Source organism: Ascaphus truei, chromosome 7 (genome assembly GCF_040206685.1).
Source record: "Ascaphus truei isolate aAscTru1 chromosome 7, aAscTru1.hap1, whole genome shotgun sequence".
NCBI lineage: Eukaryota > Metazoa > Chordata > Amphibia > Anura > Ascaphidae > Ascaphus > Ascaphus truei.
Window position 1 is genome coordinate 29,020,509 of NC_134489.1, and position 130,717 is coordinate 29,151,225.

The 130,717-nt window shown below is 44.1% G+C and overlaps 4 protein-coding genes across 10 annotated transcripts; 3 read left to right on the forward strand and 1 right to left on the reverse strand.

Moving 5' to 3' along the window:
- Positions 1-1,026: 1,026 nt before the first annotated feature.
- On the forward strand, positions 1,027-22,563 carry LOC142498873 (intelectin-1-like). Its single transcript, XM_075607492.1, has 8 exons — positions 1,027-1,121; positions 3,243-3,315; positions 6,807-6,971; positions 7,627-7,874; positions 15,965-16,123; positions 18,503-18,623; positions 21,095-21,198; positions 22,210-22,563. The coding sequence occupies exons 2-8, from the start codon at positions 3,249-3,251 to the stop codon at positions 22,360-22,362; spliced, it is 1,017 nt and encodes a 338-aa protein (XP_075463607.1). The 5' UTR covers positions 1,027-1,121; positions 3,243-3,248; the 3' UTR covers positions 22,363-22,563.
- Positions 22,564-29,021: 6,458 nt separating this feature from the next.
- LOC142498872 (intelectin-1-like) lies at positions 29,022-72,871 on the forward strand. 2 transcript variants are annotated; one of them, XM_075607490.1, is made up of 9 exons: positions 29,022-29,172; positions 35,781-35,851; positions 37,074-37,143; positions 44,571-44,738; positions 49,499-49,746; positions 56,980-57,138; positions 59,836-59,956; positions 67,346-67,449; positions 72,620-72,871. In XM_075607490.1, exons 2-9 carry the CDS (start codon positions 35,849-35,851, stop codon positions 72,770-72,772), a joined length of 1,026 nt encoding a protein of 341 aa, XP_075463605.1. In that variant the 5' UTR covers positions 29,022-29,172; positions 35,781-35,848; the 3' UTR covers positions 72,773-72,871. The 2 variants fall into 2 exon arrangements, with proteins under 2 accessions (XP_075463605.1, XP_075463606.1); XM_075607491.1 differs by lacking the exon at positions 29,022-29,172 and adding an exon at positions 34,162-34,186.
- Positions 72,872-82,287: 9,416 nt separating this feature from the next.
- LOC142498846 (uncharacterized) lies at positions 82,288-107,994 on the forward strand. Of its 6 annotated transcripts, none has more exons than XM_075607429.1 (6): positions 82,288-82,413; positions 84,301-84,424; positions 87,517-87,636; positions 99,642-99,768; positions 103,269-103,376; positions 105,167-107,994. In XM_075607429.1, the coding sequence occupies exons 3-6, from the start codon at positions 87,532-87,534 to the stop codon at positions 107,257-107,259; spliced, it is 2,433 nt and encodes an 810-aa protein (XP_075463544.1). In that variant the 5' UTR covers positions 82,288-82,413; positions 84,301-84,424; positions 87,517-87,531; the 3' UTR covers positions 107,260-107,994. The 6 variants fall into 6 exon arrangements, with proteins under 6 accessions (XP_075463544.1, XP_075463545.1, XP_075463542.1 ...); XM_075607427.1 differs by having other exon boundaries at positions 82,351-82,413; positions 83,787-84,424; XM_075607430.1 differs by lacking the exon at positions 84,301-84,424 and having other exon boundaries at positions 82,295-82,413.
- Positions 107,995-112,814: 4,820 nt separating this feature from the next.
- Positions 112,815-126,994, reverse strand: LOC142498883 (embryonic protein UVS.2-like). The gene is given in 15 exon segments (XM_075607507.1): positions 112,815-112,953; positions 113,719-113,941; positions 116,269-116,387; positions 117,652-117,877; positions 118,147-118,262; positions 118,442-118,569; positions 118,755-118,777; positions 118,780-118,841; positions 120,599-120,777; positions 121,443-121,560; positions 121,665-121,799; positions 122,898-122,957; positions 126,220-126,279; positions 126,585-126,644; positions 126,895-126,994. Coding segments are annotated over 12 exon segments (1,365 nt in total). The 5' UTR covers positions 122,920-122,957; positions 126,220-126,279; positions 126,585-126,644; positions 126,895-126,994; the 3' UTR covers positions 112,815-112,939.
- Between the last annotated feature and the right edge of the window lie 3,723 nt (positions 126,995-130,717).

Here is a 130,717-nt window from a genome sequence, read left to right on the forward strand (position 1 = left end):
TTCCTTGGGAGGAGCGGATGTTTAGGAGGTGGGTGCCAATAAAGATGTAGGAGATGACGATAAGCAGTAACGTTCTGATAGCCACAAAGCCAGTGACAAAGGACAGTAGGCTTTCATTAAAATGGGTGTCAACACAGGCCAGTTTTAGAAGGGGTTTAATATCACAAAAGAAATGACTGACTTTGTTCAACTTGCAAAAAGGCAGCGTGGATGTTAAAATAGGGTGTGACAATGAATAGACATTTAGAATATAAATAGAATTTAAACAAACTCAGGAGTGGGGAAGGAATCACTAAGATTGGAAATCTAAAGATGCTCAAAAATAATAAGCATAGGGTGCGAGTGTATCAGATGGGTATCCCCCAATACCCATCAAAAGCTGGATACATACATACAATATAATAGAAACACTGCACATCAAAAACCGTTGGATGCTTCAAGGCAACACCTGATGAAGAAGCATGAGCCCTGAGACATCATACTTCTGCCTCGTTCTGTGAGTTATGCTGCCACTTTAGCGGTTATTTTTTTTCGATTGTCTATTTTAGGATTTACATTTTGTGAATGTATATTACTATACAAGATTTCTTTGTAGTTGTTTTTTTTCTTAAAATTATAATATCATGTTTTGATCCAATGATTTTCAGTGCGCAGTGTTTCTGTTTTATTGCAGGTAAGTATCCAATGTTTTTTTTTAGATCAGAATGTTTTGTTTGGAACTTTGCCTTGTGTACACTGTGATATCGCTAGGCTGTAAAAGGGAGAATCAAATCTTGTTCAACGAACTGGTGATAAATTGTTTTCACAGAAACTGAAAGTCAGTTTTGGAGAAACTGAGTGATTAAGAACATTGGAATTGGTTAGATAAGAAGGGGTGGATTGTATATATCTCATGGGAGCCAAATCACACATCGTTTTGCATACAATCTCTATTTGTTTTATTTATTTGATGGAAGGATTTATTGTATTCTGTATTTCTCTTGGATCTCAAGTTGCTTGGATATTGTATACTGTTTGTGGCGTGTAAGCATCAGGAGGTGCAGGACAGGGAGTCCCTTTATAAGGTGGCTTTTGATAAAAGGTTAGATAGAGCTTCCAAGATCAGAAGAACTTCTGAACTGGTAAGAGATAGAGATGAGAAAACGTTTCTTCTAAGTTTGCAAACCTGGTGACATTGACCCCTTTTGTGAAACTTAAAAAATAAAAAAAATCTAACTTTTTGAATAGTTTGCAAGGAGTATGCAGATTACAAATTTCCACAGCTGAGTAAAGTAAGAGTGTGAGAGAGTGAGTTTCAGTCCTATTTTAGCAGAGTATCCATTGAAGAGAGTCATTTACATTCCACATGGAGAGGTACCTATGATCACATCTAAGATACCTGGGAAATATACCAATTTCAGTCATTTGCATATACTCTCTCCCTCTCCTATTTCTGGGAGAGATTCCACTCTATTTATATCCAATTTAAAATGTTGGCTTTCTCTGTGACTTTGTCCTTTTTGACCGCGCTTTTAAGAGTGAAAGACCCAAAACAAACTTTTTTTGTAAACGGTGCGAAACGTAGACACAGTGAATCTCTAATAAGAGGCACGACCTTATTTTACAAACATGTACACATGTATGCCGGGCTGCCTGCTCAAGGAGGTGTTTGCTGCCACAACCTGTTTTTTGCTATTGGACATTTCCTGCATTTACTGGACACAAAGCTCTCCAGTGTGGGGCATTAACCCTATAGCACCCTGCTTTGCCAGCTAACTCCACTGCTACTTACTGTAGATAGCCTTTATAGTGTTGATATATACCTTTTAGGTTCAGACCCTTATCTTCCAGTTTCCCTGTTACTCACTTAGGGTTAGTTGGCCTGAGTCCTGTGCCTCACAGCCTACCTTCATTCTGTTGGGATATTCAGTGATATCTTGTCACTGTGTCTCCCAGGGACATTGTTGCAGGGTTTAGGGAAGTACCAGGTGACTACGGTCTACCTGGGAATGGGCCTGTAGAAGGGGTTCCTATACCCCGAAACGTGATGTTGCCCCCCTTGCCCTGGACTTTTAACTCCCCGTGTTTTACCTTTTTTTCCCTCTCCCCTCTCCCTTTTCCCCTTCCCTGTCCCCTCTCCATTTTCCCCTTTCCTGTCCTTGTCCCTGCCCTAGCACATAGTGCTTTCTTTTTTGGTCTTTGTTTGACCATTTTTTGCATCATTCGTGTACCATTAAATACTTACTTTTGGCTGATCCATTTACTATCTGTTCTTTCCGTTTGAGTGCTGGGAACATTTGTGGTTTATGTACACATGTATATTCTTGTCAACTTTATCACTGAAGTGTAATTGTAGCACCTTTTAATTTTAATATTCCAAGGAGTCCCTTCTACATGCTAATTTGCACTATTACTCCTTATCTATTGTTGAAGGCTTTGCTAACTGCTTCAATTTAAAGGATGCTGTCCCTTCCACTGTAAATTCCTTTACTCCTTCACATTCTTGACTATTTTATTCATAACAAAGCTCTATTATGGTTCTCCTCTTACTGTACCTCCACCCTTGTTTCTTCAGTACTGATGTAGCAGGCTTCATAGGTCCCTTACATAGTTACATAGTTACATAGTAGATGAGGTTGAAAAAAGACTTCCGTCCATCAAGTTCAACCTATGCTAAATTTAGACAACAGATACTTTATCCTATATCTATACTTATTGATCCAGAGGAAGGCAAACAAAAAACCCCATTAAGGGGAAAAATTAATTCCTTCCTGACTCCAAGAATTGGCAATCGGATTAATCCCTGGATCAACATCCTTCCCATGTATACTTATTTGGTATATCCCTGTATAACTTTCCCTTGTTGTAGGATATGTTGTCATATTCTGCACTATCACTGCTGTTGAATCCTATGGAACCTGTGTGGTGTTCTGTGTTATAACGGGATATGTTGATTTTTCTGGGGGAACAATGACGACTGCTACAGCTGTATCTGTCATATTAAATCCTTCTTATGGTCCATTCCACTATCTCTTGGTTAACACCAGGTTTCTAGTATGTGGCCTTTCGTCTTTTCTCACTATACGCTCACAATGGATAATCATCTCATGAATTTGTCTATATACAGTATGAAGCTAACACTCAGATTTACCTGTGAAGTCCTAGACAGCCTCCTGTTATCAACATTACTGTTTCTATGGTACACATTTACTAAAGTTATCCAGGAGCTGCACTTCATTCATTGTTTGTCCTTCATTGCTTAGTGCAAGATGCTGCTACAGACGGTGCTGCTGCTGCTGACACTGTCGGTAATTGGGGGGTACTGTGCCACATGTGGTGAGTGATTACATTACCCCAGCAAAAAACAAACTATAAATAACGTGTTTTTACAGCTATATCAGGCTTCATCGTGTGCTCAGGTGGGATATGTACTGTAGCTATATTGTGCATCAACACCACCACTGAATACTATGGAACACTGATCTTCTGCGTTAGAACAGGATATGTTATCTGGTGGAAAAATGTCACTTGCTACATTTATTTTGTATTTCTAAGGGGCAGATTCACTGTCTGTTGTGAATTAACGCACCAGAGCAGGCAATAATTGGCGTCGTCTGAAATGGGAGTTCACGTCCATTTGGGTGATTAACCCATCACAGACTTAATGAACGACTCCCAAAGGCCCATATCCAGAAAAGAGTTCAAAGTTTTAGTACACCTTAACTCCCATTGAAATGAATGTGACTAAAAGTGTGCTAAAGCGTATCCCCCTTCTGTGGAAAATGCTTGTCTTACTGGCACAGCTTGTGAAACTGTATACAAATAAATACTTTCTGAGGCCAAATTTTAACAATCCTACTGTATGTGTACAACTTGAAATACACTCAATTGTACTCTTGGCTTTGTATGTATATGCATGAATATCATCTTGCATTTTTCTTCTTATGGGCAGTATAGAAACATATCTTTCATGTCATATTTTATGGAAATAAATGTGCGTATATGTAGCCATGCATAATAATGACTGCATACATCTTCCCTGTTGGCCGTAAGTCCTGGTAAATACAGGCCTGCCAACAGTAGTTATGGAGGTTTTCCCTCACACCCTTGTGTGGTGCCCTGTGTAAGGATGGGAGTGGCTGTATGCTCTGAGTCCCTGGATAGTGACCTCAGAGATGCGCCTGCCCCCTGGAGTATAAAGGGCACAACACTGACAGTTAGTGTTGTTGTTGGTTAAGAAATAGTAACCAGAAGGTACAAGGTTGGAGAATCACTTTTGTGACCCTAGTGCAGTAACTAGAGGTAGCAGAGTGATCGTTTAAGTTTGTCTACGCCATACTGTGTCCAGGGACCTGGCACAGCGGTGATCTCCCTAGGAGAAAGAGAATCCCACCTCATTACGGGAGGGCGTACCTGGCAAAGGGACAGCACGGAGATATGTGCTGCTAGAGCCGGCAGCTGCATGGGGCAGTCTGCTACATCTTTGTATTCAATAAAGATGTCCTTGAGAAAAAGAACCCCACTGTGTGAGTGTGAGATTACTCAACAGTGGATGGCACCAAGAAGGAGTTCCTCACCAGGACCATCTCCCTGCGGAAGCACAGATCCTGATGAGGTGGAGGCGCTGCACATGATGTAAGTTGGACTCGTACCCACTACCTCAGCTACCTGTCCTGATGACATCCCCTAATAACACCAAGCGGGAGACTCAAGAGTCCTGTAACTTGCAGGTGCACCACCACACACGCCTTGTAATGGGAGACTGGTTAGCCTACACGGGCCAATATGAGATTGGTTGGGTCAGGCCAGAGGGAACACCCGTTACATATATATACATATATACATACACACCCACACATATACAGTATGTGTGTATGTATACATATACAGTCATGTGAAAAAGAAAGTACACCCTCTTTGAATTCCATGGTTTTACATATCAGGACATAATAACAATCATCTGTTCCTTAGCAGGTCTTAAAATTAGGTAAATACAACCTCAGATGAACAACCACACATGACATGTTACACCGTGTCATGATTTATTTAACAAAAATAAAGCCAAAATGGAGAAGCCATGTATGAAAAACTAAGTACACCCTTACTGCTTCCATAGGAATTAAGATGCTAAGTAGCAGACAGGTGCTGCTAATCAAATGCCCTTCATTAATTGATCATCAGCAAGTGTGACCGCCTCTATAAAAGCCAAAGTTTTAGCAGTTTGCTGGTTTGGAGCATTCAGGTGTGTGTTAACACAATGCCAAGGAGGAAAGACATCAGCAATGATCTTAAATAAGTAATTGTTGCTGCCCATCAATCTGGGAAGGGTTATAAGGCCAGTTCCAAACAATTTAAAGTCCATCATTCTACAGTGAGAAAGATTATTCAAAAGTGGAAAACATTCAAAACAGTTGCCAATCTTCTCAGGAGTGGACGTCCCAGCAAATTCACCCCAAGGTCAGACAGTGCAATGCTCAGAGAAATTGCAAAAAAAACGAGAGTTACATCTCAGACTCTACAGGCCTCAGTTAGCATGTTAAATGTTAACGTTCATGACAGTACAATTAGCAAAAGACTGAACAAGTATGGTTTGTTTGGAAGGGTTGCCAGGAGAAAGCCTCTTCTCTCTAAAAAGAACATGGCAGCACGGCTTAGGTTTGCAAAGTTGCATCTGAACAAACCACAAGACTTCTGGAACAATGTCCTTTGGACAGACGAGACCAAAGTCTAGATGTTTGACCATAATGCACAGCGCCACGTTTGGCGAAAACCAAACACAGCATATCAGCACAAACACCTCATACCAACTGTCAAGCACGGTGGTGGAGAGGTGATGATTTGGGCTTGTTTTGCAGCCACAGGACCTGGGAACCTTGCAGTCACTGAGTTGACAAGGAACTCCTCTGTATACCAAAGTATTCTAGAGTCAAATGTGAGGCCATCTGTCCGACAGCTAAAGCTCGGCCGAAATTGGGTCATGCAACAGGACAATGATTCCAAGCATTTGTTACATATCTTTTTTCCTCTATTTTAAACAAGGGGTCCCCCCGTTTCTGACATATTTAATTTGATATTGTTATTATGATAACTGGATTCAGCCTTATTCTGGTTGTCAAAGAAAGCTGTGACAGCATCACGCGATGACATCTGTATGTATGTATGTATGTTTGTATGTCTTTATTTATAGAGCGCTATTAATGTACATAGCGCTTCACAGCAGTAATACACATGGTAATCATATAAATAACAAATAATATAAATAACACATAAAGGGGAGAAGTGCTTCAGACATAAAAGTATAATTTAGGAAAAGGAGTCCCTGCTCCGAAGAGCTTTCAATCTAATTTGTTGGTAGGTAAAACATACAGAGACAATAGGAGGGTGTTCTGGTAAGTGCGTCTGCAAGGGGCCAAGGTTTATGCTTCCTTGAGCAGGTGTGTTTTGAGGTGGGTCTTAAAGGTGGATAGAGAGCGTGCTAGTCATTGTGGGGAAGGGCATTACACATCTCAGCTCCTAATTGTGTGACTCCACAGCCATCATTGTTTTACTTGCTGCTGAGCTGTTTTGGGGGACCTCCTGGTTCATATAAAAAAGAGACAGATTTTCTTTTTTTGGGGAGGGAGGAGGATTGCTGCGTTATCTATGTGTTATGTTGTGTGTTTTTCTACAACTACATTGTACAGCACTGTAAAATATTGGCTTCTTAGAAGTACATTTTATTTTTAATACAGCAAATCAAACAATTAAAATAAGAGATCATTTTCTAAAGTTACTTTAATTTACGTGTTTTGGTGAAACTCACATATATATGCAAATTATTTGTGTAGATCATGCTTCCATTTCTGAGAAGACACTGAACATTCTAAACTTGTTGGCCTGCTGGGATGATAACGGACAAAGCTACAAGCCGAATTCCTTCTACCCAACTGGTGATTATGTCTATGGATACAGGAACTGCAAGGAAATCAAATGGTTACACGATGCAGCCAAAGGTGGGTGAATCTCCCGCATAGCTGGCCAAAAAACAAACTTGTGTAAATTATTTAACAATTGAATAGTCTTACACTAATCCCTTACACAGTCCTTACACTAATAAAACCCTGCTAAAAGTAAAGATGATTGGATTCTGAAAAAAAAAGTATGAATTGCTTTTCTTAAGGTCTTCTGCATGGAGGAGTGTTTTATTTTAATTTTTCCACATTGTTCTTTTTAGATAGGTAATAAAGATAAGGAGCACAGGGCTGGGGGTTGCCAGTGTAAACTCTTAACGAACAAACAGTGACAATAGACAGGGAGCAGCCGGAGGAAACAACACTTCTCCAAAATCTCAGCTCACCATGTTTACAAACTAACTTTTAAAAATACTTACAGTCTTTGTATTTTGGGAAAACAGACATTAATCACCCAGCCATAACCTCTTCAACATTAGTAACTCTTCTGCTCCTCCTTATACTTCAGCTCTTACCTATTAGCTTGATGGATGGGGGATTAATGATCAATCCTAAGAAGTGTAGTGTCATGAATAATTATGTTTGGTAGATAGCACTGGCTTCAAAATCTCATCGCGGCAGTTTTTCTACATAAAGCATTATTACTATTGGATATAGTTTCAGTGGAGGGGAATTAAATCTATATCTTATTCTATAGATGGAATTTACACTCTGACCACTGAAAATGGAATGACCTACCAGACCTTCTGTGACATGACCACCAATGGAGGAGGTTGGACCTTGGTGTCAAGTGTTCATGAGAATAACATGAATGGCAAGTGTACATTTGGCGATCGCTGGTCCAGTCAGCAGGGGAACCGTGCAAATAACCCTGAAGGAGAAGGCAACTGGGCCAACTATGCCACATTTGGGTTGCCTGAGGGAGCCACCAGTGATGACTACAAAGTATGAAGTCTTCATTTGGGGAATTATAATCCGTTGCATTGTATTTTGGGCAGGTTGTGCTATGTTACATTTACCTTATCACTAGAAGGAGGGCAAGCAATATACTGCTAAGCAACAAAGAACCAACATGACCCTTCTTCAAAGGGGATGCTAAACTTTTTGGCAATCATGTTCAACATAATTAATTGTATATAAAATGTATATTCTAAAGTTAACATAATTACTGTAAATAACCATTTATTTGCTGTTACCTTGAAAGTTCATTGTATTTTTGTAAGTAATAATCAGATCACCTCTAAGATGCCTCTTTTCCAATGTAACCAAGCCATAGCAATTTCTCAAAAGACAGACCATCCGCACCCTTAATTTGGTGGCTCTTCTCTGCACTTTCTCCAGTTTCAACTTGTGTTTTCATTGGCAAACCATTTAACAATCAGTATTGCATCATTATAGTTACCTGCTGTTTATTTATTTATTTATAAAATATTTTACCAGGAAGTAATACATTGAGAGTTACCTCTCGTTTTCAAGTATGTCCTGGGGTGCTGTGCACTCTGTTCTTCTAGAACCCTGGCTACTACGATTTAAATGTATAGTTATATTCAGTGGTTGACAAATCACCAAAAAATCTACTCGCCACACAAAAAAATCTACTCGCCACCTAGTACCAAACGTATGCTGCTTGGGTCAATAAGAGCTCACCATGATGTTAAATCCACTCGCCCGGGGCGAGCAAATGTATAGGTTTGTCGAACACTGGTTATATTCATCCAGAGGATGAAAAACCCATTGAAGCATTTGGCAACTATGTTTCTAGGGAAAAGCATATCCTTCTTCTTTTTTTTTCAACTTAAATTTTATTTAGAACTTACATGGTTTACAAACATGGCATTCAGTTGTAACATGGGAACAAACTCCCATTGGTAAGCAACCACCACATATATGTACTTACAAATACAGACAAACGGGGCTGACGAACAGACAAAGCTACAACACAGCCCCCAAGGGGGAAAAGAGGGGGGGAAGGGAAGGGGGGTAGGTATCATCCTGCCGTGGGACCGCTTATGACTTTACGCCTGCTGGCTCTCTGCGTCTGGGGAGACTGAGTGCCCTCCATAAATCGCTCTTACCCTTCTGTACCGGCTGGTTCCATTTTCGCTGAGGGGTCTCTAGTCGGTCAGAATCATCTGTTTCGTCCCTGTGTAGTGTCGTCAAGGGAGTACGCACCTTCCACTATTAATGCCATATCGTGGCCCTGTCCACCCCCGGTATGTCTGTCTGGGCCAACCATGGCAGCCAGACTTTTAGAAAATTTGTACCAGTGTCATTGACCAGGCTTGTCAATTTCTACATCTGGCAAACCGACCAAATCCTATTTTGAATCTTAGCAATTAGTGGGATTTCATTTTGTTTCCACTTTGCTGCGATCTCCCCTCGTACCGCCATCGCAAAATGCGCCATCAATTTATTTTCACCTTTGGAGAGACCTTGTTGTGTTCTGTTGAGGAGGAAAAGCCAGGGGTCTAGCGGGATGTCTGTGCCTAGGATCTTATTCAGCCAATCTTTAATAGAGTCCCAGACCAGGGCGATCTTGGGGCAAGACCACAGCATGTGCAACAGGTCTGCTTGCTGTCCGCATTGTCTTGGACACAATGGGGAGTAACTGGGCAGAAATGTAGATAATTTTGTGGGGGTGTGGTACCATCTCATCATAACCTTATATGCGTTCTCCCTTAAGGTCGTGCACATGGAGCTTTCAGCAGTTGCCGTCACGATCTTTGTCCAGTCCTCTAGTTCTAGTACCTCCCCTAGGTCAGACTCCCACTTAGTCATATATCCAGTTTTGTCCGTCACCATTGCGCAAGAACTGGTCACTTCTTTGTACATCTGCGATGTGAGTCCCTTAGTGGATGTCCCTGATTGACAGAGCTTTTCGAAATTCGTTAATTGGATGTGGGGCTGACTTGTCTGATAGAATGCTCTGATCTGGAGGTATCTAAAAAACTCGGCATTGGGGATGTTTTTGCTAGATTTAAGTAGATCAAATGTTTGTATGCCTCGCCTACCCTCCAGATCCACTAGTCTGGTGATATTTTTTGTGTTTCCAGATAGTGAAATCCGCGTTGTTCCGGCCCGGAGCAAACATTGGATTCCCCCACAGGGGGGTCATACCAGAGGATCTGTGGGTCAATTTGCATTTGAGTCTGGTGGCCTCCCATACTGAGAGCGAGTTGGTCATTAAGGATAGCGGCATTTTGGTGCATAACCGCACCTTTTTGGGAAGCCAAATTAGATGTTCCAGCTCTAGAGGGGAGCATAGTTCTTTTTCTAAAGCCACCCATCTTTTTGAGTCCGGGTTAGTGTGCCATTGCACAATTTGGCATAATTGAGCCACCTTGTAATATGACAACAAGCAAGGTACCGCCAACCCCCCTGTTTACCCATTATCTGCCTGCCTACCATCGCTCTCTTTCCTCCCCAGATAAATTTATTTATTTCAGATTGAAGTGAAATGGATTCCTTCACCCTTAACGGCACTGGTAGGGTCTGGTAGAGGTACAAGAGGCGTGGCAGCAGATTCATCTTAATACAGTGGATCTTCCCTATCCACGAAATTTTATAAGTGGCCCATCTCCTAATGTCCCCTCTCAGGGTATGCATCAATTTGGGGTAATTTGCCTGATATAACATATTGGTTGTCTTAGTGACATTAATACCCAGATATCTAATTTGCTTCGATTGCCAGTTGAAGTTGAAGTTTAAAGCAATCAGCTTCTCTACATGTTTGGGTAGGTTGATACTCAAGGCTTCCGATTTCGGATGGTTAATTTTGAAACCAGAAACCCGATTGAATCTTCCCAACAAATCGAATAGATTTAGCAGAGAGGTAAGGGGTCTTGATATTGTCAGGAATACATCATCCACATATAGTGCCACCTTATGCGACTCTTTTCCAATGTCAATACCTGTGATGTCTTTGCTATCCCGTATCTGGGCAGCCAATGGCTCCATACAATGTGCAAAGAGGAGGGGGGAGAGCGGGCATCCCTGCCTCGTTCCGCTCCTAATTTGGAAGGGATCTGAAGAAAATCCCTGGTGGGTAATCCTGGCCGACGGGGCCGAATAGAGAGCAAATATAGCTTTTATCACCCGTTCCCCCATCCCAAATGCTCCAAGCGTGGCCTCCAAATAAGGCCAGTCTATCCTATCGAATGCCTTTTCTGCATCCAGACTGAGCGCCATAACTGGTATTGATCGTGAATTGGCTATTTCTAATAGATCAATGATTCGTCGGGTATTATCAGATGACTGCCGACCTGGGATAAACCCGACTTGATCTGGGTGCACCAGTCTGGGTAGGATGAGACCCAATCGATTGGCCAGTAGTTTAACGTTAATTTTTATATCCGAATTAATCAGGGATATTGGCCTGTAGCTTCTACAGTCCTGTGGGTCCTTCCCCTCTGGGTCCTTCCCCTGCTTATGTACTGTATTACGGAGATGGACGCCTGGAGCATGTGCTGAGGGAAGGGGGTAACTTCCAGTACTTGATTGAACATGCGGAGGAGATATGGGGACAGCTGTTTCCTGTATTTTTTGTAATAGAGATTCGAGAATCCATCAGGACCTGGGGCTTTAGAGGGTTTCAGCGTTTTGATAACCTCCGTTAATTCCTCCATTGTAAAGTCACTACCCATTACCTCTCTGACAATCTCACTCAGATTCGGCAGATTCAAACCCTTTAAGAAATCCTTCAGGGCCTTTGTCGTCCCGGAGGATCTGGTTACCTTTCCCTCATCATATAATTTTTCATAGAAGTTCTTAATATATTATTATACATATATAATACAATATTTTTAGGGTTGGTCGTGATTGCTCCTGATTCCAGGCGTAGGGCCTGAATGTTATAATTTTTTGTTTTGGGACTGAGCAAGGTGTCTGGCTTGTTTGCTTTCTCAAAGAATCTTCTCTTAGACCAACTTAACGATTTCTCAGCATGGGAAGTAAGGAGTAGGTTTAACTTAGTTTGGGCATCTCTAATTTGTTGGAGGGTGGTCGAATTCGGGGACTTCTTTTGATGGTCCCATAAGCTCTTTAGGTCCCTCTGTCCCTGTATGATTTTGGCGCTGCTCTCTCTCTTTATTTTGGCCGCTAGACTAATCAATACCCCTCTTAATGTTGCTTTGTGTGCCTCCCAGAGGGTTGAATGTGAGCGAACGCTACTTTCATTTTCGTTAAAAAATTGTTTAATTTCCTTTTTAATCTGCTCCATTAGTTCAGGGATTTTTAATAGGGATTCATTCAATTTCCAGTTTGCTCCCGGTCTGTCCAACCCTATCTGTGTGCACCATAGCTCTATGGATGCGTGATTCGACCACGAAATATCGTGTATCCCCGAGTGGGCGATCTTTGGGACCAGTCTACTAGAGACAAAGAAGTAATCGATTCTGCTGAATGAGTCATGGGGATGCGAATAGAAAGTGTCGTTTCTATCTACTGGGTGTAGTTCCCTCCAGACATCAACCAACTGTAAGTCCTTAAGCCCTTGTTCTAGGGCCGTGGGTCTAGACATTGTCCTAGGTCTGGGGGGTCCTGATCTGTCTAGGGCTGTGTTCAGCACTGTGTTAAAGTCACCTCCTACTCTCAGGGCCCCTTTACTGTGTTTTTGAATTGTTGTGAATATTGTTGTGAAAAAGACCGGGTCGTGTCCATTCGGCGCATATATTGTCACAATCGTTATTGTTTGCTGATTTATGGACCCCGTAAGCATAAGAAACCTGCCCTCTTTGTCTTTTTTCACAGCGTCCACCACCAGCCCCACCCTGTTGTGTATCAAGATAGCAACCCCTCGTTTCTTTTCTGCTGCAGTGGACAGAAATACTTGTTTAAATTGTTTATCAAAGAATTTTGGGAAGCTGGTGTTACTAAAATGTGTTTCCTGAATTAACACAATATCGGCCCTTTTTCTATTGTAGTCAGTAAGTGTTACCTTCCTCTTGCAGGAACAGTTCAGCCCTTTGGCATTGTGTGAGATAAAGGTTAGAGACATGTTGTACGTGTGTTCCTATCTCTCTTCAGTCGCGGCGCTACCTTGGGTATCAGCTCTTCATCGGGGAACTCCCTCTCCCCTGCAGTGCTCAGCAGTTCGCTCAGCGTCGGCGTTGCTCCACCTGGGTAGGACGATGGGTGGGGTGGGGACAATACAAAAGGAACATGGGACACAAAGGGAAAACAGAACAAAGTGGGAGAGGTGCCTATGGTCCGAGACCACTGCCCCTCCCTTGCCTTTGGGTTATGGGAATTGAGCGGGGCCCCCTCCCTCCAGCTGGGGCGCTCCCCTCCTCCCGCTCCCAAGGTCTTTCTCGAGATTCTGGGCATCTGCCCCGATCCGAGTCCAAAGACACATGACAACGACCGGACCTCCGTCCTGACTGGCCTCTGTTTGCCAATATCGTAATACTTAAAGCATCAACTCTAGCTTAACTCTAAAACTCAAAAACACAAGAAGAAAAAAAAAACCCTCTTGATGACTGGAACGTAAGGAACAACTGTGGGGAGTCTCTCTGTTGTCACATATTTATCCCCAATCTTTCTCCCTCCCGCCCTCCGAAACCCCAGTAATCCACATCCCCCAAAACCGCACCCTCTGTCACTAATTTGTTGATTTTTGAACCCCTTTATAAAGCTCTTTGCCCTCCTCTGGTTCTCATGGCCTACACCCCTCAACTCCATCTGCAATCCCCCACCTCCTATCCAGATCTTATATACCGATCTACATGCTTCTGACCTCCCTATCTGTGTCTCTCCTCTCTATCTCCCGTTGGCCTTCCAGCTATCTGTGTATCCTTATCACCTCCTTCCCCCGTCTTACATAATCTCCTCCCCGATCCCTGTGATGTGACCTTTCCCTCTCCCCCTCATCCCTTCTCCACCTCCTCTTATCCCTTCCCCTCATCCCCATGCTTTGTCTTTAAATTTTCTGTTTGTTGATTTGTCTTTATTGATTATTACTCGCTTCTTCCCCGTATATTTTACCCCCGTAACCAGCCCTTTGCAGGCAGTCTTCCCCCCCTTGACATTGCCTATCCGATTCCTTGCATCTCTTCCTGTGGGCGTCCAAGGCTCGTCTCCTCTCCGGTCGCATCCCGCCGCCATCTTGGAGGTGGCTGGTCCTCTCTCTCCTTTAGTTCTCGCGGGATCTGACGTCACATCATCCCCCTCTGCGTCACTCGGTCCCTCCTCCAGCTTATTGAGCAGCCAGAGCCGATCCAAGATGGCCGCCAGTCCCGGAGGAGCGCTGTTAGGGTCCAGAGGTAGCGTGGGGCGGCATCTCAAGAGGGTGCAACAGGTCCCAACCCAGGCTCAAAACCGTAGAGCTCCGAAGATGTGGACAGGAACAGGTAAGATAACGTTTCTTCTGTAGATCGCGGGCCCATTTCACTTCGGGCTCCATGGCTGTTTATTTTTGTCATTTTTTTCTAGCCTCCTTCCAGGCTGGATCAGGGGCCGGTCGCCCTCCCCTTGCTTCCTCGGGTATCTTTTCTTGGAGCCCCAATTTGGATAGGAAGCTCTCACCATCCTCCAGTCTCCTTAGGGTGTTAGAGGCACCATTTCGCGTTACCAGCAGCCCAAAAGGATATAGCCACCTATATCTGATACCCTCATCTCGGAGCACCTTGGTGATGGGGGTAAGCTGTCTCTGCTTGAGCAGGGTGGTGGGCGAGATATCTTGGAACACTTGTAGTTTGTGACCCTCAAATTCAACATCGTTTTGGGTCATTTGGCACAAGGATTCCTTCACTTTAAAGAAGTGGAATCGCACTTTGATGTCTCGGGGGGGGGGGGGGGGCGGGTTCCCTTGTTGCGGCCGCGACCTCAGGGCCCTATGACACTGGTCTAGGTGTATGTCCTGCTCTCCCTGTCAGGCATTAGCTGAGTCAGCCATCTGCCCATGAAATCTTCCGGATCAGTCTCGTCCTCAGGCACCCACCTGATCCTCACATTATTCCTACGATCACGGTTATCAGAGTCCTCCTGTCTGTCCATAAGGTCCCTCACAGTATCCTTCACCTGGGCCAGTTGTTTGTCCGTTCTGTGCTGGGCCTTAATGGTGGCGTCAAGCTTTTTTTCCAGGGAGTCTGTTCTCACCCCAATGCCACTTATATCAGCCCTTAGCGCCGCCAATTCAGACTGGAAGCATCTTTTGATATTCAGGCAGAACTCTCTCATGTCTCTCCGTCACATCACATCATGTCTTCTCCCTGCCACTGTCTTCCCTGTCCTCCTCCTCCTCCTCCGACTCGGTGCTGCTTCTCGTGGGCCCCTCATGGCTTTTGGTGCGCGCCGAGTCTCCCTTTGCGAAATAATCTGTGAGAACCGCGGAGGTTCTCTTTGATCTCGTCGCCCTCGACATCATTACACTTTAAGGTTTGTTTGGGTCTAGGTTTGGTGTGCGTCGCTGAGTTTTTAATGCTTTATTTATTTATATAAACACCGCCTGTGGACGGAGCTAACTGTTCACCAGACCATTCAGTCAGCCGTCGCGCATGCGCCTCAAGCATATCCTTCTTAACTCCAGTAAATAAGATTGCCCAAACTACAGTATGTTTTACCTTGTTTGGCATACTCCTGTACACCATTCCCTTCTAAAAAGATGACCAATCTTTTCTTAAATGTATCTAATGTATCCGCCATCACAGACTCTATGGGTAATACATTCCACATTTTAATTGCACTTACTGTAAAGAAACGTTTACTTTGCTGCTGGTGAAATCTCCTTTCTACTCATTTCAATGGGTGACCCTGTGTCATCTTTACTGTCCTTGAGAGGAAAAGTTCAGTTGAAAGTTCCTTCTGTTGACCTTGAGAATGTTTGTAAATAGTAATTATATTCCCTCCTGGATGCTTCTTTTCAAATTTAAACGATCTATAGTTATTCCCCAGGTGTCAAACCTTTCCCCCCCTTTAATAAGGTGATGGTTCTTCTCTGCACTTTCTCCCGTTACTACAACTTGTGTATTCATTTGGCAGCTATTTAACAAAAAATATTATAGCATGACGGTTGCCTGGTGTGTTCCTTTTTCTTCCAGAACCCTGGCTACTACGATATAACTTCCAAAGACTTGTCTGTGTGGCATGTGCCCAACAACACTCCATTGGCATTGTGGAGAAACTCATCTCTTCTGAGATACCGAACAGAAACTGGATTCCTACAGCATGAGGGGGGGAACCTCTTTGGATTGTATCAGGTGAGAAGAGAACCTTAAGGCTATGCTTAGAGTGCCGGTGACGGCGACGCAACGGCGACAATCAGGCTATGGTCGCTGGAAAAATCGAATTGAGATGACTTCCAGCGATCGCGACCAAGCCGTTGTGCCATTGCGTCACACTTACTATAAGCTCACACGATGCATCAATGCATTTGTTTTGACGCGACGTCGCTGTCGCCGACACTATAAGCGCAGCCTAACAGCAGATCACAAGAACACGACCACATTCTGTCTTCAGTCTATCAGTTTACATTTAGATAGGGCTTTGAGCAGGACAAGGAATTCGTCTCATGTATCCCCCTGCTGTCAATTCCATATCTCTTAGGCTGCAAAGAGTAATAACTTGCAGGGCTGGCTGCCTTGGGGCCCACACCTTCTGGAGCCCCATGGTCCCTCTTCCTGTCGGCGCTGGATCCAACTTCCACCCGACCAGAGGAGGAAGATCGAGGAGCGCGGAGCTCCCCCATCTGGTCGGAGGTGGGGGGGGGGGGGGGGTGTAGTTGATTCTTGGCGCCGACAGGAGGAGGAAATGCGGGCTCCACAGACCAGCAGAGAGAGGTGTGTAGGTGTGTGTCATATCCATTGAAACTCATATCCTTTACTGATGAAGAAAACTGATATGTCTCTAATAAATAAAAGCTTCACTCATTTTATATGGATGGCAAAAGAACATTGTATTTATCCTATAATATAATAGATCTCAATTCTTCAATGATGTGGGAGGAATGTATTTCACAGATGTTAAAAATGTTAATTTGTCATGTTTGGTTCAATACACAAAATATTGGATTTTGACCTCCAGATCTTCACGAACACTGCTTTAGAGAACGACCTGGTCCCTGTGCTACCTTAATTTGCCTTTACATAGCTTTTCTTCATGTGTACCAATGGATTTAAAAGGCAATGTACTGATATATGATATTATTTGAGCTTGGCAATTGATTCACAGAAGATACAAACTCTTCCCCACGGTGTCTATTTATTTGCCAATTCAAGGTAAATTTGATTTGCCTGCGGATAATTCTGGAGCTCCTTTTTGTGGAAGGGAGTGCAGGGACTTAAATGGCTGAGGGCTCTCTGGCTTGTAGTTTTTTCCTGGTGCAGAGTTTTGGAGAGAGAGCTGGCTGGAAGTCCCTTCCTACAGTATGTGATCAAGGTGATCAATCAAAATAATAAGCACCTGTAAGCAATTATTGAGTTATACAAAGCTACAGTTGCATGGTACAATATGTGGTGTTTTCTGGGGGCACAATGTCATGCAATTTAGGGCAGGGACTTGTGCTTTTAAAATTGTATGTACATAGCTGAGTACATGGTCATTGCTAAATGAAAAAAAGTATTCATTTATATGTTACTGCTAGAAGGTTAACACTGACTCCTCCTTATGTACTTGAGTTCAGAACAGCAACATTTTTTGAGTGAAGAGGCAGGTTTAATAAAGTTAATATTTATTATATATATATGTGTATGTTAGAAGCTCAGAGACCATTTCTCCTGCTCGTTCTTTTTCCCAGAGCCTCAGAGTACCATTGCACTCCAAAAATTTGAAGAACGCACTATAGATTTATCTTGTTGATCCAAGTTCCCCTTCTCGTGTGGACAAAAACGTTTGTAAAGCTTTATTTCATCAGATCATACCAAAATAACTAGATCCCTGTGCGGCATCTTAGTCGGTGATAGTAAGATAATAATAATAATAATAATAATAATTCCTAAATCAATACTGTCAGAAATCCACATCAGCTGAAGTTGTATGAATACAAATGAAGTAAAAGTGGAGATGCTTTTGTCACTCTAACAATTATTAGGTACCATTGAGTCTGGTCAGGTGGGTTATAGGAAGGAAGGACTCTATAAACCCATGGTGTGTAGTTTGTACCTCTGTCTTCATACTGATGAGAAAGGTTTGAGGGTGGCAACGTTGGCCTTTGACAAAGATGACTAAATTATCATCTTGCAATAAATGTATAATTCAGCGAAAGGAAGGATGCCCAAGGCTTATGTTTATCCTATGGGAGATACAGGACTCTCAGCATTTGTAGCACCTCCATTTAAGGGTCCTGATATTTCACTGTGCTTGATATTATAAATGTGCCACCAGATCTTTAAAAAAAAATATATATATATAGAAATACACTATACAGTATCAGTGGTTCTTAAATCTCCCCTCAGGGCCCTGAACCAGACCAGGTTTCTGAGGCAACCACACTCCTTTTAAAATTAGGTGCATTCACCTGTGTGTACAGTAAGTGAACTAGTTATTCTTAACAACGACTGACCCCCCTGAGGAAAGGTTAGAGAATCGCTGCACTATATAATATAACACTCACCAACTCAGTGTTCTTCTTTCCCTCTCAGAAATACCCAGTGAGGTTCAATGCTGGTAATTGTTTGGCACACAATGGACCGGCCATTCCTGTTGTGTATGATCTCGGAAACCCAGAGAAGACAGCCAACTACTACTCACCAAATGGGAGACGTATGTGTCACAGTCTCATGAACATATCACATGCGACAGATGATGTTTGATATTTATTTACAGATGTAGCCCTCTTTATTGTCCCTTCTTGTATGAGATATATTGGGATATACTGCTCTATCACTGCCACTGGTTCATATGGAAACTCTGATATTGTGTGTTATAGTGTACCTGGTGGAACAATGTTGTGTGTTATATCTGTAGGTCCCGTTATTCCCAGAAGATTATGGCTTTTCTTATGCAGCGCCTAATATTATACACATCAAAACAGATGTACAATGTACAGGTATAGCATTTGCCCTTATTTCCCCAGATAGCACAACATATCTCATTATAATGCAGAACATCACAACGTTTCCGTAGGATTCAAAGGCAGTGTTGGTGTACAATATCACACTATAATCCCACCATGGCAGAGGGCTACAGATATATTGAAAGGACATAGAGTTATCATTGGAGAATGGAATCACTGCCCCAAGAAGCTTACAATGACAGTGAATTTACTAATACCAATAACTGCAGATCGGGTGCACAATGTCTATTTGCAAATAATTTTCTAAAGTTAGTCTGATGTTCTGAATAGTCTGGTTTCCTGATAGGAATAATGTCTTCTTTGTAAAGTTGCTGGAGCAGTTATTTTATCTAGTATATTGAGTTAATATTTTAGCAGTAATATCGGTCATGGGTAGTAATAACATTTAACTAACCAGAAGGTTCTTCACAGATTTAGAAGTACTGTATGTACAATGCTTTGCAGTCTCCGGTGTCTTCTTCATTTGTACAAATGTTTCCATGAGAACGCAAGAGAAGTAGTGAGACTTTGTGAACACTGTTACCAGCTATAAAGAACTCTCACTGGTCAATGTAATGGTATCACAACCTGTGATGAATAAACACTTCACGATTAATAAGGCTACCAAACCTTTGCACTTATTGGGTCTGTTTACTCCCCTGAGAAATGAACTCAAACACACATTGATACTTTCACATACTGTATAGTATAAATAAATTTGTGGTGGATTGTGGGGCAACCAATTAACAAATTATATAGACAAATAGTCACCCTTATTGTATGCCAAGGGCATCCCTAACACAGGTACATCTTTGCCAGGAATATCCAGCCAATAAAATTTTCCATGAATGTTACACAATGCACATAACTTTTTATGTTAAATCCACTCAGTAATAGATACTCCATATGTACTTTGCACAGCTGCAATGCTATACCAACTATGGGCCATATTTACTAAGCAGTCTTCCACTGTTGGGCACCTTGTAGAGCTGAAGGACATCTTACAGTCCATTCAAGTTAATGTTCTGCAAAGTGTCTTCCAGCGACAGGAGCTTTGTTATGGCAGAAGATTTTGTAATTCTGATTTGAGGCTCCGTACACCATCACAAGTCACAACGACACAAATGATGTGCCGGGTTTCTATTTCCAATGGGAACTTCCGCAAAAAGTTATGTCATTTGGGTGTGGGAGTTGTAGTGCAATGTGCAAAACAACTGCACAATAATTTGCCCCACCAAGTACATTCGTTTTTAGCGAACTTGAACATTTAGAGGGGGTGTGAAGGTATCGGGGCAATTTGAGAAAAACTGGGATAGAGAGAGACATTTCCATCTTGCACCTCTTTGTAACTAATTTTGCATTGTGTGCGTCAGTTTGTGATTTGGGGAGTATTAATAGAAAGAGTTACGTGGCACAGTAATAAAGGGATATGTTATATCTTGTGCTCATTTAGCTAATTTTTCTCCTCCAATAAACTTACCTGCACCATATTTCGGAAAGTTGACAAACAATCTTCTTACATATGACACGACTAAGAGGGAAAACAAGGAACATTGCACTGAAACATTTCTTTGCATTCATACATACAGGTGTGCCTACGAGTATTCTAAAACTTACCTTAAACTTGCCTTGGAAATTCTGGGGCTATCACCAACAAGATCTGGGTACATGCTGCAAGAAAAAGGGGGGTGGACTGGGCGCTTCTAAAGCAACATTTCAGTGACATTTCTGCAGAGACTAATGGCCCATCTTATTAACACAGCAGGGGTCCCTGGAAGTCCCGTTCAGTTTAAATGGGACTGCCAGGGACCCCCGCTGTTAATCCGATGGGCCGTCTGTCTGCAGAAATGTCGCTGAAATGTTGCAGCATGTACAGTACCAGCATGTACCCAGCATGTACCCAGCATGTACCCAGCATGTACCCAGCATGTACCCAGCATGTACCCAGCATGTACCCAGCATGTACCCAGCATGTACCCAGCATGTACCTGGGTCTTGTTGGTGATTGCCCCAGATTTGTTTTAGAATACTCGTCAGCACTACAGTAAGCTTGCAAACTGTAAAGCGTATTGATTAAGGACCATGGTGCATTACCCATCCATCGGTGCATGTCCATCTATTTATTCCATATTGGGTTTGTATTTTCCCGCGTGTTCACCTGTCTCTCCCTATTACGCAGAGGAGTTTGTCGCTGGCTACGTTCAGTTTCGAGTGATCAACGGTGAGAAAGCTGCCCTGGCTATCTGTGCTGGAGTGAAAGTGACTGGCTGCAATCCAGATGCTGTGAGTACTGGCCTGGGTATGGGTACCAATACTCACTCTGCTACTGAAGTATAGCAGAGGAGTTAAAGGGGGAAAAAGGTTAACAAAGGGCAGTGACATTTGTCGGAGATGAATTCTTTACTATTAGCAATAAACCTACAAGGTTAATCTGAATCCCGACACACCCAGGTCTCTAGGCGTCGTCCCCGGCGGCGGCGGCGGCGGCGCGTGCAGCTCTATTCCCCGGTCTCTGTAGAGCTGCATGGGGAAAGACGGGGGGTGGGTAGGGGGGTGCGGCCATGACGTCACCCGTCAGGTTCGTCCTCATTGGCTGAACCGCCGGGGGCGTGGCCAGCGCTCCGTCGCCAGATCTTAAGACAGTTTTTCTGTCTTCCGAAAAATCTGGTAGCGCAACGCGACGGCCAGCCCTGTTAGTGGGCCGGTCCCATTGAGGGATGGCTCTTGTCCCTGCAGCGCACACCATAACGAACACTGCAGCAGGCAGCGGGGACCTAGCCTAAGGGTTTAGTAGAAGAAATTCAACGCAGTGCCACTGAAGGGGGTGTGACTTTGTAAATGATTGCTATAGAAACCAAAAAAATGCTTGTTACATTATAATACATTAACAATGTCATTCAGAATAGTTTTTAAAAAAACAAGAAAAATGCTACAAGTATTTCTCATAGTACAGAACTGATTTATTGGGGGGAAAACACACATGATATTGTTTGGTCTGCAGCTTTAATCAAAGTCACAAGAAAAGCTGATACTAGGATTCAAATTGGCAGTGACATTACTCCTAAGCTAGACCTTCACCAAGCTAGTTCTTTAGTAGTAGTTGTAGTAGTAACACCCTGTGTATTGCTCCGCTCTTTATTGGTAAAGCATTTTTGTAGGTTGCCTAGGACTAGAAATCTCCCTACACCGGAGAACCATGGAGATTAAGGATAATGCATAGTTGCTTTGGGGTGGCGATTGCTTGAGCTCTTCAGCTATTTTCAATGACCCAGTGATTCCCATTCCCTTTTGCAGACCTGCATTGGTGTAGGTGGATACATCCCAGAAGGAGATCCCAGGCAGTGCGGAGACTTTGCTGCCCGTGACTGGGACGGATATGGGACACATAGGGGCTGGAGCTCCAGCAAGGACATCACAGAGGCGGCTGTGCTGATCTTTTACCGCTAACCATTTAGTGAGATACCAATGACATTGTTCCTCCCAGATAACACAATATATCCTGTTATAACGCAGAATATCACCGCGATTCCATGGCAGTGTTGGTGCAGAAAATCGTACGTCCCCCCCTTAACTTACCAGAAGGGAAAATGAAGTCAGCTACGTCTGTACTCAGAGTGTTGTCTTAATAAAACATATCCCTGCCTAAAACTTTGGGTGTGCTGGTCTATGTTTTTACCTGTAAGGTAAATAATGACGGTGACGAAAGCGGTCAGGCGGCCATATAATAAAAATAATGTCTTCGTTTATTAGCCCTTGTGTCCTACCAGTGGTGTACCTAGGATCCCTGAGAGTGTGGCACTTTCACACGGTCTGTGACAATGACCCATCTTTAAAGTGAACTCAATGTGATGCCCTGCCCTCCCCTTCCAGGTTTCCACTGTGACATAGGTCTCCCCTACTTGCTGCCCCTCTATATAAGTGTGTGGGTGGCAACCAGAGTATGAAGAAAAAATATGGCCGTGCTGTACATGCGACTGGCATCCACAGCAGATTGTCCAAATACATCAATAACAGCCCTGATATACACTTCCATGCCTTGGATTCTGGACATGTAGTACCTCACCCCATGTTTCATGGTGGGCTGCGCCTCAGTCCCAGCAGTGACAGTGCTGGAACTGGAAACCACCACCAGTGCCCATGATGTAGAGGGGACCACAGGGATGGAACTGCGAGCAGCTGCCACTGAGGGAGTGGCAGTTTCAGACAAACACAGTCTCTCTTCTTACCCACAATCCTCTTAGGGTAAACTCCAGGGGTCTCAGGTCCAACCGTGATGATGTGAGAGACTGATTTAGATTTGCAACGTGCTGGTGGCGCTGGTGATGGTTGTGCTGTATTTACAGTTAATTGTTTATATTGTTAATATGTCATAACATCTATTGGTTGTTTTAGTTAATAGCTTACAATCTACTATTATACCTGTTCCTAGCACAAATCTATGGTTCAGTATTCTGCTGTTTAGGCCTGTAGCTAGCTGTCTCCTGATTTAAAGGTGAAGGGGCACGTGTATATCCTCCATTACTGGAGTTGGTGCAGCCTGGTTATTGGTGAGTTCCCTGTATCAGATCCTGACTATACACAATACAGCGTAGGAAAGCATTGTCTTTTCACCCTGCTTCACCTAGTGCGTCTCATGGACCCTTGTATTGATCCTAATAAATGTTTTGGAAAGCAGAAGATCACATTGTCTTGTACATGAAGTTAGAGAGGAGTTTAACTAATGGAATAGTCGCACAGTGCTACGTGTCATGAGTGGTGGTGGTGATGGAGGGTGTTGGTGATGGAGGTTGATGGTGATGGACGGTGGTGATGGGTGGTGGTGAGTGGTGGTGATGGAGGGTGGTGGTGATGGAGGTTGATGGTGATGGAGTATAAAGTAGCAGTAGCATGCCTACTACATACTCAATATTTAAACAACACCCTGTACATTGAGATCCTCCTCATCACCCTTTGTTATTCAATCTATGGCAGGTCTACAGCATATGTTATCATCATGATTGACCAGCGGTGCATTTGACCCGCCACCACAATAACAATGACAGGACCACCAATTAGGTTTCCCCTGTATTTCAAATACTGTACAAGTGCTATTGTGTGGCATTTTGGTTGGAATTTTTAATGATGAGAGAGCAGCTACATGGGGCTTAAGTCGAACAGTTGTGAGAAGGGCTAAAGCAGGTATCCGTGCTTGGCACCTTCGCATTAAGAGAGCACATGATCCACCGTCACAGTGGCAAAGAGCCTTACATACTCAGGGTCAAACTTAAGGGGGCCTAAGTAACCATCATGCATAACAGTGTAGTGAACGTGGAGGTGGAACAGAGAATGGCTCTCACTCACAGACACAGCTATAATTGACTTATAGTGATTTGGATGATCTTGTTGTAATAGGGATAATGAAAACAGGTAGCAGACGTGATGATGATGTTGATGATGATGATGATTGAGGTATGTACTGAAAGTGTTAGCTGCAGGGTGCAAATAGTAGTATGTACAAGCAAAATATCAAAATAGATCATCTTTCAACAAAAAGTAGAGCTCTACGTACAATACAGTTTATCAGATGCCGTTTTATTGTAGGAACTTTGCAGAGCACAACATTTCATGAGGTGAGGTAACAAGCAGCCAGATACTCAGCCCAATACAACAACAGCCTACAGTTCAGGAAGCATTTGAAAAAGCGAACAAATATTACCGGGCCAATTATATAGTTCTGCTGCTGAATGGCATGTTAGCAAAACTTCTTGCTATAGAATTGTTTCCTTGAACATTTGTTGAAAGTATGGGTTTAGAGCAGCAGTAAAGTGAAGAATACATAAGTCAATGCACCCCAAAGAAAATTCACTTAAATGCACACCTCTAATTTAAAATATAACTTTTAATGTCATTACTTAAAACATATATTACCGTGTGTTGGTGTAACAGTGTTTAAAACTAAATTAAACAAGGTATCTAAATCCCCATGGGATTTTAAACACTGTTACACCAACACTTGGTAATATATGTTTTAAGTAATAACATTAAAAGTTATATTTTAAATTAGAGGTGTGCATTTAAGTGAATTTTCCTTGGGGTACATTGACTTATGTATTCTTCACTTTACTGATTCACTTTCAGTTCACAGGTTGCACCCACTTTACAATTATCAAATGGATTATTTTGTTAATTAGTATGGTTTAAGTTGATCACTCCCTATCCCTATCCTCTTTTTTTCGTTTAGAGCAGCAGTAGCCAATTTCAGTCATCAAGTGCTACGAACAGGTCAGGTTTTCATGATATCCCTGCTTCAGCACACGTGGCTCACTCAGTGGCTCAGTCTGAGCCACTGATTGAGCCACCTGTGCTGAAGCAGGGATATCCTGAAAACCTGACCTGTTGGGATGGTAGCTCTTGAGGTCTGAAGTTGGCTACCCCTGGTTTCGAGAGATGATGCAATGTGCAGAAGCATGTTGGGAGATCTCCAGCAGATCATATTTCTTTAACAGGGCGCTTCCCGAACTGTACAGCAAGGTTGAGGCATCAGTGGTTGAGGAACTTGCACAGTCAAAAAGCAGTAGGGTACACCTCATTACTGACATGTGGAGTAAGGATTATGGAGGGGGTGACTACATGTCTGTTACTGCCCATTGGGTGTCTTTTCCTCTATCTAATAATAATTCTGTTGAATAGCAAGAGGGGGATACGTCAGTCAGTGGAAACAGTAGCAGCAACATGTTCCTTTTATTGATCATTCTGTTGCCATTGACTTCATAGCTTCATTATTCATATATATATACATTAACCTTTACCTGTAGAAATATACATAAAGAGTTAATGTTTATTGAAGTACATTAAAAAAAATTAAGAAAAAAAATCAGTTGCATCCTGAGCTGTAGGGAAATACAGGGCAATAATATAATAAACAGTATGTTGTCCCATGTAAAGTCCTGAGGCATTCTCCCTACAGTATGTCATATAAAAAATATAATGATGTACGGTGTACGTCAAGAAAGTGCCATCTCAGGGGCCCTGATGACGTACACCACCGCCCTATACTCTTTTTTTTATTTTTTAGTGGCTTTACGTGATTGTTTATTTATTTATAAATGTTTTATCAGGAAGTAATGCCGTGCCAGTCACTTGATAAAGGGCTTTGTACAGGTCGAAACGTCGTGCTACGACAGAATAACTTCTTCTTGTGCAAATCCACAGTGCCCTGGATCACCTTCTTGTTTCAGTATACAGGATCTCTCCAGATAGGTTTTTCCCTTAACCAGCTGCACCGGTGCCAAACGCAGTTATTATACTGCTGTTTATTTGTATTTCATTGGTGTGCAGCACTACACTCTCTTTTTGTTTGCCAGGAAGTAATACATTGAGAGTTACCGCTTGTTTTCAAGTATGTCCTGGGCATAGAGACGTACGTGATTGGCGCCCCAGATCTGATCATGTGATCGCCTCGGATCACACAGAGGTGGCACGACCCTCTGACACTGAAGGGGCTCATGTATAAAGCTGTATTATTGAAGAAGTACACAATTAAATTCTAAAGCGTTCAATAATTTGAACTATTTAATATACACAAATCCACCAAAAGTTATGTCATGCCACATTATATGCTTACATCACCGTAACTTAAAATATGGCAACATACAATGATAGAGACGCAGGATGAGAGATCATGATAAAGAACTTATCACCTGAGATCTGACTCCCAACGATTGTTCGTATTCCCAAGGTTCAGCAAAGTATCCGACCGCTGCTCCTTCTCTTACTGAGCACATCAGACCTGGAACAATCTACTTGAGACTCTCAAAGCCGCAACCAGTCTAAGCTCTTTCAAAACTAAAGCTGTCTCACATTTAAATCTGGTCTGTAACTGTGTCATACACCTAAAAGATAAAATATGTTAAACTGTTCATGCAATGTCTTTATACATGTAGCGGGGTACCCCCTGGCTACTATTCTACCCTATGGGCTGGCAGTAAACCCTGGTATTTACAGGTTTGCCAGTAGTTATCATGGGGTTTTCTCCTTCACCCTTGATACTGCACTTGAGTGATGGCAGGGAGTGGTACATCCTGTTGTAGCTGGGACAACGGGGTGCCTGCCTTCTGGCTGTACTTAAGGGCAGGACTGCCCTAAAGTTAGGAGGTTGTTCCTTCCCTCTGAGGAAGGCAGGTCACATGACTGGGAGCCTGAGATTGGGGCCTTCCCATGTGCTCTTCCCTCCGGGGATGAGTGAGTGTAGACTATACCTCTACCTCCGCTAGGGAGGTGGGGAAGAGCTAGGATGTCTGCGGGTGCCCTTCGCCAGTAGTGGCGGTCCAGGGACCATCTTCAGTGATAGCTGATCTGAGAGACTGTATCTGGCAGAAGACTGCTGAGTACCTGTTGTGTTACTGCAAAGTGTGTAGTAATAAACCATTCCTGTTTTGCAATATACCTCCGGCCTGGTGTGTGATCTAACTGCGGTGATAGGTAATCAGTTCTACCGTGGGAGATCATCTCCAGTTCCCTGGAGCCTACGGCAGATGGAGGCGCTGCACTGCTAAGGAGACATGTGCAGTATGTTCCTGTGTCCCCACTACCATCCGTGGATGACTCAGCCCTCCTGTTGCCAGCAGGTATATGCACCATACACCCTGTAATGGCCCCTATTTGCGATTGGGTGGGGGAACCACCATTACATATGTAGCGGGGTACCCCCTGGATACTAAATCTACCCAATGGTCTGCCAGTAGTTATCATGGGGTTTCCCCCCTTCTTCCTTTGGTACTGCACTTGAATGATGACAGGGGATGGCAGATCCTGTTGTGGTTGGGCCAACGGGATGCCCACCCTCTGGCTGTACTTAAGGGCAGGACCGTCCTAAAGTTAGGAGTTCAGTCCTTCCCGATGAGGAAGGAAGGTCACAACTGGGAGCCTGAAATTGGGACTCTTCCGTCCAGGAGGAGTAGTGTGACTATTCCTCTGCCTCCGCCAGGGAGGTGGGGAAGAGCTAGGACAGCTGCGGGTGCCCTGGGGCCGTTGTGACTGTCCAGGGACTATCTCCGGTGATACCTGAGAGCTGATATAAAAGACTGTGATCCGGCAGGTGACTGCTGAGTACCTGTACTTTACTGCACTAAGAGTAGTAATAAACCCGTTCCTGTTTTGCAATATACCTCCTGTCTAGTGTGTGATCTAACTGGGGGAGAGTTACAATTCTATCGTGGGAGATCGCCACCATATCCCTGGTGCCTACAGCAGATGGAGGTGCTGCACTGCTAAGATTTAACTTGGGGTATGGACCCCAGAAGCCTGTTCTAGAGTCCCAAAGTTACCGCGGACGGCTCGGCCCTCCTGTTGCCAGCAGGTATGCACCACCTACACCCAGTAATGGCCCTGATCTGCGATTGGGGGGCGAAACACTGTTACACATACATAGTGTATAACCCTGTTCACTTAAAGCTGCAGTTCAGGCAATATCCTGCATGTGTGTTTTTTTTAACAAATCAGTTCTGTAGTAAGAAAAAATACTTTTAGCATTTTCTGTTTTAAAAAAACAACTTTGAAAGACCAATTTTCTTGTATTCTATTTTAACAAACATGCTTGTTCCTATAGCAACGATTTACATTCCCCATATTTAAAGATGTCGCCAAACTTTGCTAATCAATAGACGGAGAACGAATTAACCGGCAGCTATGCAGTTTTTTTTTAGGTAAGTAGAGATTGCCCAGATAAAACTATTGAAGTTAAAAAAAAACTAAAAAAAAACAAAAAACGGGAGCCTGAACTGCAGCTTTAATGTAACCGTGTAGTTGTAACCTTGTATTTGTAACCATGTATTTGTCATCATAACTCTGTGCCCAGGACATATTTGAAAACGAGAGGTAACTCTCATTGTATTACTTCCTGGTAAAACATTTTTATAAATAAAGAAAGAAGGACAGGGACGGTGGTAACAGCAGCCCAGGACGCACGTAGCTGAGGGCAGGGTCTTCACTGGGGGCCCTCAAATGCTAACCGCACCAGCAACCTGTTCTCTCTCTCTCTCTCCCTGTGCAGAGGGAGCAGAGATGATGAAACCTTAGATTGTACTTTTCCCCCAAACCCTCAGCTGTTTAATGATTAACAGTGCACTAATATTGGGCACTCGATAAGGGTCATCACTGCTCTCAGTTTAGGTAGAGGAGCTGATGCACACAGGAACCCGCTGACTGGAGGACTCGGGGAGAAGTTATCCACGAATGCAACATCACTTTTGCCTGTGCACCAGGTAGATAAAGTCAAAGGTAAGTGAACACCCCCACCTCCGTCTCTCTAATTCAGGGCAACCAGTTGCCTGCGAGAAAAATGCGGCCAGTGAAGGGCTGGGAAGTGGCCATTAGGCTGTGATTATAGTTGCGGTGTGCGCGCATGATGTCACACGCGTGAAACATGCAATAGGCTGGAGGCGATCGTGAGGTCATTGGGAGGCGTGGCGGACGCATCACCAGGCTGGCCCTCTTTGGCTGAACCGCTCACGTGACGCAGCCGTCGCGTGAAAAAAACCCAAACTCAATTGTATTTTTGAAAATCGCCCGCTATGCCGCGCTCGCACCACGCACAGTAAGTGAGCCTTCATTGGTCTACACCACACGCACGCCCCCATATAATCGCGGCCTGCTAATTTCATACTAGTTGCTTAGGCAGCTAAGTGCAGCTTTTCACACTAGAAAAATCCCTTGTAAATTAGTGTAATGTTAATATGCAGTATATAGTGCAGATGTAATCAATGCTTCCAAAATGTTACATTTAAAGTCTTGAAATTACTTTATTGTATCTCAAATTGCATTGCATTAAACTCATGGCTTTCTACTCCTAAATGTTTTCTGATCTAGCCCATTTAGAGAACTATGTGAATAGAACATATCTAGTCTCTCTCTCTCTATGGTTAATGAGTGGCTCCTTTGAGGGCTCAGTGGCTACACATATGTACCTTGAAGTATATCAAGTTGGTCACCACTGCTTAGGGCTGGCTGGGAGTATGGCGGTTTCAGTACACTGTGTGTATACGTGGGGCCTCTGACCACCTCTGGAGCTGGCATCTCCTCCTGCTACCACGCAATGACGGGCCTTGATGATGCATCATCACATGATGCCACCTGATGCACGGGGCCTCTTGGCCACCCTTGTATCATGTCGCCAAGAAGATGCATTGTCACGTAGTAGCAGGAGGAGATGCTGGAACTTAGAGGCCCTGCCCCAGCCCAACTCCATTTAAATGTTTTGGTGGTTAAGAACCACAACATTTAACCTGTGATTATGGAAGCTGGGCCAGGGGAGATTGCAGGGCCTCTACAAGCGCGAGGACAGGTATCCGGCCGCTCCTCCTTCTCTTACCGTGCACCCCAAAACTGGAACAACCTACCAGAGACTCTTACATCCACCACCAGTCTAAGTTCTTTCAAATCTAAGGCTGTCACACATTTTAATCTGGTCTGTAACTGTTTCATTCGCCTATAATATAAATTATCTTTAACTGTGCATGCAATGTCTTGTATATAATGTATACCCTGCTCATTATGTAACTGTATTTGTAACCATGTATTATTTGTCTTAACTCTGTGCCCAGGACATACTGAGAGGTAACTCTCAAGGTATTACTTCCTGGTAAAATATTTTATAAATAAATAAATATTTGCATCGCCGGCACCGTCATCAAGCCGGCCCTGCCACTGCTATAGAGCATGGATGGCAAACTCCAGTCCTGAAGGGCCACAAATGGCCTGGTATTAGAGATATCCCTGCTTCAGCACAGGTGGCTCAGTCAGTACTGTGCTGAAGCAGGGATAGCCTTATAACCCGACCTGTTGGTGGCCATTGAAGACTGGAGTTGGCCACACCTGTTGTAGAAGATAACAAAGTTCATTACAAAGTTTATTAACAAAAATGTTGTATAGCAGATATAGCCAGGTCCCCTCTGGGAGTCCCCCTTGTTTCCCTTCACCTCTGCTGAGTGTGGGAGGGCGGTTGCGGTGGCGATCGGATCGCCAGAAGCTCCGGCAGCTCCCTCTGCAGAGTGTCGCCATTTTGTGTATCTCATCGCGCATGCGCAAAGTTGGCGCAGAGCAGCCCCTTAGGCTGGTGGCCATGTCAGGGGAGCGCACGCATGCACAGAAGATAGAGCAAGCGGCAGTCAGTACAGGGAAGATGCTCCATGGGGACTACAGCCCCCAGCATGCAGAGGGGCATGCCCGGGTACCTATACACCAGTGCACCAACCATTTAGACCTGGACTAGTGGGTAGCACTCTCTCACACATTGGGGTTGGGTGTGGGACTCTTTGGGACACGGTGGTGGGTTACGGCCCTGTGAGGCTTGATGGGTAGCTGTAACTAGTAGCATTATTATTATTACCATTATGATATGGTCATCAGTTAAGGTTATTGTTATTTTATACAGTGTGTGTGTGTATTAGTAAATTTGGTTCCTGAGAGGGGCTCCTCCTACTACGTTGGGATCCCTCTCAGGTGGAGGCACTGCACCGAGATTATTGTTGCTATATCACCCCGGGCTCCCCGTGGCGGAGGCTTGAGATCTCCGTGAGCCAACAGGTAATGCCAGCACCAGTAGCCTCTCTACACTAGGGGGAAAGAGAGCTACACATACAGTATGTGATAATATATCATCATTTCACAATTAACTATAAAATCATACCCCAAAAGTTTGGATAGTAGATAATTTCATAGCTCACATTTCATCGTAGTCTAATAAATGCTAATGAAGGCAAAATATGTACAGTAGATGTAGTTTCAATTAGATTACAAATATGTAAAGCATAATAATATAGGTATATAAGATCAAACCCAGTTTAACTCTACGTGTAAATTATGAGCTACATTCGAATACAACATTTCATGAAAAACATTGTGCAGGTTATCTTTCTCTTTGTGTTAATTAAATCTGCCAGCCTTGAGAGGTCTTTAACCTCTGCACCTAACAGTCAGCAAGCAAAGGAAGTTATACAGTTAGCACTGGCACAAGATGTTACAAGAGAGAAATGTTACATCAAATAAGATTGTGAAGTATCATCATAAAAGTCCCCTATAATGTAACAGCAGGTTTTAATATATGTTGTTTTACACACATTGCAGTGCACTGTGCAATATATTAGCATGTTACAAAAATAAAAAAAAGATAATTTCTAAGGAGAAATAAAACTAAATAAAATTAAAGCAGAGTGCTGAGTATTTTAAAGCATTCTTTGATTTGCTGTGATAAATTAGTGGGGGCAAAGAAATGTGTTTAATAGGGTATCCTTATACCATTCCCCTTATGCCATGAGGGATCGTACTTCAGAGTCTCTTATTATGACGTTCTGGGAACGTCATGCAATTAATGCTCATTTTCTAGGGAGAGATTGTGTTAACTATTCGTATCACTGGGGGCTGGTCACAGCGGTGTGTTTGCAACCCCAGCGATCTCGTGGTCCCGATCCTGGATTACCGCTGCCCTTCTGGTACATGAAGAGTTAATTTAAATTCTTATATTTAATATCTAAATTCTCCTAACATTTGTGGGAGCCTGTACACTTTACCTGCGCTCCTCCCTTTATGAAGTATACTGCTGGTAAAAGGACTGGCCTTACATATATGGAAAACAAAAGAACAGAGCCTGCGCTCCTACCAATTTGGGCTCAAATATACTAGTGACGTGTTTACATTTAGAACCTACGTCTGTGTGACACGGGAGTCATTTGGAGTTGCGTATTTGAACAAAACATGGTTCAAGCCGCCAACCTCGTCAAGGTGAACTCCGTTTAACAGGTACTTACACTGAATATATGCAATTTTGTATTGTCTTGTGCACTAAACTAAGCACATGATTATAGTCTTTGTGCACTACAGAGAATATATTGTCAGTAGCTGACGACTATCGGTACCACACAATATCCCTACCCATTAGGGTCAAACTGGACCGAAATAGCCCTTTAAGTGGTTGTGTGTGGTATGTGTCCGTTATTAGCTTTCCTTTATTTTAATTGATTTTATATTTTTGTGTGTGTGTGTTCATTTGTTGTTGCATATACTTAATAAAAGATTTTAATATATGGATTTGGAGTGGCTATATATGGGATCTAATTATCCCACGGATTGAATACTTCCGGCCACTATACCACTAGTTATCATTGGTTAATATTGAGTGCAGTCAGGTGTCTTTGTTGGTTGATTCCTTATAACCTTTTTTTGTATACATACATGTATCCCTTGTGCACCTATTAACCTTTACTGTTCCTAATTGTATTAGGAGAGCATTAGGTACCTTTCTTGTAAAAGTTTACAAGCTTCCACAAATGATAGGCCAATTATTTTCCTTGCTTCATACTCCATAAGGGCATTTAATCACGATGTTACTGATACATTGCGCCATAGGGGGAGGTTTTTGGCTCGCCTGGTTTCTGCTTTACTGAGCAGTTCTCCAATTCTCCAATTTGCATAAAGGTATAATACACCTTATTGTCAGTCTACACTTCACCCTCCACTGAACAGCAAGTGAGTGTCTATGGCTGACAGAAAGTGGAGATGTGTAAGTTTTAATATTTTACACTGGGGTATTGGTGCACCCACCGTTCACCTGTATAATAGGGGAACTCTGATACTGACTTTGGCCAACTTTTAATTGCACTAAATCACAAAAGCATATGCTTCATTTATTTAATCCCTTCAGGGCACTTTCACATATTTCACAAAGTTTAGTCCACATGACAATAAGAAATTACATATATTCAGTGTAGGTACCTGCAGGGCCACCGACAGGGGGGGAGAGCCGGGACAGGTGTCCGGGGTCCGGTGGCTGCGGGGGGCCAGGCTGCTAGTCCTGTAGTTGCTGCCAGGCCTGGCTCTCCCCCAGCTGCGGGCCTCCCTCACAGACTGTCCCACGCTGAGCTTCTGATGCTGGTGTGCAATGGGCCTTTCTGATGTTGGCACGCGCCAGAAGCAAGCTGGGTTGTCGAGTTTTTATATATATTTGGGGGTTGTATTTTTTTTAATATGTATTTGGGGGGTTGTGGGTGTCGCAACTTCCGGCGTGAGCCGACTTCACAGAGCCCGGCGTGAGACAGTACAGGAGAGAGGCAGACAAGCAGCTGGGGAGACGTCGGGCTCAGCGGCAACAAGAGGCCCGACCAGCACCAGCCAGGCCGTCCCGCAGCCACCGCCAGGATAGTGAGGGAGAGAGGCAGCAGCTGGGGGTCGGCAACTTGCAGAGAGCCACACCCCTCCCCTTCCTAGCCACCGACAGGACAGTGAGGAAGAGAGGCCCAATGTAAGTGTACAGTGTACAGTACAGGCATACCCCGCTTTAAGGACACTCACTTTAAGTACACTCGCGAGTAAGTACATATCGCCCAATAGTCAAACGGAAGCTCACGCATGCGCCTGTCAGCACGTCCTGAACAGCAATACTGGCTCCCTACCTGTACCGAAGCTGTGCACAAGCGGGGAGACTACAGAGCCTGTTACAAATGCGTTATTTACATCATTTATGCACGTATATGATGATTTCAGTACAGTACATGTATCGTAAGTGGGAAAAGGGGAGTGTTTCACTTTAAGTACATTTTCACTTTACATACATGCTCCGGTCCCATTGCGTACGTTAATGCGGGGTATGCCTGTATACTGTACACAGTATACAGTACAGTATATAATGTAAATGTAAGTGTACAGTATAAGTCTGAGCGCCGGGGGGGAACGAGCGGCCGGGGACAGGGGGAAGGAGCGCCGGGGACAGTGAGCATGGGGACAGGGGGGATGTAGGGGGGGACAGTGATGAGGGGTGCAGGGGGGGACAGTGATGAGCGGTGCAGGGGGGGAGAGTGCAATTGGGTGCAGGGGGGGAGAGTGATGAGAGGTGCAGGGGGGAGAGTGATGAGAGGTGCAGTGGGGGGGAGAGTGATGTGAGGTGCAGGGCGGAGAGTCATGTGAGGTGCAGGGGGGGGAAGTAATGTGAGGTGGAGGGGGGAGAGAGTCATGTGAGGTGCAGGGGGGGGAAGTAATGTGAGGTGGAGGGGGAGAGAGTCATGTGAGGTGCAGAGAGGGAGAGTCATGTGAGGTGCAGGGGAGGAGAGATGTGAGGTGCAGGGGGGACAGTGATGTGAGATGCAGTGGGGGGGAGTGATGTAAGGTGCAGGGTGGGAGAGTCATGTGAGGTGGAGGGGGGGAGAATCATGGGGAGGTGCAGGGGGGGAAATAATGTGAGGTGCAGGGGGGGAGAGTCATGTGAGGTGCAGGGGGGGAGAGATGTGAGGTGCAGGGGGGAGAGTGATGTGAGGTACAGGGGGGGGAGAGTGATGTGAGGTACAGGGGGGGGGGAGAGTGATGTGAGGTACAGGGGGGGTGGAGAGTGATGTGAGGTACAGGGGGGGAGAGTGATGGGAGATGCAGGGGGGAGAGTGATGTGAGGTGCATAAGGGGGAGAGTGATGTGAGGTGCAGGGGGGGCGGGTGATGTGAGGTGCAGGGGGGGGAGAGTCATGTGCAGTGCTGTGAAGGGGGGGAGCGGAGCTTAACGGGGGAAACAAAGCTGGCAATGGGGGGGGGGGTGGAGCTGGGGAGGGGAGCAGAGACAGAGGGGGAGCGGGAAGATTAAATCCCGGGCAATGCCGGGTATATCAGCTAGTATACAATATAATAGAAACACTGCATATCAAAAACCATTGTCTGCTTCAAAGCAACACCAGATGAAGAGGCATGAGCCCTGAGATGTCATACTACTGCCTCGTTCTGCCACTTTATCTTTTATTGTTATTATGATTGTCTATATTACTATTTCAGTTTTGTGTATGTATATTTTATTCAATATTTCTTTGTAGATTTTTTCTTATATAGTACAATATAATGTTTTCATCTAATGATCAGATAGAGCTTCCAAGAACAGAACTTCTGAACTGAGAAGAGTCAGGACCTTCTTTAGCCAACGCGTATATATGGTATGTTTTTTTGCCAACCTAATCGCTAAATTGTATTTACGTAGCAACTTTACATTTTTCTATTCCAATGACTCCCTGATCTCCGCATCCACATGAAAGGGTCAGCTATCTTCATTCTTGTTCTCTTCTACTTTATCTTGTCAATATGAATAACTCTGTTCTTTATTCAACTCATAACTAATATGCTCCTGATGGACATACTCATTCCTCTAATACCCAATCATAGTTAAACTCACAACCACACTTTCCCTACTCCTTCACTTGCTCCTCACCTGTAGATGAAATCCCACAATCAGTTCCTCTTTGAATCATGTCCCTTTATATCTTAAACAGTACAATTACTCCTATCACATGTATAAACCTACAACATCTGTCTTGAAATCCTACCATGGAATGAATAGGTTCAGACGTAAACATCAACTGCACATGGGGATCATGGTGACAAATAAGCTCAGATGCTTTTATTAGATCTTTCCACAGCCTCTTCATCAGGGGTAGGAAATGTTGTCTTCTGTCTGCACCCCTGATCTAATAAAAGAAAGCACCTGAGTTTATTACAAATATGAAAAAAGTGTACCATTCATTTCCATAGAGACTTGAAAAATGGCCTTACATGTTCTTCAACATCCTTACTCTTTTACTAACTGTTGACAAGTTGGACAACTGCTTCAATGCAAAGGTTGAGTCTATTCCATTTGCTGACCCTGCTACTGTTAATTCCCTTTCTTCACGTTCTTGAGTTTATTTGTATTCACAAGAAAGCTGTATGATGGTTCTCCTCTTCCCTCTCCCCCCTCCTGTTTCTCCTGTACTGATGTACAATAGCAGGCTTCATAGTTCCAATGTTGTAGGGTAGGATGGGAAGTTTTTTTTGTTTTCAAATTCTGCACAAACACTGCCATTGTATCCTATGTGAACTCTTCGATATTCTGTGTCATAGTGAATATGTTACGTTTTCTGGGAGAACGGTGAAGCCTGCTACATCTGTATCTATGTATTCCTTCTCATTGTCCATTTCACTATCTCTTGGTTAGCTCCAGGTCTCTACTTTGTGACCTCTCATTTTTCTCCCTGTACGCTCCCGATGGATTAACCACTAATTTGGTTATCTGTGCATGAAGCTAACACGTAGATTAACTGTCACATTTCTTATCAACTTCAATGTTTCTATATTACACATTTACTCAAAACTTGAATGAAGTGTCTGTCCTTCTCCCCTCAGTGCAAGATGCTGCAACAGACTGTGCTGCTGCTGACACTGTCAGTAATTGGGGGATACTGTGCCACATGTGGTGAGTTGTTACATGCAGATAAAACTATTTACCAAGGTAAAAACCAAACTGTGGAGGACGTGGCCATACCGATGTATCAGTTTTCATTGTCCCCTCTGCGGGGATATTTAACTATATTCTGCTCCAACACCGCCATTGAAGTCTATGGAAACGTTGTGATCTTCAGCATTATAACAGGATATGTTGTGTTATCTAGGGGAATAACCCACTAAGGGGGGGATTTTGGTCCGAAGACGGTCAGAACAGCTGTTTTAGAAACTTGTGAAGCTCTATATAAAAACATATTTTCTGATGCCACATTTTAACAAGCCTATGTGAACTGTAATTATTACTCTTGACTTTGTATGTCTCTTCAGGAATATCAACATGAGGTTCTAGTTTTTACGGGGAGTCGTAAAAAATATCTTTCATGTCATCTTATGATAATAAATATATAAGTGTAGCAGAGTCCCCCCCCCTTACCTCCGGTGAGGGGGAACTGCTTCAATGCCCGCTGGAGCTCCGCATCGTATCGAGAGTACGGGGGTGGCTTGCTCCCTTAGGCCCCAGCTAGGCCCTGAGTCATCCCAGCGGAGTGTTGCAGGGAAGGCCCCAGATTGGGCCATTAGTGTATTATAGTTCTTTTGCACTGGTGACAGGACGGCCACGCGGTGCCCTGCGGCCTGCGACCAGGTCACAGGATCCAGGACATTCAAGTGAGACACTCAAGATGGAGCTCACCCACGAGGCAGATAAGGACCCTAAAGAGCAAAGGGATTGATGTCGGAGGCCTGCTGCGTGAGACCTGACTGTTCCTTACCTCTGTGATTGGTTCCTGTGAGGGGTTATCCCACCAACCCTGGGATCCCTCATAGGTGGAGGCACTGCACTAATAAGGAGAAAGAGCTCACCCCAGGCTCCCATCGGTGGAGGCTTAGGCCTCCTGTGAGCAAACAGGTATAGCAGCATGCCTAGTTTCCCTTAGACATAGGGATAAGGGCCTACATTTGGAAGCACTGCTGAGATTCAGACCTGGGGTGCCCGATATAGCAGAACAATATTTAGGGAACCATGTTTGTACCCTCCAAACAAGAAATCCATCATTGGGCCGTGGAGTTCCAAGAATTTCTCCGTCGCGGTGGGGGATGTCCCGCCCGGTACGCCCCCAAAGCAAGTCTGCACCTCACTAAGGTGGTTTCCTGGTTTAGCCGGAGCCCGGCCCCTAGGCTGAAAGTTGGACTCTACCTACCATTGGAGTATAGTCATAGTTGCAGCTGGCAACAAATTATGTGAAGATGATGGACCCCAGGCCCTGCATTTTCCGGAAGCCCTGCCCAAGGGTTGCCCGTTGATTTATCCAGACCTACCTATACCAATGGTGGTTTTCAGTCTGGGACCCACACCCGAGGTACCTTCGAAGGTTGAATTACTACACCTCGCCGATAGCCCCAGACAGAACGAAGCGAATCCAGGGCCAGCTCACAGCGGGCGGTTGGAGTGCCATTGTCGACGCCCGTATTGGAGGCACTAATATAGAGGAAGTATTACAGAGCTTGGCTGACAAGATTGCGCAGTCCTCCCAGGGTCATCACTATCGCAAGTTGAAAGCCTTCTCTGGGGTGCAGCCCACGCCAATGGGAGAAGAGGCATTTGCGGAGTTGAGACCATGTGGTGCAAGTGCTGCCAGAATGGACTTGCATGGACGCTATCAAGATACAGCAAATCGTGGATTGTCTGAGGCCCCCGGCCGCCAACATAGTGCAATTATATCATGACTGCCTTGAAGAGGCCGATGCCCAAGATCTGATTTGGGCCTTAACCAAAGCCTATGGCACTAAAGACGACCCCATTGCGTTGTTGACACAGCTTCACGCTCACAAGTAAACGGAGGGGGAAGAATTATCCAAATTTCTTTGATGGCTGCAATTGGCACTGTGGACCCTGGTCAACAAGAAGGTCATCCGCGTGGTGGAACTAGATGATTATCGCACCCCTGGAGCCATGGCCTTCACCATGTATTCAGCAGAAGTGCCGTCCACATCCTCGGATAGTGCCCCTGCGCCTACTCCCGCAGAAAATACCCCATTGGATGTCTAAAATCGAGTAGGACCCGCGGCCATAGTAAGAGTACTAGTGGAGGGCATCTACTCTTCTGCATGGCTTGACTCTGGGTCACAAGTGACCATCATCTACTGCCCATTTTATGTCCTGCACCTCAAGCATCTGCCTATGCAGTCGGCGGAAAAGATGAAATGGTGGGGCCTTAGCAGCAAAGACTACCCCATTGATGGCATGATTCAAGTGTGGTTGGACATAACGCAGTTCAATGCCAACAAATCCCACCCCATGGAAGTAGAAGCCTTGATATGTCCCGAGCCCCGGGAACATCCAAATTCCCCCATCATATTGGGGACCAACGCGAATGTGGTGAGATCCCTTATCCTGGTCTATCTGCAAGAAGCAGGGGTACTACCCCTATCATCTCTATGAATTCACCCCGTATTCAAAGAGGAATGCCATAGAATCTCTGCCCAAGAAGGATTTGGACAGTTCTTCAACCTGGAGAAGGGGTTGACAGAGATTCCACCAGGGGGAGTGAGGCACATGGCCGCTGAACCTAACTACCCGGGACGCGACGAGGCCGACTGGTACTTTTCATTAGAGACCACACCCGAAGAGGATGCCAAGAGAGGGTTCAAGGTGGTACCAGAAACGAAAGAGTGGAAGTCTGCACTTCCTCACCAGTTCAAGGTGGCGATACAGAATATCTCGCCCCACCCTATATGGTTTGATGTTGGGCAAGCACTGGGTCGGATATACCTGGTTACTCTAATAGAATCCCGGCGCATGTGAACACGGCTACTGTACAAAAAGCCCCTACCGGTTTGCAGTTCGACTTCGGGGAATCGACCTTGCCCGTGTTGTGGAAGAAACAGCTAAGTGACAAATTGGCGCAGCGCCAGTAGGTGTTCTCCACCAGTGAGATGGATGTGGGCTGCAGCAAGAGTGCTCAACACACGGTCCAATTGAATGATGCCATGCCATTCTGGGAGCGTTCCAGATGCATAGCTGCCAGAGATGTGGAGGACGTGAGGGACGTCCTGAAGGAGATAGAGACGGCGGGCATCGTAACGGAGTCCCGTAGCCCCTATGCCTCTCCTATTGTGGTAGTACGGAAGAAGAATGGGTCCATTCGCCTATGCGTGAACTACTGCACCCTGAACCGCCGCACGATCCCAGACCAATATACCTTGCTGCGGATTGAAGAGATCCTCAGCGCCTTATCAGACAGTCAGTGGTTTAGTTTTCTGGACCTGAGGTCTGGATACTACCAGGTGCCTATGGGCCCCGAAGACCAGGAGAAGACAGCATGTGTCTTCCCCCTCGGGTTTTACCAGTTCACCTGGATGCCCCAAGGTATTTGTGGTGCACCACAACATTCCAGAGCTTATTGGAAAAGACCATTGGTGATATGAATCCCCGGGAATGTCCAGTCTACCTAGACGATATCATTGTGTTCGGAAGAACACTAGAATAGGAAGAAGAGCGCCTTCTGAAGGTTCTGGACCGACTCGGAAAAGAAGGCCTGAAGTTGTCCTTGGACAAATGTCACTTCTGCTGCACTTCGGTCACCTATGTAGGTCACATAGTGTCCGCCGTAGTGAACTGGCCCAGACCAGATAATGTGAGGGAGCTACGATCCTGCGGTTTTGAAGACACTACCGCAGATTTGTAGAGGGGTACTCCAGCAAGGCCAAAGTCCTCAACAACTTGTTGAAAATCTACCCAGAGGAACCTCGGCAAAAAGCCACAACTCCACGACCACCGTTCGGGGACAAGTGGACATCCGTCTGCGAGAAGGCATTCACAGGGCTCAAGAAAAGTCTCACTGAAGCCCCTGTCTTGGCCTATGCCGATCCGGAGCAGCTGTAATCCTGCATGTGGATGCCAGCTTCAACGGGCTGGGAGCTGTGTTACATCAATAATATACCTGCCGGCCTCCGCCCAGTAGCGTATGTGAGTCATAGCTTGACGCCGTGTGAACAAAACTATCCAGTTCACAAACTGGAATTTCTAGCACTCAAGTGGGCTGTAGTCGATAAAATACACGATTAACTTTAAGGGTCTCCTTCGAAGTGCGAACCGACAACAACCCATTGATGTACATCTTGACTTCCGCCAAATTGGATGCCACCGGCCACAGATGGTTGGCTGCCCTGTCTAACTGTCAGTTCATGCTAAAGTACAAGCCAGGGCCATTGAACATCTGAGCTGATGTTCTGTCCAGAAGGCTTGGGCTGAGTGCAATGCCAGACGATGGCCCATGGGAAGAAATTCCTGGCCCTGGGATTTGAGCAATGTGCTCAACCGCAGCAATCATGGAGGGCAAAGTAGCCTTCTCTGAACTAAGGGTAGCGGACTCATTGGGGTGTCAGTCAAAGGCAATTCCTGCAGCATACTGCCATCCAGAAGGCATGTCACACAAGATACCATAATGAGATTTAAAGAGTTGGTAATACACCAGTTGCAAGACCTGGTAGCCAAAGCCATACGTCGAGCCATCCAAGAAAACAATTCTTCCTTAGTGAAGTGTACTCCCAGTGACATGGTCATCGTCATCATGAGGGAGTGGGACAAGTTCCGCTTGGACCGTGGCCTTCTCTACCGGGTTGTCCCCTATCACAACTATCCAGATAGGAGACAACTCATCCTGCCCAGAAGCTTGCAGTACCATGTCCTACGATCTCTGCACGATGATCACGGACTGGGACTGGACAAAACATTTTGACTAGTAAGAGACAGGTGCTTCTGGCCCAAGATGCAGGAATCAGTGGAACGCCATTGTCGGAGGTGTCTGCAGTGCATACAGCGAAAAACACTGCCAACACGCGCAGTCCCAATGGGCCATTTAAAGAGCTCTGGTCCCATGGACCTAGTTTGCATGGATTTCCTCTGCATCGAGACAGACTCAAAGGGTATCGGGAATGTCTTCGTAGTGACAGACCATTACACCCAATAGGCTCAAGTGTTCCCTAAGACCATAACGCTCTCACAGTAGCCAAAGTACTGTGGGAGAAGTACTTAATTAATTCCGGGTTTCCTAATCGGATGCACTCCGATCAAGGGAGAGACTTTGAGAGTAAGTTAATTAAAGAGCTTCTAAACCTACTCAAAATCGAGAAGTCTCGTATGACTCCCTATCACCCCGAAGGAGATGTTCTGCCAAAAAGGTTCAACCGAACTCTACTGGATATGCTAGGCACCCTGAGGTTCTCCGAGAAGGCCAGCTGGAGCAAATATGTCGAGCCTCTAGTGCATGCATACAATTGCACCAGGCATGTACACACCCTATTTCATGATGTTCGGCAGAGAGGTGCGACAACCTGTGCATATTCATCTCCGAGTATCCACCGATAGGGTAACAAACATGACTCATTACAAATATGTGCAACGGCTCCAGGAAACCTCCATAGAGCGTACCAGTTGGCGGAAAAACACACCACCAAGCTGAATGAGAATAACAAGCGGAGGTATGACCATAAGTCCGCCATCATGAATTTCAGCCTGGAGAAGCAGTTCTCTTTAGGAATGCCAGGAAAGCATACGTTAGCGGACCGCTGGCGAGAAGCTCCTTTCGAGGTAGAGTCACAGATGCTGGGCCTCCCTGTTTATCGTATCTGAGATGAAGATGGCAGGTTAAGGGTCTGGCATCGAAATCACTTGCAACTTATTCCCCAAGTGGGGGAAAGTGAAGCTGAACCACCCTCAGTAGTGCTGGAAAGTGAACTGGAGGAGTCCAGCGAGACCCCTGATGCTGTAACAGCAAATGATCTGGATCCCTTGGACCTCTGCCACCACAAACAGAGACTGGTGTGCACCACCAGAAAAAGTAGCGGGTAATGGGCATGTCCCCCATGTACCCTTAAGTGTGGCTTAAACAAGCCGACACTTGACCCAAGGAGTCAGAATTTCGTACCCACTAGAGACTATATAGCTCCAGATTCACACGTTATGAGAGGGCCAGGGCCTCAAGCCGATGGTAGCCTCTCCACCCAAGAAGATGTCAGAGAAGAGCTTCAACGGAGTCAAAGAGTGAGACACCTTCCAATGAGAATGGCGCATGATTCATTAGAGGCACCTTACTATGAGTCTCAGCAGCTGTCTCGGAGCAGGTTTGCCTCTGTTATGACCATGCTCAATGAACTGTTTAACTTGGTTTAGATGTATTGTACATAGTTAAGTTGTATGTATGATATGCATTTTTCATTATATAAGATTCTGTTTATAGTATGTTGTTCCCAAGCGGGAACGTTGGATTCTCCGCCAGGGGTAGTATGTAGCAGAGTCCCCTTCCTTACCTCCGGTGAGGGGGAAATGCTGCAATGCCCGCCGGAGCTTCGCGCCATATCGGGAGTGCGGGGGTGGCCATCTTGTGCAGGCGCGCATGCGCAGAGTGCGGTGGCCATCTTGAGATGGCTCTGCAAGATGCAGCGCAGGACTACAAGTCCCAAGATCCTCTGGGGGTGGGATAATCACATGGGGCAGTCTCAGCCAATAGGGCTCTAGCAGCAGAAGGGATAGGATATCCCCTGCAGCCAGAGAGCCCGCGATCAGTCTGACGGAGGGCGGCAAGAGAGCAGGTAGTGTCCAGGAAGAAATGCCCCTTGACTAGGCCTAGGCTTGCCCCCTTAGGCCCCAGTAGGCCCTGAATCACCCCAGCAGGGTGCATGTTGGCAAGTACCTTTCCCACTTTAGTCGGTTATATTGTTCAAGCTTTGATAGTATGGCTAAACCCACCAGCACAAGGACCACTAAAAATCATCTTGAACACACCCACTACCCACCCTGCCACTTTGAGGCAGTGAGATGAGGATTTCAGGGAAGATTGCTGTGTGTTTTTTAAATATATCTTTTTACATGTACCTTATTCAAGCTACGGGGACCCCGGTTTGTGAGATTTCATTTGAAATTCCTTTACTAAAATCGGGCGCCAGAGCCAGCCTCACTCTGGTGGCTAATAGAAAACGTGTGACATCACTTGTGACATTGCAACTTCTGATTGGGTAACCCCGCAGCCAGTTTAGTTTTCCCTTGCCAGTCGTTGCAAAAGTAACAACTTGAAATTTCTCTGCAATTGCGCGGTCCCATGAGTTTTAAGTCCTGTGTTTGAGCTCCATGGGACCCTTTGGATCATTTTTGTAGATAAAACTTGATTTTTTGGGAGGGGAATTGGTGGAATTGCTTCTTTAACAATGTTATGTTGTATCCCAACCACACCGTGGAGCACTTAAATTATTGTCATATTATAAATACATTATAATAGTTTTTAGCATACTGTGCAGTAAATCAAAACAATTAAAATACAAGTGGACAGCACATTTTTAAAGTTACTTTCATTTCCCGTGTTTTTGGTGAAACTCACATATATATGGCAATTATTTGTGTAGATCATGCTTCCATTTCTGAGAAGAAACAGAACATTCTAAACTTGTTGGCCTGCTGGGATGAGGATAAAGAACAAAGCTACAAGCCGAATTCCTTCTACCCAACTGGTGGTTATGACTATAGATACAGGAACTGCAAGGAAATCAAACGTTTACAAGAGGCAACCAAAGGTGGGTGAATCTGCCTGCTCCCCTGAAGGTGCAATACCACATCGCAAAACAACCTTTCTTAAACCATGTAACAATCTAATTATCTTCTTGTACTAATCTAACCATGCTAAAAGCAAAGATTTCACTTTTATGGAAATTAGTTATTAATTGTGTTTCTTAGGGTCGTCTGGAGTGTTTCCTTCACCCATATCCCACCTTTTTCTGATACGATAACCACTAAGGATAATGAGAGGGGAAGGGGCTTTGCCTGTTCAAATTCTTATTGAGCACACAGAGATATCAGACAAAAAGTCTAAGCTCAATGTTTACCAACTAACTTTAAAAACACTTATAGATGTAAAATTTTGGGGAAGGAGGCATTCATCCTCCGGGCGTAACCCCTTAGATATGTCACTGGCATTACTTCACTTCGGTCCTAGTAAAGATTGCCCATTTGGGATCTGAACTACCCTGCACCTCATTGTACTTCAACTCTTAGAGATGTAACCAGACTTACTGTTCCCAGTCTCGGGGCAAACCGCAAGATCCCACCCGTGGGAAAACATGGCTTACCTGGAATATTTCTTCTGCCGTTCCTGCTGCGGTGAAGTTGATTTTTTTTAAATTGCAATTTCAGTTTCTAACCACCAGGCGGCACAGTGAATATCTTTGTTTCTGAGTGGCCGCATTGAGGCTAGTGCACAGTACAGCATACAGGTGGTCCTCGTTTACCCACGTCGACGGATGTCTTATCCGGCGCCGCATAACAGTCCACCGCACGCATTATCCGACGCCGGACCTGCTTATCCGATGGTCACCGCTGCCGATTAACATGGGACCTTAAATCCGACAGTCCGTTAACCGACGGCGGTTAGCGAGACGCATTCCGTCGGAAAAGCGAGGGCCGCCTGTATTGCAGTATTTACTCTAAATAGTTTGGATTTTTGGCACTAGTTTTACCAAAATCAGATTTCAGTGTGCGGATCGGAAGGCAGAGTGGGCAAAAAAAAAACTCAGCCAAAATATCGGAATCCGCCCCGCATGGATTTCATGAAATCCACCATCGGATGTTATCTTGAATCTGAGTCCGAATTCTTACAAATCGAGAAAGAGAGCGTTGAGTTGACAAGTCTAAAGCACCTTGTGAGTACAGATGGGAGAACCTGTCTGATTCCGTTCTGCGGATTTCCTCCTCATCAGTGGTCCAATCAGATCCACTGCCTGAAAATCCAGAGTCAGATTATGTCATCTAAATCAGAACTGAATCCTGGGAATCCGGCACTGCGGTCCGACCCTGCAGCTTCTGCAGAATCCGTGGCCGGAATCCGTTCCGCAGATTACGCGGAGTTCGACAAAAAAACCCCACAAATGATTTATTTTGCCACTGCTGCTTCCTGACAGTTCCGCACACGATCTGGTGAGGAAAGGGGACAGGGTGTGTGGGAGGGAAGGGACTGGGAGAGAGGGAGAGGGAAAGAGAGAGATAGATATAAAGATAAATAAAAAAATTATTTTAGGAGGAAAGCGAGAGAAAGAAAGATTAGAAAGAGAGAAAGAAAGGTAACAAAAATTCATTAGAGACAGAAATAGAGAAATAGAGAGTGAGAGGGTTGTTTGTTTTATTTTGTTCTTTTTGAAAAAAAAATAATGGATTGGTGGCAGCCAGGGCAGGCGTGGCTGTTCCCGTGCCCCTCCTGTGAGACTGCGGAGGAATTTTTCTGATTTTGGCTCAGTTGGCAGTGATGGGCGGAGCAGCAAGGGCAGCAGTTGGTGTATCAGTGGATTTTCTTCCTGGTACCAGCCATCAGAGCAGTCGTAGTACTGTGGCTGTGGCAACCTTGGTTGTGAGTGCACCACAGGAACCTGCTGTCCAGCCTGTGTCAGAGGAACAGGTTGTGTTGGCCATTAGTTCTGTCTTAGGCCGTGATTATACCACAAACCGCCACGCGACGTCGCGTGGCTGTAATCAAATTAAAGTAAACATACCTCGCGTGCCGCGCATACTGCAAAGCATCAGCCGCATGAAGAGACTTTCAAAACTGTTTTCATGAGGGGACGGCCGCTTCACGTGAGGCCGCGCCTCCGCCACGCCTTCGCCACGCCTCCCTGTCTCCTCTTCTCTTCTCTCCCTTGTATGTTCAAGATGCCGCCTGTCGGCAGCGCAGGGTAACGTCACCGGATCACGCTTCCGCTCAGCGGCATCTGGTATAATCAAGGTCTAAGAGGAAGCAGATAGGACAGAGGATTTGTGGGCTATTTATTGGAGACAGCAAAAGACAGGGGTGCCCAATGCTACATCAAATGGACAAGGCATATATGGTAATAAGTACAAAGTTTAAATACTTCAATAATAATAGTAATAACTTGGTTATTTAGTTAAACCCTTTGGCCAAAGCGTCGTAAGCCTGCATACCAAACGTCAAGATATAACCAGTAACGCAGGTCCTAACACTAAAACTGTGAACCCTTCCTGTTACCTCTGTATGAGGGGAAGCAACTGCAATGAGTCTTGTCCCTTCAACAAGATGCCAGAACCTCCCAAGTTAAAAAGGTGGGGAGGGGCGAGCTTGGGGGGAGGTGCCATGTACCTCCATTTAACTGTTACCAGTCAGAAATGGATTAACACACACATTCCCAGGTAGCTCAAACTCCTACATCCACCACATCATGAATATATATATTTATGCCAAAATGAGTGCTACTGAGCGTGGCAAATGTATATAACAAAAGATAGGGGCGCCAAATGCTACATCAAATTGACAAAACATATACTGTATGGTAATTAATTTCTGACTGGTAACAGTTAAATGGAGGTACGTAGCATTCAGTTAGCAACTGATACAAAGATTCATTGAATACGACCATATCAAGATGTATATTAGAAATAATTATTTAATTTTAGTCAAATATTGGAGAGAGAGAGAGAGAGAGAGAGAGAGAGAGAGAGAGAGAGAGAGAGAGAGAGAGAGAGAGAGAGAGAGAGAGAGAGAGAGAGAGAGAGAGAGAGAGAGAGAGAGAGAGAGAGAGAGAGAGAGAGAGAGAGAGAGAGAGAGAGAGAGAGAGAGAGAGAACCAGCGCTCAAAAACAATATTAAACAGTGCAGTTAGTGAAATCAATAGTCATAATACATATATATGTGCATAGACGTATATATAGGACCACAATTTATATAGGTGACTAAACCAATGTCCACATGTAGAGTCCAGAATCAGATAAAAATAGGCATATACCAATCTGAAACAAGATCCTGTATCATGGAGAATTGCCAATATGCAGGAAGGGGGAGGGCAGCTCTTGTAGGAAGTTTTTGTTATTTATAAAAATGTTTTACCAGGAAGTAATACATTGAGAGATACCTCTCGTTTTCAAGTATGTCCTGGGCACAGAGTTATAAAAAATACATGGTTACAATAAAAGAACAGGGTTATACAGTCACTTCACAGACATTTCATGGACAGCTAAAGTAGGAAAATTGGGTACAGGGGATAAAGGGCTTGTGAGTTTCAGATAGAAATAGAGCAGCTTTAACATCACCAAACATCAGCGAACGGCAGCAAACGGCTCACGCCCTTTGGCTGCGCCAATGGCTGTGCGCCTTTGGGGCAACGCAGATGTACGCTGGAGTGAACAAAAAGATCTTTTCTTTGTGTCCCCATGGCTCATTAACATTCCAGTGGGTGGGGTTGCCGATTCAACAAAGATCAAGCACATGTTAACCCTTAGCACGCTGGTCCTGTGCAGAGGGGAGCAATTCTTTGGGGGGCCCCATCAGGCTGTGCGCCTTTGGGGCAACGCTTAAGTACGCTGAAGTAGGGGGGGCGGGAGACAAATGCCCATTTACAAGAAACAAAATATAATTGAGCATTGAATAGATCCCAATACCGGCAACTGGCTGGATGATCCGCCGTCAGCTGGAGAAATCCTCAATGGATACAATCCTATACAGCATCAGGAAATCCCCAGTGTGCCGACAACCAAGGTAGACAGAATAGCGTCCTCATAGGGTTCCGTGTGAATGCAAACACACTGGCAGCTCTAAGGACGGTAGTCTTTCTAACGTGGACGTCGGCACACTGTGGATTTCCTGCTGCTGTATAGGATTGTATCCATTGAGGAATTCTTCAGCTAACCGCAGATCGCCCAGCCGGTTGTCAGTATTGGGATCTATACAATGCTAAATTATATTTTGTTCCTTGTAAGTGGGCATTTGTCCCCCCCCCCCACTTTTTTAATAAATTTTCTTTTTTGGTAATGCACTAGGGCAGCGGTGCGCATACTGGGGGGGGGGAGGGGGCGCAAGACTTTTTTGGGGGGGTGCGCCGCAGCTCACTTACCCGGCTTCCGTGTCCACTTCTCTCAATGACAACGTGGCATCATATGATCTGACGTGACGTCACATGACCCCGAGGGCGTCATTTGACGCTGCAGGGGGGCATGGCACAGGGGGGAGAGCAGACAGGGGGGGGGGGCGCAGCTCAGGAAGTTTGCGCACCCTTGCACTAGGGTGTGTGTGCTCTGTCCTCTTGTTTATATATATATATATATCATGCTTTTTAATCGGGTGACCCTATCTTATACATTCAGGGACACAGGTCTTAAACTAAACCAGTCCGAAGATTCTAACTCTGATCTGGAAAAAAAGCTTTGGGAATGACTGAATAAACGATCAATCCTAATAGTTGACTTAAACCTCTCACCATTTCATTTTTATCTTAGTATAAAGCAGTATTAGATTCAGGGAGTTTACGTGCAGATGAGTTAACCTGTGTCCTATTCTATAGATGGGATTTACACTCTGACCACTGAAAATGGAATGACCTACCAGACATTCTGTGACATGACCACCAATGGAGGAGGTTGGACCTTGGTGGCCAGTGTTCATGAGAATAACATGAATGGCAAGTGTACATTTGGCGATCGCTGGTCCAGTCAGCAGGGAAACAATCCTAACAACCCAGCGGGTGAAGGTAACTGGGCAAATTATGCCACATTTGGGTTGCCTGAAGGAGCCACCAGTGATGACTACAAGGTATGAAGTCTTCATTTGGTGAAATCTAATTCTTTACATTGAAGTGTGGGCACGTTGTGATAAAGAAATCTATTGTAAAATATAGCAATCAGTATTAAACCCTAAACTAACCAACACTCTAGAGCCCCAAATAATCATTTTCTTAAACGATATCTCGATATACAAAAATAAAATAGAAATAAATGATGCATCTAAAATATATACAGTATATATCGCATACAGAAGAAAAGAGATCCCTCTAGTTCCCCAATATCCCATAATATGAGGCTCCTTTCAAGCACCAATTTCAGATATATTATATGTACTCACCGGTTGAGTTAAAACAGGTTACCATGGTAACCAGGTAGCATAAAATGTTTGGTGGATCAGAGACCCGTCCACCCCCGAAGAAGTTTGTGTAGAACGAAACGCACGTCGGGTTGTGATGACGTCATGGGCATCGGCTCAGTAGCGCGTCTGCAACGTAAGGTTGCAGTCAAATAATATACAGCTTCACTAGTAATATCTGAGTAACTTATACAGCAGAGCTAGCTAACAAAGATGTGAGCCACGAGGCAACCACTAGCCGATAGATAGGATGAGTGATTACAAGGCTCATCTACTATCCTTTTCAGGGTGAAGACATGGTTACATTTGTCTACAGATTTCAACTCTAATTGACTTTGACACAAATGCAGCAGCTGAATACTCCCTGGCAGTTACAATTGTTGCAATCAGCAATATTGTGAGTTTATTATCACTCTCTCTATAATACCAGCAGGGGAACACCAGTAAAAATTCACTCATTATAGTGCATATTCAGCCATCTAGCCGTTTAGGCTTTACTTATACTCAACAGCGGAGTGTATTATTATATGAAGTTAGCCAATTTAGATGTGGATTGATCAGGTGGTTACCAACATAACCATATGATCAGTTCATACTGTATATATAGACCATCAGCTCTGTCAATTTTGTGTCCTAACAGGGATATCACTGCTATATTAATTCACTGTTGCTGCAGTTTTCAAGAGGTTTATTACCTTAAATACCCTTTTTTGGACTAGATGTTGCAACAAGCAACACACTGCCCTTAATACTCACTGTGCATTTCCCACAGAATTCTTTCACAGTTCGGTTCACGTACAGTATGTATATATGTACTTTATACGTTAGGTCACTTATTAGGTCACTTATTGTAAATCACACGTAGTCATTAACAGTGAGTCGTCCCATTAAGAACAATTACTATTACTTAGGTATAACGTTTCACTATCAGCATTAGTATCTCTGACATCTACCAGAATCAGAGTTCAACTAGTGAGATATATATATATGCACTATTAAGTTGCAGTAAGGGAATTAACCCTATGCTGCTTATTAGTGATTCACTGTATATAAGCGCTAACTTAGGTTTAAACAATTGTGTTTTCTATGTGATACCATTAAATATTATTTCAATTTAGTGGAGATGGGGAAACCCTAAATAGGGACTCCATCTCTTACCAGTATTTGTGGTTACACATTTTCATGTTATAGTGAAGGCTGTGTGCGTAATAGAGGGATCTCTTTTCTTCTGTATCCTATATATATTATCTCTAATTGCCCCCCTATAGTACACCACACTATTACTCTGAGCAGAGGCCACTTTCTTTTTTCAACAATCGAAAATATTTAATCATAAATTAATAACGAGCTTAATTACAATGGAGTAGTAAAAAAAAAACTGGAACAGAGCTGCTCCTCCATAGATTAAAATGGTGATTCATGTCCCAGTTAAATAGAAAAACTGATCTGCACAGTACAGTTAGTATATAAACTAATATTGTTCAAACCAACGAGACCTCCAGCTTGTGAACACAGATGCCAAATGATAACGAAGCATCAAATAAAAAATAGAAAAAGTTCATAAATGTATGGAGAAGGAATGCCGAAATCCACTCTCAGTTGCAAACGCAATGTGAGCCGGGTCTTCAGTGTCTTAGCAGCCCAATGCATATTGTCTACATTTCTGCAGACAAAGTGCGAGACCTCTGGTATTCTGGTTTTGTTTCTAAATAATTTGGGGGTTTTGTATTTGTCTTTTCCCAATGTAAAGGTCTGATAGGCTTTGATTTTGGTTTAGTCCATCTCTATTTAGTGTATATACTTGTGTACTTTGGTTTACTATTTGACCGGAACTGAGGTCACCATGCTTATCTTTTGAGGAGCAGTTCTGGTCCTTCATGTTTACAGGGTATGAGTCATTTTCCACAACACTTTCAGGTCCACAATACATTACACACTAATATTGGTAGATGTTGTTTTTTTTTTTTATTTTAGACTTGACATTTTTTTCCTATTGATTCCTTGAAAATTGTGAAACTACAATAATACTGATTATTTTTGGATTGGGTGCTGGTTTGCTTATAGTTTTCCTCTACATTGTATGGGAGATTCTGTTAGGGTATCTGTAGTAAAAGTTGTGTCCATTGAGTTCAACCTTTGCTAAATTATACCTGGGTGGGATGCTCATTCTATATTTAAATGTATAGTTATATTCATCCAGAGGATGAAAAACCCATTGAAGCATTTGGCAACTATGTTTCAAGGGAAATCCATATCCTTCTTAACTCCAGTGAATAAGATTGCCTGAACACAGTATGTTTTACCTTGTTTGGCATACTCCTGTACACCATTCCCATCTAAAAAGATGACCAATCTTTTCTTTTTTTTTGTTTCAATTTTTTTATTGTTTTTTTGAGAGAATGACATCGTATAACAATTTTTAACATACATCTGTTACAACTTCCCATTTTACAAAAGGAAGAAATATTAAACATTATATTACAACATAAATAATACTCTCGTTGTCTTCTTTTCTTATATATTAACTTTCATCTGTTGTAGTCTACAAAACTTTTTTATTATTTTTACATTTTAACAGCCTATTGGGGAATCAGCCGCTTCCGGACATATCTCTCTCACAGAGAAAATCAAGGATAGTAAAGAGAAAAGCAAGAAAGAAGAGGGGGAGGGGGTGGCTTGTTTACTCCAGTCTTGTGTGACCCATTTATTCTTTTGTTAATTGTCTGGCCATACTGACCAAACCTTACGAAATGTATCCACCTTTTGACTCAGCTGTGCCGAGAGGAGTTCCATTAGTCTTATTTCCCTGACCCGTCTCAGTACTGTCTGCTTGGAGGGGGCGTTTATTTTTTTCCATGTCGCAGCTACCGAGCAGCGAGCTGCTGTGAGAACGTGGCTTATTATTTTGTTCTCTTGGGGTTGTAGTCCCTCTTTTGGTTTAGCCAGCACAAGGACCAGTGGGTCCACCTCTATCTCTACCACCCAGGAGTTCTCCTATCATTATTTGTATCATGATCCAGAACCCCTGAATTTTTGGGCAATTCCACCAGATATGAGCCATGTCTCCTTTTTGCCCGCATCCTCTCCAGCACAAATCTGAGGACCCGGGGAAAATCTGGCTCAATCTATTTGGGGTTAGGTACCAATGAAACAGAATTTTGTATATGTTTTCTTTTATAGTTGTGCAAATTGATGTTTTAGAGGCCGCTTCCCAGGTATCCTCCCAGTCGTCCCTGTCCAAGTCTAGGTTTAAGTCTTCTGCCCATTTTAGCATGTAGCTATGCTTAGATTGTACCGCAGTTGACGCCAGGCTCAGATATACCTCCGAAATCAGACCTTTGCAATAATAGCCTCTTCTGCATAATCTCTCAAATTTTGTCATAGCAGAAAACACTGTGTCTTTTGAGACTGTTTGTAGGTAATGTCGAATTTGCAGGTAACCAAATACCGGAAAATTTGTAATTTTATGTTTTTTCTCCAGCTTTGGGAGGGCAAGAATCTTATCTTTGGATACATAATCATCCGCTATTACTAACCTTAGCTCTTTATATTTACTAAGTCCCTTTGGGAGGCAGCCTGGGGTAAACTCAGGATTGCTAAATATGGGGCTCATTAGAGTGGGGGAAGATGCTAAATGGTATTTCTCCTTATTTCTTGTCCATATCTTCCATGTACATCTCATTGCTCCCAGTTTTAATTTATCTGCTAGGCTCTCCCTCCCCCGGTCCAAAGGGTTGCCGGTAGAGAAAGGGGTCCTGCGTAGGTAGACTCAATCCCCAACCAACAACTTGTAGTTGGATCGTTGTTCCACATTATTACTTGTTTTAGTTTGGCCGCCAAATAGTATTTAGTGATATCCGGGACTCCCAGACCTCCGCAATCTTTTGGGGCTAGCAAAATTGCTCTAACAACCCTTGGTCTTTTGTTGGCAGGATATTCATTTTAACTGTGGCTATTCTTCCTAGCCAAGAGATCTGATATTCGTTCCAGCTCTGAAGATCTTTTCTAATCTTTTCGAAGAGAGGGGGATAATTGTGTTGGTATAGGGTCTTAAAAGAGCTCGTTATCTGTATTCCCAGATATTTAATTTTTATCGAGCTCCATGTATAATTAAAGTTTGCCTGTAGCAACTTAACTTCTGGTGCTGTTAATGAAAGGTTCAGTGCCTCCGACTTGTCCGTGTTAATTTTATATCCCAAAATTTTACTAAATTGGTCCAATTGGGATTGTAAGTTCGGGAGGGACATCAATGGGTTGGACAGGGTTAGGATAATGTCATCGGCAAACAGGGATATTTTGTTAATTGTCTCTCCAATTTCAATACCTTTGATATTCTTTTCGTCTCTAATTGTCGTTGCCAAGGGTTCTATGGAGAGGGCGAATAGAAGCGGAGATAAGGGGCATCCCTGTCGGGTACCGTTAGTGATTTTTATGGGGTTTGGGTCTCCTCCTTGGAGTTTCACGACTGCTGTGGAAGTTTTGTATAGGGCTCTGATCCCCTCTAAGTATTGGCCCCTAAATCCGAATTTGATCAAGGTTTGATCTAAAAAGTCCCACCATATCCTGTCAAATGCTTTCCCTGCATCTAGACTCAATAGGATAGCCTTCGTATTTGAGAGGTGTACATAAGGTTGATAATTTTTCTGATATTATCAGAGGCCTGTTTTCCCGAGATAAACCCGACTTGATCTATATGAATTAGACTGGGCAATATTGGGGTGAGTCGGTTTGCCAAGATTTTGCTAAAAAGTTTTAGATCCGAATTAAGGAGGGCTATGGGGCGATAGTTACCACATTGTAATGGGTCTCTCCCTTCCTTGTGTATGATTGCTAGGTTTGCTTTGGACATTGTTGTCAGAATATCTGCTCCCCCTAGGAACGAATTAAACATATCTAGCATATATGGGGCTAGTACCTTCTTAAATTTTTTGTAGTACTGATTTGAAAAGCCATCTGGGCCCGGCGTTTTACTGGCTTTTAATTGAGCAATGGCTCCTGTCGGCTTTGTTACTTTTATCATAATATTTTTGTTTGGTCCACCTTAACGCCCTCTCCACTTCCTCTAGTTGCGTCTGCTTAAATTCAGATCTGGTTTTATCTAGCACTTGAAATAATTTTTTTGAGGGGTTATTTTTATGTTTCTGTTCCAGAAGCTGCACTTTTTCAGTTAATTCATTGTATAGTTTTTGCTTAGATTTTTTCTTATGTGATGCTATGGAAAAAATAGTCCCTCTTATTGTAGCCTTATAGGCTTCCCATAGCATTGCTGGTGACTCTATGGAGCCCTTATTCAGCGTAAAATATTCTCTGAGTTTTTCTTTAATGTCTATTTCTACATCTATTTGGTTCAACAGAGAATCGTTTAGTTTCCAATTGTATTGATTGCTTTTACTGAAGGGGAGCGAGAGTACTAGTGAGACCGGAGCATGGTCCGACCATGATATTGACCCTATGTCTGACTGGGAGGATGCCTGGAGAACATCTTTGGTTCCCAGAAAATAATCAATCCTTGAATAGGTCTGGTGCGGGGGTGAAAAAAATGTGTAGTCTCTCTGACCCTGGTGCTGTGTCCTTCAAATATCTATGAGCGAGTATTGTTTTAGGATGTTTCTAAAGTTTTTAGCATTTTTTTCAGTAATGCGTGTGTGTGACGTTCCTTGTGCACTTGTGCTGTCTAGTTCTGGGGTGACTATCATATTCACATCTCCTCCTATCAATAGTGTGGTTCTTGGCTGGGGGGATATGCTATCACATAAGTCCCTTAAAAATTTCACTTGCCCGTCATTTGGAGAGTGTAATTTCACTAAGACTATTTCTACCCCAGTGAGCGAGCCATATAGAATTAAGTATCTACCTTCTGGGTCTGATACCGCTTTTGTAGGGTGAATGGAATATTGTGTTTGAATAGTATTGATACCCCTCGTTTTTTTGTTGTGCAAGACGCGTAATATGCTTGGGGGTAGTCTCTCTGCTGTTCCACTTTGCTTTACACCTCCTGCGTCGGCTGTTCTTCTCTACTCATCCCGCGTCGGGTTCCTCTGCGACGCCAGGCGTTGGGATGTCCTTGGCGTCTTCGCCGTTCCTTGTCTAGGCTGCTCTTCCTCTGCTCCCTCAGATGTCACTTCATCTGTGTGATGGAGACCCATGGCTCTTTGGAATCTGGGGCCATCTTCTATGTAGGACACCACGTGCATCTTCCCTCCAGCCTGCACCATCAATTTAAAGGGGAAGCCCCATCTGTACCTCACTTTGTGATCCCTTAATTTGTGTGTAAGGGGCCGCATTTCTCTTCGCCTGTCTACTGTTGTTTTAGATAGGTCGCTGTAGATTTCCAGGTGGGTATTACGGAATTGAACCTCACCTCTTTCCCTGCTGGCTGTGAGCACTTTTTCCTTAGTTGTATAGGAATGGAAGCCTATGATGACGTCTCTGGCCCTCTTAGGATCTTGCGACTTCGGACCCAATGTCCTGTGACCAATCTTTTCTTAAAGGTATCTAATGTATCTGCCGTCACAGTCTCTATGGGTGATACATTCCACATTATAATTGTACTTACTGTAAAGAGCCGTTTACTTTGCTGCTGGTGAAATCTCCTTTCTACTCATTTCAATGGGTGATCCTGTGTCATCTTTACTGTCCTTGAGATGAAAAGTTCAGTTGAAAGTTCCTTCTGTTGACCTTGAGAATGTTTGTAAATAGTAATCATATTCCCTCCTGGATGCCTCTTTTCCAATTTAAACGATCTATAGTTATTCCTCAGGTGTCAAACCTTCTACACCCTTTAATAAGGTGATGGTTCTTCTCTGCACTTTCTCCAGTTACTACAACTTGTGTTTTCATTTGGCAGCTATTTGGCAAACAATATTAAAGCATGACGGTTGCCTGGTGTGTTCCTTTTTCTTCCAGAACCCTGGCTACTACGATATAACTTCCAAAGACTTGTCTGTGTGGCATGTGCCCAACAACACTCCATTGGCATTGTGGAGAAACTCATCTCTTCTGAGATACCAAACAGAAACTGGATTCCTACAGCATGAGGGGGGGAACCTCTTTGGATTGTATCAAGTAAGGATCCCACAAGCAGATTACAAAAGCATGACCACAATCTGGCTTCATTCTATACGTTTAAGTTTAGATAGAACTATAGAGTATTGACAATGAAGTATTCTCTTGTACACATCTGTCATTTGTATACTGTATCTGCTAGGTTAGAAAGTGAAACAAACTTCAAGGGCATTAGAGTTTAGAACTGCCCTAATTATCAATTCTTCTCCCGACATTGGGCAAGTCATATTGTTTTCCTTTGCCTCAGGAACGATGATTAGATTGTAAGCTCTTTGACTGAATGTATTTTCAAAATTATATGTACAGTGCTGCATACAAAATCAGTGCTATAGAGTACAAATATATAATAATTCTTGTTATCTAGATGTATCAGGCTTCATTGACCCCTCTCTGTTTTTATGGTAGGATATATTGTGATATTCTGCCCCGATACTGCCACTGAATCCTTTGGGATCTATGTGATATTCAGAGTTATAACTGGATATGTTATCCAATGTGATGCATTTCAGTGCAGGGACTTACTGTGCCTGCAAACTTCTATGTACAGAGCTCAGTACACTGCCTGTGCTACAGATGCAGCCACCAAGGTTCAACCATTTCTCATCCGAAATCTTGAGATTTCGGTGAGATACCTCGCGAGGTTGATCGCAGCAGACTAATGGCCCATTGGATTAGCACAGCTGTGTGAATCCTACTGGGTTCCATCTGTCTGTAAGAGACACACAGTAAGAGATAGATTGACTCAATCTCTCTACCTGCATGCTTCTAACAGGCGATCGTGGGGGGTTTATTTAATTGTAATATTACAGTATTGTAGCAGGGGGTCTCTGGAACTGAAGCGCATTGATTTCAGGTCTGGGGACCCCCTAATTCCTGAGTTACAGGCCCCGTTATGGGGTGCTGGTATCCCGGCGGCCATGTTTAAATTTTCTCGCGTCACTGCCCACGTGATCGGGGGATTTAAACAAACCAGAGGGATACCGGCACCTCATAACGGGGCCTGTAACTCAGGAAGAAGGGGGTCCCCGGGCCTGAAATCAATGCGGTTCAGCTCCGGAGACCCTCTGCTACAATACTGTAATATTAAAATAAAATAAACTGACCCGCGATCGCCTGTTAGAGGCACGCAGGTAGAGGGACGGATTCAGCCTATCTCTTACTGCGTTTTTCTTACAGACAGGTAGAACCCGATAGGATTCACACAGCAGGGACCCCGGCTGTGTTAATCCGCTGGGCCATTAGTCTGCTGCGGTCCACCTCGCAAGATATTGATAGCATCTTGCGGTTTTTATCCCGAGATGTGGTCGAATCTTGGTGGCTACATCTGTATATAATATTTTTTTTTTATTAATGTATGTGACTGCTAGAAGGTTAACACTCACTTCTCCTACAAGTAGTGTGCGTGAGCTAAGAAGAGAAACATGCTTTAAGTGAAGAAGGTTAAATAAAGTTATTATGTATTCTATATTTATGCTGGAAGATCAGAGATCCCGTATTATTTTCATTCTCCTTCACAGTGCCTCTGAAAACCATTACACTCTAAAAACATGATAGCATAGTGATAATATAGTACTGTATATAGATGCTTTTGTCGACTCATTCACCTTCTCGTGTAGACAAAAACATCTGTTGAGTTTGATTTTATCCCAACAGATTTTGTGTTCTTGTTATTATCATAAAAAAATAACTATATCGCTAGGCTGTATCTTAGTCAATCGTGAGATGCTTATACTGTAATTCCTTTCCTAGGGGTAGCTTGTCCCTTGCTTGAAAAGAACGTAATGTCAGTACAGTCAAAAGCCCATCTGAAGTGTGGTTATATATTTCCCTAAAGTGGAAATGCTTTTACCGCTCTTACATCATCATTAGGCGACTTTGGATCTGTTAAGTTGGTATATAGGAAGGAATGGCTATTTAAACCCATGGTGTGTGTTTTTTATACCTCATCTTTTATACTTTACCCCTATTTTGTCCTGATGAGGATCTGTTTGGGGGCTGCAATATTGGTCTTTGGCATGGACTACCTAGTGCTTCTATGGACTTTTTTTGTCATATGGGAGATAAAGGAATCTCTCTGCATTTGTAGCACCTCCATTTAAGTGCCCTCATACATCATTGTGGGGCATATAGATCAACCCGTACCTGGGATCTGAATCCTCGAGTAAGGATAATGGGGTACGGTTCCGGAGATCAGGGCAGGATTAAGCGGCTTAATTGAAGTCATAGTTCCAAGGATGGGCAGGACAGAGGCAGAATGGTCACGGTCCCAAAGTCAAGGACAGAAGAGGCAAGAAATCCAAAGGCAGGCCAGATTTTAAGATAGGAAAACTGCTGATAGTGATTTCAGCAGAAGCAAGGTAATGATAACCTTGCACAGATAAAGACAGAGAGGACTGAGAGCCTTATAAAGGGGAATGACAGGTGCAAGCAATTGCCATTTCAACTAGAGGCTGACTTCCTGTGTTGGCGGCCATGTTGGTGCACCCGGTGAAGTCAGGAAGCATCCCTGTTGGTAGCACAAATTCTCACACTGTCGCAACCACTCAACACTATTCCTAAGCAAATTAGGTACATTCACTGGTGTGCAAGTCAATTGTTTATTCCTAAAACCTAGTGTTGTCGTTGTCCCCCTGAGGAGAGCTTTGAAACCACTGCACTGTGTAATATAACACTCCAGCTTTCTTCGTTCCCTCTTAGAAATACCCAGTGAGGTACAATGCTGGTAATTGTTTGGCACACAATGGACCGGCTGTGCCTGTTGTGTATGATCTCGGGAATCCAGAGAAGACAGCCAACTACTACTCACCAAATGGGAGACGTATGTATCACTTATTTATGAACACATCACACGCTATAGAGGTTGTTTAATAATTTTTTACAGATGTAGCAGATTTTATTGTCCCACCTTGTGTGAAATATACTGTATTGTGATATACTGCACTGAATCCTACGGAATCCTACTCTGTGATATTTAGCATTATAGTGTACCTGTCTGTAGGTCCCATCTTTCCATAAGGATCATGGCTCTTCTGATGCAGTGCCTTATATTAGTCATATAAAGACAATGGATGTAGTGCATGTCGTTGTTTCCCCAGATATTAGAACAAATTCTATTCTTTGTTTTTGTTTCGTTTAGTTTTTATTGGTTTTTCAGTTCCATGAAACAATAATAACAATTACAATAATAGCATTAAAAAACAGGACATATAAGAAACATAAAGACATAAAACACTCCTATCAGATAATAACAAAAAATGATATGGTATCATACAGTTCAGGGTGATACTCTACAGCAGGGTTTCCCAAACTTTTTTTTCCGTGACCCGGTTATTTTTTGAACTTCTCCTTCGTGACCCACTAAAAATGTTATCGCCTATACTGGCCTATAGGGCCTGCACAGACACACACACAGCCACTGATACACACACACACAGCCACTGATACACACACACACAGCCACTGACAGACACGCAGCCACTGACACACACACTGATACATACACACAGCCTCTGATACACACACACGCAGCCACTGACACACACACGCAGCCACTGACACAAACACGCAGCCACTGACACACACACACGCAGCCACTGACACACACACACGCAGCCACTGACACACACACACGCAGCCACTGACACACACGCAGCCACACAGATACACACACACACACACTCGCTCTCCCCTATACCCACACACACTCGCTCTCCCCTATACCCACACAGACACAAACAGTGAATTACAGGCAACGACGGATGTGAGTGACTGGAGAGGGGGCCAGGGGCACTTGGGTGGGAGGGAGGGAGGGGGCCAGGGGCACTTGGGTGGGAGGGAGGGGGCCAGGGGCACTTGGGTGGGAGGGAGGGGGCCAGGGGCACTTGGGTGGGAGGGTGACCAGGGGCACTTGGGTGGGAGGGGGACCAGGGACACTTGGGTGGGAGAGTAGGAGGGGGACCAGGGGCACTTGGGTGGGAGGGTGGGAGGGGGACCAGGGGCACTTGGGTGGGAGGGTGGGAGGGGGACCAGGGGCACTTGGGTGGGAGGGTGGGAGGGGGACCAGGGGCACTTGGGTGGGAGGGTGGGAGGGGGACCAGGGGCACTAGGGGGACCAGGGGCACTTGGGTGGGAGGGGGACCAGGGGCACTTGGGTGGGAGGGTGGGAGGGGGACCAGGGGCACTTGGGTGGGAGGGTGGGAGGGGGACCAGGGGCACTTGAGTGGGAGGGTGGGAGGGGGACCAGGGGCACTTGGGTGGGAGGGTGGGAGGGGGACCAGGGGCACTTGGGTGGGAGGGTGGGAGGGGGACCAGGGGCACTTGGGAGGGTGGGAGGGGGACCAGGGGCACTTGGGAGGGTGGGAGGGGGACCAGGGGCACTTGGGAGGGTGGGAGGGGGACCAGGGGCACTTGGGAGGGTGGGAGGGGGACATGGGGCACTTGGGTGGGTGGGAGGGGGACATGGGGCACTTGGGTGGGTGGGAGGGGGACATGGGGCACTTGGGTGGGTGGGAGGGGGACCAGGGGCACGTGGGTGGGAGGGGGACCAGGGGCACGTGGGTGGGAGGGGGACCAGGGGCACGTGGGTGGGAGGGGGACCAGGGGCACGTGGGTGGGAGGGGGACCAGGGGCACGTGGGTGGGAGGGGGACCAGGGGCACGTGGGTGGGAGGGGGACCAGGGGCACGTGGGTGGGAGGGGGACCAGGGGCACGTGGGTGGGAGGGGGACCAGGGGCACGTGGGTGGGAGGGGGACCAGGGGCACGTGGGTGGGAGGGGGACCAGGGGCACTTGGGTGGGTGGGAGGGGGACCAGGGGCACTTGGGTGGGTGGGAGGGGGACCAGGGGCACTTGGGTGGGTGGGAGGGGGACCAGGGGCACTTGGGTGGGTGGGAGGGGGACCAGGGGCACTTGGGTGGGTGGGAGGGGGACCAGGGGCACTTGGGTGGGTGGGAGGGGGACATGGGGCACTTGGGTGGGTGGGAGGGGGACCAGGGGCACTTGGGTGGGTGGGAGGGGGACCAGGGGCACTTGGGTGGGTGGGAGGGGGACCAGGGGCACTTGGGTGGGTGGGAGGGGGACCAGGGGCACTTGGGTGGGTGGGAGGGGGACCAGGGGCACTTGGGTGGGTGGGAGGGGGACCAGGGGCACTTGGGTGGGTGGGAGGGGGACCAGGGGCACTTGGGTGGGTGGGAGGGGGACCAGGGGCACTTGGGTGGGTGGGAGGGGGACCAGGGGCACTTGGGTGGGTGGGAGAGGGACCAGGGGCACTTGGGTGGGTGGGAGGGGGACCAGGGGCACTTGGGTGGGTGGGAGGGGGACCTGGGGCACTTGGGTGGGAGGCAGTGACTGGGTGGGGTGACTTACCTTGCCGCCGGACGCTTTCCCCTGCTGCCCCCGATATCCCCTGCTGCCCGGGACGGGAGGTGGGCTTGGGGGGACGGGAGGTGGGCTCGGGAGGGGGTGCCACGGGAGGTGAGCTCGGGAAGCTGGCTGCGGGGGGAAGCTGGCCGCGGGGGGAAGCGGGCCGCAGTAGGAGCTTGAACTTCCCCCTCCGTCCCACGTAACGTGCGGGACGCAGAGGAGCTGGTACTTCCTCCTCCGTCCCACGTTGGGAGCGGGGGGGGAGGAAGGGAGCAGGCCCTGCTTGCCCTGCGCAAGCGCGCGGGACCGCAGGGGGAAATCGCCGGCATTTTTTTTAAATTGAGCAGGGGGGACGGGAGACACCGCGCGGCCAGCCTCGCTGCGACCCGGCAATTTTGGTGCCGTGGCCCGGTGCCGGGTCGCGACCCACCGTTTGGGAAACGCTGCTCTACAGTACACTCCAATACACTGCCTTTCACATAAGTAGACACAAAAGAATAAAGAAGAAAAGAGGGGGTGGAGGGGAAAGGGGTACCAACTTTGCTCTAAGGCATATACTTATGCTTTTTCAAACTGGGCTTTTTCAGGCAGCAGCTATCGAACATCTGGCAGCTGTTAAAATATAATTGATTAGGCATCTCGTTGTGTGGTTCACATCCTCAGTTGGTTTTGCTAGCAGATAGGTCAGTGGGTCTAGCGCAATTTTGAGACCCATTGTGGATTCAATAATTTCTTGGATATAAATCCAGAATTCTTGTATATTTGGGCAGTTCCACAAATGTGGACCAGGTCCCAGATGAGCCTGCATCCTCTACAACGTCGATCAGAGGATTTCGGGATATATCTGTCTGAGCCTCCTTGGGGTAAGGTACCACCGGTAGATAATTTTATAGATGTTCTCTTTAGTTATGGAACATATGGATGTTTAAGGCGCATTCTCCCATATATGGCAGGATAGCAGGGGGTAGGCTGAACCTAGCCACACACACCATCTAGTATCATTAAGTAATGTTACTTTGTTGAATTGAAACCCCTCCCCTAGTAGTCATGGTGACTAGTGATGTCACTGCTGGGTATATCTAGAGCGGATGGAACATTCTGGGTTCAAATCCCAGGAGGAGACCAAGATGGGGGATCTCAATGTAAATAATGTAAGTCCTGTTCATCTGTAACTACATGTTTTAGTTTTAGGATCACGTTGTTGTTTTCCAGCTAGGGAAGTGTCACTCCTAAAGATAGGGCACCTCTATATGGCTCTAAGCATGTTCCATCCACAATAGGGAATGGACAGGTACTCCAAATGAGGTTCCTTAAACAATGGCCTTGGAGTATCACCTTAGAATTACTAGAGGGTAGAAATCTCCTTGGTTCTGTCAGAGTTGATGGGGTGTAATCTCTCATGTAAGAGGGAACCCTGCCTAGGGATTCCAGTCAACGTGTGAACAGCCAACATTCAAGCAATGGAATGTAACTTTACAGTACTACAAAGTGCAAGAGATGTGCCTCTTTGGGGGATGCTGCCTGTGCAACTCAAAGGAAGAAGTTTATGTGCTCCTGTAAATAAAGCTAAATGAAAAGGTCTTGGCACCTTTTCTCTTATTGCTTACCATACCTGCCCTGCACGAATGCCAGCACCCTGAGAACAAGGCAACAAAGATACTGAGCTACACCTGAATAGACATTGGATCAGTTTGGTGGGTCCCTCTTCTATTGGCCGGGGGACAAGGTGTTACATCAATATACTGCTTGATGCTGTGGTTTTGATTCTAACTATTCTGTTATATCTAGGGATTTATATGTAGTCCTTAAACAGATTACTAGACAAATCGTTTTTGATTTCACAGTATCCTTATTGCACTTTATTTCCATTTTTGAGCACTGTCCGCATAACATGATTGATGATTAATTGCTTCCTTGCTCCAGATTGTTTGTTTTTAAGTATGTTTTAAACTTCACTTTGTCTTGTCCTTTTGTATGATATGTAATACATTGTTATACTGTATATTATTTGAGCTAATTTCATCCTAGTATTTGTGCCCAAATATGGAAGATTTCCTTGTCTCTCCAGGATTTCTTGTCTGGATTCTGTTATTTTAAGTACCTACTTTATATCTTCTGTGGAGCACCACGTATCTCATATTATGGAATTTTTTAGTATGTGATATGATTATTATTAGTATTTGCTGATTACAGTATGTGCTATGAAGGGTTATTGAGGAGTGTATCATTGGTGCCTGTTTGTTTTGTACGATTCTTCATTAGTACAAAGGTTTCCATGAGAACAGAAGAAGACGTTTTGAAATTTTGAAAGCTTTGTGAATACTTTTACCAACTATAAAGAACTCTCATTGATACATACAATGGTATCACAACCTGTGCTGAATAAACAATTTCACGATCAAAAATGCTACTAAAAGTTTGCACTGATAGCGTCTTTTTACTCCACTGACAAATTAATTCAAACACACATTGATACTTTCACATACATTATAAATTAATTAGTGGTGTATTGTGGGATAACCAATTAACAAATAATATAGAGAAATAGAGTAGGGGTGCCCAACCTTTTTTACATTGTGCACCTGCTGGAAAATGTTTGTTCTGCAAGGCCCTAATTAATTAATCTTATATAATCTCATCAGACAAATCGCTAACAATATTTTGGCGACTTCTGAAGCTCCTGCTGTAAGTGATGGCTATAGCACCCACGCAAGGTGCCGTTTGGGGCCTTACTACATGCGCAGTCACTTATGGTCTCAGGAACCAACAATGCTGCCTGGGATCCCCCATTACATATTTTTTTTGGGGGTGAACCCCTTGGAGACACCTCACATACTCCAAAGGTTTTAGGAACCCCCTGTTGGTAATCACTGAAATAGAGCCACCACTGAACATAACATTCACTCAGGAATAGATATGGAAGTTATTTGCACAGAATAAGGCCTAAGTAGTCTTCCACCATAAGGCACCTTCTGGAGCTGGAAGACTCCTTGCTGCCCATTCATGTCAAAGTGCTGTAACCTGTCTTCACGGAATCAGAAAGTGTACTATAGCAGAAAACGGCTTAGAAAATATGGGTCTATATGGAATGTGTAGTATAAGTTTAATTGAATCATTCTGAATTGCGACTCTACGACTTTACACCTACACAAATGATGTACAGGGTTTGTGTTTCCAAATGGAACGCATGCAAAAAGTTGTGTAAATTTGTAAAAAAAAAAAAAAAAAGGAAATGTGTGAAAGAAATTCATCCAACCCATGGTACCGTAGGCCTATGGAAGTCCGGGTGCCTTGTGTCATGCAAAAAAAAACCCCCTCAGATAATGGGCACAAGACTTTGCCATACCAAGTACATTCTTTCTTGACACAGAAAAATACTAACCGCTCGACCTTAATACACGAGTAACAGTGAAGTATCTAGATCTATGGGGTAATAGAATACTGATATTTACAAAGTGCTCCAAGAGGGATCAAATAAGATTACCCATATCTGCAATGTTAGTTTTAATTGGTGTTAATAATACCTGAGATATATATAAGAAATCTGTCTGATATGACTGAGAACCAAAAACTATATAATCACAACAAAATGTCTAAAAACATCAAAAAAAATAAAATGTTATTAACCAAATGAGCTCACTAAGTGCAACATATACACACGCAGTGTCAATTGTTACAAATCCCCGGTGGTGGGATACAAAGGTATATTGAAACAATGTCAATATACAGATAGATATAGGGAAATCATCTGTAGTGTAACAATATCCCGAGAGCAATTGTCACAAACCGCTTGGTTTGTATCGAGGTAAGCAGATAAATAATCTTATGAATGCAAATGATGTCAGTATGGCTGTCTCAAATAGTGTAAAATATCCTGTCGTAGCGGAGATTAGCAGCATATTCAGTGTTCACTGAATCATAGGAGAGGTAACATTTAGTACTGGGAATATATCCTTGTGTCCCTGGTTGTTACCTAAAGGGGGTTAATCATAATAGAGTGTAGTGATTCGTTCAGCTATGTCAGCACACATCTCTAACACAGCAGAGCAGATACGTACAGTATGGGGCCATTCCAAACTCTTTTTACACTTTTTACACCCTAGGTGTTCTCTATATTCAGCAAGTGCAGTGACTGATCAATCAGAAGGTACAATGTAACCCATGAAAAATCCCCTGTATTTATTCACACAGGGGTAAAGTGCAAGTCGCAATTTAGTACTTAGATATATTATCAATTGCATGGTACTTGCGCACATATTTTGCACTTGCAGAGAAAACCTATTTAAGCTGTAAGGTGATTACATACATATGCTGCATTGCTGTGGATCTCCGTGTACGTATCCCGAGTCCGTCTTGGACATTCTTTCTTGAATAGCTTTCAAATGTCGATGGGGTCTAAAGGTATTAGGCCAATTTTGGAGCAGGATTGGGGCAAAGAGAGAGATTTCAATCTTGCACGTCTTTGGGACACTGTACCAAGAAACTTTGCTCTTGTGGGCATCAGTTTGTGAATTGGGAAGTGTCAACAGAAGGATTTGCCTGCACAATAACAAAGGGAAATACTATACCTTGCATTTGTGTGCCTCCCTTTTCTCCCCCATAAGAGCCCCTTGTGTAACTTATCTGCACCAGATGTAGGACGCTGACCAACATTTTTCTTACATATGACACAACTAAGAGTAAAATAATGATATTTATTTGCATTGAAACCTACAGTATGCCTGCAAGCTGTAACGAGTATAGATTAGGACTTAGCATGTAATACCCATCTATTGTTGTCTATTTATTACTAACAGTATGGGGTTTGTATGGTCCTGCCTGTTCACCTGTCTCTCCCTATTACACAGAGGAGTTTGTCGCTGGCTTCGTTCAGTTTCGAGTGATCAACGGTGAGAAAGCTGCCCTGGCTTTCTGCGCTGGAGTGAAAGTGACTGGCTGCAATCCAGATGCTGTGAGTACTGGCCCGGGTAGGAGTACCAATACTGCCTCTGCTACTAAAATGTGAAAGCACAGCAGGGGAGTTAAAAGGGCAAAGTGAACCTACACATAAGTGAACTAATCACAGTGGCATATTTAATTAATTAAGGAACATATTTTTTTCTAAGATGGGCTACTCCATGAAAAGCCTTCCATGGGGGAAGGCACCTTACTAAGAGGGTTACCCTGTGCCGGAAAACACCTTACAGCCCATTCACTTGAAAAGGCCATAGTGGGCCATATTTATTCAGCAGTTTTACTGCATAAGATGCCTTTCGTGCCAGAAGACACCAAACCATTTGCCTGAGTGGGTCATTAAAGCCATATTTACTAAGCTGTGCCAGAAGACACCTTGTAGAGTAGCACTGCTTAGTAAATATGACCACACTGAAGACGAACAGGACCCCTATATAGCACTCTCCTCCTGTGTGAGATGGTGAATGAGTTAAAACATATTTATTCAAAAAACTTCATTAAAACAATGGGGTTTAAAACATTTATTAAATAGTACCAAGTGTTGGTACTATTTAATAAATGTTTTAAACCCCATTGTTTTAACGAAGTTTTTTGAATAAATATGTTTTAATTCATTCACCATCTCACACAGGAAGAGAGTGCTATATAGGGGTCCTGTTCGTCTTCAGTATTACCACTATTTTGCCCCTCAAAGCACCATTCCCTTCACCACAAGCTGTAGCGGGGGTATCTAACAAGTGTAATAGTAAATATGACCCTAATTGTTGATCACTGACATTTTTATTAGACAACTGCACATATATATATATACTGTATATTCTTTTTTTAAACTATTTTGATGATATAAACCTTTTTAATGGTTTTAACGATCCGTAAATATACCGGTAAATTATTGTTTTTGTTCTTTCTTTGTAAAGTAATGTTGACGCCATCATTAATCAAATAGATATGTAGCCTTCTTTCCCCTTAAATAAAGAGACTACCGGTACTGCTGTTACCTGTTGGCTCACAGAGGACCCAAGCCTCCGCCACGGGGAGCCTGGGGTGGTATAATTATCGTCTCAGTGCAGCGCCTCCACCTGCGAGGGATCCCGGCATAGTGGGAGAAGCCCCTCACAGGAACCAATAGTAATAGTAAATACACCGTATATAATAACAACCTTTACTGATAACACATATAACACAACACCACCTCCCAGTATAATGAACACCCCGGCCAGTACCACAGTAAGTGTCCCAAAGTACATCGGGTGCTAGGCACCAATACCCTGATGTCCCCTTCCCAGTGTCCAGCCCACCCAAAAGTGTAGGGAGTAGCACTATCCCGTGAACTGTTGGTGCACTTGTTGTAGTACCTGCCGAGTACTCCAGTACTCGGTGCGGCCGACTTAGAAATAAGGATCCGTCTGATCCAGCGACGTGGCCCTCCACAATGGCATCTGCCTCTGCGTTGGGTGGACTCCGGTAGGAGGGTCTCACCTTTAAGAGTCTTTGATAGCACCACGGTAGTCTAGTCCCAGACCACAGACCGCAATCACCACAAGGCGTCTTCACTGTGTCCCTCACACTATAGTAAAATGGGTAAGCGTACCTATCTAAGGGCCTTTCCCTGCAGCAGCCACAAGCTATACATGAGTGGGGCCTATCTGGGACCTATGGGGATTCTCTGGCCTAGTCTGAGTGCCACTGACACCCAGACCCTCCCTTCCCCTTGTCTGCCCTGACTCCAACTGACTCATTCACTAACTGACCTAACTGTCAGGGCGAGCTCCCCCTACCACAAATGCAGCAGCCCTATTGGCTGCTTGTGTTCAACCTCACTGCAGCTCCTGAGCCTGCTCGGTATTATAGTTTCCTTTGGAACCTATTCCCCCCTGGCCGCCACTCCTAGGGGCACTCTTCGCATGCGCAATGTTCTGTAATGGCCACCGCGATACTACCTGTTCTGCGCATGCGCTGAGACCCGTGCAAGCACGGTAACATCCAAGATGGCGGCACCCTATGCTCACACCACTCCAGAGCCCCAGCGACCCAGTCACCCCTCACAGCGCTGCCCAAAGCTCCCCTAGTAACCTGGAGCTCGCTGGGTGTTTGCACGCCCTACCGGCAGCACCCATGCGCGCCCCTGAGTGCGCGCCCTGGACCGGCAGGTAAAAGGAGATGAGGGGGTACCTGGCTACAGATACATATGTACATAACATATGGCATTGTAACCCCAGATAACACAACATATCCTGTTATAACATATGCTATTACAGAATATCAATAGAATTAAATGGCAGTGTTAGTGCAAAATATTACAATATATCCTTTCTTAACACAAGAGAGGGGCTGGCTACCTTTGTAAACATACAAAGCTGGTATTCTAAGACCTAAAGGAACGCACAATGACATCAGACAAAAGGGAGGAGCCAGAGGAAATAAAACTCCTCCCATGTCACTGACTATGTTTACATAGAAAATACTTGTGTCAGATTTTGGTAAAACACGGCATCAATCACCCAGATTAAACTCTTTAAACATATCACTAGCATTAGTTCGCTCTGGTCCTAGGAGAGATTGACCCTTTACCTTTTCACTGTCCTTATGATGTAACCAGTATGGCACGGTTGCTGGCACACCAGTGTCTCTTGTGCCTTACCGTGTATGTTCTGCAAAAGTTGCTTGTTTTCTAGCAGCAGAGCCCATTGACCACTCTATCAGTGTGGTGAACGCAATCGAAACGGACATGTAGTCCTCTCTCCTTGCGTTCATGTCACTGGGGGGAGGGTTACGGGAGACCAGTACTTTTAATACCGGGATCATTATCAGCAGACGGGACAAGGACGTTGAATAATCGGGTTCATTCTGCAAAGCGAGCAAAGATAAACAAATACACAATTACAGCTTACCCTCACCAACTGGGGGCCTGGGGGGAAGACACTAGCCTCAACTAGGTGCAATGGCCTGATTCAGGTTGGCTTACCCTGTCTGCTTCACATCCCAGTTCCTCAAAGTGCTATTCTCTCAATAGCAACTTTGAAAATCCCACAAGTCACTTCTCGACAAACTCCAAAGTGGTTCTGGTACTCTGATCGGCAGAGCTCCTTACATATGCCACGGTGCCTATCTTTTCTTTGGAGAAGGAGCTGCCGACCAATCAGAGCAGGGATTGAGATGGTGCATCCAGGAAATCCGGTGGTACTCAGGTGCCACTGGACTTCCATTATAGCAAGGATTAAGTCAAACTTTTGCTTTAAAATAAATGGCGACGCCCATTGGTGTTAACACAATCGTTTTAGAATATGTTTTTTAATTAAAGGGCCTCATATTCTGCATGTCACACATTTTCAAAGCCTTATATAGACTAAAGCAAGGTTGGGTACGTTCTTTCCTCATTAGCTATCTACAGGCCAGATTTTATGGACAAAATCTACTAACTCAAGCTGTCTTCATGATAATTGCGTGTGAAGTGTAAAGACCTTGAAAATCTGAACTGCGGACGGCCCTTGAGGATTGAACTTGCCTAGTTCTGGACTAATGAGTCTCCATATGGCTATACGGGAGGAAAGAAGGTGACGGGGTGCTGCAATATTATAGAGACCACCAAAGAATAAAGGGGTGCAGCATGCAGAGTAAACAAACAAACACTAGGACAAGTAGTCATGCTTTAAATGTGGAGGGTTATAGAGTCAGGAGAAGTATTCATTGTACTGAAAGTGTAGATACATGAAACAGTCTCTCAGCAGAAGTGTTGGAGGGAAATTCAAGAATGATTGGGATAGATAGACACAAGAAAACCCTATTCGGCTTAGAAGTTTTATTAAGTCTTAGATGTGGCAGAATATAAAGGGTCTAATCAATAAAGCATCTATTTATTTTCTATATATAGCAGTAACAATGTATAGAGCAATTTCCAAAAGAAACAATATTATACAGAGAATTATAATACAGTTAGTATAATAGATTTTTGAAATGTGCACAAACGTAGAGGGAATCCCTGCCCCGGGGAGCTTACAATCTAAGTGATATGTTGATAGACTTATGGAGACAATGGGGACGGAAGAAGTGCAGTGGATATCAGTGGCTGACTACGATGGTAGGTAAGGGCCTCCGGGGCTGTGGGGAGAAGGATACTAAACTGATTCATTCAGAACGTGTTTTCAGATTTGATTTGAAGGTGGCGAGAGAAGGTGCTTTACTGCGCGGTGTATACGAGTGTGAGTTTCACAGATAGGAGGAAACGAGGGGAAATTGAGAGAGGGAGCAGAAGAGGTGGGAAGGAGACAGTTATGATCAGAGCACAGGAAATGACCAAGGTTACAGCAAAAAATCAAAGCTAATATACCAGGGGCCCAAGATTCGTTAAACCATTGAATACACTGGGGTGCTGGACCCTGTGGCACTTGGCATAATCACCTTCGCTGCCATACCAAGGGGTTAATCCCTTAAATGCCTTATTTTGCATATAATACATTGCTTTGTGGCAGGTTTTATGCAGAAGGGGTTATATATTACCCAAGGTCTAGATTTAATTGAATTACATTAAAACTTAAACAGAAAACACATGTTCATAAATGCAAATTGGAAATGTGACAATAATAACCGGCGAAGAGGAGAATAGTGTGGTTGGCAAAGCTCTGTACAGTAATTTCAACCATTATAAGTAAAACTACAACAAAGCTACACTCTCCCTGCATGATCATTAAGTCTACTAGAACTTTCAACTATGGTAACATAATAATTAATAAGATATATATATTTCTTATTTAACGCTGCGAGTGTACATATAATTCTGTTGGTAGAATAAGTCCTTACCCCAAAGAGTTTATAATCTAACTTAGTTTGGTTCCTGAAGCACAGGATCAGCACTTAATCAAGGTCAAAAGGAAAGCTGATGCTAGGATTCAAACTGGGTTGACCTGGCAGTGACATTGCCACTAAACTTGACCTTCACTAAGCTAGTTCTTTAGTAGTAGTCGTAGTAGTAACACCCTGTGCATTTTTACATTCCTCTTGATTGTAAAGCATTTTTTTCCGTAGGTTGCCTAGGACAAGAAATCTCCCTATGTAGGAGAATCATGTAGGAGTAAGGCTAATGCATAGCTGCTTTGGTTGCATTGGGCTAGCATATGCTTGAGCTCTTCAGCTATAATCAATGACCCAGTGATTCCCATTCACTTTTGCAGACCTGCATTGGAGGAGGTGGATACATCCCAGAAGGAGATCCCAGGCAGTGCGGAGACTTTGCTGCCCGCGACTGGGACGGGTATGGGACACATAGGGGCTGGAGCTCCAGCAAGGACATCACAGAGGCGGCTGTGCTGATCTTTTACCGCTAATTATAGAGTGAGCTACCAATGTTCCCCCATGCGTGCTGCCAAAGGTGCAATTTTACACCAAAACATTGACGCTAAAATAAAGATTAGATGTTAACATTTTCAAGACTGACGTGCCTTACTACATCCTTCATTGTCACATCCCATTATAACGCAGAAAATCAAAATCTCAGTTACCTTCAGAGCTGCTCGGGGAGACACGGAGAGACTGCTTCTCTCTGTACTCCCTGTGCAGCTCTTCCAGACTGTATGGTCTTGTAAGATTAAAGCTGTAGAGAGCCATTTAGAAGCAGGGACCTCGGCAGCGCTAATGCTCCCGGGCCGCAAAATGTGCTGTTTTTGGTGCCATTATGCCTCAAAGTTTGTGTGTTGATCTGCGGCACCGGCAACAGTAAGTATGGCTACATCTGTAGAAATACAATCGGAAAAATGACAAAAAATGGGTGCTTCGTAAACTATAAACGGGTCTAGTGGTGGGGTGGGGGCCTGTATGTTATAGATTGAGGCTAATGTGGGATTGGTGTTAGACACCGCCTGTGTGTGCAGTGTCAGTTCCCAGAATAGGACCCTCATAAATGATAGTCTATCTATACACAATTATGGCTGTATGACATGAAACATATATAGAATGTACTGTAGTGTTAATACAATAATGATCTATTACAGTGTGAAGAAGAGGGCTGCTTTAGAATGAGTGGATTTGTAAATCACTGGTAATTAAACAGGGGTTGTATTGATGCCCCACAGAGTCCAATGTGGCAGTACCGGCTCGTGTACTGTTGGAAAGTATGTCCAATCCAAAGTGAATTATTTGCTATGTTTTGCTGCCCCAAGAAGGAGGATAACCAATCCTATAATGAAAATGGCAAAAGACAAACAAGACAAGGGGCGTCCTGTGTCCTCCTCTGGGTTCCCGGAGTGGGAGCTGCCTCTGGAGCCGATGTTGTACCGCTGCACTCTTTCTCCTTCGGTAGCGCTTGTCCTCTGGATTGTTTACTCAAGGGGTGTCGCGCTCCGGCCTGGAGCTTGATGTGCTGCGGCTGGCGTCCTGGGTCTCTCTGGCTCGTCCTCCGTTGTACGGGAAGTGACGTCGTGGCTACGTGTATCCGGTATCTGTAGTTCGGGTTTCCCCTGGGCTGGGAGCTACTCACTACTCTGTGCTATGGAAACGGACTCCGTCGGTGTTAGGATGTTCGTATAACGTACAGTGAATTTTAAAAAAAGTTGACAAATCAAAGTTTAATTTCAGCCCTAGATGAGATACGGAAAAAAAGAAATACTACACCTTGGAATGAGGCACCAAAGTATCTTTTGTGGATAAGCTGTTCTGTTTCATCATGAAACACTGAAAGACTTTTAGCCTCATAATCCAGGCATACTCTGATCTTGAAAGAATTATTAATAGGGTTTTATCATTGGTCGTGTGAGTCATAAAGTTACGTTCCCAAAGCCACACAGCATAAATTCCCATTTTGGAATTGGGAATGTTCCAATCGCTCCTCCCTGTAGATCTCTTGGCATTAGCAACACCTACAACACAGCCCTGCCAAACATGAAGTATTTCCATAACCCAGTAATGTCTCCCTGTTGCAAATCCCTCTTGCCCCAGAACACCAACGCAGAATCGGTTAGGACTATCGAGAGCATTTCTTCAGTTTCTTCGTGTAACACATTTTCAATCATCAGCTACATTGAGTTCAGGATGGGCGGTGTCAGGATCCAGAGATGCAGACACTGTAACAAAAAGCGTGAGTGGGAGGGAGAAGGAGAGATAGAGAACGAGGAAGTAAATTGAAATGACGGATGATGGAGGGGGAAGACGATGGAGGATGGCAGAGATGTAGTGGGTAGGTTAGGGAAAAAGTGGGAAAGAAAAGGGTGAGTGATGGGTGTAGAAAGTGATGGAGTAAAATGAGGAAAGGTGAAGGTAAGAAAGGAGAAAATAGGAGGAATGAGTATTAATGAGTTAAATAACCAATGGACCGGCATGTGTGGTCAACAGAAATTATAAAGAACTAGCTTTTGCGCCCGGCTTCGTCCGCGGAATGTAATATTGAATACATCTCCCCGCCCCCCCCCCCCCCACATCCCCCAACTGCCGGCACATCTCCCTGGTCCCCCCCTTCCCCCCCTGCTGTTGGATGTAGTGCGGGGTGAGACTCTGTCTGTGTGTGTCTGTCTGTGTGTATATGTGTGTGTGTCTGTCTGTGTGTGTGTGTGTCTCCCCCCGCTGCCGGAACATGTCCCCGCCCCCCCACTGGCAACACATCTCCCCGCGCTGCTGTGGCATATCCCTCGCTACTGGCACATCTCCCTGCCCCCCTCCCCTTGGTACATCTCCCCTTGCTGGCGGCAAATGTTCCCGCCCCCCCGTTGGTACATCTCCACCCGCTAGCTGGCACATCTCCCCCCGTATGCTGGCACATCTCCCCCTTACACATAAAAATGTACAATGTAATTCTATCCCTATATACCAATATGGACCAAATAGTATCTACACATATTAATAGTAATGCAACACCCTCTTACATTTCTACACCTACCCACACCATTGGTATACACTCCCACTCCACACACACCTTTTGTAAAGCGCTGTATACACTGTGTGCTCTTTGTAAATTTATATTTACACACACATACATACACACACATACTCTTACATCACTAACATTCAGGAACACATTTACACACATACACACACACACACTCCTACATCACTTACATTCAGGGACCATTTAACACCTTAAGTCATAAATCGCATACTGCACAGGGGGGAGGGATAGACTTCAGTCACAGATACATTCCAGGATGCACTGTTTTTAAGTAAAAACCTTTCTTGCTTTATCCATTGTAACACCGCCGGGAGAAGTGTATCTCGAAAGCTCGCACAAATAAAAGTATTTTGTTACAACAGAACAGTATCGTCTATTTGGTTTTGATTATATAATCCGGCTGTCTCGACCATGCAATCTGCCATCTGCCTGTGACCCTCACGAGTCTTGCCTGCTCCCCGCTGTTCCGGCCCCTGAGATCCTACCTGCTCCTGGATTGTCCCACGTGACACTATGCTTTCCTGAGAATCGGGAGAGAATTTCCTACAGTATATAAATAGAGCGAGTAGGCCATTACACTTGTATATTATATCTGTACAGATTGAATGTAGCTATGATAGTAAGATTAAATCCATTTGCCTAACTTTTTTAGACAATTCCACTGTTAGAAAAACAATAGTTATTAGTTATAATTATTTTCATGGAATTGGCTTAAAGTAACATTGGATGTTCTCATATGGTTGAAGATGATGGTCTATGTATTGGGACAAGTGGGAAGTGAGTGATTGAATACCTGATATGATTGGACGGTGGTTGTTGTAAATTTTTATGAATTTTTGGGATTATGTAAAAAATTGGAATCATGGGATGTGGATTGTAAAGGAACTCAAATTCCTGTCTGGTTATAATCTGTTGATTAAGCCCCGTAGTCAAAAATGTTAGTAATTGCTGCTGATAAATATTTGTAGGATTGGAGGGGAGGGGTTGGTAAGTGGACCTATCTCCAAGAATACGTAATGATTCTTGGACATAGTAAATTTTGTCCATAATTACCACCCCCCACACCTTTATCAGCAGGCTTGATCAAAATAGATTCATTCTCCACAAGCGCACATAGCATACATTTTTCTCCAATGCTAAGATTGTCTCTTTTGATTTTAAATTTACGACTTTGTATCTCAAGATCATCTGAGACCATTTGGGCAAAAGTGTTAATAAATGGGCCACTGACAAATTTAGGAAAAAAGATGGATTCTTAAATTTAGAAATAGTGCTGGGCACTGGGTTAATTGGTGCATATAAAAGGAAACTTATCAAAATGTGGCGCTCTAAATGTTCAGGTAATACACAGTAATAATAGTGCAAAAAATAAACAGTGATACTTATACAGATGTATAGGGATATGCAGCTGTAACCCGGTGGAGGTTGCTCGGTCAATCCTCGTGATGTGAAGTGATGATGAAGTCTCCGGGAAGCGCAATATATGTGAAAAGAAATATAAATCGTGATAGTGCAATATTGTTAAAATTATGATCAGGATATAATATCTTGGCTTGATATTTAATACTCACAAATGTGAGAGAGTAAAAGGCACATAAGTGAGAGAGTTCTGCATCTCCTGTCCACCGAGTGACAACTAACAGCATCCTAAAAAGATACCTTTATGTGCCTTTTACTCTCTCACGTTTGTGAGTATTTAATATCAAGCCAAGACATTATATTCTGATCATAATTTTAACAATATTGCACTATCACGATTTATATTTCTTTTCACATATATTGCGCTTCCCGGAGACTTCATCATCACTGGGTTAATTGGTAAATTCAAATTTGGATCCTGCCTCGAAATGGCATCTCTTTTGAAATACTTTTTAAGGCATAATTTTCTAACATATCGTTGTACATCTACATACAATTTAAAACTATTAGGGCCTGTGACCGGGGTGAACGAGAGGCCTTTGGAAAGTAATGCTCTTTCCTTGTCTGAGATAGAATATTTGCAAATGTTGAATATATTGGCATACTCAGATTTGAATGTTTGTGGATTTTGCCTAGTCTTTCTACTTCCTCTTGTTCCTCTACCGTGTTTTTTTTTTTCTTGTCTCTGGTTGTCCCTTCTCTCCCTAGAAGATCTCTGATAGCTTCTCGTGTGTGTTGCTGATCTCTGGTTTTCCTCCAATCTAAAAAAGAAAAGGTAGGTTTATCTTCACGGCTATCAGTTGATCCATGGCGTTCCTGTTCAAAGTCCACGAGAGGTTGATATTTGTTTTTGTGTTGGTATTGTTCAAAAATACAATACATTTCTTTGTCTAGGTGAATGTTATGTGGGGTGGGAGCAGGTGGTTCTATGTTGTTACTATTATCCCGATAAGTTTTCGGGCATACATCTCCCCTTTTGGGTTTTGGGGTAGTAGATGGAGCTGGATTTTGTACTTTGTCTTTTGTACTAGTGTAGCCTCGGTCTCTTTTCAGCCCCAGAAACCCACCTCCGTGCACGCCGAGCGGTCGCGGGTGCCGCCGGAGGCAGCAACGGACCCGCCGGGACGCAGAAAAGGTGGGGGCCGGAGCAGGGAGCGCTCCGAGGCTCTGCGGCGTACCCGGCTAGCGGGGGCCGCCATTGTGTCTGCTCGCGCATGCGCAGTGGTCGCGCATGCGCACAAGGTGTGCAGGAGTTGCGGAGGCCATTAGGGAGTCGCGCATGCGCAGTAAAAGCGCGCACACGGCCCCAATGCAACAGCAGCCTCCACGGGACTACAGTTCCCATGAGGCATAGGGAGGGATACATGAGGTGCCCCAGAGTGGCCAATGAGGCCAGGATTCCCGAGAGCAGGGAAAGAGATACTTTTCGCGGGCTTGCGGTGGGCAGTTGGAGCTGGGAGCAGGAAGGGGGAGGAAGGGTGTAGGGAGCAAGTGGCTCCTACACCAGGTCAGGTTATCCCCAGGTCCCAGGTAGGCCCCACTCCCCACTAGGTTAGTGGGTAGGCTCTGAGGGAAGGCCCCTAAGGTAGGGACCCTGCCCGTAGGTGTGTGTGTGTAGTCTTGTCAGTGACACAGCTGCAGTGCTGTGTGCGCTGACAAGAAGACACAGTGTTGAGTGCAGTGCAGCAGTTAATTGGGTGAGCTAGTGAGAGGGGATCCGGAGGGTGAAGGAGGAGGTAGTGTGGGTGCAGGGGGTCAGTGACCCGCCTGCATAGGACAGCTTTTCCCAGCAGGCCCCCAGTAGAATCCCTGAGCCACAGTAGGTTGCAGTGCTGCAGGGAAGCCCTATAGTGATAAGAACGTCATCCCCTTACTGAGCAACCGCTAGGGACAAAAGTACAGAGTTGCGGTTGGGGCGAGTCGTTTTGGACATGATGGCTGGACATTGCGACACAGGAGGCAGGCCGCTGATTCGTCTGATCCTTTTCGAAGTGGTTACCGGTCACCGCCGTGACCGGAAGGTATTTACATCAAGTGCACCAACACCGGTCAACAGGCGCTGATCCCGCCTTAGGTATAACTCTTTGGGGACACTAGTGAAGTGGCCACAGGACTGAGCCTTTACAAATAAATTACCATACATGGACACGGTGTGTGGGGCACGCGGTGGCGGGACAGAGACAGTACTCTTTAGGAGCGTGGCGCAGCCACTAGCATTATAAAGACATTATCAGTTAGCTGTGTTAATGTATAAGTGATAGGCGTTATAGGTTATATGTTATGTGTTGATGCCAATGATGAAGTGATAAGGTTATTATTGCATTACAGTAAACTGGTTTCAAGCATGTGTGTTGTTATGTTTCTTGCCCAGGGGAATCTCACATAACGGGGATCCTGGGTAAGTGGAGGCGCTGCGCTAATAAGTGTTACCCCAGGCTCCCAGCTAGCGGAGGCTCAGATCTCCTGGAGCCACAGGTGTGTGCAGTTACCCGTAGTCTCTTTAGAGTGTCAGAAAAAGGGCTACACTAGGAATGGTTTTTCTATAATAACTAGGCATTTTATGTGAATAGTCTCTAGGTATGTTCCCTTTATAGGTCTTAAATTTGTCGTTATCCCTTGGAATTTTTTTCTTCCAATTCCTGTAACAACCACTTTGGTCATCTACTCTGTCTCGTTGGAACTTTTTCTGTTTGAGACTTATAATTTCTTTTTGCATATTGTCCATCTTGGATTTGATCTTAGTTTCTAAAGTTGAAAGTTCACTATTATTTTTAAATATTTCAAATTGTTCTTTCATTTCATTGATCTCTTTATCCAGTTTCTGGAGAGATACTTTACGTTTAGAGATTAATAAACGCATAAGTTCAAAAGAACAATTATCTAGGATGCGGCTCCATTCTAAAGTGAAAGCCTCACTTTGGAAATCAAATATCCTCAAACCACGAGGAATTCTTTTTTGTTCAACATATTTTTCCAGAGTGATGGCATTCCATAATTGTTTAGTTTCACTTATGAGTAATTTCTCATGTTTTTCAACTAGTTCATACATGTTATCTGGGGTATGATCTATTTCAATAGATGGTTCGTCATCCGAGAAAATTTTGTTAATATCAGTATTTCTATTAGCCCGTAAGGCAAATAATTGTGACATAATGCACAATAAAAAGCAGCTAACCTAGAGAGGGGAAGGTACAACAGAAAACAAATAGGTAGCGCTAATATAGTGTACAATATAAAATGAATAACAGGCAGCCTGGATATAACTCTAACCCCAGGTCAGATATGGTACAATGGGAAGGGTATTATATCTCTGGCACTCAACAAGGACGGGTATATAAGAAGAACATATACAACCAGATGATGGTGCTGGCAGATCCAATGATGATCTCCACGTGGGGATTGTCAAATATGAAATATAAGAAGATAAGAAAACAGTGTAATACTGTAAAATACTTAGTACATAGACAGACTGAACAAGACTAACAACTGTTGCTGAAACGGACAGGTGACTGGCATAAAACACATTTAATAAATCAAATAAAATAAAAGAAATGTAATGATTGTCACAGAGAATGAATAAGTGACAAAGGTCCCACTGAATAAATCCTGCTGGGGCTGAAGTGCTCGCTTACCAGAAGATGGATGATAGCTCGCAGCGGATAATCAGAGAGTATCCCCTCTCATAGAACGCCGGTCTGCTCCATGCACTCCTCACTAGCACCGGCCGCGTGTTGTTGTTAAGCGTCGGCTTCCAGATGGAGCAAATAGCCCTGCTCTCGCTGGGGCGGAAAACTCCGACTCTCTGTGTCTCCTCCGTCCTCCGTCTGTCGCACATGCGCAGAGATGTGAGCCGTCGCAGGTTCCCAGCTGCAGATTAACCAGACCCCTCGCCTGCAGTGTGTGGGGCTGGTGGCGGCAGATTCGAAAGCACTCCGAACGGAAGGAGACAGCACGGCAGTCGCATGCGGGGAAAAATCAGCAGATGGAAAGGCAGTAAAACAGTGGGACCACCATTTTTGTTAAATAAATCATGACACGGTGTAATATGTCATGTGTTGTTCATCTGAGGTTGTATTTACCTAATTTTAAGACCTGCTAAGGAACAGTCGATTGTTATTATGTCCTGATATGTAAAACCATAGAATTCAAAGAGGGTGTACTTTCTTTTTCACACAACTGTAAGTTATGTTAGTAAGTAGTAGGTGTTATACAGGAGGGGGGGGGGATGTTTTTACTACATTTCTTTATTGGAAGCAGGGTTTTTTATTGTAGAATTATTATTTATGCATTTGCTTCAGGTTTCAGCGCCTTTTATGTTCTCAGAAACAGACGATCCATAGTATGCTTTTTAATCATTTTCAATACTAGCATATCTTAATTAGTTAATTAACCAGTTATCAATGTTATATTCTTATATCATCACTGTCTTAACTAATATTCTTACAGAAGTATAATAGTTAATAGTATATAGGTTTCTTAATAATAATAATAATAATAATAATATATATATTTTTTTTCTAAATAGGGTTTATTAATGTTCCTTTTAATTTGATATGATTTGTTATTTGAAGGTTTTAATACATTAATAACAAAAAAAATTAAACTGCTTTAATAGCTCCATTTTCAATTGACGTTTTAGCTTCCGAGATGTCAGCCTGTCAGCAAAATGTGGGGGATCTGTATTCATTTTTAATGAGACCCTTAAGACACCTATCATTGAGAACCTTAAGACACCTGTCATTGAGAACCTTAAGACACCTGTCATTGAGAACCTTAAGACACCTGTCATTGAGAACCTTAAGACACCTGTCATTGAGAACCTTAAGACACCTGTCATTGAGAACCTTAAGACACCTGTCATTGAGAACCTTAAGACACCTGTCATTGAGAACCTTAAGACACCTGTCATTGAGAACCTTAAGACACCTGTCACTGAGAACCTTAAGACACCTGTCATTGAGAGGCCTCGTTAGTCTGAGGGCTTGTGCTAAAAATCAGTGAGACTGCAAATCTCTGAGACTCAGAAAAATCCCAGTTGAGAGGTCTGAGATGTTTCCTTTTTTTTTTTTTTCGAAATCGGTCAATTATAACATTTGAGTTGTAATATTTCCACGATAAATAAAAAGTTTGCATGTAACAGGAGAATGTTTATTTTTGCTGTGATCTTAGTCTGCACAGTAACTATGAAGCCGTAATTAGTCAAACAAATAAATATAAGTCGCTGATATGTTTGACTTCAGTGTTGCCAGCCCCCCGAAAACAAATGAGGGGAAATTGGACACCTTTCTGTACAATATGGCGAAGAAACCTACAAATAATAAAAATTACCATGTAGGGGAATTGAACCCACGGTGATTGCGTTTTTCTAAGGAAGCCTATTACACTGATCAGCTGTTTAAACAGCCTAGTTAACCTGTCAGGCTGCACTGCCCCTTTAAAAAAGTAACAACCTATAAAGATCTCTGAATCATAAGGTTAGGCAAGAAATCGGTCTGTCATGTGATCTACTTGTTGCGTGGGATGCTGGGAATTGTGGTTGTGCAGTGATGCAATTCTATGCGATGGGAAGCAGCAGGACCACAAGTCCCAGAATCCCTTGAGCCTCATGCGTTTATTGGCCTGGTAAATCCCCCACCCACTAAAGCTGATAGACAAAGGGTGTAGCTGGAGGAGGTAGGTGGTGATTTTAACTTTTAACATGTAGGATCTGGCAGGCAATTGTATTTAAGGCTTGTGTCATAGTCTTTATGCAACACAGGGAGATGTCCTGTCATCCAAATTGTGAATGGAGAGATCAGAGGGGGCAGAAATGGGGAGATGGCAGGGACAGGGGGACAGGCAGAGATCAGAGGGGGGTGAGGGGGAGAGATGGTAGAGATCAGAGGGGTTGGGAGGGGGGGGGGGTGAGAGATGGCAGGGAGAGAGGGACAGGCAGAGATCAGAGGGGGAGAGATGGCAGGGAGAGGGGGACAGGCAGAGATCAGAGGGGGAGAGATGGCAGGGAGAGGGGGACAGGCAGAGATCAGAGGGGGAGAGATGGCAGGTAGAGGGGGACAGGCAGAGATCAGAGAGGGGGAGAGATGGCAGGGAGAGGGGGACAGGCAGAGATCAGAGGTGGAGAGATGGCAGGGAGAGGGGGACAGGCAGAGATCAGAGAGGGGGAGAGATGGCAGGGAGAGGGGGACAGGCAGAGATCAGAGAGGGGGAGAGATGGCAGGGAGAGGAACAGGCAGGGATCAGATTGAGGGAGAGATGGCAGGGACAGGGGGACAGGCAGAGATTAGAGGGGGGGGGGGGATAGACAGCCGGGAAAGGGACAGGCAGAGATCAGAGGAGAGTTGGCAGGGAGAGGGGGACAGGCAGAGATCAAGGGGGGGGGGGGGGGGGGGTGGAGGATGAGAGATGGCAGGGAAAGGGACAAGCAGAGATCAGAGAGGGAAAGAGAAATGCTGGGATCTGTACCCACTCACAAGGACTGTTACTGCAGTCTGCATTCCTGCATTTTACCATGGGAATTATTACGGGCTTGGAAAGCCTGGGAGCATCATAATAACAGCGCCGTGTGGAAATTATTAGATGACAAGTGTTAGTAAAAAAAAAAAAGAGCCGTACTCTACTGTCTGATTTCAGCAAGTTGTGACTCCTATTATTTCTGCAACAAAGGGGTTAATAAGAGGCTTTGTTTAAAAAAAAAATATATATTTTTTCAACCCATCTCCTGTCAGAAGGACCAGAAATACATTTGTGATTCTGTCTGGCAGCCAATGGGTTCATTTCATGCAAACTGTAATAAAAAACTTTTGTATTGGATATATATATATATATATATATATATATATATATATATATATATATATATATATATATAATTTCTCAAATACTCCAGCAGTTTATGAATTAAGGGCTTTATAAATATGGCTAGTATTGTGAATAATTCATTTTTATTTTATTCAAAGACAGGTGTACAGATACACAAACGCACACAGAAATATATACACTTAGATTTGCACTGACTTTGATACATTGTTTCTATCTGTATGTCTTAGCGATTGTGGCCTGGAATATACTTCGAACAAATTGACTCCGCTGACATTTTCCCTACTTACCAAGCGAAAAAAAATGTTCACTAGCTTCGCATAAGCCCAATTAAAATTAGCAATGCATGCGCTTCACTCAAAAGTGAAAAACATTTCCGTGTCGGAGAAACGGGGACGACACTGCAGACATTTGCGGTTCACTCTGTGTTTGAGTTTAATGAGACTATGAAAGTGTTATAAGTGCTATGCTAAATGACACCCAGGTGTATAAGAGCAGTCCCTTTATATATACATATTGGCAGTGCAGAGAGGGACATGATGACCAAGAGAAGCTGGAGGATTACATACAGTAATTATAAACGTTGTGTGATGAGCGAGTTGTCCTAGGCAAGTGTGGTGTTCTGTATGATAATGTAGGCTTGTGATTCACTGTGTTAGTATGTAGCATTAGTATAGTAAGTTGCTTAGTGGAAGAGTGATTACCTGACTACTAATGTTAGTTTGTCTATTTCTCAACTGATAGAGACATGACAGAGGAGTGGAGTATGATTGGAGTGGAAGAGAGAAGGATTGGTGGATTGGAAGAGCAGAGGAGTGGTGTGGATGAGACTATTTTGGAACACCATGAGAGGAGAGTAGCACAGCAGGTATGGAGTAGTGGAGGGAAAGAGAGGACACATTGGCAAGGGAGGAAACGGCAGGGAGCCAGAGTGAGCCGCCAACCTTGGCTCAAGAAGTCAAACTCCTTTTCTGATCCTGGCGAGGGAACAAGTGGCACTGCGTCTTCCGGCAGGGATAGGCTGAGGAACATCAAGTTCACAGAGGAGGAGAATGACGTGCTGGTCACCAAGGTCCTAGAGAACTATCCTAAATTATATGGGGATGATGCGTCTAGGACGTCAAGCTTTGAGAAGAAACGGATTTGGCGTGGCATTCTGGACTCTATAAACTGTCTAGGTGTGAGCGTTCGGAATGTGGACACCTGCAAGAAGAGATTTGCAGACTGTAAACGGTTTGTGAGGGCCAAAATGAGCAAGCAGTGGCGTCATGCTGGAAGACGCCCATCCATGAACGTGTACTATGCGGAGTGGGAGGAGAAAATCAAGACAATCATATGCCCAGTGGTGGAGGGAATACCAGGACTGATTGATTCTTCTGATCCTGGTTCATACGAATGTTCAGGTATATATTATACAGCTTGTATTGACAATGTCCTAGAGATGTAGCAGGATACATTGCTTCCTATGGTGGGCTAGGTTGCATCAACACTGCCAATGAATCCTATTGAAACTGTGTTATGGTGGAATAGGTTGTTACATGGAGAAACTGTCACGCGCTACATCTGTATATTATGTCTACATATGCAATATATAATGGCAAGTATATAATTGTTTGATTAAGAAATACGTTTTCCAAACCTAAAAAGAAATATTATATAGAAACTAGCTGTATATAGAAATACATCCACATATAACAAATTGATGTGTTGGTACGAGGAATAAACATTTGTGTATACTAATATATTTGCATGTTACCGTAAGTATACCTATGGTAATTTACATTGTGCACAAAAAAGTATATTTATAGAATTTAAATTCTACATCTTTTAAACGATGTGTTTATGTATACACACGCACAAAATAAGTCATAAGAGATCATTGAACATATGAAATAACGGATATCTTACTTCATTTGTAGGTCATTGGTCTCCCCATGAAAATGCATCACCAGAAGCACAGCTGTCGCCAGATGAACTTGAACCCCCTGATGTACAATTTTATCCTGAAGGTCAAATGTCACCGGAGCCAAAACCACAGATAGATGAAGAATGGCCAGTATTTAGAGAGCAAGCAGCTGTGAATGTAAAAGAGGAAAGAGATATGGGTGTATTAGAGATGCAACCAGTGGAAGATAGTCCTCAACATCACAGGCGGTTTGCACCTTCTCCACGATGGGAGGCTCAAGCTCCTGAAGGTCATGTCCTTAATGATATGGACCAACTTCTCTATCAAAGCCAGGAGGCTTTTCGTCGAACTCTAAGACGGCAGCTACATGCTGTACGTCAAGAACTTCGGGAATTCAGACGTGATCATACAGAAAGGATGGACTTGTTGCTCACCCTCCATCGGGAACACATAATGGTGGAAGAGCAGAGAAATGAGATCCTATCCCAGTTGGTCAGCACTGTGAATAATTTGGCAACTAAACTAAACACTAGAGATGTATGCAGAGACCGGCAACATTTACAGACCCCCTTAACTGGCACCTCTGCAAACCCAGGCGCCAATACCTCCACCAGAACAGGTACTCCTGCCCAGTCCCCACCACCTTACCCATCCCGTCAATCACCAGAAGAAGCACGGCATCCGTGCATAAACCGTAGAAGAACACTTGTCATCCACCGTGATCCTATTGCCAATAAAAGAAGAAAATGAACTTTTATCTAGATTTGTTGCATTATTTTTTTTGCTAAAAACATTGGTTTATTGTTCAGAAAAAAAATTCAGATTAAAATATAAGTTTTTAAATATTTGCATATACTTTGTTTGTCATAAGCCAATAAGTTTCTGTGGGCAGTTCCCCTGGCATGTTTTATTTGTTAAAGAATTCTTCACAATACTGTACAACAGGATCTGTTTTCACCTCTCCAATTGTTTTTTTTTACTTGCTCACTGAATTCCTAAATTAATATTGCTGCTTTTGGAGTGGGGAAAGTGAGAAAAAAACAGAGATTGCCACGTGAAGACTACTGCAGGCTTTGGGCCTTTTGTAGGTAAAATAATAAGGTAACTAATTTTGCTTTGAAGGGCAAAGCACTAATCTCGCTGTCCAAATAGGTCATATTGGGGAGGAAATGCAACTTTGAATAGTCGCTGGTTTGGGATTTATACAGGTTCCTAATGAAGTTGTTTATAGTTTCGATAAACGCAGATTTATATGAAAGTGGCCATTCCAAGTATTGCCCAGTCTCACAATCTACTGACTTGTAGTTGTAAGTATTACTTCTGTACCAGGGAGACTCTGTGCTTGCTTTTCCCTCTCCCAGAATCCTCTGCTTGTGTCATCCTCACTTTTTCTTGACTTATCCAAGTGAGGGCAGTGGCATCATTGGACTGGAAGAGAAGCTTCATCTGATTCTCTGGCATACTGTTCTATCCAAGGAAATAGCCATTTTCGGAGGGTTGCTCTTTTCACATACTTGCATCCATACAGTAAATAAATACACAACATGTCCTACTGCCCCAAGGAGGCAGGTAAAAGATAAAGTTAGCTAGCAATATATATTGAGTGCATACGGGTTAGTAGTCAATTATCCTTAATCTGTCAATTGCGTGTTGCTCAATGGTGTTTTACAACCTTGGGGAATGCAGTATGGCTGATTTAACCCAGTGAATATATGCAAATAAAATTGGGGGATGCATTGTATTGTGAGAAAACACATTGGAGAGATGTATCAAGGCAATTTTGGAGTAAAATCAGGGTAGACTGGCATTTTTAAGCTGCTCCTACTTGTCGAATGTTATCCTGTGTGCACGCATTTTGGGAAGTTTCAATAGGAGGCTTTAGCCGACACCCACATTAAACTGGGGTCGGTCCAATTTTACTCGTGTTGGTTAAAAAAAGCAACATTAATCACTGAGCCAGAACACTGTTCTCTTTGCACTGATGCATCTCGCCAGTTTCAATAAGTGAAGTCGCTTTGTAGAATATTGAATGTGGACCTGTATGTCTCTACCAGTGACGCCCTCTCAGGATGAACGAGCATGAATCGGCGTCCCTCGTTAAGCAGCCTGCAGGGATGGCATTCACTGGCAACTGTAGCAAGAATGACATGAAGGGAAGTGCTACTTCTCCTAAGGTAACTTTTCTTTATTATAATGGCGCTTTTCTCACACTGGGACTCTAAGCGCGTCACAGTTACAGTATAGCACGTGGTACGCAGCACATAGGAATGTCACAGACACAGTCCCTGCCCAGATGAGCTTACAAACTATGTTTTTGGTGCCTGAGGCACAGGGAGATAAAGTGACTTCACAAAGGTCACAAGGAGCTGACACCGGGATTTGATCCTGGTTCCCCTGCTTCTAACTCTGTGCCATTGTTTACAGATTCAGTGTCTTTACACACTGACATGTATATATGTATATATTTTTTGACTTTATTAAATATCCCATATTTTTAACAACTATATAGGATTGCGCTTTTTTCTTTTCTTAATTTTTTTTAGGATAGGCATATCTTTTTAGAGCTGCATCCCAATGGCTCATTTCCCTTTGACCAGTGCCTGATATTCCCTATGCACTAATATTATATTTATTTATCACGTATTAATTTTCACATAGTGTTAGTCCTAGCGCTGATTTGTTTTTATATATATATATATATATATATATATATATATGTATATATATCTATATCACAGCGCCTATATACATACACACGTGTGTGTGTACAGTATGTATGTGTATGTATATCTTCTATCTCCAATAAAGAATATCACTTGTGAGCACATTCACATGTCTTAGACAGGTCTGCAACCCTGCCTTTCACCATTATCACCTAGCATACAGTGCTCACACTGCAGCAAAGGATTCCGGGAAATTACATGCAAATGAGCATACAATGTGTCACCTTTTGCCTGAAATCCAATTTTACATGGAACCCTTATAAGCAGAGCATTTGCTGACACAACACACCTCCCTTACACTGGCACAAAGGAACGCAACATGGATTGATGCTTGTAGTGCTAACTTCCTAATATTTAATTGCCAAATTGAGATATCACACACAAGGACCATAGAGGCTGTTCTTGCCTATGAAGGATGAAAGTACAGTAGTATAATTAAAGACTGCACAGTGAGGAAAGGTAATTCTAACTTATTTTCCTATAGAAAGTAACGTGTACCCACTAAGTTTGTCTCATCTCACGGTAAGAAAGAGAAATGAAGACCCATTGCCATCTTCCTTCCAATAATAATCACAATGACACAGAAGAAAACTTGACCCGTAAAAAGTGAGACCTTCCTGCAGGGTCACTCGGAGACACGCAGAAGAGACATTAAAGTGACTTTAAATTAAAAAAAAACAAAACAAAACTGTATTTACACCATTTATAAATGTAAACGGTTTATATTTGAATGTTAAGAAATGCATCGAATCCAAAAACAAAATTATTACATCACCTGGGTCCCACCTGGCAATGTGGGGGAACGTGAAACTCTGATTCAACAATGAGTGTAACTATAATATATTTAATGACAATCTCTCAGATGGTATCTCTCATACCCATCATAAATACACGAATAACCAAAAGAATGGGCAAATCCAGTCGCCAATAAACAAGAAACCAGCAAGGATATTAATATTGAAAAAAATGAATTCAATCTAAATAACACATGTAGTAAGATCACCAGTACTGTAACTAGGCTGGGTGTCGGCCTGCTTTATTTTCATCACTTTTTGGCACGGTTTTATCCGTTTTAGACTGTACTTTTAGACTTGCGTGTTTAATCGACATTACTGTACACACGTTGCATGATCACGTGAGTACTTGTGACTGTGATCTTACAGCAATGTGTTATTTAGATTTGAATACATTTTTCTATTTTTGAACATGTTCCCTTGCGCCTGTTATTTCTTTGACGGATTTTCTCATTCTTTTGGTTATCAATGTTAAGATATGTCGCAGTAAAGGCTTGCCCCTTCACCCTTTCGCTACCACCGCCCTCTGCTTTAAAAAAAAATCGCCCCCCCCCCAAAAAAAATCACCCACTTGGATTACCTCTTTAAACACGCACAGTTCTTACCATGCATGAAAACATACTACGCGAAGGATTGGGATGGGGAAGGAAAGAAAGACATAAACCCCTGCTAAGCTAAGGTAACGAGTAAGTAGAGTTGACGTTGAAAAGGGTATGGTGCTGGGCTAAGAGTTGTATTAACATAAATACCAAGCGAAAAAGAACTCCATTATAATAGCTCTCATTTACCGAATAGTGTATAGTAGTTGTAATTAAAAATATACTTTATTGAAATATAAGTTAAAATAAGGTGTGCGTGGACAGACCAAACATAGATATACAAAAGGACTATGTAGCTCCTATTAAGAGGTAATTAGTATAACGACTAATACACAGTTATAGTCAAAATTAAAGAGACCTCGGTAGAGCGTGTAAGGTTCTACTTAGGTTGTAGGCCTAGTTAGGCAGACAGGACTTTATTGCTGAGGTCAATATAGCATGTACATAGTTATACCTAAATGGAATTCAGAACCACTGTCCTTGTAATCGTAACCTTAGCATGTACGAATTATAAGCTTTCTGGGTAACAGAGTGATACTGCCATTGATGAGAGAGCCTCCGTCGACAATCGTTTCACGCTGAACGCGTTTTCAAGACTGACAGGCTAGTGTTTTTGGTCTGAACATACTATTAACTTCATATATAGAGATCTACTAATGAATGGTTCAACTTGAGTCTTTCTAACATATATGTTGTCTCTTTTTTTTAGGACAATAGTGAGCCCAGAGGTACATTAGTTCATCAGTTTACCATGAAACTGACACAGCTGGCTATTCCATTTAGGCATAACTATGTACATGCTATATTGACCTCAGCAATTAAGTCCTGTCTGCCTAACTAGGCCTACAACCTTACACGCACTACTGAGGTCTCTTTAATTTCGACTAAAACTGTATATTAGTCGTTATACTACACTATTTCCTCAATTCTAAGACACACCTTTTTTTCGATTTTCACATGTCTGAAATCGGGGTGCGTCTTAGAATCGATGTATTGCAGATGGTTGAAGATGGACAGCGGGTGGGAGTGCGGTGGCGGCAGCAGGACAGGTCCCAAGTCTGCAGGTGAATGAAGATAAGAAGACAGCGGGTGTGCGGTGGCGGCGGCTAAGTGATCATAATAGCAGTAGAGCTGAGCAGGAGCAGAGCGGCATAGGGGAACGGCTTGGGAGGTGCACACTGTAACACTGGAAGTTGACCGGTGTCTGTCTTCCGGTTACAGTGTGCACCTCCCAAGCCATTCCCCTATGCCGCTCTGCTCCTGCTCAGCTCTCCTGCTATTATGATCTCCTGCCGCGGCACCCCTCTGCCTTCTTATCTTCATTCACCTGCAGACTTTGGACCTGTCCTGCTGCTGCTGACCCACCCGCTGTCGAGGAGCTGCTCGTGAGTGGCTGAGAGACCAGGAAATAGCAGAGCACAGCTGAGAGTCTGTAACACCAGTGCCAGAATCCAAGATGGCGACGGCAGAGTTCAAGTTATGCACTGGGCGGCGGCATGGGTAGCGACGGGGGGCAGAGGCAGCAGGTAGTGGGTAAGGAGGGGTCATGCCGCAAGGGACGTGGCCCCCGATTCCTTACAGTACCCCCTCCCCCCCTTCAGGATCGACCTCAGGACGATCCATCCAAGGCTTCTGTGGAAATTTCTTGTGGAAGCGGTCCAAGAGAACTGGAGCATGGATGTCCTCCTTGGATACCCAAGAGCGTTCCTCTGGGCCATAAATAACCCTTCCAGTGAACAAGGAATTGTATCTTTCTTCTGGATACATGAGAATCCATGATTGTCTGGATTTCGAATTCAGGGTGTCCTTGGACCGTGACTGGTTTGGGTTTATAGGTCTTTGCAGGGAACCGTTTGCTCTGGACGAATGGCTTGAGCAAGGAAACGTGGAATACGTTTGGAATCCTCATGGAAGACGGAAGTTGCAGACGAAATGCCACAGGATTGATTTGTTCCTGGATCAGAAAAGGCCCTAAGAATCGGGGTGCCAATTTCGGGGTCGGAGACTTCAACTTGATGTTCTTGGACGAAAGCCAAACTCGGTCCCCTGGCTTGTAATTAGGGGCCTGTTGATGACGGTGGTCTGCCTGAGACTTGAATTTCTGAGCGGCGCTAAGAAGTGCGGACTGAATCTTGATCAATGACTCCTGAAGAGTAGTTACCCGTTCATCAGCCGCCGGCACTCCTATCGGAATGTTTGAGATTGGCAGACAACTTGGGTGGAAACCATAATTCACGAAGAACAGGGTTTTGTGCGTGGATTCATTACGAAGTGAATTGGTTGCAAATTCTGCCCAAGGTAGCAGGTCAACCCAATTATCCTGGGAATCGGAAATAAAACACCGTAGGTATTGTTCCAGCGTTTGATTTAGTCTTTCAGTTTGCCCATTAGTCTGGGGGTGATAGCCTGACGAGAAGGATAGCGCCATGCCAAGCCTCTTGGAGAAAGCCCGCCAAAATTTCGATATAAATTGCGTGCCTCGGTTCGAGACTATGGATGTAGATATCCCATGGATGCGAAACACCTCCTTGGTCAAGATATCAGCTAGGGTGGGCGAGGAGGGAAGTCCTTTGAGTGAAACAAAGTGGGCCTGTTTTGAAAAACGGTCAACGATGACCAAAATGGTATTCATCCCTCTGGAAGGGGGTAGATCCACAATGAAATCCATTGAAATATGTGACCATGGACGTTCAGGTACTGGCAAGGGCATGAGCAAGCCTGAGGGTCTTTGATGAAGAGTCTTGTTTTGTGCGCATACTGGAAAGGCACTAGTAAATTCATGAACCATCTTTGCCATATTAGGCCACCAAAAAGTACGCTTGATAAGATCCAAAGTTCTTTTGAAGCCGGGATGGCCGGCTGAACGGACAGAGTGGCCCCATTCTAGTATCTTTTGATGAAACCTGGGTGCGGCATAGAGAATTCCTTCCGGTACCTCTAGACCGCTCGGAATTTGTGTTTGAGCTTCAACGACCTTTTCGAGAATGTCAAATGAGTTGGCGGAAATTATAAACTTAGAGGGTACGATAGTTTCAGGGGTTTCTTCGGATATTTCCTCAGGAGAAAATTGTCGGGACAAGGCATCAGCTTTTGTGTTCTTAGAACCGGGAATATAAGACAGAGTATAATTAAATCTTGAGAAAAATAATGCCCAACGGGCTTGACGAGACCCCAGACGACGTGCATTTTTTATATAAAGAAGATTTTTATGATCAGTCAATATAGAAATAGGTTCGCGGGAACATTCCAGGAGATGTCGCCATTCCTGTAAGGCCATCTTGATAGCCAAGAGCTCTCTATTGCCAACATCATAGTTCTTTTCAGCAGGCGAAAACTTCTTTGAAAAAAAACCGCATGGATGAAGCTTATCTTGAGGGAAGAATCTCTGGGACAGGATGGTGCCTGCACTACAATCAGACGCATCAACTTCTAATGTAAAAGGAAGACTAACATCGGGATGTCGCAGAATGGGTGCCGAGACGAAAGCTGGTTTCAGGGTTTCGAAGGACGAGACGGCCTGCGGAGGCATACAGATGGGTCAGCTCCCTTCTTGGTAAGGGCCGTAATGGGAGCCACAATGGTAGAAAATTTTCGATGAATTTTCTATAGTAATTGGAGAAGCCTAAAAACCGCTGGATGGCTTTGAGAGAGTTGGGTAGAGGCCAATCCAAAACAGCCTTAAGTTTTTCAGGGTCCATTGAAAATCCTTTATCTGAAATTATATAGCCTAAGAAGGCAGTAGAGGTTTGATGAAAAAGACATTTCTCGAGTTTAGCGTAGAGATTATTGACACGAAGGCGAGCGAGAACGAGCCTGGTATGCTGGACATGATCTTGAAGATTTTTAGAAAAAATTAGGATATCGTCCAGATAGACGATTACGGAAGAGTTGAGAACATCACGGAAGACATCATTCATAAAATCCTGAAAAACAGCAGGAACATTGCATAAGCCGAAGGGCATTACAAGATACTCGTACTGGCCGCTTCTGGTATTGAAGGCAGTCTTCCATTCATCGCCCCTTCGGATGCGAACAAGATAGTAAGCTCCTCAGAGGTCTAACTTGGAAAACATTTTTGCCCCTTGAAGCCTATCAAAAAGTTTGGAGATCAGCGGAAGGGGGTATCGATTCTTGACTGTGATGAGATTGAGCCCTCGGTAATCAATGTATGGTCTCAGGGATCCGTCTTTCTTTTTGACAAAAAGAAACCGGCACCAGCGGGGGACGAAGAATTACGAATGAATCCTTTTTCAAGGTTTTCTTTGATGTATGCTGCCATGGCTTCAGTTTCAGGGAGAGACAAGGGGTAGGACTTACATTTCGGAAGAACAGCGCCGGGAACCAGATCAATGAGACAATCATAAGGTCTGTGAGGAGGTAGAACCTCCGATTGTGACTTGCTAAACACGTCGATGAAATCCGCATATGCTTCAGGAAGAGCGGAATCATTAGCCGGGGGCGCTTCCACTCCCGCGAGGACTGTGGTAGGAGAAATGACCGGCAATGGTGAGGCCTCTGACTCTGGCTCCCACTGAATTGTCTTGCCATCCCTCCAATCAATGCGTGGGTTGTGCTGCTGTAGCCAGGGTAATCCTAGGATAACTGGAACGGCAGGAAAGTGCATCATGTCAAAGGATATGATTTCGGTATGAGTACCGGCAGAAAGGGTGAGAGGAAGAGTCTCTAACGTGATCAAGGCAGGTTGCAAAGGACGACCATCAATAGCCTCGAGGCCAATCGGCGATTTCTTAGCGATGAGCGGAATCTTGTTATGAGTAGCAAAATCTTGATCCACAAAGTTACCACCGGATCCTGAATCAAGAAAAGCGGCTGTGGTTACGAGAAAATTCGGACCTTCAAGCGAGACTGGAAGCATAATTCTCTTAGGGAGTTCCTCTTCAGAGGTAGGGTGAGAAGATATTGACCCCAAAATGAGTCCCTCTTGCCCCATTGGTCGTGTTTGTTCTGTGGGCCTTAAAGGACAAAAACGTACCGTATGCTCAGGAGATCCACAGTAGTAGCAAAGGCCCTCATTCCGGCGACGAGCCCTTTCGGCAGTCCGGTCAGGGGTTCTATCGGCAGTCCTGTCGGTATTACGGAACTCTTGACTGGCAATCTGCTTGGGTTCCGCAGCATCTAGAACAGGGCGAATAGCTGGGAAAGACCTGGGAAGAATAGGTTCAGAAGAGAAAATTCTGGGACGCTGGCGTTCATGACGGCGCTGTTGAAGGTGCTGATCCACTCGTATGCATTGTGCGATCAATTCCTCCAATCCCTGGGGCCTGGGCTGGACTGCAAGTTAATCCTTTACAGAGTCGGACAAACCTTGCCAAAACACAGCAATAAGGGCTTCTTGGTTCCAATGCGGCTCCGCCACGACAGTCCGGAATTCCAATGCGTATATGGCTACGGACCTACGACCTTGAAACAATTGAACAAGAGAAGCAGCGGCAGTATCTCTGCGGGCGGGAATATCGAATACCTGCTGGAATTCTTGACAGAAGAGCTGGTAATCCTGGGTGACTTCCGCACGCAACTCCCAGATGGGAGAGGCCCATGCCAAGGCGTCCCCTGTTAAAAGAGAGTAAACATAGGCTACCTTGGTGCGTCCGGTGGGGAACAGGCTGGGAGAAATCTCAAACTGTATTTCACATTGGTTCAAAAACCCACGACAGGCTAGAGGGTCACCCGCATATGCTTTAGGCGTAGGAATCCTGAGTTCTGATGGCCGGTCGCCACCCTGCGCGGCTGGAATAGGCTGCTGGGAAAGCTGTTGTACCAGGCTTGTGGATATGTAGCGGGTGTATCAAAGGAGGTACACAGAAAGAGTCCCTTTGTAGGCGCACCGCAGACCTTTATAGAATAAAAGTGGTCAGGGGTGAAAAAAATATATGTATAACGAAATGTCTTTAATACTTTATTTAATTCAGTGAAAGTGTAATAAAAACAGTATACATATTCATATTCTACTAAATATACTGTGTTAAAATAGACACTAAAGAGGTCTAAGAAATCTACTGTAAGCCCCCAATAGGCATAGGTATCAAGTATTTCTGGCTATTTCCGAACTATTGTTAATCACTGTAGTATGTTTGAGATTTTGCATGCATCTATAATCTATAATCTACAGTGAAATTGAGCAAAAATGTACTCGTGGTCACCTACATCTTTGCTCAATTTCACTGTACCATTAGAACCACAGTGCCTATCCATATACGATCATTATATCTGGATACTTTAGCCACTTAGAGTGTGGAATAGGGTTTGACTCTAAAACTGATGAGTACCTACCTTGTGTTCCATACTATCCAACAGAGATTATAGATGCACGAAAAATCTCAAAGATACTACAGTGATTAACAATAGTTCTGCAATAGCCAGAAATACTTGATACCTATGCCTATTGGGGGCTTACAGTAGATTTCTTAGACCTCTTTAGTGTCTATTTTAACACAGTATATTTAGTAGAATATGAATATGTATACTGTTTTTATTACACTTTCACTGAATTAAATCTATAGTTGTCTGTACCAGGCTTGTGACCTGAGTTCCCAAAGTATCAATGCAAAGCGCAAGTCCCCATATCATTTGGCCCACCTCAGTCAGATCTGTTTCTGTTGGGCTCTGCATAATGTCACGCTGTGCAGCCCGCAGACCAGGCCAGTCCCCTGTACTGAGGTGGGATGTTGAATATACACACTGACAGCAGAGGGAGTGGGTCCGGGATGTGGTTGTAGCGTGGCCAGGCCTGGATTAAGATTTAGAATATAAATCTGGACGCGGAAAAAGCTTTCGATAGGATAGACTGGCCATATTTGAAAGCGACGCTTGCGACATTTGGCTTTGGAGATCGGGTGAGCGAAGCGATTCTGTCGCTATACTCTAACCCCACCGCCAGGGTCATATACCATTGCTACCCCTCTCTGCCATTTCAAATAAAGGGTGGCACGAGACAGGGCTGCCCATTATCTCCTCTTTTATTTGCCCTATGTATTGAACCACTGGCGGCACAAATCAGAGGAAACCCAGACATCTCAGGGTTAAACGCATACTCCCAGACCCATAAAGCGGCCCTGTACGCAGATGACATCCTTCTGATTATCACAAAACCCCTCACTTCCCTACCAAACCTATTCGACCTACTAGATTGATTCTCTAAGATCTCCGGCTTTAAAATTAATCAATCCAAGTCGGAAGCCCTCAACATCAACCTCCCTAGACACACAGAGAAATTATTAAAATTGAATTTCAAATTTAACTGGCAACAAAACCACATAAAATACCTGGGTGTCCACATCACCAAAACTGTAAAGGACGTGTACAATGCAAATTACCCCAACCTGATTCGGACCCTAAAATCTGATTTACAGAAGTGGACATCCAAAAGGATATCCTGGATTGGACGTATCCATAGTGTCAAAATGAACCTACTCCCCCGCATATTATACCTCTTCCAAACTCTTCCAGTGCCACTCAGATTGAGGGACATGCACTCACTTCAATCTGAAATTTCCAAATTTATAAGGGGAGGTAAAAAACCGAGGGTAAGTAAACTAAATATGAAAAGACCTGTGCTGGCTGGCGGCCTAGCAGTACCCTGCCTGCTATCATATTACAAGGCGGCACAATTAAGCCAAATCGTACAATGGCAATCTAACCCGAAGTTGAAGAGATGGGTGGAAATAGAGAATGCTGCATGCGCACCTTTGGATCTAAGCAGCTTAATTTGGTTACCTAAAACGGCGCAAAAATTCGCCACAATGCCGCTATCCTCTATGACCAACTCATTGTCAATCTGGGAGGCTACGAAAATCAGGCATTCCCTCACGACAAAACACTCCATGGTGACACCCATATGGAATAATCCTGAATTCTCTCCGGGGCTATCGGTCGGTAATATCTCAATCTGGAGGCAGAAGGGTTACAATCGGATTAGAGATCTGGAGGGACATGATAGAAAAATCAAAACATTTGACCATATCAGACTAGAAAAAGAGATGCCCCACTCAGAATTCTTTAGATACCTCCAGATCATGGCATTTTATAATAAATATGCCCCATACCCCCTATTAACATCTTTCGAAAAGCTCTGTCTGGCTGAGACCGACACGAAGGGACTCACATCACAGCTATACGGAGAGGTGGTCAGTTCTGGTGAACATGAGCAGCGGATACCCTCATTCCGATCTCAATGGGAAACAGATTTAGGAGAAAACTTAGAGGATGAAGAATGGAGCGCTATATACATGGCCACTGCAAAGAGATCCATATGCACCACTCTTAAGGAGAACGCATATAAAGTCCTAATGCGATGGTACCTTACCCCACTGAAATTATCAAGGTTTGTGCCGGGATCCTCCCCCCTGTACTCCCGCCAGTGCGGAGGAACAGCTGACCTGTTACATATGCTGTGGTCCTGCCCACGGATCTCTCCACTCTGGGAGGTGATTAGACATTGGATTCAGAGACTGTTCGATCTCACAATACCCCCAGACCCGTGGCTGTTCCTCCTGAACAGGCCATTGATGGGCCTCACCAAAGCACACAACAAACTAATTGCCCATTTTGCAATTGCAACGCGGTGCGAGATCGCAGCATTATGGAAACAATCTGATATTCCAACCATCCCAAAGAGTCGAAATCGAATTTGGTTCATTTGCCAGATGGAAAAGTTAACGAGTTTAGTTAATGACCCTGGTGACAATTTCCTAAAAGTCTGGACGCCCTGGCTGGCACAGACAGATATCCCTGGGATAGAGAGGACCTCAATCTGGCTATGATAGTTGTAGATGCGTTCTCATTGGGAGGGGCTTACTGGTCGTATTATATTTCCCTAAGACCCTATATAGCAGCATTATAATATTAACAATTAGCGAAGCGACCCAGCCCACACGTGTTCGGGGTCAGGCCTCGGGATGCATCCACTATCACCTCACTCTTCATACCTCACCCCCAACCTTCCCCACCCAGACCTTCCCACTCCCTCCCTCCTTTTTTTTTTTTGTGAGTGGGTCTTGTCTCCCCCTTTAAGTTTGGTTGTAAGTGTCTGTTTGTCCTCTTTAGAAGGATCTCACTACCATTTTCTCAGTTGTTAAAATATTGTTTTCATACAAGACAAAAAAAGTATTCGATAATGTATTTTTTGCTGTTACAATGCAATAAAAAAAATTTAAGTTAAAGATTTAGAATAGTCGTTGTACTTGCCGAGTTCAGGAGTATAGAGAGTTCCGTAGTTAAATCCGTTTCCGTGTCCGAGGGTCTGAGAGGTAAGAATCGTGATGGGTAAGCCGAAGTCGGGAGCCAGAGAGGTAAGTCAGACAAGCCGGTTCAAATCTGTAGGAGTAAAGACAAACAGGAGCACGACACAGTTTCCAGGCTACACAGGAAGCAAGGAGCTATTCAGAGCAAGGAAGTGAAGGCAAAGCAGGATATTTAAAGAGACAGTGACCAATCCGGACGAGGGGCATCGCGGAGGCGTGTCGAGGAGCTGCTCGTGAGTGGCTGAGAGACCAGGAAATAGCAGAGCACAGCTGAGAGTCTGTAACACCAGTGCCAGAATCCAAGATTGCGACAGCAGAGTTCAAGGTATGCACTGGGCGGCGGCATGGGTAGCGACGGGGGGCAGCCGCTGCAGTACTGGTAGTGGGTAAGGAGGGGTCACGCTGCAAGGGACTTGGCCCCCGATTCCTTACACATGGTAAGTGAAAAAGTAATTTTCCTCGATTGTAAGTGCCAAATCGAAGGCGTCTTACAATCGAGGAAATACGGTAATTACCTCTTAATTGGAGCTACATAGTCCTTTTGTATATCTATGTTTGGTTTGTACATGCGCACCTTATTTGAACTTATATTTCAATATTTTTAATTACAAGTACGATACACTATTTGATAAATGAGTGCTATTATAACGGAGTTCTTTTTCTCTTGGTATTTATCTTGCATGAAAACATTCAGATGATATTTGGGATGTAGCTGGACATGACGCACATGTTGAAGGTGCTGATCCGTACTCGCAAATGAAATGAATACACGTGAGTCAGTGGGGGACTTGTCTGTGTTTCAGGTACCAGTCAAGTTTGCTGAAGTCGCTGTATATTTCTCCAAAGAGGAATGGAAATATTTAGAAGAAGGACAGAAGGAGCTTTACAAGGACGTGATGATCGATAATTATCAGACCATCAGCTCACTGGGTAAGAAGATTTGTTTCATGCTTTTAAAGCTGTACTTAAAGATGTGCAGAACTCGGACTTCAACGTCGAAGCTACGAAGGAGCAGGAGAGTGAGGGGGAAGCTCTCTTTTACGGGGGAAGTTTCCCCCACTACGACCTATTTGGAGAAAATGGAACTGCGCAACCAAAAACAATTAAGCAATTAACAGTGAATACAGTGAACACTTTCCATGCAACTTGGTATGTCTCACCCAGAGAGAGAACACAATCCACAAAGCAAGAATATACCACTTCCGCAAAGGGACAGAATATATACGAGAGGTATAAAGGGTTATACCAAGTAAGTAAACATGGGAAGGATGTTGATCCAGGGAGTAATCCGATTGCCAATTCTTGGAGCCAGGAAGGAATTTATTTTTTCCCATATGAGATATCATTGGGGTTGTGTGTTTGTCTTCCTCTGGATCAATATACTGTAAGTATGGATGTAGGATCAAGTATCTGTCGTATACATTTGACATAGCTTGAGCTTGATGATCGCGTGTCTTTTTTCAACCTTCTCTACTATGTAACCATGTAAGGTCAAAAATTGGAAAAGAGCTGTACAGAGCTTAAAGCTCTTTTCCGATTGTTCACCTTATATTCTTTCCCTTTGCTCCAGTGGTTTATTCTGGCTTTTAGGACCTATTTAGAAAGTGAGTTCCATGTGATGCTCTTTAAAGCTGATTAACAACCTTATTTTTTATATTTTTTCCTATCTGTTTTTGGTTTGATCTTTATTTGCAAAAAGTAGTGTTCACTCCGGCAATTCCTGCTGTTTATTCCCTAGTTCTCCACTCCGCCAAGAAGCACAAAGCCGGTTTCCATGCAGATGTCAAAGGGGGGGGGGGGGTCTATTAAAAAAAAAAAGTTGTACTTTAATCAGATAAGGTTCCTTGAGGTTTGCTGTTGTATATCATACAGGAAATAGAACTATCACTTGTGAACACATTCGCATGTGTCAAAAGTCTGCAACCCTGCCTTTCCCATTATCCCTTAGCATATAGTGCTTCGCTGTAGCCAGGAATTCTGGGTAATGTTCCATTGCATATCACTAAGGTAGAGGGGCATAGTCATATTCATTTAGTGTTGGGGCTCATCATTTTAGAAATAAAATACATAGTTTTGAAAAAAAAATAGTGAGCAGGAAATAAACTATGGGTGGAAACAAACACTGTATTGTACCGTAGTATGAAGAAATAATAATAAACATGCAGATGGAACTGCACTTTTAAGCTAATTACCCTCTCTGCTTATAACACAGACAGTATAGCTGAACCCCGTTATAACACGGTCCTCGGGGTCCACCCGATCCGACCACGTTATAAGTGGGATCGCGATTAAAAAAAGGGCAGCCCCCGCAGCACTACCTGGCATCTGCAGTAGCTGATCTGTGGGCTGTGCAGCTGATCTGTGTGCTGTGCAGCTGATCTGTGTGCTGTGCAGCTGATCTGTGTGCTGTGCAGCTGATCTGTGTGCTGTGCAGCTGATCTGTGTACAGTAAGTCTGGTAAGTCTGCGAGAGGGGGGGGGGGAGGATCTCACAGTCAGGAAAAGCCTGGGTGTCAGCTATCTCCCCTGGCCAGGAACCAGCTCCCTTCTCTCCCCCACATCGGAGGTATGGGGTGTGTTTATGTGTGTGTTTATATAACACTGTGTGCCTCTCAGGTTAATAACACCAGCTCCATGTCCCCTGCTTCCCGCAGTGTGTTATTGTCCCATATCCCATTCCCAGCCCTAACAACGGCCCCTGGAGCTGACGTCCTCACACTGATTTGATCCTTCTCAGCCACTGTATATCCCCCTTCCCTGCTTGTATACAGAGCTGTGTGCTGCCTGCCCTGAACATCCGCATACAGCACAGGTAACTACACCCTCACTGCTGTGTGTGTGTGTGTGTGTGTGTGCGCGCGCAAGTTTGCCCCCCCAAAAAACATTTTTTTTAAAAACAGGAGCCACGCTCACACCGCGTTACTTGCGGATCCGCGTTGTAGCGAATCGCGCTATAACGGGGTTGAGCTGTAATTCACCCATTTAACTTGTGATGACCTGTATCCAGTGGCAGATTTCCCATTAGGCCTGGGACTAAGGCGGCAAAAATTTCCGCCCTCATATGCATTTGCGGCGCACTTGGGCCTGATGGGATGGCACTTGGCTGTGTCGCCCGCCTACTCACTGCTGCCCTCCTCCTTTGGAATCCCAGCTTCAAATGACACCGCGCGACATCACTAATGTGGCGTCACACGGTGTCGCGTCAACATGGTGACGTCATGACTGCGTTTCCATGGCAACGCGACGCCACATTGGTGACGTCCGCAGCGTAATTTTACCTGGGATTCCAAAGGAGCAGGAGGGCAGCAGCAAGGAGACGGACGACATATCCAAGTGGCTAGGGGCCTGTATCATAGTTCACACACAGACCACGTGAAGTACGGAAACCGCATGCCAATGTTATTTTTTAAATTGCAATATTTTTACTTCTAGAATTCTTAGTCATTACGGAAAGAACTCCAATTTTTTGGCGCTATTAAGTCTTCATTCATTGGGTGATTTGCACTAATTCTCTCGCAGGTCTTTGAATCTTTGTTGATCGTACAGTATCTCGTATTTAAAACAGTCCCACCTGGAAACAAAAATTAAGTTACAAAGTTCACATTGCGCTGCTCTATTTCTAACACTTTTTTTTGCTGTGATTTCACCTGTTTATTGTTTTACCGGCATCGCTGTTACCATGGTAACCTCTGATGTCTTAATGAGTGTGCATGGCAGCAGCCATTTTGATCTCCCTGAAAGGAACATTTTCGGCAACTGATCTCCCCAGAATTCCACGACAGAGTTTAAAAAGGGTGGGAATGCTAAAAGCAAAAGGCCTGTCAGTGGCGAAATGGGGAATAGGTCAGGTTTGCTGCTTTTAGCAAATATCGTAACTTAAAGGAGGCACTTAACAATCGAAAAAGTAATACATTTATCGACAATAAACAAAAAAAGTTTTTTTTATAGATTGCTTAACCATACAGTATAATGCTTTCTGTTTTCACCTCACTGATTTTTAGAGTGCATTTTATTTAACAAGCAATTAGCCCCAAATGGAGCATTTGTTTAGCCAGTGACATCCCTGAAGACTCTGATCAGAGAATTCCAAATTAAGGCTGTTTGCTTCTCTGACAAGTCTCTTTGAAGTCTGCATGGAAATCCGCTCAGTCCTTCCTGCTGGGAATAGCGCAAGAGCTTTCCATGTGAACACTGTACTGCAGGCTTTGGGCCTTTTTAAATAGAAATGAAAATCAAACACAGCTAGAGCAAAACCACAATCAATAAGGCTGCTTAATCTACGGTAAAGGGCAACAAGCTGAGGTGACGTTCAGGGTACTTTATTTTGTCGGGAATGCAATGCGCCTTTTTTTGTGTCTTGGGAACGTTATACTTGCAATATTTCTTTAAAGAAATACTGATTTAATTACTTTTGTTTGTTTTAATGCATAGGATGTCCGGATGGGAAACCAGAGATTGTCACAAGGTTTGAGAAGGGGCAAAATCCATGTGTAAGGTTTTGCGTGCAGAAGAGGGATTTCAAGAAAAATATCAGCACAGGTGAGTACCGAAGTACATCTTAAGAGCTGCAAAGATAGAGAACGGTTTAGCAACGAAGTCTGTATGGAGATATAAACCGGGACAAGTGTAAGAGCGAGTCTAATAAGGCCCTTATTGAATATGTTAAGTGACGGTGCCCATTCCTGTGAGTGGAGCCACAATCTTTCCCAGAAAGAAAACTGCTTGTAGGATATGGAAGTTTTCCTGTTAGAGAGATTGACTATAAAGACCACATCTGCTCTTTTTTTCTAAACGGTGGTCAATATTCAGATCCCATTTGATGTGTACGTTGTTTCCCCCCCTCCATCGTTACCATACACTTCCCAAAGCAGATCTTAAAGAGGCAATCCAAGCATGCAAATTGTTTTATTTTTTAAAACATAGGATTAAAGCAATGGGTCTCCCGTTAATTTTAGCTCCGGGGGCCCCCTGCTTCCGGAGATACAGACCTCCATAAGGGGCACCGGTAGCCACTCCTCTCAGCTAGCAGGGTTCACGTAATAGCAGCGTTTCATAGCTCCCTGCCGGGCCAATAGGAAACCGTGACGTAATCAGGTCCGGCTTCCTATTGGCCTGCGTGATGCGGTGCTTTAAACTTGGCTGAGATACCGGATCCCCCTACGGAGGTCTGTATCTCGGGAAGCAGGGGGGCTGCTGAGCAGAAATTGATGGGGTTCAACTCTGGAGACCCCCTGCTTCTATCCTATGTTCAAAAATACATTTTTTTTTTTAAATGCACAAATTGCTCCTTTAAAGGGTCAATCCTCCTCGGGACCAATAGGAAGTAATGTGGGTGGCGTATTTTAGATTAAATGTTGGGGATTACATTTGTAAACCATTTCCTTTTGATGTACCTGTAGTTTTGAGAATGTTAACAAATTATCTCTTGTGGCTCAGCTCTTGTACCTCTAAGATATTGCAAACCCACATGTTTTTTTCCTTCTTGATGTTTTGTGTGCCCTAATTATGCTGCCATCATTAGCCAAAGAGATTAAAAGGAGAAAATCAACAATTAACAGATACAATTAGAATTACAGTGACCCAAAGAAAATAGAAACGCGTTCATTCTTCTGCCAGAAACACATTATTTTATTTGAAGTAGGATTGATTCTTGTCAAGGAAGTAAATTACATTCCCAAGTGTAATTTTTTGGGGCCACTGTGTGGGACCGTCACTGTCTCTAATTTAATTGACCTTACTAGCCTCCATCAGCTGTATTGTGAGATTGTCCCATGCATTCATTAATTACATTTCCCCAGAGCCTACCATACTCACAATGACCTCTAATTCTAGCATCCATCTTGCTGTTTCATTTTAAAAGGACTGATTTCCAACATTTCCCTAAAAGAGGACCAGCAAACCCAGTATTTTTATGAAGGACTGGTATTGGTTTAAACAAAGGGTGGGCAACTCCAGTCCTCATGGGGCCCCCTAACAGATCAGGCTTTGAGGATAGCCCTGCTTCAGCACAGGTGGCTCAATCAGTCTTTGACTGAGCCCCTGATTGAGCCACCTGTGCTGAAGCAAGGATATCCTCAACCTGACCTGTTGGTGGTCCTTGAGGACTGGAGTTGCCCACCTCCGGTTTAAACGTGGATTCTTATCCAGACGTAGAAAAAACAGTCACAGAGATGCACACGAACCAAACATATTTGGCCCTGCAGTGTTATATTAGAAGAACTACAATTCCCAGCATCCCATAACATTAAGCAATAGAATCAGTATAGAAATACTTCCAGGGTCCAACATCAAAGATTTGTAGTACTGATATGTCATGTATTCCTTTGTAGCTCCGTGTGTGCCGATGAGCCAGAATTCTCAAGACTTTTCAAACCGAATACAACAGGAAAATATTAATTCTCAGCATAAGGGACCGGAGAAGGTTTTAAACCGATACAAAGCATGCGACAAGCAGGAAACGTCTGTAACAAAACCACTCGAGGAACCCACTTCTGGCGAAAGACAAAACGTTACTTATGATCTTTTGTTTAATCCGGGCAGAGTAACATCATTTGCCCCTGCTCACAAAGAGCAGCATGAGGGTAACACAGAAAGTGCACGTCAAAACAATGACAACATTCAACCCAAGGCATGTGAGCATAGTGAATGTGGTGAGAACTGTTGTCGTATATCAGAGGTCACATCTCAAAAGATAATCAATGTCGAGCAGAAACCCCATTTCTGCTCTGAATGTGGTAAAAGCTTCCCTTACAGTTCACATCTTGTTAGACATCTGAGAATTCACACTGGGGAGAAGCCGTATGTATGCAGTGAATGCGGGAAAAGGTTTACCAATGGCTCGCATCTTGTTATGCACGAGACTGTTCACTCCAGAGAGAAGCCTTACACTTGTACTCAATGCCAGAAAAGCTTTGCTCTGAAATCCCATTTGGCCACCCACGAGAAGACACACATGGGTGCCAAGCCATATGCATGTAGTGAGTGTGAGAGAAAGTTTACTGTAAAGTCCTCTCTTATCATGCACAAGAGACTTCACACGGGGGAGAGACCATTTGGGTGCTCCGAATGCGGGAAAAGTTTTACGGACAACTCTTATCTCGTCAAGCACCAGCGTTGTCACTCGTTTCACAAACCATACACATGCATGGAATGTAGAAAAGGCTTTCGTGACAATGCACATCTTGTGGCACATCAGAGGGTCCACACCGGCGAGAAGCCGTATACGTGTACTGAATGTGGGAAGCATTTTAGAGACAGTTCAACATTCACTAAACACCAGAGACTACATACAGGGGAAAAACCGTATGCATGCGTGGACTGTGGGAAAAGCTTTAGCCAGAACTCTCATCTTACTGTACACCAGAGAGTCCACTCAGGAGATAAACCATATACATGTACTGAATGTGGGAAAAGCTTCAGTCAGAATGCAAATCTATGTAAGCACCAGGAAATCCACAGAGGAGTGAAGCTCTATACTTGCAGTGAATGTGGAAAAAGCTTTACTCGGAGATCAACTCTAGTTATGCACCAGAGGCTTCACACCGGAGAAAGACCTTACACATGTACTGAATGTGGGAAAAGGTTTAATGACAACTCATCTCTCGTTATACACAAGCGGTTCCATTCTGGAGAGAAGCCCTATGCATGCATTGAATGTGGGAAAAGGTTTACAGACGGTTCACATCTGGTTATTCACCAGAGAACACACTCAGGAGAGAAGCCATACGCATGCAATGAATGTGGGAAAAGGTTTAAGGACTGCTCTGCTCTTGGTAGGCATCATAGAGTCCACACTGGAGAGAGGCCATACGCATGTAGTCAATGTGAGAAAAGGTTTACACACAGGTCACATCTCAATACACATCAGAGTGTACACTCAGGAGAGAAGCGATATGCATGTAGTGAGTGTGAGAGAAAATTTAGTACAAAAAAATCACTTCAAACACACCAGAGAATTCATACAGGAGAGAAGCCTTATGCATGCACTGAATGTGGGAAATGCTTCACAGACTGCTCTTACCTTGTTATACACCAGAGAACTCACTCAGGGGAGAAACCTTATACATGTACGGAATGTGAGAAGAGCTTTGGTGATAGGTCAAGTCTTTCTAAACACCAGAGGACCCACACTGGAGAGAAACCATGTGTATGCACTGAATGTGGGAAATGTTTTACTGAGTGGTCAAGCCTGGCTAAGCACAAAAGGGCTCACACCGGTGAGAAGCCTTTTGAATGTAGTGAGTGTGGTAGAAACTTTAGTTATAATTCAAATCTTGTGACACACCTACGGATCCATACAGGAGAGAAACCCTATTCTTGCAGTCAGTGTGGAAAAAGTTACCGGCAAAGGTCACATCTTGTTAAACATGAGAAATTCCATAGCAGCTGGCGTAAGAATGATGTTAGAGATGATGTAGATTAATCGCAGGCCTTTATACATTTGGTGGACCAAGAAGAGCGTTTGTTATATGTTCTAGATATTAAAATAAGTCATACAGGTCTGTTTTTCATACATTGTAAAAATAGACCTGTGTTTTGCAAGATCTTCTATAAAGAACTTCCTTTTTGGTCTATCACAACCTGTGATGGATCCACACTTATCCAGGACCAGAGTGCCTACTAGAACTTTGTTAATTATTATAGAAGCCTAATGTTGGAGAATTATAGTTACGTAGACAATTTCATTTGTTTTGTTATTGAGTTTGTTGGTGGTGCCAACACCACAGGATGTGTCCGGTGTTTAAAACACATAAGAAATCGACAGGAGGTATCCAGTGACTTGGCCAACAGAGAATGGCTAGTCCGTGACTATTATTATAAAAACATTTTTTTAAATCCAACCAATAAGGAATATTTAATTTGCTTCAGAAACCAGTGTGGAGTGATATGGAAAAGGTGAATTTCTAGCTCAAATAGAATCAACGAGAGAGCACAAATATTCATGTGTGTGTATATACTATACTGTATATAGTATTTTATTTATTTTTGTCCCCATAGTATGATATTCCAATAACCTTATTGGAAGATGCCATTATGAATTCCAGAGGCTGTGTTTATGTCTCTACCTGCTTAATTGTATTTATTTTTTACTGTTAATCTTGATTGACAGAAAAGTATTATTTGTACTAAAAGAATAAAACTCAGTTCAGTATGGAAACGTCTGATTTGTTGATGTTTGGGGAAAAAAATGCCCGGATGTTCTTTGGTTAGTGTTTGTCAGTTGTTTGCAGCATCTGAAATGCGTTTAAGTTATTGTATGTTCTACAAAACTTTTTATAAAGATAGGAAAAATGTTGAGTTAAACTGCAGATATATAAAAAAAATATATATAAATGTGTGCGAAAACAGAACAATTAAGCACGCACACACCTAGTGCATATAGAGTATTAGGAAAAATTTATTAAAATGTGGACAAAAAGGTCCGCTAGCGATATAAAACACAAACATACAGAAATAAAGTCATACCAGTGGGGCTGATAACCATAAACTGAATGATATGCGGCTTGAGGGCTAAATGTCTCTGAGGATCAAGTAAATGTCAATGGACGAATATGCAGGTGCGTGTATGCAGGCAACAGAGTCCCCTATGGTTCAGTGCAGTGAAGAAAGTTTGGGGTTAACTGCGGTAGCACGGATGAGTAATATCCAGATGGTAAGAAGTAAATGTACCTCTACTACTGGTAGGGAAATCCAATGTAACTGATTCGGGATTTACACATGCTGTGCGCCCGTCAGCTGGAACCACAGAGAGTGAATGAGAGCAGGTTGTAGCAGAACTGATGTGTTGAAATCTGTATGTACAGACAGTGGTCACCACCTGAGTACCTTATTTAGTGGGTATTAACCGCAGAAGTCCGGCATTAAGGTGGAATCCCATGTGTCTCGAGGTCGGAGTCTGCTGACTACAGCTGAGCTGGAATAGACTCATCCAATCCTTCCAAGAGAGCCTCAAACGCTGCACTTTCTGCCGCCAGGACTCTCAAAGCAGCTGATCTACGGGTGTCGACTTGATGACGCTCTACGTATTTCGTCAGCTATGACGCTGACTTCATCAGGGGGTGAAGTCTGCATTATAGCTGACGAAACGCGTAGGGCGTCATATGTGACAAAACACGTTGGGACTGTTTATTACCTGGACCATTGTCCATTACGTATTAGTATCTCTATAACCACCGTCTATTCAAGTTCTATTTGACATTTGTTTGACCTTTTAATTCACACAGGAGCTGCTTGCTGCGTGAACATCTCAGCTGATAGCACTCATCTCACTAGCGCAGAGGAGAGAGGCTTTACAGCTTCAGAGAAACGCTGGCACAGGATTCTTTAAATCACAGCTGATCGCTGCCTGGGAACCCCTCTTACCTGTGACATCATTGTTTAGTGAAAGAAAAAGAAAACAGCAAAAATATCTCATGGTGAAGTATGTATTGATATAATGGTAGTTCATACAAAAAGGGTAAGTAATGCGCGTACATCAATTAGAATACAATCAGGCATGACATGTTTTGGTTGGGGAGCACAGTATAAACAATAAAACCTTATACCCACAGATAGAGGCTAGTATTCAAGCAAGACTGCAGAGCACCTCTGAGGATAAGCACTCACGCAGGGCCGTAGGCTGTACACCAGCAATCAGGAGAAGAAAAAGGCGGTCCGCTAAGAAGAGACAAAGACACCTTTATACAACGGTGCTCGCACAGGGCCGTGTGAGTATTATATCACATCTCCACATGCCATTTTCCCCGAACCAAATAATATTGGTGTTCTGACTGGGGCTGTGACTCCTTGAACATCCAGCATATTAGCCTCTACCTGTGTGTATAAGGTTTTATTGTCCATACTGTGCTCCCCAACCTTTTTTGTTTTTTTCTGCTCATATTAAGGATCCTCGATAGATCCTGGTGGGGTTGAGCCGTAGGAGGAAACTCCAAACCAAAGGGTGATAATATTCCCCTCAAGTAGGTATTTCCTTCATTATCCTAGAGAGCGCCAGGGTATTTTCTGCCTATGACATGTTTTAGACATGTTACCACGGTGGCAAAGACCTCCGTTTTCCACACCAACCGATCGATCCTGCAGGCTGCAACCGAATAGGCATCCTGGACCTCCTCTTGTTGGGCAATGGGTTCCTGGCGTGGTTTGTGTTGCTCTGAATCTGCTTCTGTGTTTTTCAGTGCTGCTGTAGGGTCCTTCCATGCTGACGGCAAATTGCTGATTACACTTGCCTCACTTCTGCGGCTACTGATGACGTCACTGGTTGAGTCACTCAAGAGTGTAACTATACTGGGTATGACAGTCAAAAGTCTGTTTGGCCGCAGGTGGATGTGGGGTGTAACAGAGTGTCTGGTGTCCAAAATCGTGCAGAGCCTGCACTCTATTACTACAATCCTACGCGTTTCGTAGTATACACTACTTCAGGGAATTCCCTGAAGTAGTGTATACTACGAAACGTGTAGGATTGTAGTAACAGAGTGCAAACTCTGCACGATTTGAGGTGGAACTTACTTTCAGCCACTGTAGATTGCCGGTGGACTCATTACAGAGGGAGGCAGATCCAGCGGAGTTCCCCAAAAGACACACATGACGCCAGATCCGGCGGAGCCAGGTTCATGAGATCGACTCTAGAGCATGAGTTTTACTCAAACTGCCTGCTTTACACGGTTGTTTGTAAGTGCGCATTTTATATCTATTCAGAAAATAAAACCAGGTGGTTGTATCTGTGGATGAAGCTGCCAGTCTCCAGAGGATGACCTTGGGGGTGATTTCATGGTTCATGTGAACTTTCACGGCATATATGCTGTTTTCTGGACATTTTCTGATTTTTATATAATAACATTTTTATGTATTTCATTTAAGTCATATTTCGGCTTAAGCAGTTGTTTCTATTTTATAGTTAATATTATTAGCTACCTATTGTGAAAGCGTCAGTAAAGAAATACAAGTCTGAGGGTTAGATATACAGAATGACAAGCGAGTTTATTTGTGTAACAGGTGCACACAGGAGACAGCTTATAAACAAAGCTCTCTGACAGGTAATACGGTATACGATACATTTATATCCTAAAAACTAAAATGCACGCCCCTTTATGGGATAGCTTGCGCGTCACAAGAAATAACATAAATGTATAATACAAAACAAAATTAATGTGTACAGGTTTGCCGACGAGTATTCTAAAACTTGCCTTGGAAAATCTGGGGCTATCACCAACAAGACCCAGGTACAGTGGCGACACTGTTTATTCGAACACGGCCGTAGCCGTGGTGTGGGGGAGCCGGCGGCTCATTTGGGGATTTCCCTGGTGCGTGCAGCGCGTCACTCTGGCGCCGGTCACACGGCCCAGGGTTCCCCGGCATCCCCGAAGGCTGCAGAGGCAGCAGGGGTAAGGGGGACGCTGCGCGCAGCTTTGCGCAAGCCAGGGGGAGCAGCCAGGGGTTCGGGGAAGGGGAGGGGAAGGGGAGGGGGGCATTTTAATTAAACGCGCGGGAAGGGGAAGATGCGGAAAGATGCGGCTCGCTCGCGGCTCCGTTTTGGCGCCAGCCGGAATAAGCCCCGTTCGTAAGGGGCACAAAACAGGCAAATGTTAGAATAAACTGTGCATGCTGCAACATTTCAGTGACATTTCTGCATACAGGCTAATGGCCCATTGGATTAACACAGCGGGGGTCCCTGGCAGTCCCATATATATATACACATATCACAGAAACAAAATTATAACCCATTCACTTTTTAATGTAAGAGTAACTTTTAAAAGACAAGGAAACGTGATAGAAAAGAAAGTGATCTGCGCTCATATAATCGTGATATTTGTGCTCTTAGTGAATAATTATACATAAATTGTGATTAATAAACAAGAATAACCTGCTAACAAAATAGAGGTGATGCTGCTGCCTCGTGGTGTAGCTCCACAAACCGAACTAGTGCAAAAACAGAAAAGGAGACAGCGCAAAAAAACCTCATTGTGTAGTGTATAAACAAAATTGTATTAGTAATCAGGTAAGTATCGCACGTACATCAATAAAATCAAAATAAGGCAAGACATGTTAGGGACATGTTACCACTCTGTGCTCAGAAGTCCAAGAGTAGGGGTCACCCGGATCAGCTCTCCTCCCGCAGGCTCCGTGGAATCAGTGCAGACCTCCTGTAGATCAGTCCCAGACCTCTGTTGGGCAAGGTACAGTCGCTGTAACTGCCACCACGAAAGGAAAAACCTCTACGGTTTCAGCCACCACGAAAGGGAAATCCCTCTGCCTCTGTTTAGGCAAGGTGCAGACGCTGTAACTGCCGCCACGAAAGGTGAATCCTCTCCGGTTTCCCTCTGCCAGTTCCTCTATCCTCGATCACGAGACGCACGCCAGTGACGTCATCAAGCGGCGTCGGCCTGAGACCCGAGTCGCATGCGGATGAGTTACTGTATGGGAGTTAGAATGTCCCGAAAATGTCCCGAACCACAGAGTGGTATAAAGTCAACAAATGGCAATAAAAAACCTCGTTAGGTGTAGGGAGAATGCGCCCTCATTCAGTCCAACGCGTTTTGTGTATCAAACACTTAGTCAGGGAATCATTCGTCAGGGACAATTCCAACCCTCAAGAGCAAACAGGTCAGGTTTTAAGGATACTCCTGCTTCAGCACAGGTGGTGCAGTCAACGACTGAGCCACTGATTGAGTCACCTATGCCTACCTAGCTACTAGAATCCTAAACAGATTGTATTTAAAATAAACGTACAAACACAAACATTCTCTGAGCCACGTTTTTATTCTTGAAACTTTGAATAACAGTTTAACATTAATACATGATTCGACACTTCAATATTAGATTCATAATAAGATAATCAAATACGAATCAGAATTGCAATAACTTAGGGGTATTACTGTATGATGCTAGGATTTGTGTTATGAAGATCTGTAGCGCCAACTTATATACTAATGATTCCAAATGACAAAAAGGAAATATATTTTAAATTCCTCATAATAGGATTTAGTTCTTTAACATCAGAGCATTGTCTTTGGTTGAAGAGGCATCTCATTGGGTGGAGTTGTGATGAGGTAGTATATCCGGCACACTGAGTAGTTGTGGAACAATAGATTCCTTTCCATTTTCCTTCAAGATGGCGGCACTGCAGTCAATGAAAAATAAATGAGAAGTAGGGGTGAAGTTGCTGGTAGCAAATGAAGACTAGTAGGCCCATTTTTTTTCTTTTTCATACGTAGGGATCTATTCACTAAATGTGCAATATCCATTATTAATTGTTATGGGCCATTCAAGTGGAAGCTCATTAACAATTAATAAGAGCTGTCAAGACTTAACACTCCCGGAGTCCGAGTCTGGGCCTAACACGTGCTCCTTCCGTCCGGAGCAGGCGATTCATGACTACAGGAGGAGGGGTCTGTGACGGGGGGAATGGATAGGACGTATGGGGACGGTGTATGTGATGTCGAAGGCATGGTTATGACACGTGGGGACAGGGTTTGTGATAATGGGGGTGGGCTTATGATGTATGCGTCTCAGGGTCTCTCAAGACCGTGAGATTTACCTCATTGCATGACACAGCCCTAATACCTAAGACTCACACAGTTTGCATAAGACTTGACAGGGCTGTAATAAGAGCTTTCAAACTTTAGTGAGTAGACCCCTCAATGGGATGTATATAAATCCTTAACACAGAGCAAAAATTCTATTTTGCATCCATGTGATCCACTACACATGTATAAAGCTTGTTATTTGAGTTTATTACAGCTAGCACATAGGGTAATGCTTCCTCAGGTACCTCTCATTATACTATAGCTGTGGATGAAGAATAATTACACTACTCCAACAACTGTCATTAATAACACAATCCAATAACAAGAGACCAAAAGGAAAGCTTTAGAGGAATACTCACCGAAGGTGTAAGAGGCCTGGAAACCTCTTGGCTCAGTGGTGGAGTCACTATGGAACTTGAGCAGCATGGAGTTCCCAGTGGTGACCAGGATGGGGACATTCACAAGACCACAGTATTGGCGCATGAGTCGAGAGGTGGTCTTATCTCCATCGTAAATTTTCAGGTAGTCACATCTGCAGGAAACTCCAAACTCAAGGTAGAAGTCACTTATTTTTAGTGAGACCTGTGTGAGTCAGGAACAGGTGGAAGAAAAGACATTGTGATCAGTGAAACAAGCATAATGTAAGACAGAAGGGGAGAATGATATACAGTAAGCACATGGGTATCAATCAAGAGAAACCAAGCTCATAGCCCATGTACATTTATATGTTTCAACACTTTCTGTAGCTTTGATATTGACTTCATTTTTCTTTGCTTAGGTCTCTAGCACCTTTTATTCTCACAAAAACACTACTAGATATATGTGGCGTTTGTTGCTGTATTATCTGAGATTTGGGCAATGAGCTGTATATTTCGTTTTCCAATTAGGAGTTGTACGTTTTGTCACACGATTGCGACTTCCTCTCACACACTCCCCTGAGGCAGTATCAATCACGTGACGGAACACGTCGGGTTAGTTCCATTAGGAAATTATTGGATCTATGTCAGCTCGTTTCGCTATCCTGTGACCCTCTCTCTAACACGCGGTAGAGAAAACCTTTTGATGGCAAACCTACATGAAGTGAACCTTCATACAGTGTGTAGTCCCTGCGTTTTAAAACAATGTCTGGACACAGGTCCCTGTTACAGAATTCTGTTCCAGCCCTCTTCTAGACTGCTGTGGTACACCTGTTGTCCCCATCTGAAAATCGGTCTTGGGTGGTCTCAAGGAGGTCCACAATGGACACAGGCCTTAGAGTGCTGGAAAATTCATGCTTAATCTACCCCCTGATATTGAAGCACCAATTTCAGGTGTCTAATTATCTGTTATGTGCTACTGCCCCCCACCAGCAATCTAATCTGGGATGCCTCAAAAAGGCCCACTACAGGGACACACCTTAGAGCGTTGGAAAGTTGGCCTTCACTCAAACCACTATCAACACTCTGTATTTATTTGTAATACACTGTACCATCAGCTGCCCAGTACCTCAAATTAGGAGTAGAACTTGCAAGTATAGATGAATGCCATTGCCTAAAGTTGCTATTTTGATATGTGGTCACTTATGTTTTTTTATGATATTGAGAGGTATTGTATATCTCTAGAGTGCCCTTATGAAGTATATTTAATATACTGTATTCAGAATCAATTACTGTTATATGGAGTAAGCGCTTCTAATGCTTGTTTTGTTTTTTAGACTTATTTTAGGGTTATGGTTAATCCCTGTTTAAGATGCTAGGACTCCATTTAAATTTCTGTTTCGTCTAGTCCTTTATTGTAGGTTTTGTATTAATATGAGCAATTATTGCTATATTATCAGTATATTAATTCACATAATTAGATTGATATTATTCACTTGTAGTTCAATACGACACATTTATACTCTTTACAAATGCCCACATTTTATGTCAATGTAGGTAGATAATACAGCGCTAATGTTCTCTTCTCCCCTCTCTCATATTGATATTCAATGGCATTAAGTAGTGTGGAGGTAAACCCTGTAGGGAAATATTATGGATGGAGATTTTAACTTAAAACTACATCATGTCTTTCCTTATGAATAGGGATATAAGATGAATGATATGAAACCAGATACATTTTTCCTACTGACATCAATGCCTTATTACTGCTATAATTACATAGAGATCACCCTGCTTAGGCCCGGGCCATAGAGGGGTGAGGAGATCCGAGCCGCGCTGACGCTGAGGCTCGCCTGCTGAAATCTGGGCGATTTCATGCCCATACAGTCGAGCCAGCGGGCGCGATCGGAGGCGGGGGGAGACTGAGGGAGGCGGGGCAGTGACGTCGCTGGGCCAATCGCCCGCGACGCACTGACGTCGACGTAACGGCGCCGACGTCACGACGCCGTGACGTTGACACTGCTGTGCTGTGATTGGAGGTTTTCAGCCGACAGCGCGCTGAAAAACAGCTTGGCGCTCGGCTGAAAACTCCAGCGCCTCAGCACGCCTGCGGACGCTCGCGTGAGCCCCCTCTCAAGGCATCCTCATTGAGTATGCAGGGGCTCAGCACGGAGCGTCCGCACGGCTCAGCACGGCCTGTCCTTCTATGGACTCGGCCTTATTCTTAGGCTGCGTCCATGGTAATTTCAGCCGAGCGGAGGCTGAGTGAAAACGGGTGCTTTCCCTGCCATGGAAAGCACGCCATCGTTGGGCGTATCTGGGGGCGTTCCAGTGACGTCACGGAGCTGGTTCGCCCTCATTGGGTGAACCGCTCACGTGACTGGCCTGTTGCGCCAAGAAATCAGTTTCAACTGATTTCTTGTGCAATGTGCACACCCTGTTGCTTCCACGCACACGCTGCATAGACGCGAACACTGCCTTATGGCAGTCTGTGGTCTGCCATACCATGGACGCAGCCTTAGTCATGTCTCTTTGCTATTAGCAGCCACTCACCTTGTATCCTGCAGGGGCTGTGATTATCCAGGAGCAGTCCAGGTTAGGATAGTAGCCGGTAGGGTACCCAGGAGAGGTGAAGTTGTGTGTTGGGGCATAGAAAGCTCCACCACATTGTACTGCAAGAAGATAGAACAAATAGGGGAAGCTGCCTACAGGCTGTATGTAATTCAAGGGCGTATCACCCATGTAAGCAAAATAAGCCTTGGGACCCTAGGTGTCAGCAGTATATAAGCATCTGTGTGTACATCTGTGTGTGCATGTACACAGGCACCAAAATCTTAGATTGTCAGCTCCTCTGGGCCGGGACTGTGTCTAACAATCCTGTGTGCTGCGTACCGCGCACTATACTGTAATTGTGACTCACTTTGAGTCCCATTGGAAGAAAAATGCTTTATGAAAAAAAGTTATTATTATTATTATGTGCAGATCTATCTTTATATTATGAGCTTGGAGGTAAGACCATTGCCTTTGAAGTGGGTTAACCTGGACTGAATCACAGTGTCAGTTCTCCTTGTGACTTTGGGCAATTTACTTTATCATCCTTTGCTTCGGGCACCAAAATTAGATTGTAAGCTCTTTAGCTCAAGGACTTATTCTGCCTGGAAATGTACAGCACTATATAAGGATAAATATCATTGTATATATCAGTCTTTATTGTGGTTATGTGCATCACTGAGACACATGACCACAATCTCCTAATGTGTATATACTGTGTGTATCAGTGTTTGTTAGTACTGTACATTTGTGCAGTGGTTAAAGAGCTTTAGGTGCAGACATTAGGGGTCAGTAGCTATATGTGGGAGAGGACACAATTAAGCCTTCTGCCTCCAAAGGGTCCAGAAAAACGTGGTGTGTGCAGAACATTTGCCGTCTGCCTTCTATCATGTCCCTAGTTCCACTTATGTTGGTGCTGTGATAAAATGAAAAGTGCTTACCGATATAACATCTTCTCTACCATTTGTAATGGATCTTTCATCGTTAAGATGTAGCAGTGATGGGGTTAATGAATACTTATTCTAGATGATCATTTTAATAAGTTTAGTGACAAATAGCCTGCTCTGGGTACTTAATACATAGTTAGATGGTAGACAGTGATCCAGTCCTGGTGTTGTATTCCCATTGGTTGGTCTGTTAGCAACTTTGATATAATTGAGTGTGACCTAAAGAAAGACCGGCCTGGATTACTCTCACTGGGACTGGAATTAGTTGGGGTGTGACATTTAGGTCCATATTAACTAAGTGGTGTTCTGACAGAAGTCCCATTAAAGTGGCTGAGCTGTAAGGTGTTTTCTCGCATTAGAAGGTGTAGCCCCATTTAGATAACATGGCTCATATTCCTTAGTCTATAGCAGCAGCACAGGAAGCATTGAGCAATTGTACCTGAGCTGTATGTAGCTTTGTAGCCGGTCGCTGTAACAGCCGCATCACTGGCAAACTCAACGAGCATCTGGTTAGTGGAAGCGATCATTAGAGGGACCTGTCCTGTGCCACACGTCCTGTCCAGTAACACAGGGGACGTCTTACTGGGACCATCGTAAATCTTAATGTAGTCAGAGACGCAGTCTGGAGAGGACTGGACATCAAAGGCGTTAAACTTCAGGGAAACCTGGAAAAAAAACACGTGCAATTAATTACTTGTTTCGAACTTCTTGTCATACATGACCAATCAACAAAATGGAATAATTTCTATAAACTGTTTTATTTAATATTTGTATACCTTTTTTATGTTTTTCTTGGAAGATAAATGCCCATTTGCTTTGTATTTTAATTCCCCAAATACTTTGCTTTGGTGCATCTTTTTTTTAAAAATTATTTATTGGTATTTACCAGATAAAAGTAGATGGAAAGGAAACACAAACAATAATATTTAATTACCTGCCCAGATGGGGTTCTGATCAACCAAACACAGTTGGCGTTATTAGGATACGCAGAGGGGTAGTTGGCTGAGGTCATAGTCCCATTGATGTTAGAGAGCAAAGTGCCACAGACACCTGAAAAACAAAATAGGTGAATATTAATGTTAACAAAGATAGATGGACAATGTTAATGTTTTCTTTAATTCTACAAAGGCAGATAAAATAAGAGCAATATTTAATACTTCAATGTCCTCATGCTCAAATAAAACAAGCTACCATAACTGCATGCAGAATAAAACTCATTGAATCCTCACCACACTGATACAGCTTGTTAATTTTAGAGATGTCTAGAATACTCAGTCCATCTCTCTGTCCAATGGCGACAGATGCGTCAGGTTTGGGTACTATGGTGGCTTCTCCAGACGTGTTGCTGAATGCATACCTGAAACAGAGAGACATCTCATCATGAGAACATATGAAGCCATTCACTTCTCCAGGTGCCATGAAAACGTTACAAAGCAAATGGCCGAGCTCCAGCAACAAATGGTGAGCATCAGTCACTCTGGTACAGTTGTCCACTATTATGTATAATAGTATAGACACAGAGAGAGTGTATGGGGGTCTTACTTTGGGTAATGCATCACTGACGTACTGTATAGTCATATTCTAAGCCCAGGTTATTAGTGGCATGTGTCACAAAGTTACCAAGGTTTTCTGTAAAAGGAAAAACGCAGGTAAATATGTGTTAGAGAGTACAGTAGGTCTAATGCTCAAATGCTGAACATCTTAATGGGTTTCTTCCACTGTTACCTTGTCGGATCTGTGTATCTGGATACAGGCAGCCCTCGGTTATCCGACACAATGCGTTACTCAAAATGGCGTTGGATAGCAAAACGTCTTAAAGCGAAACACGTTTTCCCATAGGAACACTGAAGGCATTTTTAACACTAAAGTACACCAAATATTTTACGCAGGCAATAAGATATGCAGCACACACATAAATTATATAGTGTATATACTGTATTATATATATTGTGATGCCAACACCACATTGCAGTCTCTTTTATCCCAAATGAGGCAGGAAACACGGTATATCTTTATACTTGGGGTTTATTTGCAGGGATAAATAATATGAATAGGCCCACCGTCCTTTTAAGAAAAACCAAATAATAAAATCAAATCCTATTTCCATTAGGAAAGCTAACTGACTTCTCGGCTCCAACCCTTACTAACCCGGCTGCTAGCTAAGCCAGTTGTCAGCCCAAAACATGCCCTAGCATAAGCAATAAGGTAACAGCAGTCTTTGTAAACAATAGAAAGGGTTGTGCTTATCTTAGTCCATCTGGTGATGTCCCTGCTTCAGCACAGTCTATCGTCCTTCCTTCTTCTCTTTGGGATTCCACCCCACGGGAGCTCAGGGAAACTGCTGTGTTCCTCTGTAACCAGCCGTCACTGCTTCAGCACAGCTCTCTCAGCAGTGTCTCTCAGCAGTGTCTCTCAGCAGTGTCTCAGACTTCTTTAGCCAGCTCCTGGTAGCTGGGAAGATTCTCTGTCTCTCCCCTTCTCTGGGAAAAACTGTCTCTCTGTGCCTTGCAGCTTCCAGCCTTTTAAAGCACTTCCTGACTATTCAGAACAGGCTGATTAGCTTCATTAGTTATCACCTCAATAGCCTTTCCAAGGAGGATTAAATTAACTCTTTGTGGTGAAAAAGTCCAATAGCTTCCCCATTCAGCCCCTAGAGGACAGCGATGGCACCACAATATATATAATATAACATAATAAATAATATAATATTATATAGTATAATATAATATTATATAATATATATATTATATACACATAAACAACTTTGCAAAGCGTTGTAAGAGCGTTGGATAAGCCGTTTTGGCGTTGTAAAAATGAATATAGATATGCATTGCATAGCGTTGAATAAGCCATTCGTTGTAAAATGAAGCGTTGTAAAACGAGGACTGCCTGTATAAGATTAATACACTATTCTGAAAGAACACATTACAACCTGATGAAAAAGGTAGTTACATTTGATGCAGACTTGTCATAGCTTTTAATTAAAGAAACAATATCTTCATAGATGTTACTGAGTGTATGCATAAAGTACATGAAGAAGGGATGTGAGCGTTGGAAAGATCTGTACACGCTGGTATATCTATAAAGCAAACAATTATATTAATAGGTAACATATCTACCCAACTCTAGGACCAATGTTTTATTATATTTGATGCAGAAGAGTGGAATAATGAATTATTAACACAATGCATGTCGCTAATGTTAATCTCTGAAGAATGGTCTTTATGACATATATAAAAGATACAACAGCACATTTCTCAGTATACCTCACACCATAACAGACTTCTATACAATTGTAGGGGGATGCTCACACGCTGTATCACATTATAGCATGACATACAGTATTCTGTAACAGCAAATGGAGCAGGTAGCATCCTGTGCTTTACCTGGTGCGATATACTGGGTCATGATACTGACATAGTTATCACGGTCACTTCTGCACTGCTCATGGAAGAAGCCCAGGACATGGTTTAGCTCGTGCTGGATGATTCATCTCTGCATGCAGCCACCTTTACTCAGAGACACCACCTGAGCACCACCCAATCTTCCAACGTAGGACCAGCAGCTGGAGAAGACATAGAACAAGTGGACAATGAGAAGCCTGTCCATACAGGTCCATTGAAACACTAATTTCCCAGTAGTGCATGTATCCACTGCTCAGTAATGTTATCATGTTACAATGGCTGGTGTAAGAGTACATGATTTGACCTTACTTATACCCACTGTTTTAAAAAAGGACAATCCTCGGTAAAAATTAGGAGACGTCAACTTTTTCTTGCTGTGTAAAAGCCAGTAAAAAAGGAGAGAAAACCTATAAACAGAAGGCACGATCAGGCAGGCAGTTTTATACTTAGTAAAATGAAAGGGAGTCAGAAAAGATGGTCTTGATTGGGAAAGGGAATTCTGTGTCCACAAAATAGAGATAGATGAGTTAAACACGGTGGACAAATACGATGGACAGATATGAATGGATAGCTAAAATGCTAAATATAGTCAGAGATAAGGAGTCAGTAATTAAGCTGCGATAGTGGTGATCAAATCCGCAAACGCCATCTGCTTTATTTTAGCTGGCTAAATAGCTGATAGATGCATCTGAGTCTGGACCAAGTCGTGAACTGTGGGAGATGGGAGTTTGGGTTTATTTGTCTCTTGAGAAAAACTGAACCAAGCCCTTTTCTAAATGCCACATAGCGATCCATTGCGCCTATCCCGAGGTGCTGCAAAACCTACCCGCCTTCAGACTTAATGTTGATGAAGTCTTTCTCTGTCGTCCAAGGTACAAAGCGCACACAGGTCAAGGTTTCAAACTCCTGCATGGCCGACCTAAACAAAGAGATCTGCTCGGCATCTGCGTGAGGAAGGAGTGAGAAGGACAGGTCAGGAAGCAGAAGTTTGGCTTGGAGAGCGGGGGTCAATGAATGGCAGTCTAACACAGAAGAAGTGGTATCTCACTGTAATCAGAGGAGAGGTTATAAGGAACGATGACACTCCCCGTAGAAGATCTTGGCCAGATGCAGGTTGGACAGTTAATGGCGCTACGACCGGGTTTAATGACGATGTCCCCCTGGTGCATCAGCTGCGTACTGCCTGGATGTGCAATGAAAAGAAAGGCCGGAGCGTCACATCCCATTCAAAGTGTTCCCTCCCGAGATATCTAGTCATTGTGTTGGTTATTACAGAGGTGACAGTGACATCGCTAAACCTGTTTTAGTCTTCATTTACCCATGTCATGGATACAGATTTAAACGTGTCACTAATAAGGGTTCGTATTATGGGGTGTGAATTTATTGAAATAAAAAGACCATGGAAACGAAAAAAACTAAGATTTTCTTGGACAAAAAGTAAATAGTTAACTCTAGACCAGGCCAGCACAAATCCAGTCCTCGAGGGCCGCAAACAGGCCAGGTTTTCAGGATATCCCTAGTTCAGCACAGCTGGCTCAATTAGTGGCTCAGTATGACTGTTTGCGGTCCTCGAGGACAGGAGTGGTGCAGGTCTGATCTAGATACAGGAAGGGGGACCTTCCAAAAATACATGTATTTGAAACTGAAATGGAACAGCAGGTTTGTAAATGAAAGCAGTGATACTCCATTCCCCTATTACGCTGCTGCTTACGCTGCTTTTACCCAATAATAACCCATTTCCACGTACCTCCGGGCACTATTCACAGATGATCCTTGAAGTGGTTTACAGGCATTAAAAGTAATAACAGCTACAGAAATAAATTAGTGCCCCAATATATTACTATAAATATACGATGGGCTGAGGAAGCAGCTTAGTGCTAATGCTATATATGAATATAGTATGGTAGCCACTGCCCTTGAACCCGGCTGAAATCCCAGTGTCAGCTGCTCGTGTGAGCACTTTACTGTATCTCCCTGTGCCTCGGGCACCAAAATTAGATTGTAAGTTCTATGGGGCAGGGACTTATTGTGCCTGCAAAACTCTAAGCACACTGCTGTATAAGAAAAATAGTATTCGTATACAGTACATATTATATTTGTGACCTGTTTTTTCGGTATATTACACATGCACAGACGGTGCACAGCGCAATGTGTCACTTGTCATTGAGAACCACAAACATACAATGCTGTGTTCAGACTCTTCCCGGTTCCCTTATGACCCTCATACTTCACATAGATCAAACACCACATTGTACGGCTGCTGTTAGTGACGTATTGTTACCTATGTTTGCCTCCGCAATCATGCTGAAGATGTCCTTGGATTGCGATGGTTCATTAGCTCCTATAAATAACAGAGAAGTCAATTACACATCTTGTAATATTAACTGGGATCATCTATATATATATTACCTACAGGTGAAGCCGGCGACATTGTTCCCTCTGGTGCGCTATATTGTGAAATCCTGGATGGCCCTCCGCCGCCTTAAACTTAACATGGCAAAAACAGAGCTCCTCATACTTCCTCCCAAACCTGGCCCTACTACCTCCTTCCACATTACTGTTGGAAGTATTATCATTCACCCAGTAGATTCCTCTCTCACATTCTCCTCTCACATTCAAAACGTTTCCAAAACTTGTTCCTTTTTCCTCCGCAATATCACAAAGATATGCCCGTTCCTCTGTTGCTCGACTGCTAAAACTCTGACTCAGGCCCTCATTCTCTCCTGTCTTGATTACTGTAACATCCTGCTGTCCGGCCTTCCTGCCTCTCACCTGTCTCCCCTACAATCTATCCTAAACGCTGCTGCCAGAATCACTCTACTCTTTCCTAAATCTGTCTCCACGCGTCTCCCCTCCTGAAATCCCTCTCCTGGCTTCCTATCAAATCCCGCATCTCACACTCAATTCTCCTCCTCACTTTTAAAGCTTTACACTCTTCTGCTCCTCCTTACATCTCAGCCCTAATTTCTCGCTATGCACCACCCCGACTCTTGCGTTCTTCTCAAGGATGTCTTCTTTCTACCCCCTTTGTATCTAAAGCCCTCTCCCGCTTAAACCTTTCTGCCCAACTCACTGTCTGCCCAACACCTCTGGAATGCCCTTCCCCTCAGCACCCGACTAGCACCCTCTCTATCCACCTTTAAGACCCACCTTAAGACACACTTGCTTAAAGAGGCATATGAATAGCACTGTGGATAATACTGGACACTAGTGATGTACCGAGTACCGGGTACTACCCGTTACCCGGCGGCTTTTCAGCTACCCGTAAATTACCCAGACACGGCAGCTGGAAAGTGGACCCAGCGCCGGGAATCCGGGTAATGTCAGGGTAGTTGAAAAGTATCTCTTACTTACCAAGCCTGCGTGGACATCTGAACAGGTAAGCAGAGGTGCGCGGGTGGTGGGCAGTCCAATAGGAAAGCTTCTCCTGCTCCGGTCACATGGTCCCAGCTCACAGTGCAGTATGGAGTCCTGCAGCTCCCGCGCGGGCTCCACACTGACGCTGATGCCGCCCCACCGCCCCTGCACCTCTGCTTACCTGTTAAGATGTTGCCGCAGGCTTCCTCCACCCCAGATAAGTTTCCACCACCCCCAGGTAAGTGAAAAACCGGGTAGCCGGGTACCCGACCAGGTACAAGGTGCCAAATCCTCCAGGTACCCGTTACCCGGTTTTAAAAAAATGTAGGACCCGGTCCAACACTACTGAACACATGATACTTAAAGCTTGGCCCCCTGCAGATGCACTTCCCAGAACTCCCTCCTACTGTCTCTGTACGTTCTCCCTACCTACCAATTAGACTGTAAGCTCCTCTGGGCAGGGACTCCTCTTCCTTAATGTTACTTCTATGTCTGAGGCACTTATTCCCATGATCTGTTATTTGTATTATTTGTTATTTATATGATTACCACATGTATTACTACTGTGAAGCGCTATGTACATTAATGGCGCGATATAAATAAAGACATACATATTCACCAACGCTGACATTAACTCCTATGGAAACTCATTATTCTTTGTTATAAACGGGGCACGCTGTAAACCTGGAGGAACAATGTCACGCGCTACGTCTTTATGAAATGCAAGGTGATCTTTTGGCAATGGTTGAGGGGGGGTGTATAATAATTAGTGGTACTGTGTCTGGTATTAAAAAAATCAGGATTTGTTTAACTGCGGAAAAGCTATTTGGACCATATATTAGACAGATCAATACAATATTTATAATTAGAAAGCAGAAAGTGAGACAGACTTCCTAAAATAGACAATTTTTTCTTCAAATAGTCAGAGGAACTATATGTATGTAAATAAAAAAATAGTGGTAACGGGATTGCAATTAAAAAATAGTGGTCGTCTATATCCACTAGGACCATTGCACCTCAATCACTGTCCTTTGGATTTGTACTTGGAAAATATAACTGCATCTTCATGTATAACTAAAGCAAATCCAACATCTTTCCTTTAATAAACCATATTAATATCATGTATCAATACATACGTTTGTTTTTTAAAGCATCACAGATTAGGCTTAGTCAAACAAATTGCCCCTCTTAGCACCAGTGTCTCTGCCCATCAGTATCTACGTCCATCAGTGTCTCTGTCCATCAGTGTCTATATCTGTCGCGGCCAAGTTTATTTGAGCATTTGCCCGGTCTCGGCCGCGACAGTAACCTGGCGCGCACCGGGATGTCCCGGGCGCGCGCCGAAGCCTCGGAGGAGAGGCCCGCCGATCGGGGCTTCCCCCTCTCCTTACCGGGTCCGCCGGGTCCCCCGGAACGTCCCGCCGCCGTCCTCACATCCGCGCGACACCAGGGCTCCCTCGGGGAGCCCTGGGCACGCATACAGGCGGCACAGGCACTCGATGACGCATGACCGCGCATCGGTGATGCGCGGCACGCCGAGGGAGTGCGGCTCGCAAGCCGGGACATATCCCGGCTTACGGAATGAGCCACACTCAAATAAAGTGTGCCGCCTGTGTACGTAGACACACTGATGCAAATACAGACACACTGATACACACATTACCACACTGATGCACACACAAAGGCACTGATGCACATTGTTTGAACACAGACACATACAGTTATTTTTGTGGGGGAATTTAGTGGGATTGAGTTCCCGGCACGTTTTATATTAGAAATCAACATGAAACTCAATGTAGTGGTTAGGGGGGCTGAAAAATCACCTGTGAATGGATACATGCTTTTTTTTCTACCACAATTCATTATTTAAAGCTGAAGTATTCATTGCTGTTAAGGTATAAATTATGTTTTATTTGCTTAAGGGGAACATCACTGGATATATATACAATACGCAACAACAACAAAAAAAAACTTACCTGACTTGCACTGAATATACTGTAATCTAGTTATAATTTACTGGTTTTCAGATCAATCTATTACCTGAGCCACTTATAGTTAGTGTTGAATTATCTGAATTGTCTTAGGACCTAATATATAATTATTTAATGTTATTGGAATCAGATGTTATAATTTTTCCCCAACTGGTCTAAAAGAACAAACTTTCTGGCTGAGGTAACAGTCCGTTCCTGCTTCTCCAACGTCTCTTGCTAACTGTTATATTTTGGACTGATGTATTAAGACCTTACCAGGATTTGATTTTGCTATCTCATTGAGGATGTCCTTTGTGTCTGATGCCTCTTTAGCTCCTGGACAAGAAGAGAACCTAGTCAGTGACCAACATGAAGAGAGAGGGGGAGGGAAGACCAAGAGACAGAGGCCAAAAGAGGGAGAGAAAAAGACACTGAGAGACTGAGGACAGTCTAAAAGAGAGGGTGCCAAAAAGAGAGGGTGCCAGAAAGAGAGGGAGAGAGACAAAAGGAGAAAAGGACAAAAAAAGAACAAAAAAAGAAAGAGAGGGAGACAGAGAGAGACGAAGACTGAGAGAGAGAGAGAGAGAGAGAGAGGGAGACAGAGAGAGAGAGAAAGAGAGAGATCGCATTGCTCTTCTTACCTGGCTTTAATTTTGCTATTGCATTGAGGATGTTCTGGGTGTCTGATGCCTCTTTATCTCCTGGACAATAAGAGAACCTAATCAGTGATCAACAGAGACAGAGGACAAGAGAGGTAGAGGAAGCCTAAGTGAGAGAGAGACACAGATTGAAAATATAGAGATCAAGAGAGAGTGACAAAATAAAGAGAGAGAATCCAACAGATGGAGAGAGAGAAAGAGAGGGGGAGACAACAAAAGAGAGAAAGAGACAGACCAAAAAAGAGAGAGAGGCTAAAAGTGAGTGTGTAAGAGAGAGCCTATTGTCACTTACCAAGTTGTTCAAGGTTTGGGAAAAAAATCTGCAAAAGAAACAAGTTTTTTTGCAATAGTTTGGATAAAGTTCTGGGCGAGTGATTCGCTGGTCACTGTATCATCTATAGGACACTGTATTATTTGTCTCGTTATTCCTTTACCTATCATTCAAATCTGTGGGGCTACAATCCGTAGTTATCCCTAATCAGGGGTGCTCAACTCCAGTCCTCAAGCCCCCCAAGAGATCAGGTTTTCAGGATATCCCAGCTTCAGCACCGGTGACTCAATCAGTGGCTCTGCTGAGCTACTGATTGAGCCACCTGTGCTGAAGCAGGGACTGATTGAGCCACTTGTGTTGAAGCTAGGATATAATGAAAACCTGACTTGTTGGGGGGCCTTAAGGACTGGAGTGTAGCGCCCCTACCCTAATCCATCCTAATGTCCATATACACAACCCATAAATTGCTCACTGAAACAAGTGGTGTAAAATACATGAAATGTTGATGCTTGAAGACACGCAATTAACGTGCATCTCACAGAATCAGTTTAAGGGCAAGGAAGAGCAAAGACTGTTTTCTGAATGTGATCATTAGCTCAGTGTCTCACCTGTAAAGGAAAACTCATGGCAGGTCCCATCAGACACACTTGAATAGTGATGGAGATTCTCACATCCATCCTGTAGCTGTTTGAGGATCTCTCTGTGTCTCTGTCCTGTGAGGAATATCTGCTTCTCGTCTCTCTGTTGCTTTATGTTCATCCAACCGGAGGTGCTCCTTATATCCACTAATGGGTCAAAACCTCAACCAATCAGCAGTCAGAATGAGAGTTCTCAGGCGATACCAATGACTGGAAGAGATGCCCCAGGTTCTAGTCACGGCCGGTACTGCCGTAGAATCAGACTGACCGGTTCCTGATGTGTGACGTGGCGATTATTATAGACAGTGACCTTCAGGTTCTCCTTAGAAAGGATTTTCCATGTGTCATTTGGTCCCCAAACCAAGAGAAATTGTGATTTTTAATGTATACCACACTATTGTGTGTTCAGGATTTGGAAAGAGTAACAGGACAACGTTCAGTGGATATTAGGGCAAACACCCTAAACAGGTTTATACTATACACATTGTTCTATGCAAAAGTCATATTACATACAGGGACAATAAGGATGATATTGTACCTATATTTTATTTTATGGCTGGCACCATATTATATCTACATACAGCACTTGTATTTAAATGTCCTTATTACACTATAATCTGCTCTACATGCGTAATCACAGTAACATCTGTCTCTTTATATTTACCTATCTTTCTGCTAATATCACGCTTCTATAATTTTTCTCATGTAATATTCTGCATGTTCTTCACACATAAATATATTGGGGAAAACACTGATGTTACAGATGCGAAAATTCCAGGTTTAAATATACAGTACAAGCCATTTTAATACCAGATCTTTAAACAGATGTTATCTTTTATGAACCCTCATTTCAAATGTCTTTTGTACATGCCAATTACAAATACATATCATAGGCTGAGCAACGCATACAATGTAACATCTGCAAAATCTACATGTAAAAGCAGCAATAACTGATCATTTTATTTATTCTTACCATGTATTTTTTTATTACAACATTGGAACCAGGGGGCCCTGGAGAGCTTCCGGTGCTATTCTTGGCTCCGGGGACCCCCATGTTTCCCTTCAAGGAAAAGAAAATGGCAGCCAGATCTCCCAAATCCTGCTGGCCAATAGGATGCTACGTCATCCGCTTCAGCTTCCAATTGGACAGCCATTTAAATACCCACCTAAAACATTGGTAAGTATTTTGAAAACAGTGTGTTCTCAGAGGACAAATATCGCGGTTTAGCTCCAGGCCCCCACACCTACCGGCCCGACATCCAGAGACCGGCAGACCAGACTACTCCTCTCGCCTTCAGTTAATGTCTCTGACTCTCTCCACTCCTACGCGCAGCGCTACAAACAGTTTTTGGCAAGTGCACACACAGCCCTCCGCAGCCGGCTCCTCATTCCCCCCCCCCCCCTATCGGCATCCACCTTCCCCCCCCCTACCGGCATCAACCTTCCCCCCCACCCCCCCAACTGGCATCAACCTCCCCCCCAACCCCCCCAACCGGCATCAACCTTCCCCCCCCCCAACCGGCATCCACCTCTCCCCCCCCCCAACCGGCATCCACCCCCCCCCCCACACCTACCAGCATCCATTGGACCTGGCCTGATCATCCACAAGGTAAGTCTTTTTTTAATATGTATTGGGGGGGGTGTCATGGGAGAGGAGGTTTGGCCCGGTATTAAAGGGGTTACACCCCATTTGGCCACCCCCTGCTCTCACTTGGGAAGCAAGGGGTTAACTGGACTGCGGTCCAGTAAGGTGTTTTTTCCCTGCTTCAGCACCGAAATGTATATTCCCCTGTAAATGTGTATTGTTCCCATTCCAGTGTCTGCACCAACACATACACTGGGATTGATGCGAGAGGGAAAGGGTTAAGGTTAATTCAATGTTTATAGTTCTTTGTTCTATTTTACCGCCTTTTCAGACTCCATTTTGCAGCTCTCCATAGGTCGCCATTGCAGCCCAATGCAACCTTATGGAAATTCCGGCGATTTGGGCCCGTTTCGGTAGAAGACCTGCAGGTGGCGCCCAAGAGGAGGAGCTGCGGTTCCCCAATGTAAGTCATTGGAGCCATTCATTTCAATGGGGATTCCTCAACGCCGACCTCCAGGAACGGGTTGGCAGCGATCCAAACCGCAGACCGCAAGAGCGGAAACATTTTCTTAAAGAGAGCTTTGATCACACTGGGTTCAAGTTCAAACACAATTGGCGTGGGAAACTTAGGTTCTAGGGCACCCAGAAATAAAATTATTTTTGCCCCTAGACCCTAGGAACCCCCACACTCGACCACCACCAGGTCCAGGAATGAGGAACCCTTTAAAGGTCGCGCTCACCACGAGGGTCGCGCCATTGACTCTAATGGCGGAGCGGAGGTCCCATTGAATCCTATGGCGGCGCCAGACCATGCATTTCCTATGGCGGCGCTGGCCGTATTAATTCCAATGGGGGAAAAGCCGTGTGGCGTTAAAACGGCTAAGTCCGAAAGGGTAAAATGTGTAAGCCCATATCTCCGGTTCTGTGAGGACCAGAGGGCTGGGATTTGGGTCGCATGTAGTCACTGTTCCGGCATGACTGCATGGCCATTTCCAGCCCTCTCCGATCAACCAGACGAAGTATGAGCCAATGTAAAGAATTGTGGTTTTCCTATAGACTTCAATGGCGGAGTTGCTTCATTGAAAGACTATAGTGGCGGAGCCCATAGACTTCAATAGCGGAGTTGCTCCATTGAAAGCCTATAGTGGCGGAGCCCGTTGATTTCAATGGGAGAGTGAAAGTAGAGATTTATTTTAGATATGGCGGAGAATCCTGCATTAAAGTTAATGGGGGATTTTAACTTGTTTTTTGTATCTCCGGTTCTGGGGGTCATGGAAGGCTGAAACTTGGCCACTATTGCAAAGGTCCTCCGGCATGAGGACCTAGTAAATTTCAGTCCACTCAGACCCACAGAACGGATTATTTTAATATGTGAAGATATTAAAGAAGGTATTGTATTTTGGGTCTGGTACAAAAACTCAGAGCCCATATGTTATGTTAATGCTCAGGGAAGGAGACAAGTGGTCTACAATAAACCCCTGATCAAAGACTCCCCCACCCTGCTTGTGTATGCAAGCACAAAGGAAAGCAGGACATGGGTACTTGACGTTAAGTGTTGTCATTTACACCCTAGGACAAAAGGGTTTCCTGGCCCAAGTAGACATTCAGGCGCCAGGCTTGT

Bases quoted from the DNA above. Each gene is read 5' to 3' on its own strand.
- LOC142498873 (XM_075607492.1), top strand. From the start codon at position 3,249: ATGCTGCTACAGACGGTGCTGCTGCTGCTGACACTGTCGGTAATTGGG. The intron at 18,624-21,094 runs GTATGTGTCACA...CCTATTACGCAG, and splicing joins CTACTCACCAAATGGGAGAC to AGGAGTTTGTCGCTGGCTAC. The intron at 21,199-22,209 runs GTGAGTACTGGC...TCCCTTTTGCAG, and splicing joins CTGGCTGCAATCCAGATGCT to ACCTGCATTGGTGTAGGTGG.
- LOC142498846 (XM_075607429.1), top strand. From the start codon at position 87,532: ATGAACGAGCATGAATCGGCGTCCCTCGTTAAGCAGCCTGCAGGGATG. The intron at 87,637-99,641 runs GTAACTTTTCTT...TCTGTGTTTCAG, and splicing joins GAAGTGCTACTTCTCCTAAG to GTACCAGTCAAGTTTGCTGA. The intron at 99,769-103,268 runs GTAAGAAGATTT...TTTAATGCATAG, and splicing joins TCAGACCATCAGCTCACTGG to GATGTCCGGATGGGAAACCA.
- LOC142498872 (XM_075607490.1), top strand. The intron at 37,144-44,570 runs GTGAGTTGTTAC...TTATTTGTGTAG, and splicing joins GGGATACTGTGCCACATGTG to ATCATGCTTCCATTTCTGAG. The intron at 44,739-49,498 runs GTGGGTGAATCT...CCTATTCTATAG, and splicing joins TTTACAAGAGGCAACCAAAG to ATGGGATTTACACTCTGACC.